This window comes from Wolffia australiana, chromosome 20, assembly GCF_029677425.1.
Source record: "Wolffia australiana isolate 7733 chromosome 20, ASM2967742v1".
In the NCBI taxonomy this organism is placed as follows: domain Eukaryota; kingdom Viridiplantae; phylum Streptophyta; class Magnoliopsida; order Alismatales; family Araceae; genus Wolffia; species Wolffia australiana.
The window spans coordinates 4489942-4619582 of NC_135854.1; the positions used below are offsets into that span (position 1 = coordinate 4489942).

The 129641-nt window shown below is 38.9% G+C and overlaps 6 protein-coding genes, 1 long non-coding RNA gene and 4 pseudogenes across 16 annotated transcripts; 4 read left to right on the top strand and 7 right to left on the bottom strand.

Moving 5' to 3' along the window:
* Positions 1–180: 180 nt before the first annotated feature.
* Positions 181–996, bottom strand: LOC144716339 (linoleate 13S-lipoxygenase 3-1, chloroplastic pseudogene; annotated as a pseudogene).
* A 4795-nt stretch (positions 997–5791) lies between these two features.
* On the bottom strand, positions 5792–11486 carry LOC144716337 (lipoxygenase 6, chloroplastic-like; annotated as a pseudogene). The gene is made up of 9 exons (XR_013584884.1): positions 10905–11486; positions 10332–10612; positions 9772–10009; positions 9133–9447; positions 8955–9040; positions 8768–8875; positions 8275–8576; positions 7019–7286; positions 5792–6650 (listed from the first exon to the last, which is right to left on the bottom strand). The product of XR_013584884.1 is annotated as a lipoxygenase 6, chloroplastic-like (transcript).
* Positions 11487–17266: 5780 nt separating this feature from the next.
* On the top strand, positions 17267–22513 carry LOC144716338 (lipoxygenase 6, chloroplastic-like). The gene is made up of 9 exons (XM_078591461.1): positions 17267–17402; positions 17695–17975; positions 18298–18535; positions 18860–19174; positions 19267–19352; positions 19432–19539; positions 19735–20036; positions 21025–21291; positions 21663–22513. Exons 2-9 carry the CDS (start codon positions 17733–17735, stop codon positions 22405–22407), a joined length of 2304 nt encoding a protein of 767 aa, XP_078447587.1. The 5' UTR covers positions 17267–17402; positions 17695–17732; the 3' UTR covers positions 22408–22513.
* Positions 22514–27408: 4895 nt separating this feature from the next.
* Positions 27409–28098, top strand: LOC144716346 (lipoxygenase 1, chloroplastic pseudogene; annotated as a pseudogene).
* A 19248-nt stretch (positions 28099–47346) lies between these two features.
* On the bottom strand, positions 47347–48658 carry LOC144716119 (uncharacterized). Of its 2 annotated transcripts, none has more exons than XR_013584820.1 (5): positions 48519–48658; positions 48300–48391; positions 48058–48161; positions 47847–47926; positions 47347–47749 (listed from the first exon to the last, which is right to left on the bottom strand). It is a non-coding gene; the product is annotated as an uncharacterized LOC144716119 (long non-coding RNA). The 2 variants fall into 2 exon arrangements; XR_013584819.1 differs by having other exon boundaries at positions 48300–48383; positions 48519–48656.
* Positions 48659–48835: 177 nt separating this feature from the next.
* On the top strand, positions 48836–52077 carry LOC144716118 (B3 domain-containing protein LFL1-like). Of its 3 annotated transcripts, none has more exons than XM_078591171.1 (6): positions 48836–49018; positions 50050–50262; positions 50688–50788; positions 51337–51383; positions 51449–51525; positions 51601–52077. In XM_078591171.1, exons 1-6 carry the CDS (start codon positions 48836–48838, stop codon positions 51874–51876), a joined length of 897 nt encoding a protein of 298 aa, XP_078447297.1. In that variant the 3' UTR covers positions 51877–52077. The 3 variants fall into 3 exon arrangements, with proteins under 3 accessions (XP_078447297.1, XP_078447298.1, XP_078447296.1); XM_078591172.1 differs by having other exon boundaries at positions 50050–50091; positions 50176–50262; positions 51449–52077; XM_078591170.1 differs by having other exon boundaries at positions 51449–52077.
* A 5270-nt stretch (positions 52078–57347) lies between these two features.
* Positions 57348–60783, bottom strand: LOC144716147 (putative CDP-diacylglycerol--inositol 3-phosphatidyltransferase 2; annotated as a pseudogene). The gene is made up of 11 exons (XR_013584827.1): positions 60438–60783; positions 60195–60316; positions 59923–60007; positions 59783–59832; positions 58689–58728; positions 58509–58553; positions 58367–58432; positions 58130–58248; positions 58000–58056; positions 57795–57893; positions 57348–57598 (listed from the first exon to the last, which is right to left on the bottom strand). The product of XR_013584827.1 is annotated as a putative CDP-diacylglycerol--inositol 3-phosphatidyltransferase 2 (transcript).
* Positions 60784–70518: 9735 nt separating this feature from the next.
* Positions 70519–73354, bottom strand: LOC144716065 (nuclear transport factor 2B-like). Its single transcript, XM_078591084.1, has 2 exons — positions 72978–73354; positions 70519–70809 (listed from the first exon to the last, which is right to left on the bottom strand). The coding sequence occupies exons 1-2, from the start codon at positions 73272–73274 to the stop codon at positions 70735–70737; spliced, it is 372 nt and encodes a 123-aa protein (XP_078447210.1). The 5' UTR covers positions 73275–73354; the 3' UTR covers positions 70519–70734.
* A 13260-nt stretch (positions 73355–86614) lies between these two features.
* Positions 86615–89007, bottom strand: LOC144716269 (mediator of RNA polymerase II transcription subunit). 4 transcript variants are annotated; one of them, XR_013584871.1, is made up of 5 exons: positions 88648–89007; positions 87749–87838; positions 87316–87462; positions 87161–87226; positions 86615–87006 (listed from the first exon to the last, which is right to left on the bottom strand). XR_013584871.1 is itself a non-coding variant. In XM_078591381.1 (4 exons), the coding sequence occupies exons 1-3, from the start codon at positions 88948–88950 to the stop codon at positions 87364–87366; spliced, it is 492 nt and encodes a 163-aa protein (XP_078447507.1). In that variant the 5' UTR covers positions 88951–89007; the 3' UTR covers positions 86615–87006; positions 87316–87363. The 4 variants fall into 4 exon arrangements, 2 of the variants coding, with proteins under 2 accessions (XP_078447507.1, XP_078447506.1); XR_013584870.1 differs by having other exon boundaries at positions 86615–87024; XM_078591381.1 differs by lacking the exon at positions 87161–87226.
* Positions 89008–98721: 9714 nt separating this feature from the next.
* LOC144716233 (thylakoid lumenal 17.9 kDa protein, chloroplast) lies at positions 98722–101204 on the top strand. The gene is made up of 4 exons (XM_078591330.1): positions 98722–99022; positions 99977–100094; positions 100683–100752; positions 100825–101204. Exons 1-4 carry the CDS (start codon positions 98772–98774, stop codon positions 101043–101045), a joined length of 660 nt encoding a protein of 219 aa, XP_078447456.1. The 5' UTR covers positions 98722–98771; the 3' UTR covers positions 101046–101204.
* An 8284-nt stretch (positions 101205–109488) lies between these two features.
* LOC144716301 (11-beta-hydroxysteroid dehydrogenase 1A-like) lies at positions 109489–119359 on the bottom strand. 2 transcript variants are annotated; one of them, XM_078591419.1, is made up of 6 exons: positions 119056–119359; positions 116726–116918; positions 115396–115481; positions 113774–113905; positions 112921–113085; positions 109489–109986 (listed from the first exon to the last, which is right to left on the bottom strand). In XM_078591419.1, exons 1-6 carry the CDS (start codon positions 119236–119238, stop codon positions 109705–109707), a joined length of 1041 nt encoding a protein of 346 aa, XP_078447545.1. In that variant the 5' UTR covers positions 119239–119359; the 3' UTR covers positions 109489–109704. The 2 variants fall into 2 exon arrangements, with proteins under 2 accessions (XP_078447545.1, XP_078447544.1); XM_078591418.1 differs by having other exon boundaries at positions 109489–109992; positions 119056–119356.
* Positions 119360–129641: the final 10282 nt, after the last annotated feature.

Consider the following 129641-nt stretch of genomic DNA (forward strand, 5'->3'; position numbering starts at 1 on the left):
TGTAATCCCAAAAGGCATGCCCTAGAAACATGACACTTGAACTGTATCTTAATCTCAATAAAAGTAACACTCTCTCATCATAAAAGAAAAGCTAAGTTAAAATAAGTACTGAGATAGTTCACAGCATTTTTATGTATCTAAAGCCCACCCATTTAATTTAAAAAAATTATACAATACAAAAATACTAATGGAAATATACATGTTATCGCTTCCATGTAAGCAAGATTGTCATCAGATGGAGATGCTATTGGGAATGCCCCTCGCAGTGGCCCCGGGGCCAGACGACCGCATGAGGAGCTCATACGGTGGCACGCCGGCTCCAGTGCTGTTCTTCAGTTTTGGGTCACTATTCCTCGCCTTAATCACCTCGTCGACCTCGTCTAGCCTTTTGGAAAACCTCTCTAATGCTTGGGCCACCAGGCCCGGCCCGCTATCCGGGTCTGTGCCGAGGTACTCCTCGTCTGGTGAGTGCGTGGACAGCGTGTCCTGAACCGACATGATCCGAGTTGCCTCCAGCATAGTTGGCAGCGATTGGAGGAATGCTTCTTGCGGATGTTTGACCATTTTGTCAAACTCTTGCGAGCCCTCCTCCGGAATAAGCTTCTTCATCATGGCAGGCCGGTTTGGCATGAAACCGCCGAGGGGGTACTGCCCGAAGTTGATTGCCGCGTGGAGGCCAGAGGCGGTCCATATGAGGGTAGTGATGATGTGGATGAGGTCAGCGAGGGAGGATAAGGTGGGCCACCATGGTTCATGGGCCTTTTCTGGGTGGCCCTTGCTCCGAAGCTTGGCCCACCAGGCTTGGAGCTCGACGTCGGCAGCAACGACGGCAGAGGAAGGGTAGAATTGGGAGAGGTAATCGATAGCGTAGGACTCGATTGCAGACCAGATGAGGAGGCCATCTGCGGGGTAGGGGTCGTCCTCGATCACTAGTTTTATGCCGTGTGGGGATGATGGGTCCTCCTCAGCCATGCCCCTGTTTCAGGATAATGGTACATGGGTTATGGTAACACTCTCTCAATAAAAGTAACACTCTCTCATCATAAAAAAAAAGCTAAGTTAAAATAAGTACTGAGATTTTCAGAATACCAGATAATGTCTCCACTTGTGCATAGACCATACCACATCCATCATTTCTCTCTCGTAGGCAGATTTCAACCTTGCGTTTTCTGATAACGCCTTGCTAAAATATGCGAAAGGATGTAATTCTTGTAGTAACACTGCCCCCATGCCAAACCCAAACGCACCTGTCTCTATCATGAATGGCTTGGAGAAGTCGGGTAACTGCAAGATTGGAGTCGTAGATAGGGCTCGCTTTAATTCTTCAAATGTCTATTTAGCCTGGTCATCCCAACGGTAAGCGTTCTTTTTCAATAACAAAATCAAAGGCCTAGCTTTCATGGCGTAGTGCTTGACAAAACGGCCTTATTTTTTCTGAATCCGCCGATACCCCTTGAGGGGAAATCAAATGCCCCAAATAATCTATCTTGTCTTGGAAAAATTGGCATTTCTTTTGATTTACCCATAACTGATGCGCACTCAAAATTTTGAACACACTATGCAGGTTCTCTTCTTGTTACTCCAGCATTCTGATGTAGACCAAAATATCATCAAAGAATACAAGTACAAACTTGCATAAATAAGATTGGGAAATGGAATTCATTAGTGCCTATAATGTAGCCGGGGCATTAGTAGTGGCCTTGATGTGTTTTGAAAGTTGTCTTAGCATCAGAGAGAGAGAGAGAACGGGAGAGAGAGAGAGCGTGCGAGAGAGAGAACAGGAGAGAGAGCGTGTGTGAGAGAGATAGAGAGAATGAAAGAGATGTTGGAACTTAGCTCTCTCACTTCAGCAACTCACACAGAGAAGGGAAAGACAGGCATTCACTCTCTTGATCTCACAGAGAAAAAGAGACTTAAATTCTCACTCTCTTGATCTCACACATAGGAAAAAAGATTTAAATTATCACTCTGTTGATCTCACACAGAGAAACAAGAGTTAAGTTCTCACTCTCTTGATCTCACACAGAGAAACAAGAGTTAAGTACTCACTCTCTTGATCTCACAAAGAGAAACAAGAAGAAAGGAAACTTCGAGAGAGGAAGGAACCTTGATGCACATAGCATACAACAACAATGGAACACATACATATTTATAGGCACTCCCCCATAACTGCCTATGGATTTAAACTCAGCATGGCCACACACCTGTCCATGTACTTGGTCTTCCAAGAAACCAAGTCTTCTGCTCTCCTTGAGCTCAACTCCTGCCTCCACATCACCCTATACCATGTTGACTTGTTCTTTGGTGACTTATTCAAAAACACCAACTCCTAAATTAACTATGTCAAGATTAACTGTCCAACAAGAGAGTGTGTGAGAGAGAGAACGGAGAGAGAAAGCGTGAGAGAGAGAGAGAATGACAGAGAGAGCGTGCTGGAGAGAGAACAAGATAGAGAGGGAGAGAGAGAGTGTGTGAGAGAGATAGAGAGAACAGAACAGAGAGAGCGGGGGGGGGGGGAGAGAGAGAGAGAGAGAGAGAGAGAGAGCAGGAGAGAGTGGGAGAATGGGAGAGAGAGAGAGTGATGGAAATGCCTTCATATCAATTCCTTTGAAATAAATAAGCACATGTAGATGCATGAATTCATTTGATTACATGCGTATACCTTCGAGGCATGTGAAGCAATTTATTTTTTAGTGTACAGATAAATATGAAGAGACCATAACAGGATACTCATGATTTACTCCTAAAAATGCATATTTCAATGTAGTGGGCATTGGTTCCGGATCAACCTTTGACTCAAGATATCAAAAATCAATTTCAACAGAAAACACATCTTTAAATTATGAGATCATTAACACATAATGTCATAATCAACCTCATCTAAGGAATCCACTAAACAAATGTCCTCACTAAGTAATTCCAGATATTTCATCAGCTTAGACATATTGATTTCTACATTTTCGTTTGCTGCTTTTAATTCATTTATCAAATTTTAGAAATATGTGCTTGCCCTAGTTGTAGTAAGAATGATTGGCCTAAAATTATGGGAGCATTCCTAATGACGTTGGTTATCTTGATGTCAGCTACCATTAACTATGCACAAAAGGACAATGTTTTATTTTCACAATCATACAGTTAATTATTTTAACCATCTACTAGCTGAAGCTCTTAGAAAATGGTATAAGTTTCCAAACTTCAACTTGTCACACAAGGATCGAGGCAAAATATGTAATGTGATCCATAATTAATAAATGATTTTGAGAAAATTTAATTCAAGCATTCAAGGGATACCACAAACCTTGCTGTCACTTCCCCTAGGGCCAAGTGGTGATCACACTTAGACTCTCCATCACAAAATCTTATAGAAAAGTAATGGGTCAAATAAATCTGATACATGAGGCTCCCAACAAGTTGGGATCATAAATTCAAGATAATATACAAAGAGAGGGGAGAAGAGATTATACAGAAGTGCCTAACTCTTCCACAATTAGATTTAATTACAATTATTGTCTTCAGTTGACCTGGTTCTTAAAGAGGTTTTAGTGGGCTTTAAGAGTGGGCTTCTTGTATATTGGGTATCTTCACATTATCTAGGAGATGTCTTCGAATTCTCCTTTCCTCCCATTGGTATCCCAAAATCACCATTTATTTATAGAAGTCCTGTATTTCAAATAAAATTCCAAGAAGATTTGAGAATTTCACTTGACACCAGTGGGATTTCTCTAAAAAAATGAATAAAATACAGTAAAACAAAGATTAGGAAAATAAGTTATGTATTTCTCATTTTATCCTTAAATGGTATAAAAGCAAATTTTTTGGTTCTAATTTTTTGTTATCTCTCATCCAGCATCATCTATTCTTATATATCCATCTACCTAGATTATCCATCTACATCGATTCATCCTAGTAGAATTCATCCATCATAATCGTCCCCCTTAACCCCTTATCATATGTATAATTATTTAATTATATAGCATTACTTATTATTATTCTGATCCCTAAAAATTTCTGAAATTTATTTCTCATATGTCTATTATATTTCTAATATTTTAACATTTATTTGATTTTTGATGTCACACAAAAATGGTCTTTTGAGCGTTGGAAGATATACTTAAAGTGTGGTTTTTATGAAATATATCTGCTTAGCATAAATAGGAAAGGCCATGCATAAAATTCACCCAGGCCATAACTTTCAAAGGTCTTCTCCTTCTTTCTTCTTCCCTTGTCGCCTCTTCATTCTTGATGTGACCGGATAGCTTAACTAAAACATTCCAGCATAAATAAGGATTGTCAAGATGAAGGATGAGATTCGACATGCTAGGGATCGTGTGGATACATCTAGAGATTGCACCTTTGAGCAACTCAACATGTCTCACTTGAATAACCAAGAAATCATGGATACGATCTGCCCCTATGCGATTTGATTAAATGTTCTGTAGAGGACGATTGGGTTCTATTGTTAATCTTCTGCTGCTGGAATCAAATTTGTTTCATCTCCATCAAGTCCATACAACCCAACACGAGGCACATTTCCATCACCAAAGACATAAGAATAAATGAACAGAAGTCACAAGATGAGGAGAAAAGAGAAAAGAAAGCAAAAACCATGTTTATTCTTTTTTCTTTTTTTCTCTTCTCTCTCATTTTTTCCTTTTTTTATTTTTGTCCACCAAACATCAAAAATTTGTCATTATGTACTTATTTTTCATAATTACTGAAATTCGCAGTCATTTAGGTAGAAAGGTGATATTCTGAAATTCAGAAATACTCTCTCAACATAAAAAATTAACAATATTTATCGTTATACCTCTTTTTTTCTTTTTATATCCCAAAATTTTAATTAGAAAGGTTATGGTCTAAAAAGTTGATTTTAGAATTCTCTTGAATTTAAAAAAGGAATATCACATAAGAGCCTAATTGGACCAAGCCAATCCATCCTTCCCCCAACCAATCTAGAAGTTCCTTGTTCCTCATAAACGGAAAATTTTATAATATGAAAAGATTATTATTTGTTAGATTCTATAGGCATGGTATGAGCATAAATACCCCATAACTACATGTAGGCACCACCAGAATAAAACAAAATGTATTACATGCTGCTAACATGTTGTTTCTTGATGTTGGAGCTGAAACATACATGATGATGAAATGATCCTCAACCCTAGGTCCAGTATCAAACGATCACGGTAGAGACACTACCGGCACCATTTCTAGAATCTTCATGTGGTAGTTGTCTTGTTGAAGCCAATGCATAATATATAGAAATATATTTCATAATTGTTTTATGCTTGTATTGCAGTATTTTAACTACAAACTGTGATATTCTACACGAGTGTCACAAAGATTGTCATAATCTCAGTAAGAGCACACACCTATCATCAACATCTCTAACGGCTAGTTCCCACATTGTGTGGATATCAGTCTTTAATTACATAGTGATATGATGTAATTGTGGCACAATGAACATGTCTGAGTATCAGAAAAAATACCCACTCATTATCAACAGTAGTGATCAAGTATACCTCTATAGTTTGTAATGATTTTTTGTTCATGCCACTACCTTTTAATGAAAAAGAGATATTCTACTAGAGTAATGCTAATAATCTGTTCAAATCTTTAGAAGAAAACAAACCCGCCTCAAAAACATTAATGATATGTTGCAATATAGTTCCTATATTTTTGTGCTTACTTACCTCTGGCTTTTAATCACGAAAGTGATCTCCTAAAAACAGAACACTTGAACTGGGTATGAATCTCAGCAATAAGTCTCACTCATTATCAACAGCTGAGATACAAGTATGAAAAATAGTTAACTATTTTATGTATCTATAGCTCACCTTTTTAATTAAAAAATATGCATTATATAAAATTAACAATGGGAATGTATATGTAAGCAGGATTGTCATCAGATGGAGATGCTATTGGGAATGCCCCTCGCAGTGGCCCCGGGGCCAGACGACCGCATGAGGAGCTCATACGGTGGCACGCCGGCACCAGTCCTGTTCTTCAGTTTTGGGTCACTATTTCTCGCCTTAATCACCTCGTCGACCTCGTCTAGCCTTTTGGAAAACCTCTCTAATGCTTGGGCCACCAGGCCCGGCCCGCTATCCGGGTCTGTGCCGAGGTACTCCTCGTCTGGTGAGTGCGTGGACAGCGTGTCCTGAACCGACATGATCCGAGTTGCCTCCAGCATAGTTGGCAGCGATTGGAGGAATGCTTCTTGCGGATGTTTGACCATTTTGTCAAACTCTTGCGAGCCCTCCTCCGGAATAAGCTTCTTCATCATGGCAGGCCGGTTTGGCATGAAACCGCCGAGGGGGTACTGCCCGAAGTTGATTGCCGCGTGGAGGCCAGAGGCGGTCCATATGAGGGTAGTGATGATGTGGATGAGGTCAGCGAGGGAGGATAAGGTGGGCCACCATGGTTCATGGGCCTTTTCTGGGTGGCCCCTGCTCCGAAGCTCGGCCCACCAGGCTTGGAGCTCGACGTCAGCAGCAATGGCGGCAGAGGAAGGGTAGAATTGGGAGAGGTAATCGGTAGCATAGGACTCGATTGCAGACCAGATGAGGAGGCCATCTGCGGCGTAGGGGTAGTCCTCGATCACTAGTTTTATGCCGTGTGGGGATGATGGGTCCTCCTCAGCCATGCCCCTGTTTCAGGATAATGGTACATGGGTTATGGTGATGATCATGATGACTAATTATGATGATGATGATGAGGCCGATGAATAGTGACACTAATGATGTCAATGGCGAGAAGGTGTTGATCTTGATGACGATGATAATGCCTAGTCAATTACAGCGGTGGTGATGGAAAGGAAATTTTATTGATGATAAATTGAACAAGGAAGAATGATATTACCACTGACAAGTAGATAAGTATAATGACAATGGAAATGAAAAGAAGAGGCCAATGAGCGTTGTGTGAACAAATATTTGATGGTGATGATGATGATGTCAATGATAAATAGATGGAAATGATGATGATGATGGGGATGATGATGAGGTTATTATGTGACCTGCGAAGGAGATCTGCTGGGAGAGCCTCCATGTCAAAGCGCCAAAGGCTCTCAAATGCGCTGCAGCGCTAAGCTCCATGGAGTATTTTCCAGTGCTGAACCCATTCTCGATGACTCCACCGCCGTTGATGAGAGTCTGGCGTGCCAAAGCATTGATTTCCAATGTGTACCGCAAGTGCGGTGCAGAAGCTTGAACACAGGGTGCATCATGCTTAGCTGCCGATGTGCTGCTATTATACATGGTTCCATGCATGCATGCGTCTTCAGCCTGCCCCCACCATCAAAAGAAAAAAAGAAAATAAAAAGTGAAACTTTAATAATATCCTCAATAAATGTATGGGTCTTAATTACGATGATTAAGTTCTATCCTCAGTTTTATTGTTTATGAAAACAAATCCCACATTTCAAGTTTCGTGATGAAAACGAAGATGAATGAGAAACACAATTAGGGTTTGATAATAATGATGTTGATGATAATGAGGCAGCCCACACACCATGGCCTAGATTTATCAACTGAAGATTATTTTTAAAAACGAGGATCAAACATAAAAATGATATTAATTGTCGTGGATTGAACATGAGGCAGTCCACCATGGAATACTTTTTTGTTTTCTAACTGATGACTTTCATAACCAGGAACACACTCACAATGATCTGAAATTAGTGATTTTTGGAAGGAAGTGGTTAGGATGATGATGATGATGATGATGATAATAATACTAACGACGAGAAATAGCCTAGTCAATTTATAATGACAAAGAATATCATACATTTATCTCTTGCCTGTGACTCTAACACTTAGCCCCCACTGATCAGATCTTTATGATCTGTTTATGATGATGAAAATAATGATAATGCCATTGTTTATTTGTAAAGACAAATATCGCACCTTAATGCAACACCTAGCACTTTGACATTTAACAAGAAAGCTCTAGTCTTTATGTGATGATTAGGATTATGATGATCATGATGAGGATGATGGTCCTAATAAGCTATCATATATTTATTATGTTCATGAAAGATAAGACCGTAATGACATAATATTTAGCCCACAATGATCTTATCCTTATGAGCTAATTTAGATGTTGACGATTATCAATATGACAATTAGCAGTTACGTATCCATAACAATAAGGAAGATCAAACCTTAATGCCATATCTGCAATGATCTGATATTTATCGGTTGTTTATGATTATGATCATGATTATGATGATGATGGTGTTGGTATTGATGAAGGTGATGTCAGGAAAATTACCAGTGGCTCACAAGCTGATGAACCCCTGAATCGTTGGAGCAGACATGGGCCTTGGCGAGGCGCCAGATCCACTGCTCTGTGGCGTGATGACCGCGAGTGTAGACTTTTTTGTTTTGTGGCTCAGAGGAAGTTGGCGGCGGGCTGAGCTCGATTGCTACTGGTTGGAGGACACCCCTGGAGTTGTAGAAGAAGACTGTTCTGGACGCATAGGATTTCCTACCCTCTTGAGAGTTCATCCTCTTGATGAAGGGAAGCAACATATCATGGTAGTCCAGCACGAACAATCTCTTCTCTTCCATTGCCTAGAGAGAGAGAGAGATAGCGAGTAAGGGAAGATGCTTATCATCTACATTTCTTTGACTGGGTTTGAATGCTTTTTATTTTTCTGTTTTTGACCCTTGTATCTCTGCTACTGGGCTATAAGGAAACTATGAAAGCATTGCAAACTAAGATTCACTTTATGAAAAATAGGAAATTTCTGATAGAGACCCACCTTCTCCAAGGTCATGCCGCTCAGCTCCCCCTCAATGATCTCTCTTGTAATTGCAGACTCAGGAGGACCGTACTCCTCTGGGTCCAACTTGCTCAAAATTGGAAACTCCTGAGCAATATAAAAATATCTGTATATATACGTTCGTTTATTTATATAAATATTATCAAATTAATTTAATTAGGCGTACCCTCAATCTCTCAATGTTCCCCGGGTTGACCCCCGCTAGAGTCTGGCGAGCAAACTCGCTATCCCTGAGCCAAGAGAAACGATCCCCTGAAGCCCCCATCACCCCAAAGTCAGGATATCTTTTCAATTAATTCAACAAGAAAATGAAAAAAAAAGGGGGAGCACTTGATTCGACTTACTTGAAATGGTCAGAGGTAAGTCGTACTTGAGCCGTTCATGAATGTTCGTGATCTTTCCAAGAAACTGCCAGAGAATATTATCATCTCCCTGAGGATTCAAGCTGATCCCGTCCTTGTATAGATCTTCAATCTCAGAAAAGGCGGTGAAGTTTCTGTCCGATTTTGAGAGGACAGTGGTCAAGACAGGGATCAGGTTGTTCAGTACCGACTTGAGCGACGAGGCCGACATGGACTTGTCCTTGATATCCTCAAAGGCCTCGTCCCTGGGTACATACAACGATGTAGAATTCTCCGAACTGCTCTCGTACCTAGGATCTGCCGATCAGAAAAAAAAAAATTAGAAAAAAATCAAAAAACATGTCCAAAACATATCGGTCACTGCATTTCGACTATGAAGTTTTCATTTTAGAATGAATTTTGACGTATCAGATATCTTTCTTGAGCTTATTTTGACGTTCGGCGATGTGATCTTGAGCTAATTATCCCCAACTGATCCGTTGTTGAAACTCAGGGTTCCAATCCGATCGATCAGATCAAACTGAGTCCCCAAAGATGATTGGTTGGAATAAATCTATAGATGAAATTTTGGGGCAAGTCGTAATTGATTTTTAAAGAATTAATTGAGGAAATTTGACTTACCAGACTTCATGGGTGGCCGTCCAGTGCGACACCGGCGAGGATAAGGCATTTGGCTGCCTCCTAACACCGGCCTGGCGAGATCTTCGCTCTTTTCAGGATCGCCGAGATCGTTGTACACATCATAGTCGTAGATTCTTTCGTGTGTCTTCCTCTCTCCTTTCCCATTTCCTTGCAGACTAGCCAAATCTTCTTGTCTAAGATCCTTGAGCCCTCCCGGCGTCTGAGAGGGCAAGTACTCCTGGAATGCAAGAATTTTCATAAAATGAAAAATCGGCATACAGCAAGAAAATAATCATAATAATAATAATAATAACCCCCCAGACAGACTTTGATCTCTATATCATCTTTCGATTTTCCCACATCAGGAAAAAGGTTGCAACCCAATCGCTCTTTTTGAATTTTGTTGATCAATGTGCGATTGTTTTTTACGCACTCACGTCCACTCTATCCTCTCGGATAATATGATCGTCTATATACGTATAGAAAACTGGTGTACTTATAATTATGATCATAAACTAGGGACTTTTTTTTTTAAAAAAAAAAAAGGACGTTATCCTGACCTGGCTGCTGAAGATTATTCTCTTGTTTGGAACAAGAGTCTGGGGTTGAATAAACGTGTGGGCGGGGAAGAAGATGGGCCCGTCGCCGAAGCCGTGGATGACGATCTCCGACAAGAACACCTCCTTGGAATGCGCATTGGCGACGAGGATGGCCCCCGGAAGACCAAAATCAGCGGGCACAGAGAAACTGGCGGTGAAGTCAACGTGGTAGGGCTTCTCAGATTCCCTCTGAAACAATCCCATGACCGCGGCCTCTTTGCTCCTCCTCCCCAAACCAGTTTCTGATCCAGAGTTACACTCCGTTAGATGAAAGACGAGCAGAATTATGTCAAAATCGGAGCTCATTGACGCTGAACTTATTTTTGACGCAAAGCTCCTACCAATAATACGTATTATTGTAGATCATCGGCTATCATTTAGTCCCTAATGAACACACTTCATCAAGTGTCGGATTTAATCAAATGTATAGACTCTCTAGTCTTCTCGAATTAAAAATAACGGGAAAAGATAGGATATAAACTCAAGTATTTATTCGTCAATTTAAACTGATAACGACTCTGGATATAAACTCACCGGGATCAACGTCCACGCTGACGAGCTGAATCCTGATTCCCCGGCCGATCCCGTGGACGATGGCGTCTGCCTGTTCAGCCAGCTTCTGAAAAATCCTGTCCTTGATCTTCTGCCTGATGGTGATCACCGCCCGAGCCTCGATCGCTTGGCCTGGATTAATCGACACGGCCTCGGGCGAGATCACCGCGCTAGACTTCTGCACTTGTGACACAGGCCTGGGACGGTCGCTCTGGATCGCAGCCACGACGCTCGAATTGCGTCGTCGCCTGGTGGATTCTCTTCCTGCTGATCGAAAGGCGGCCAGAGAAGACTGCTTCGGCGCCGAATAGAGCTTGACGATCCCCGACTGGAGAGGAATCATCCTCGCAGATTGCTCTCAGAAACTGAAGATGATCACAGGAAAAACAATAAGAAGATGCGCAGAACTATCCAACGAGCTCGAATTATCCGACGAGCACGCGATTGAACGGCGGAATTGGTCGATCGATGGAAGAAGAACAATCGAAGGGGGAATAACAATCGATCCCTCCTCCCTATTCTCAACGAGCACGGCGAAGATGAACACTTTGTACTGTTTTTTTTTAAAACGAAGCCTCTCGTGCTCCGAATTTAAACCGGCGAAGAACCGCGTGCGGTGAGCTTACCGTGTTCGTTAGTTTTGGCGGGAAACTCCGGTCAAGAATGGACGACTGCGATTGTTCCACGTCTCCGGAATGGTTTGAAAATAGCAAGATGAGATTTGCCGCCTTCGACGAGGTTTCTTTTGTTGGGTTTAACAAAACGATAGGAGAGGCGGTGAGCTTACCGCTTTCAGGAGTACTGGTCGTCGCCAGCGTTGACGAGGAAGTCAAAGGTTTTGGGCGGCCGGCTTAAGTAGGACTCTTGACTGTGCTGTGTCAATAAGGCGTAAGAAGCTTTACTACGCTTAGTCTTTCAGGATATTCTCTCTCTCTATCTCTCTCTCTCTATCTATCTATCTATCTATATATCTATCTATCTATCTATCTATCTATCTGTCTGTCTGTCTATCTCTCTATCTATCTATCTATCTGTCTGTCTCTCTATCTCTCTATCTCTCTATCTATCTATCTATCTATCTATCTCTCTATCTATCTGTCTGTCTGTCTATCTCTCTATCTATCTCTCTCTCTCTCTCTAGGACTCTATGTATCTATGTATCTATCCATCCCGTGCCGCTGTTCAACTCACCTAGCCTAGACCAGATCAACTCACCTCAAAGCCCAAGCCTGCATGTTTCTATCCCGTGCCGCTGTAATTGCTGATCACCAGATAGGGAAAAAATTCAAAAGATATTACCAAAAAATTTTAAAAAAAAAAATTCAAAAAGAAAAAGGAAAACACCAAAAGGCAAAATATTAAAAAACAAAAACACAAGGGGATAGCGGTGTTGGGTTGAGTATATGTTTCTTTAACCTAATGCCTTTGCTTCTTTGTCGTGTTGTGTGTAGCAATCTTCAATTCTCACCACCTAGTTCCTCTGTTTTAGACGTAATCATTCGATTCTTTTTGTGCGGATATGAGCAAATTTTTCGTTCTGTTTGCTTTTCTGAACATAACAAAACCAAATTCTAAAAAATAAAAACAGAAGGGGACAGCAGTGTTGGGTTTGTAAATCTGTTTCTTTAACCATATTCCTCTGATTTCTCTCACGTAGGCCTTCAGAACTTCTGTGTTTCCCTTCTTCGTTAAAAATAAATAGATAGATAGAAGATGGATAGATAGATGGATAGATATATAGATAGATAGAAAGATAGATAGACAGACAGACAGGCAGATAGATAGATAGATAGATAGATAGATAAATCATTTTGATAAATCATGTCCTAAATAGTATTCCTATTCACGTGTTGTCTGTTTACGATGTTCCAAAAAAATTGATTGACTCATTACATCGAATAATGGCATCCTTCTTATGGTCGAGTACTGGGGAACATAAGAAAAGACATTGGATGTCATGGTCAAATATATGCCACCCTAAAGAAGAAAATGGCCTTGGAATCAGAAATATTGAAGACATTGTGAAAATTCAACCCATGAAAAGAGCATGGAATTTCCACAGAACAACATCACTCTGGACCAAACTACTCAGAGCAAAATTTGAAGATTGGGATCAAATTAGATCGACTCGATTTGTACCTCAAAGAATCAAAAATTTGAAGAGTTCATGGCAGGAGATGCTTGAAGTCATACAGTGGAAAGTTGGAAAAGGGTTGATAAATGTCTGGTCCTCAAATTGGACTGGTTTGGGGCCCTTAAATAAACTACCAGGATATATCTCCCTGAACCCAGACTTTAAAGTTAAAGATTTGTTATCTCAAGATTGGGAATGCATTCTCAGAAATAGTGGAATCGCAGAAAACATTATTTCTAGGATCAGAGAGGAAAATTTAGAATTATCACAAAATCAAGATATAGCCATTTGGACTCTAACACCACACGGTGAATTTACTACAAAATCTGCATGGCAATACTTTTGTTCAAAAAAGCCAGCCAATCCCATGAACACAGCCATTTGGAAATTACCTCTCCCAACAAAATTAAAATTCTTTATATGGAAGTTGGTGAACAATATAATACCTTTGGATAAAAATGTTCAACAACTTGGCATTCATACTGTTTCAAAATGCGTATGTTGCATAAAAAATCCTCAAATAGAGGATCGAGAACAGTTATTTTTTGTTGGAGAGTGGGCAGAGCACACTTGGCACTGGCTACTGAACAAATGGGCTATTCACATAGATCCAAATCTTTCTTTGATACCATTAATGAAGCACCTTTTATTAGACCATATTACAGAGAGTAAAGGTGTTATCCTCACCAAATGTTCAATAGTGATATTATTGTGGGAGATTTGGAAGAAAAGGAATCAAAAGAAATGGGAAAATGACACAGTTGGCTACTGGACCATTATACAGAAACTACAACGATGGAGTAAAAATTTAGAACCTCTTGTAAAACCTACAAAGATTACATCTAGAAAAGAATTCCTAGGTTTGAACAACAGGAAAATACATCCTAGAAAGTTAGTGTATAATCATGCTACTATTTTTACCACATGGGTACCACCGCCTATGAGAATGTACAAGTTGAATGTAAATGGTGTGGCAAAAGGAAACCCAAGGAGAGCCATGGGAGGAGGAATGGTGCGAAATGCAGAAAAATTAATGATCTTTGCTTATTCTAATCCATACAGAGAAATGACCACTGTGGAAGCTGAATGTGAGGCTTTATTTGATGGTTTGGTAACCTGTAGACAAAAAGGAATTGATAATATATATGTGCAATCAAATTCAATGGTATTGTGTCTAATAATTAATAGCCATGCTTGTAAATTATGGAAGCTACAACCTTGGTGGGACAAGATTCAAGAATTTCTTCCATTAATAAAACAGATCCTACATGTCTCAAAAGAAGGCAACCAGGTAGCAAATGGAATCACTCATCATGCATACCGCCACCAAGAAAATGTTTTGTTTTGCAGGACCGAGGAGTTGCCAAATCAGGTACGAGGCTGCTACCACATGGATACATTGGGCTTGCCATCGATAAGAAAGGTAAAATACATGGCATAACAGGTTCAAACTTCACACATAAAAGGAATGCAACAAAGAGAGGTAATTTTTATTTATCCAACCGTATTTGATTCATATGGCTATCTGTTTTATGATTCTTTTTTATGCTAATTTCATCAGCATCCACTTAGACCATAACAAGTATCATACATGAAGGTAAGGGGATAGTATATATGTTCCTTCTCTAGCTCATTGATTATTGAAATCCTAGATGGGCAAGAAGCTAATCTTGTTGAGTATTCTCAAAGCCTATGAAGGAGTAGCAGAGGTTGGATACTCGACAAAGTAACACAACCTTTATTGCAGACTCAGCCATTATATATGTCTTAGCAAGGGAACTGCTAACCATTATCATTGGCAATGAACGGGGGAACCACGATGGAAAAGGGGAAAGAGGAGAAGAAAAGAAAAAATAAGGAAAAAAAAAGGGAGAGAAGCAACATGGGAATAGAAGGAAAAAAAAATGGAAAAATAGTTGAAAAAGTTTCAATACATAGGAACCTGATAAAGGCAATACAAATGTCACACATATCGATTGCCACCAAACCCTCCAAATCAAAGTTGTCAAAAAATATACATGAAAACGAGATTTAGAAAAATCACATGCAGTCCATCCCAAAGTAAAAGTGAAGAAACAGCTGAAATCAGTCTCTCCAAACTTTTCAAGAAAAAAGAGAGAGAGAGAGAGAGAGAGAGAGAGAGACTCCTCTTTCCCCCCAGAAATCAATGCTAACCCTCTTTAACATCAAGGTTGTGGTTATCCAGCTTTTCGGGCCGAGAAATATATTTTGTCTGAGAACTGCAATAGAGATTGTGTTGCTGCGCCGATTCTGATTTTCTATTGCTCTTTGACAGACGTTGAAAATGCTTTCAAGTCACGCTTTGAAACTCAAACGGGTTTTTAATGGTCAGGATACAGGTAAATGTAGAGAGATTTCTCTCATGTTTTCCTAGATAATAGGATACATACAGTAAAATTAGCACAGGGCACACAGATCAAAACATTCTGCAAAAATTCTCACATAATGCATGTTCTTTTATTTTATCGATCGCAAATGACATGGTTGCAGAACATGTAAGTTGTTTTCCTTTCACTTGATACAGGAAAAGCACTATAAAAGGTGGAGCTAGTGATGTCAGACATGAGAGAAATCCAACCAGAAAGAGTGAAGATGCAGTCAAGAAGGAGCAGCTATCAGCCGTATAGGTCAAAACGAACTACACAATAAGACAAGAGAAGGAGACAACCTTCTCCACTCATGTATATGCGACCAATCTCCAGAGCTGCAAAGATATGCTGGGCAATGATAATGACAGACCATAGGCATGGAAAACATCTAAAAGATCAAGATCCATTAAAAGAAAAAGCTCCACACCAGAGATCTGCAAAAATGGAGGGTTGACCAACCAATCTAGACTCAAATCAACCTTCGTGATATACATGAGTGGAGCTTTATAAACCTTGGTCAAGAGCCTAAAAGTCTCAAGACCAAAGTGAAAAAACAAGAATGCTCCACTCTCATATCTATGTTGTTTTTTCCCAAAGGTCTCATCAAACAATGTATTTTCACGTTCAAATCAATTAAATTTTCAAAAAAGAAAAAGAAAAGATAGATAGATAGATAGATGGATGGATAGATAGATAGAGAGATAGAGAGATAGAGAGATAGAGAGATAGATAGAGAGATAGATAGAGAGATAGAGAGATAGACAGACAGACAGATAGATAGAAAGATAGAGAGAGAGAGAGATAGAGAGATAGAGAGATAGAGAGACAGACAGATAGATACATAGATAGATAGAAAGATAGATAGATAGATAGAGAGATAGAGAGATAGAGAGACAGACAGATAGATAGAGAGATAGACAGACAGACAGACAGATAGATAGATAGATAGATAGATAGATAGATAGATAGATATATAGATAGATAGATAGATAGAGAGAGAGAGATAGAGAGAGAGAATATCCTGAAAGACTAAGCGTAGTAAAGCTTCTTACGCCTTATTGACACAGCACAGTCAAGAGTCCTACTTAAGCCGGCCGCCCAAAACCTTTGACTTCCTCGTCAACGCTGGCGACGACCAGTACTCCTGAAAGCGGTAAGCTCACCGCCTCTCCTATCGTTTTGTTAAACCCAACAAAAGAAACCTCGTCGAAGGCGGCAAATCTCATCTTGCTATTTTCAAACCATTCCGGAGACGTGGAACAATCGCAGTCGTCCATTCTTGACCGGAGTTTCCCGCCAAAACTAACGAACACGGTAAGCTCACCGCACGCGGTTCTTCGCCGGTTTAAATTCGGAGCACGAGAGGCTTCGTTTTAAAAAAAAACAGTACAAAGTGTTCATCTTCGCCGTGCTCGTTGAGAATAGGGAGGAGGGATCGATTGTTATTCCCCCTTCGATTGTTCTTCTTCCATCGATCGACCAATTCCGCCGTTCAATCGCGTGCTCGTCGGATAATTCGAGCTCGTTGGATAGTTCTGCGCATCTTCTTATTGTTTTTCCTGTGATCATCTTCAGTTTCTGAGAGCAATCTGCGAGGATGATTCCTCCAGTCGGGGATCGTCAAGCTCTATTCGGCGCCGAAGCAGTCTTCTCTGGCCGCCTTTCGATCAGCAGGAAGAGAATCCACCAGGCGACGACGCAATTCGAGCGTCGTGGCTGCGATCCAGAGCGACCGTCCCAGGCCTGTGTCACAAGTGCAGAAGTCTAGCGCGGTGATCTCGCCCGAGGCCGTGTCGATTAATCCAGGCCAAGCGATCGAGGCTCGGGCGGTGATCACCATCAGGCAGAAGATCAAGGACAGGATTTTTCAGAAGCTGGCTGAACAGGCAGACGCCATCGTCCACGGGATCGGCCGGGGAATCAGGATTCAGCTCGTCAGCGTGGACGTTGATCCCGGTGAGTTTATATCCAGAGTCGTTATCAGTTTAAATTGACGAATAAATACTTGAGTTTATATCCTATCTTTTCCCGTTATTTTTAATTCGAGAAGACTAGAGAGTCTATACATTTGATTAAATCCGACACTTGATGAAGTGTGTTCATTAGGGACTAAATGATAGCCGATGATCTACAATAATACGTATTATTGGTAGGAGCTTTGCGTCAAAAATAAGTTCAGCGTCAATGAGCTCCGATTTTGACATAATTCTGCTCGTCTTTCATCTAACGGAGTGTAACTCTGGATCAGAAACTGGTTTGGGGAGGAGGAGCAAAGAGGCCGCGGTCATGGGATTGTTTCAGAGGGAATCTGAGAAGCCCTACCACGTTGACTTCACCGCCAGTTTCTCTGTGCCCGCTGATTTTGGTCTTCCGGGGGCCATCCTCGTCGCCAATGCGCATTCCAAGGAGGTGTTCTTGTCGGAGATCGTCATCCACGGCTTCGGCGACGGGCCCATCTTCTTCCCCGCCCACACGTTTATTCAACCCCAGACTCTTGTTCCAAACAAGAGAATAATCTTCAGCAGCCAGGTCAGGATAACGTCCTTTTTTTCTTGCAAAAAAAATTCTCCCTAGTTTATGATCATAATTATAAGTACACCAGTTTTCTATACGTATATAGACGATCATATTATCCGAGAGGATAGAGTGGACGTGAGTGCGTAAAAAACAATCGCACATTGATCAACAAAATTCAAAAAGAGCGATTGGGTTGCAACCTTTTTCCTGATGTGGGAAAATCGAAAGATGATATAGAGATCAAAGTCTGTCTGGGGGGTTATTATTATTATTATTATGATTATTTTCTTGCTGTATGCCGATTTTTCATTTTATGAAAATTCTTGCATTCCAGGAGTACTTGCCCTCTCAGACGCCGGGAGGGCTCAAGGATCTTAGACAAGAAGATTTGGCTAGTCTGCAAGGAAATGGGAAAGGAGAGAGGAAGACACACGAAAGAATCTACGACTATGATGTGTACAACGATCTCGGCGATCCTGAAAAGAGCGAAGATCTCGCCAGGCCGGTGTTAGGAGGCAGCCAAATGCCTTATCCTCGCCGGTGTCGCACTGGACGGCCACCCATGAAGTCTGGTAAGTCAAATTTCCTCAATTAATTCTTTAAAAATCAATTACGACTTGCCCCAAAATTTCATCTATAGATTTATTCCAACCAATCATCTTTGGGGACTCAGTTTGATCTGATCGATCGGATTGGAACCCTGAGTTTCAACAACGGATCAGTTGGGGATAATTAGCTCAAGATCACATCGCCGAACGTCAAAATAAGCTCAAGAAAGATATCTGATACGTCAAAATTCATTCTAAAATGAAAACTTCATAGTCGAAATGCAGTGACCGATATGTTTTGGACATGTTTTTTGATTTTTTTCTAATTTTTTTTTTTCTGATCGGCAGATCCTAGGTACGAGAGCAGTTCGGAGAATTCTACATCGTTGTATGTACCCAGGGACGAGGCCTTTGAGGATATCAAGGACAAGTCCATGTCGGCCTCGTCGCTCAAGTCGGTACTGAACAACCTGATCCCTGTCTTGACCACTGTCCTCTCAAAATCGGACAGAAACTTCACCGCCTTTTCTGAGATTGAAGATCTATACAAGGACGGGATCAGCTTGAATCCTCAGGGAGATGATAATATTCTCTGGCAGTTTCTTGGAAAGATCACGAACATTCATGAACGGCTCAAGTACGACTTACCTCTGACCATTTCAAGTAAGTCGAATCAAGTGCTCCCCCTTTTTTTTTCATTTTCTTGTTGAATTAATTGAAAAGATATCCTGACTTTGGGGTGATGGGGGCTTCAGGGGATCGTTTCTCTTGGCTCAGGGATAGCGAGTTTGCTCGCCAGACTCTAGCGGGGGTCAACCCGGGGAACATTGAGAGATTGAGGGTACGCCTAATTAAATTAATTTGATAATATTTATATAAATAAACGAACGTATATATACAGATATTTTTATATTGCTCAGGAGTTTCCAATTTTGAGCAAGTTGGACCCAGAGGAGTACGGTCCTCCTGAGTCTGCAATTACAAGAGAGATCATTGAGGGGGAGCTGAGCGGCATGACCTTGGAGAAGGTGGGTCTCTATCAGAAATTTCCTATTTTTCATAAAGTGAATCTTAGTTTGCAATGCTTTCATAGTTTCCTTATAGCCCAGTAGCAGAGATACAAGGGTCAAAAAAACAGAAAAATAAAAAGCATTCAAACCCAGTCAAAGAAATGTAGATGATAAGCATCTTCCCTTACTCGCTATCTCTCTCTCTCTCTCTAGGCAATGGAAGAGAAGAGATTGTTCGTGCTGGACTACCATGATATGTTGCTTCCCTTCATCAAGAGGATGAACTCTCAAGAGGGTAGGAAATCCTATGCGTCCAGAACAGTCTTCTTCTACAACTCCAGGGGTGTCCTCCAACCAGTAGCAATCGAGCTCAGCCCGCCGCCAACTTCCTCTGAGCCACAAAACAAAAAAGTCTACACTCGCGGTCATCACGCCACAGAGCAGTGGATCTGGCGCCTCGCCAAGGCCCATGTCTGCTCCAACGATTCAGGGGTTCATCAGCTTGTGAGCCACTGGTAATTTTCCTGACATCACCTTCATCAATACCAACACCATCATCATCATAATCATGATCATAATCATAAACAACCGATAAATATCAGATCATTGCAGATATGGCATTAAGGTTTGATCTTCCTTATTGTTATGGATACGTAACTGCTAATTGTCATATTGATAATCGTCAACATCTAAATTAGCTCATAAGGATAAGATCATTGTGGGCTAAATATTATGTCATTACGGTCTTATCTTTCATGAACATAATAAATATATGATAGCTTATTAGGACCATCATCCTCATCATGATCATCATAATCCTAATCATCACATAAAGACTAGAGCTTTCTTGTTAAATGTCAAAGTGCTAGGTGTTGCATTAAGGTGCGATATTTGTCTTTACAAATAAACAATGGCATTATCATTATTTTCATCATCATAAACAGATCATAAAGATCTGATCAGTGGGGGCTAAGTGTTAGAGTCACAGGCAAGAGATAAATGTATGATATTCTTTGTCATTATAAATTGACTAGGCTATTTCTCGTCGTTAGTATTATTATCATCATCATCATCATCATCATCCTAACCACTTCCTTCCAAAAATCACTAATTTCAGATCATTGTGAGTGTGTTCCTGGTTATGAAAGTCATCAGTTAGAAAACAAAAAAGTATTCCATGGTGGACTGCCTCATGTTCAATCCACGACAATTAATATCATTTTTATGTTTGATCCTCGTTTTTAAAAATAATCTTCAGTTGATAAATCTAGGCCATGGTGTGTGGGCTGCCTCATTATCATCAACATCATTATTATCAAACCCTAATTGTGTTTCTCATTCATCTTCGTTTTCATCACGAAACTTGAAATGTGGGATTTGTTTTCATAAACAATAAAACTGAGGATAGAACTTAATCATCGTAATTAAGACCCATACATTTATTGAGGATATTATTAAAGTTTCACTTTTTATTTTCTTTTTTTCTTTTGATGGTGGGGGCAGGCTGAAGACGCATGCATGCATGGAACCATGTATAATAGCAGCACATCGGCAGCTAAGCATGATGCACCCTGTGTTCAAGCTTCTGCACCCGCACTTGCGGTACACATTGGAAATCAATGCTTTGGCACGCCAGACTCTCATCAACGGCGGTGGAGTCATCGAGAATGGGTTCAGCACTGGAAAATACTCCATGGAGCTTAGCGCTGCAGCGTACGAGAGCCTTTGGCGCTTTGACATGGAGGCTCTCCCAGCAGATCTCCTTCGCAGGTCACATAATAACCTCTCATCATCATCCCCATCATCATCATCATTTCCATCTATTTATCATTGACATCATCATCATCACCATCAAATATTTGTTCACACAACTCTCATTGGCCTCTTCTTTTCATTTCCATTGTCATTATACTTATCTACTTGTCAGTGGTAATATCATTCTTCCTTGTTCAATTTATCATCAATAAAATTTCCCTTTCCATCACCACCGCTGTAATTGACTAGGCATTATCATCGTCATCAAGATCAACACCTTCTCGCCATTGACATCATTAGTGTCACTATTCATCGGCCTCATCATCATCATCATAATTAGTCATCATGATCATCACCATAACCCATGTACCATTATCCTGAAACAGGGGCATGGCTGAGGAGGACCCATCATCCCCACACGGCATAAAACTAGTGATCGAGGACTACCCCTACGCCGCAGATGGCCTCCTCATCTGGTCTGCAATCGAGTCCTATGCTACCGATTACCTCTCCCAATTCTACCCTTCCTCTGCCGCCATTGCTGCTGACGTCGAGCTCCAAGCCTGGTGGGCCGAGCTTCGGAGCAGGGGCCACCCAGAAAAGGCCCATGAACCATGGTGGCCCACCTTATCCTCCCTCGCTGACCTCATCCACATCATCACTACCCTCATATGGACCGCCTCTGGCCTCCACGCGGCAATCAACTTCGGGCAGTACCCCCTCGGCGGTTTCATGCCAAACCGGCCTGCCATGATGAAGAAGCTTATTCCGGAGGAGGGCTCGCAAGAGTTTGACAAAATGGTCAAACATCCGCAAGAAGCATTCCTCCAATCGCTGCCAACTATGCTGGAGGCAACTCGGATCATGTCGGTTCAGGACACGCTGTCCACGCACTCACCAGACGAGGAGTACCTCGGCACAGACCCGGATAGCGGGCCGGGCCTGGTGGCCCAAGCATTAGAGAGGTTTTCCAAAAGGCTAGACGAGGTCGACGAGGTGATTAAGGCGAGAAATAGTGACCCAAAACTGAAGAACAGGACTGGTGCCGGCGTGCCACCGTATGAGCTCCTCATGCGGTCGTCTGGCCCCGGGGCCACTGCGAGGGGCATTCCCAATAGCATCTCCATCTGATGACAATCCTGCTTACATATACATTCCCATTGTTAATTTTATATAATGTATATTTTTTAATTAAAAAGGTGAGCTATAGATACATAAAATAGTTAACTATTTTTCATACTTGTATCTCAGCTGTTGATAATGAGTGAGACTTATTGCTGAGATTCATACCCAGTTCAAGTGTTCTGTTTTTAGGAGATCACTTTCGTGATTAAAAGCCAGAGGTAAGTAAGCACAAAAATATAGGAACTATATTGCAACATATCATTAATGTTTTTGAGGCGGGTTTGTTTTCTTCTAAAGATTTGAACAGATTATTAGCATTACTCTAGTAGAATATCTCTTTTTCATTAAAAGGTAGTGGCATGAACAAAAAATCATTACAAACTATAGAGGTATACTTGATCACTACTGTTGATAATGAGTGGGTATTTTTTCTGATACTCAGACATGTTCATTGTGCCACAATTACATCATATCACTATGTAATTAAAGACTGATATCCACACAATGTGGGAACTAGCCGTTAGAGATGTTGATGATAGGTGTGTGCTCTTACTGAGATTATGACAATCTTTGTGACACTCGTGTAGAATATCACAGTTTGTAGTTAAAATACTGCAATACAAGCATAAAACAATTATGAAATATATTTCTATATATTATGCATTGGCTTCAACAAGACAACTACCACATGAAGATTCTAGAAATGGTGCCGGTAGTGTCTCTACCGTGATCGTTTGATACTGGACCTAGGGTTGAGGATCATTTCATCATCATGTATGTTTCAGCTCCAACATCAAGAAACAACATGTTAGCAGCATGTAATACATTTTGTTTTATTCTGGTGGTGCCTACATGTAGTTATGGGGTATTTATGCTCATACCATGCCTATAGAATCTAACAAATAATAATCTTTTCATATTATAAAATTTTCCGTTTATGAGGAACAAGGAACTTCTAGATTGGTTGGGGGAAGGATGGATTGGCTTGGTCCAATTAGGCTCTTATGTGATATTCCTTTTTTAAATTCAAGAGAATTCTAAAATCAACTTTTTAGACCATAACCTTTCTAATTAAAATTTTGGGATATAAAAAGAAAAAAAGAGGTATAACGATAAATATTGTTAATTTTTTATGTTGAGAGAGTATTTCTGAATTTCAGAATATCACCTTTCTACCTAAATGACTGCGAATTTCAGTAATTATGAAAAATAAGTACATAATGACAAATTTTTGATGTTTGGTGGACAAAAATAAAAAAAGGAAAAAATGAGAGAGAAGAGAAAAAAAGAAAAAAGAATAAACATGGTTTTTGCTTTCTTTTCTCTTTTCTCCTCATCTTGTGACTTCTGTTCATTTATTCTTATGTCTTTGGTGATGGAAATGTGCCTCGTGTTGGGTTGTATGGACTTGATGGAGATGAAACAAATTTGATTCCAGCAGCAGAAGATTAACAATAGAACCCAATCGTCCTCTACAGAACATTTAATCAAATCGCATAGGGGCAGATCGTATCCATGATTTCTTGGTTATTCAAGTGAGACATGTTGAGTTGCTCAAAGGTGCAATCTCTAGATGTATCCACACGATCCCTAGCATGTCGAATCTCATCCTTCATCTTGACAATCCTTATTTATGCTGGAATGTTTTCGTTAAGCTATCCCGGTCACATCAAGAATGAAGAGGCGACAAGGGAAGAAGAAAGAAGGAGAAGACCTTTGAAAGTTATGGCCTGGGTGAATTTTATGCATGGCCTTTCCCTATTTATGCTAAGCAGATATATTTCATAAAAACCACACTTTAAGTATATCTTCCAACGTTCAAAAGACCATTTTTGTGTGACATCAAAAAATCAAATAAATGTTAAAATATTAGAAATATAATAGACATATGAGAAATAAATTTCAGAAATTTTTAGGGATCAGAATAATAATAAGTAATGCTATATAATTAAATAATTATACATATGATAAGGGGTTAAGGGGGACGATTATGATGGATGAATTCTACTAGGATGAATCGATGTAGATGGATAATCTAGGTAGATGGATATATAAGAATAGATGATGCTGGATGAGAGATAACAAAAAATTAGAACCAAAAAATTTGCTTTTATACCATTTAAGGATAAAATGAGAAATACATAACTTATTTTCCTAATCTTTGTTTTACTGTATTTTATTCATTTTTTTAGAGAAATCCCACTGGTGTCAAGTGAAATTCTCAAATCTTCTTGGAATTTTATTTGAAATACAGGACTTCTATAAATAAATGGTGATTTTGGGATACCAATGGGAGGAAAGGAGAATTCGAAGACATCTCCTAGATAATGTGAAGATACCCAATATACAAGAAGCCCACTCTTAAAGCCCACTAAAACCTCTTTAAGAACCAGGTCAACTGAAGACAATAATTGTAATTAAATCTAATTGTGGAAGAGTTAGGGCACTTCTGTATAATCTCTTCTCCCCTCTCTTTGTATATTATCTTGAATTTATGATCCCAACTTGTTGGGAGCCTCATGTATCAGATTTATTTGACCCATTACTTTTCTATAAGATTTTGTGATGGAGAGTCTAAGTGTGATCACCACTTGGCCCTAGGGGAAGTGACAGCAAGGTTTGTGGTATCCCTTGAATGCTTGAATTAAATTTTCTCAAAATCATTTATTAATTATGGATCACATTACATATTTTGCCTCGATCCTTGTGTGACAAGTTGAAGTTTGGAAACTTATACCATTTTCTAAGAGCTTCAGCTAGTAGATGGTTAAAATAATTAACTGTATGATTGTGAAAATAAAACATTGTCCTTTTGTGCATAGTTAATGGTAGCTGACATCAAGATAACCAACGTCATTAGGAATGCTCCCATAATTTTAGGCCAATCATTCTTACTACAACTAGGGCAAGCACATATTTCTAAAATTTGATAAATGAATTAAAAGCAGCAAACGAAAATGTAGAAATCAATATGTCTAAGCTGATGAAATATCTGGAATTACTTAGTGAGGACATTTGTTTAGTGGATTCCTTAGATGAGGTTGATTATGACATTATGTGTTAATGATCTCATAATTTAAAGATGTGTTTTCTGTTGAAATTGATTTTTGATATCTTGAGTCAAAGGTTGATCCGGAACCAATGCCCACTACATTGAAATATGCATTTTTAGGAGTAAATCATGAGTATCCTGTTATGGTCTCTTCATATTTATCTGTACACTAAAAAATAAATTGCTTCACATGCCTCGAAGGTATACGCATGTAATCAAATGAATTCATGCATCTACATGTGCTTATTTATTTCAAAGGAATTGATATGAAGGCATTTCCATCACTCTCTCTCTCTCCCATTCTCCCACTCTCTCCTGCTCTCTCTCTCTCTCTCTCCCTCTCCCCCCCCCCCCCCCGCTCTCTCTGTTCTGTTCTCTCTATCTCTCTCACACACTCTCTCTCTCCCTCTCTATCTTGTTCTCTCTCCAGCACGCTCTCTCTGTCATTCTCTCTCTCTCTCACGCTTTCTCTCTCCCGTTCTCTCTCTCTCACACACTCTCTTGTTGGACAGTTAATCTTGACATAGTTAATTTAGGAGTTGGTGTTTTTGAATAAGTCACCAAAGAACAAGTCAACATGGTATAGGGTGATGTGGAGGCAGGAGTTGAGCTCAAGGAGAGCAGAAGACTTGGTTTCTTGGAAGACCAAGTACATGGACAGGTGTGTGGCCATGCTGAGTTTAAATCCATAGGCAGTTATGGGGGAGTGCCTATAAATATGTATGTGTTCCATTGTTGTTGTATGCTATGTGCATCAAGGTTCCTTCCTCTCTCGAAGTTTCCTTTCTTCTTGTTTCTCTTTGTGAGATCAAGAGAGTGAGTACTTAACTCTTGTTTCTCTGTGTGAGATCAAGAGAGTGAGAACTTAACTCTTGTTTCTCTGTGTGAGATCAACAGAGTGATAATTTAAATCTTTTTTCCTATGTGTGAGATCAAGAGAGTGAGAATTTAAGTCTCTTTTTCTCTGTGAGATCAAGAGAGTGAATGCCTGTCTTTCCCTTCTCTGTGTGAGTTGCTGAAGTGAGAGAGCTAAGTTCCAACATCTCTTTCATTCTCTCTATCTCTCTCACACACGCTCTCTCTCCTGTTCTCTCTCTCGCACGCTCTCTCTCTCTCCCGTTCTCTCTCTCTCTCTGATGCTAAGACAACTTTCAAAACACATCAAGGCCACTACTAATGCCCCGGCTACATTATAGGCACTAATGAATTCCATTTCCCAATCTTATTTATGCAAGTTTGTACTTGTATTCTTTGATGATATTTTGGTCTACATCAGAATGCTGGAGTAACAAGAAGAGAACCTGCATAGTGTGTTCAAAATTTTGAGTGCGCATCAGTTATGGGTAAATCAAAAGAAATGCCAATTTTTCCAAGACAAGATAGATTATTTGGGGCATTTGATTTCCCCTCAAGGGGTATCGGCGGATTCAGAAAAAATAAGGCCGTTTTGTCAAGCACTACGCCATGAAAGCTAGGCCTTTGATTTTGTTATTGAAAAAGAACGCTTACCGTTGGGATGACCAGGCTAAATAGACATTTGAAGAATTAAAGCGAGCCCTATCTACGACTCCAATCTTGCAGTTACCCGACTTCTCCAAGCCATTCATGATAGAGACAGGTGCGTTTGGGTTTGGCATGGGGGCAGTGTTACTACAAGAATTACATCCTTTCGCATATTTTAGCAAGGCGTTATCAGAAAACGCAAGGTTGAAATCTGCCTAGAGAGAAATGATGGATGTGGTATGGTCTATGCACAAGTGGAGACATTATCTGGTATTCTGAAAATCTCAGTACTTATTTTAACTTAGCTTTTTTATGATGAGAGAGTGTTACTTTTATTGAGAGAGTGTTACCATAACCCATGTACCATTATCCTGAAACAGGGGCATGGCTGAGGAGGACCCATCATCCCCACACGGCATAAAACTAGTGATCGAGGCGACCCCTACCCGCAGATGGCCTCCTCATCTGGTCTGCAATCGAGTCCTACGCCATCGATTACCTCTCCCAATTCTACCCTTCCTCTGCCGTCGTTGCTGCCGACGTCGAGCTCCAAGCCTGGTGGGCCAAGCTTGGAGCAAGGGCCACCAGAAAAGGCCCATGAACCATGGTGGCCCACCTTATCCTCCCTCGCTGACCTCATCCACATCATCACTACCCTCATATGGACCGCCTCTGGCCTCCACGCGGCAATCAACTTCGGGCAGTACCCCCTCGGCGGTTTCATGCCAAACCGGCCTGCCATGATGAAGAAGCTTATTCCGGAGGAGGGCTCGCAAGAGTTTGACAAAATGGTCAAACATCCGCAAGAAGCATTCCTCCAATCGCTGCCAACTATGCTGGAGGCAACTCGGATCATGTCGGTTCAGGACACGCTGTCCACGCACTCACCAGACGAGGAGTACCTCGGCACAGACCCGGATAGCGGGCCGGGCCTGGTGGCCCAAGCATTAGAGAGGTTTTCCAAAAGTCTAGACGAGGTCGACGAGGTGATTAAGGCGAGAAATAGTGACCCAAAACTGAAGAACAGGACTGGAGCCGGCGTGCCACCGTATGAGCTCCTCATGCGGTCGTCTGGCCCCGGGGCCACTGCAAGGGGCATTCCCAATAGCATCTCCATCTGATGACAATCTTGCTTACATGGAAGTGATAACATGTATATTTCCATTAGTATTTTTGTATTGTATAATTTTTTAAAATTAAATGGGTGGGCTTTAGATACATAAAAATGCTGTGAACTATCTCAGTACTTATTTTAACTTAGCTTTTCTTTTATGATGAGAGAGTGTTACTTTTATTGAGATTAAGATACAGTTCAAGTGTCATGTTTCTAGGGCATGCCTTTTGGGATTACAATGTTTTGTTGAGTGAACACAAAAAATAATTAGGATTTTTATTGGTGCAATTCAAAGTATATAAAATGTAAAAATAACCCAATGGACAAATCAATGAATGAACTCTAATTTTGCACTAAAATGATATGAGAGTGATGAAATACCGAGAATGGGAGACAATTACAGTAAAAATTCAGGTTAACAATAATAAATAAATATTCTTATAAATATAATTTATTTGAAGATATATTTTATTTTTATACCTGAAATTAGTAAACAATGAAAGAAAAAACCTGAGACCCAAACTAGTTGTCGGTCCATTTTCCCCACCAATTTGAAGCTTCATAGAAGGTGAGGCATGGGTGCTCCTCTCGTTTTAAAAACTCTCTTTTGCCCCACATTGATTTTTGTGCGAATCAGACTAGTCAACAGTCATGATCCATGTTGACCTGGCCATTCCTTGTTCAGCCATGTACTTGCTAAGTATACATAATATATAACTATAATATAACTGATACATGACTTCAATATCGATATCTAAATAACTGTATGATTTTGCAATTTATATCAGTATGGATATTGATTTTGGATATTGACAGCTAAAAATATAATAGCTGATGGCAATTACCAATTTTCATTTTTTATTAAAATGAATATCGTTTCTGCATTGACTGACATTTAATCCCTATTTATATATTGATATATGAATTGAATGTAAGCATAGGGATAAGAAAACACTACAATCATGTAATGCAAACGTATTCATGGATATTAATAATATCATATGATTTATGAGTTTTATTAGAAATCAGTCTCTTTTGCATATGATGAGATTATGAGTTTTATGAGAAATTATGATATTACTTTACCAATGAAGAGATTTTTTCATCGTATTCCAAATACCTTAATAATGTTAACTTCCACATGAACAAATATCATTGGTTTGATAAATAATGGTGCTTAGCTTCCATCGAAATAAATAAAACCTATCACTGATGAAAATTTCTATGATTTCATAAGAAATATGTGAACATGATAAAATAACTATTTTAAGATATAACGGATACTGATCTTGAATAAGAATCTAGATGGAGCATGTTATGCCAAGAAGAAGAAAGTTTGAAAATGAACTTTAAGGATATCATTAGAGGGGTATAGCCACTCAGCCCACTAACCCTCAACGTTCCTCCAAGAGGGTGGAGGTGGTTAAAATAATTTAACTTTTATAGCCTTAAAACAAATAGGAACAATAAAAAAAATGGTATCCTTAAAGTTAGTAATTAGGAAAAGAGAGAAGGGAAACTTACTAATTAGGACCTATAAATAAAAATTCTTCACCCTTAAATGTCTCTCTTCGACATGTAATTTCCCCAACTCTAGGCTGGTCAGAAGATAAAATACTGTTCTGGGATCCATGTTGATACACTTGGTTAAGGCTTGATTTAATCATTCTTTTTTGTGTCAATCTCATTTCTTCCATGTTTCTTGAACCATACGGAATATTCAGACCATACCATGCATGGTTAATTTATCATGGAACTCTCATTCTTCTTCCCTCAGACCACTTAGAAAGTTATAAAATTATTTGTGGTAGTCCCTCCTTTTTTCTTTAATATCCTCCAAAACTTTTTTATTACCATCATTGCCGCCACCTTCTCCAGCAACACATTCCATTGCATCCCGTAAATTTTCACAGTTGTGTGCCATCATGATTATAAATCTGGATTTTGTTTACCTCAAACAACTGGGTCACCATCCATCTCTAATCTGGTCCATGTACTGCAGGTGGATACACTTTTTCCATGCGCGGAGTGCTACCACCAGGAGTTTCATTAATTTCCTCTTTGGTGCACTTCTGTTGAGATTTATATAGTAATGATAGATTTTTACGTTTTGAATTTTACGTGGAAACGAGAGAAAGCTACTCTAATTTTTTTGGCCAGTCAAACTCTTTTTGTATCATTTGATCTTGTGTTTTGAAGTTAGGTGCTTCTACCCTGTTGCCATTTTCTCTCCTCCATTGCTCCATATGCCAGATTGCAAGTGTGTCCCAGAGTCCTTGGGATGGTCAAAGATTTCTCTGATTTTCCAATATGATTGGAGTGAGTTATGCTTATTTTCCTTGATATGGTTTCTCCTTGACATATTTTTATAAAATAATATAAAATAAAACTCTTTTAAAACATATTTAATGCATGACATGGGGACGGGGCCACATGAACGTGTTTTTTCCTTTCTCAGCCAACCAAGAAGGGTTATCACAGTTTTTGTCTTTGCAATGGCATTTATTAATACTTTAATAAGTGATTTTTTGGAGTAAAAACTTTGCATTCATTACATGATATTTGTTGCAAATAAAACTTACACATTAGCCCCGTACCACATGTCTCTATGCATTAGAAAAAGTTAAAAGTTAGCTTGTGATTGGTGTATTATGGCATCACAATTGGCAATGCCATACTAGCACCTTTTGTAATAATTATAACTGCTAGTGCTTGGAAAAAATCAATTTCTGGTCACCATCTAAGTAACTTGGATGCCAAAACATAGCGAAAGTCCATTTAAGTTCAGATAAAATGCTAACTATTTCTAATAAAACTTTTTTTTACTTATATTTTATCTTTATGGTTGGGTTTCATGATTCTTAAAATGCCATAAATTATTTTATTTAGGATTTTGTGATAAAAATCCATGAAAATAGGTTTTGTGATAAAATTCCATCAAAATAAAAATATCACTTAAAAATATATTTAATTATTGTTAGGTTGATAATATGCTTGCATAATCATATTAATGCATATAAAAATATAAATTCATGGTGTTAAACTAATGGTTAGTGATTCATTAATCCACCACAACTTACCGGGTTAGATGATTCCTTATGACCCCCATCTATATTTCCTCATAAATTTACACTTTTTCCTAATTTTTTTAGTAGATTATTGAGGGTAAAAAAATTTTTAAAATGTCGTTGGAAAATCTGATTTTGGTCATATAATGTATATAATGTTAAAAATATCCTAAATTTTGGTCTTATTAGTTAGTGTGATATTCAATGAAATATCCTATAAATAACAATATATAATCCTACTATGATAGGATGTTCATAGAATGAGGGTTTGTGGGTGGTATATGGAACGATTTGACTAATTGACCTGTGTGAATCATGGATGACGTTCTACATGTCTTAAATCATGGGGCTCAAAATAACAATATCTCAAACATGTTTAAAAGTCCAAAAATGCTATTGTAAGGTCAAGATGAGATAATTTCCTTATTTGCGAGATTGACAGTCTGTATGAAGAGGAAAAGATGAAATATTTTCCAAGGTAAAAGAAATATCAGAAAATAAGTTTTCCAATGATTTGTCTGTACATCATTTCCAACTCAGATGATTTATTAGGCTTTGATAATTCACCGTGACTTTACTCATTCAAGTTCCTTACCAATTGGAGTTTATAGGTTTGTTAAAACTGATGAAGAAAACAGCTAATGAAATTACCAATGAAAATCATTTACCTCCTGATATACACGGTGTAGATTAACACCTTACTTTAGGGTGACTTGACATACCAATAATGTTAAAATTATATGTGATTAATGAATCTATATGTTTGGTATGTTAATAGTTGTATTGATGGTATCAGTAAAAAGATCAGCACGTGGTTCTAAAAACTCATATGAGCAGGGTTATTTGATGTTGGATGATATATTAAAAGTTAGGGGTTTTTTTGAAAAATGATATTACATTTAAAATTATATAAAATCCTAGATTTATGTGAGTGCCCCTTAATTTACTGAATATTTGGAACATATCGATTGACTTTTAAATAAATTTATCAAAAATATGCATAAATATCAAGCCTCCAAATGGATTGAATGGGTGATAGTGCAAAATACATAGAACATTGTTGTATTGGTATTTAAAAATATTACATCTTACCTTTTTTATAAATTCAATTTTAATACTCATGGATTAACACCAGCCACTCCTCTGAATCTGAAACAAAATTATACCCTTGCCCAGGAAGTGGCACTACTTGGCTCTGCAATCCAACTTTCTAAGTTACATCATCAATTTGTACTCTTTGTACTCTTGTCTTAAAAGATGTATTAAATGCTTCCAATGCTGTCTTCCTCACAAACACCTTTAACTTCCCATTTCTTCCTCAGGATGTTAACAGGTCTTTAAAGTTCTTAGGTCTCCAAATATTTGTCCAACAGTCTCCTAGATAGGTCTTCTAGACCTCATTGCTTCAACCTGGAATCTCAGTGCAATAATATATTTCTACACATCTACTAGTTTTCTATTTTCACATTTCAGAATGTTTCTTTATAAACATAGTCGTTCAATTTCAATAAAATATAACTTTCATTGTTGTAGAAATTTGTAGAGAAATAGTCTTAAGAAATATATGTTTCTTTTTTTGACGAAAATATATATATATATATATATATATATATTAATATTGGGGATAGTTCAATGACAGGATTTTCAACAATTATTTAAAGGTCTCAAAATCAGATAAAATTTTGAACTGATACTATAGACAACTTTTACTAAAGATCATCAATTTTCACGGACATATGAAGGTGTAGAAAATACTTTAGAATATTTCTTAAAAAAAACTTAAATTCAGTGTTGTATAATAGCTTCATAAAAATATATAAATTTTATTGATGAATAAAATTGTATATAAAGGTTTTTAAAACCTTTTAGTGAAGTGAAATTTGGAATAAATTTTGATTTGGTATTATACATAAATTTTCACAGTGATATAGATTAAGATTTCTAATGTAGTAAACGTTTACAAATAAACTTCTTAACTGGTACTGTAGAAAATTCCAAACATAAAGATGTAAGGTTATGTACTGTCAAACATTGCATAAAATCTAATGTTTACTACTTTAAAATAAATCTCTAGGTAAAAAGTAAGAGCGTTTAATGGTGTGCAAATATCAGATAAAGATCTAAATTTCAGAAAGACAAATAAAGTTTTCAGTGGTGAGAAGATTCAAAATAAAGATACGAATTAATATTTTAGACAATTTAACAGAACCAGAGTTAAACCTTTTAAAGCTGCCAATATTGCAGATAAAATTCTATATTGTTGCTCTATAATTTTCATCAGAGAGAGAGTTGAACCTTCCCATACTGTGGAAATTGCAGATAAAGATCTAAAGTGATGGTTTCATCAACTTCAGAGAAACAGATTTGAAATTTCTAATTGTCCAAAAACTTTGAGCTAAAGATGTTAACTAATACTTCCGGAATTTTTGTAGAAAAAGTCTTGAATCTTATATTCTTGAAAACAGTGTAGATAAATATATGAATTAATGGTTTAGGAAATTTCATAGAACAATAATTGAAGCTTTTAATATTATGAATCTTTTAAATAAATATCTAAATTAATGCTCTAAATGTTCATTAAAAAGAGCGTTGAAGCTTGCATGCAGTGAAAATTGTAGATAAAGTTCTACGTGGTTGTTCAGACAGTCTCACAGAAACAGATTTGAATTTTTTCATTTGAAAAATATTAAACAAAATATCTTAATTGGCCAATCTGGAATTTTTTTAGATAAAGTATTGAATCTTAGAATATTTAAATAGTGTAGATAAGAATCTAAATTGATGGTTTAGGAAATTTGGCAGAAGCACAATTGAATCTTTTTATATCGAGAAAATTGTAGTTAAGGATCTAAATTGTCGCACTCAAATTTTCATTAGAAAGAGATTCGAAAATTTTCATGCTGTGAAATTGCAGATAAAAGATCCTAAGCGATGGTTCAGACAAGTTCACAGAAATATATTTAATTTGTTAATCATTTTAGAAACTTTCAACAAAATATCTTAATTGATACTTCCGGAATTTATGCATAAAAGACTTGAAGCTTAGAATCATTAAACAGAGTAGATAAAGATCTGAATTGATGGTTTGGGTAATATGGCGTAGGAAGAGCTCAAGATTTTAATGTTGTGAAAATTCTACATAAAGATCTCAAGTATTGCTCTAAATGTGTATTAGGAAGACAGTTAAAGCTTTGAACGTTGTAAAAATTGCAGATAAGAATCTAAAGTGATGGTTCATACAATTTCACAGAAACGATTTGATTTTTTTGTTATCATATGAAACATGTTTACCCAAAGATCATAATTCAGACTTCCTGAATTTTTGAAGAAAAGTTCTTGAAGCATCTAATAGTGTAAATAATTTAGATAATTATCTGAATGGATGATTAAGGCCATTTTGTAAAACTGAACTTAAAGATTTTAATGTTTTGAATACTGTACATAAAGATCTAAATTGTTTCTCTAAGAATTTTATAAGAAAGACAGTTAAAGCGTTTAATGCTGTGAAAAGTGCAGATAAAGATCTGAAGTGATGGTTCAGACATTTTCCCAGAAACATATATGAATTTTTTATCTTCATAAAAACGTTCAACTAAAGAAATTAATTGATGCTTTTGGAATTGGGGCGGAAAAATTCTTTATGCTAATAATGGTGTAAGGAACGTAGAAAAATATCTGAAGTGATTTTTTGGCAATTTTTCAAAAGCTTAGTTGAAGCTTTTAATGCTATGAATATTGTACCTAATTATCCAAATTCTTGCTATAAAAGTTCATTAGCAAGAGTGTTGGAGGTTCTAATGCTGTGAAAACTGCAATAATATAACAAAAATGATGAGTCAGCCAATTCAACTGAAACAGATTTAATTTTTTTTAATTATCTAAATAATGTTAACTAAGAATCTTAATTGATACTTCCCAAATTGGTGCAAAAAAAGTCTTCAAGGTTATAATAGTGTAAATAGATCTGAATTGATGGTTTGGGAAATTTGGAAGGAGCATAATTAAAGCTTTTTATATTGTGAAGAATTCGGTAAAGATATATAATTTTTCTCTAGAAATGTCATTGTAAATTCATTTGAAGCTTTGAATGCTGTGAAAATTCCAGATCAAGATCTAAAGTGATGCTTCAGAAAATTTTGCGAATACAAATTTGAATTGTTTAATCCTGTGAAACATGTTCAAATTAATATCTTAATTGATGCTTTCTGAATTACTAGGTAAAATGTGTTTAATATTATACTTGTGTAATTATTGTGGTAAAAGATCAGAGTTTTTGGTTACGGGAATTTTTCAAAACGTGAGTTGAATATTTTAATGTTATAAATATTTTAGATAAGGATATAATTTTTTGCTCTATAAGTTCATTAGAAAGAGTGTTGAAGGTTGTAATTTCTGTGAAAATTCCAGATAAATATCTGAAGTGATGGTTCAGACAATTTAACTGAAAAAAAATTGAATTTTTAATTTTCCAAAAAAATTTAACTAAATATCTTAATTGATAGTTCTACAATTTTCTTAGAAAAAATCTTGAATCTTATAATAGTCTATTGTATAGATAAATACCTAAATTCATGGTTTGGGAAACTTGGGAAAAGTAGAATTAAAGCTTCTATAGAGTGAAAACTGTAGATCAAGATCTAAACTATTTCTCGATAAATTTCATTGGAAAGAGTATTGAAGGATTTAATGGTGTGAAAGTTGTAGATAAAGATCTAAAGTGAAGGTTCAGACAATTTCACATTAACAGATTTGTATTTATCCAAATTGTTGTTTCCGTATTTTTTGTAGAAATGCCTGGAAACTTATAATAGTGTAAACAGTGTACATACAGATCCGAATTAAGGGTTTAGGCAATTTGGAAAAAGAAGAGTGAAATTTTTAATATTTTAAAAATTTTAGGTAAAGATCTAAATTGTTTCTATAAAAATTCAATTACATAGAGTGTAGAAGCTTTTATTGGCGTGAGAATTCCAGATAGTGATCTAAAATAATTTTTAGACAATTTCACATGAACATATTTTAAGTTCTTGATTGTGTGAAAAACTTTCAATTAAAGATCTTAATTATTGCTTCTGGAATTTGTGTAGAAAAAAGTTCAAATTTATAATAGTGAAAACATTATAGACATAGGTCTGAATGGATGGTTGAGGCAATTTTCAGAAGAAGAGTTTAATCTTTTAATGATGTGAAATTTTCAAAATAAATATCTAAAGTGATGGTTGAGACAGTTTTACAAACGCAAATTTGAAGTTAGTGAAAGTTGCTGAGGAATAACCTAAGCAGGGGTGAATTAGGTTATCCGGCTATATTATCTTTTTCTTTGTCAATTAACATATTATTTGTCTAACTAGGAAATGAGGTAGTGGAAATGGGAGATACTACTATTTTTTTTAGACAGTTTAGGCTAATCCTTAATGTTGTTGAGGATATATGTCCCAAGATGATGATGTGCCCAAACTGTGTTTGTGCCAATGCCTTACAAGCTAATCACTCAGAAAGAGGGCCGAAAAAGGATACCAGAAAAGGGAAAATTCGGTGAAGCTCTATCATCCTCAACCCCCAATGTCTTCCATAGAGCGACGACACTTGACCTACTTCAACTTAGCGCGTGAAGTTTTCTCTACTTTGACCCCAACAGCCTTCACCTTATTGACCAAAAATATCAAACAGGAACACTATATTTCTGTACAATATGTATTTCTCCTTGACAACACTTAGTATATGATTAATCTCCTTAAGTAGTATACAAGACAAGGCGTAATTTCATATATTTCAGCAGGAATATTTTTTCAAGTCAATTTATTTTCAATTTTAGATAAAAATTACTAAATTTAATTATGAATTCCCTACAGAAATACCTTCTGTTTTTTGTCACTCTTTCCTATATTCATCTTCTCCACCATGTTTCTCTTTCAATGGAAATTGTTGATTTGTGTTTGACCTTTTCTGTTTAAAACTAAAATATCTTCTTAATTCCTGCACCAAATGATATGATTGTAACTCATATAGCTTTGAAATATGATTACCAAAAAATGTTATCTCCACCAAATATTCAAAATTGAATTGAATCAATCCCTCGAGGTCTATCTTTCCACGTTCTTAGTCAACCACCCGATTCATCCGCATCCAAGTTCAAACGCTTGAAACTCTTTCAAAGTTCAACCAAAATATGTGATTCCAAACTCAATGGATTTTTATGAATGTTAACAATTAGTTATAAGTTGAAAAAATATCAAAGTCAACCTAAAATTTTAATGAAATGACAAACTTATTGCAAGGGTGGAGGACATGCAAAACCTGGAGCCCAGCTTTCTTTTCTTTGAATCTTGAATCACCATAATAAAAAAAATTATTACAAGTTCTACGGACTTTGGATTGATGTTAACAAGAAATATCATATGTCATGAGTGAATATGGAATAAATAACATTGGCGTTCCCAAGTTCTCACATTCAGTGAATAACTTAGATTTACATTCTTCATATAGTTGTCATGAGTGAATATGGAATAAAATAACATATGCTGATCTGTTCTTTTATGTTATCTAACATCCCTTACGTATTGCTAGTCCCTTAGAAGCACCCATTAGATTCTATTGAGGTCTTCCATTTACCTGTTCGCTAAGAGAACATGTATATCAAGTGCCAAAGTTTTGAATCTCATTTCTATTATGATGTCTCCCCATGTAATACTTAGACACTAATCTTTCTAGAATGTGAGAAATGAACTCCTTTGGTTTGAAAAAAAGCCATTGAGAAAATTTTGATCATTACTTAATATAGCGTACTCCCAATATGGATGAATGAACAAGAGTATGACAGCCATCTAAAAGTAAATGGACATAATTTTGGGTTCCCTAGGTCTTGATTGAATGCTTGGAAACCTTTTGCTGTGCAGCAGAAGATTAAATCAGTTCAAATTTAATCTCTAAAAAATACTTTTATATATATTTGATAAAAGTATAAACATGTACTCGCTCAGTAATTTTTGCTAGTGATGAGAACGGATGGTCTCAACAAAGAACAGTGATTAAGCATTCAATATTCTTAAAATAGTGATTACTGCAGTGATATGAGATATGTATAAAAGACCGAGTTCATTGGAGAGAGAATGTGAGGTGAGATAGTGATTATTAGTAATCTAATTAAGATGATAATAGTAGTTAGTAGATGGTCAAAATTATAATGTAAGAAGATCGAGCAGGTGCAAGAATACAGTAAAGATAATGCTATGAGTGACAGGAGTGAGGTAGAGAAAGAGTTGTACACGGTAAGTGACAAGTAAGTTAACGATAAGATGATGATGGCCAGATGTGATAGTGAAATCCATATAAGCTAACAAAGATGTCGAGAAAGAACAACAAAAGTCAAGGATATTTACTATAGATCTTTATGTTCTGCCAGGATCATGGCGATTTCCGAGTGCAGACAAGCTGACCCTCTTCTTTGTTTCCTTTGCCACACACCCAAGACACCACGAACAGACTTGATGGATCATTCAATCAGCCCACATGAGTAACAAGCAAGTTCAAACGATGAGTTTGACAGGGATCCATGCCTCTATATATAGATCAGAGGGTATGTATGGAAATAAGGGTTAAAGATGAAGCATCCCTGAAAACTTCAACTCAATTCAACCTTTGTATTGTCAGATATCAAAATTTGAAGTCGGAGCAATCCTAATTAGAGCTGGAGGACAAAAACGAATGACACTTTTGAACGGACGGAATGGACTTCCATTCCGTTTTCCGTTCGACGAAATTTTTTTCATCATTTTTGTCATTCATCACCGTTTCATCATCTTCACGAGTCTGTCATTCGTCCACTCCATCAATCATCCATTGAAGTAAACGGAACGGAATGGACGTCCCGATGACGAAACGGATGTCCTGGACCCCCCTCTCTTCCAGCCATTTTCCCTCTTCTTATGTCGCCTCTCTCCCCCTCTTCGGTTGTCGCCTCTCTCCCTCTCCCTGTCTCTTGCCTCTCCCTCCCTCCTTCTCTCGCCTCTCTCCCCCTCTTCGGCTGTCGCCTCTCCCTCCCTCCTTCTCTCGCCTCTCTCCCCCTCTTCGGCTGTCGCCTCTCTCCCCCTCTTCGGCTATCACCTCTCTCCCTCTCTCCGTCTCTCGCCAATTAATGTAGGTGTCATATAATAATTAATGTACACTTATGATTATAGGTAGAGGATACAGGAGATTATAATTATTATTAGGGATAAAAAGTAAAGATGAAGGTGACGGAATTTGGTTTAAGATGAATTATACTTTTTAAACAATATTAAAGCTGAAAAAATATGCGAATGGTTTCCCAACCCTTAGTCAATTTGGTTTAAATATATTAAAAATCATGATCATGCATGAAAATGTGTATCATTAATGTATATGACTTAAAACAAGTATGACGGAGATCCAACCTCCATGATGACGCACTCTGAGAACGCCACATGTAGCTATAGGAGAAAAAGACAGAAACCCTATTTTGACTCTTATTTAATTATGACCTGGCGACACGCTGCCATGGGCCACAGCACCTTTTCTCTCTTATTCCTTATTTTCCTAATAATGATACGGCGACACGTGTCATTCATGTCAAAAAAGATGACAATTCCCCAATGATTGTCGGATGTGGCTCATGTTTTTGTGTGCCATGTCAGGATCCATAACCCATTTTAATCAATCATGGCACTACACGTATGCGCCACGTGTAAGGCCATAATTTTTTATTTTTCTTTCTGTTTTTTTTTTCTTCTCAATCTATGAATCACATATAGTGCAACTAAAATCATTCCATTTTTGTATTGGTCCAAGTCGTCTCCTATGAATAAAGTATAAAAAATCTCAGATAATGATTGGTGCATTATGGTATCATTATTCGTGATGCAATAATTTCGTCTTTCTGGAATGACTAGTGCAGCTAATCACTGTGAATACTTTTGATTGGTCCCATTCGATGAATCAAATGACGACACATGGCGCGACATGTTTTTAAGGGGAAATACATTAATACTTAATTCTTAAAAAAATACTGATTCATAAATTTTAAATATGTATATTGACTTAAAAAAAATTTATCCACATAAAGATAAGGTCAAAAAAAATAAAAAATATATCCTAAATCAGAAAATTAATTTCTTTAAAAATATTATGTTGGAAAAATATTTTTGAATACTGTTAAATCCACATAAATCAGAATATCACTCTAAAAAATAGCTTTCATCATTTAAAGCTTGGTAACATGTTGATGTATAAACATGTTTAAATTTTACAGAAACAACCCGATCATTTACATGTTATCAAACACCTAGGAGCATCGGCTATTAATTTGAGTACATTGTGTGAAACTGGAGAAGAATATTACATAGATAGATTACATGTTTTATCTACTCATTCATAAATGGTCAGGTGCCTAATTTATCCCTCTTATAGGAATTCATTAGGCTGATACACTAAAAAAAGTGATCTAGGAAGACCATCCAATGTAAAGGCATGTCCATGATTGTCTAAACGTCTGTCTTTATTTTTCAGTTCAAAATCATATGGAGACTTTTCAAGTCTTAGCTTGCGTTTTCAAGGATACAGTTCTTAATAGATATATATCTGACTATTTTTTGGTAGGGTGGCCTATGAGGTTTGGGTAATAGATGATGTAATTGGATGAATTGTTTGAGAGGGTTTTTGGGGAAAATGGTTGTAGTGCCTGGAAGGTTTATATGAAATACAAAAAAATAATAGAAAATTTATGTGTCTCTAATCTCCCCTCTACCTCCATTATATTGAAAGGAATATCTCTGAATATTTACAACTAACTGAGGACATCATATATACTTGATTTCACCAGCAGATAACATATATATATATATATATTTATATATAATTTTACAAAGAAGTTGTCGGATAGGTAGATTGAATATAATTAAAATATAACTTTTATAATTTATAAACCTAAAATTACTCCCATATATGAGATTATATTTTCCTAAGCCTAGGATATGCATTCGCTTGATTTAAGCTGATGATAAATGTATAAAACATTCATTTAATATTATATTAAAGGTATCAAATACTTCATGAAAAAATTATAGTTTGATAATGTATGAGGCATTTGCCCCCAAATTCACTTATTTAATAAGATATAAACCAACAATTTTTTTGTGGATAAAGGTGTCTGCTGACATACATTGACATGACCTACTAAGTAGAACATCATAAACTCATGGACAGTTCAGATCTCACCTAGGGGTTTCCTATATTGTATGATTGATCATTGTCCTTCTGAAAATATATGGAGAATACAGTTAAGGATCATGTTGGGGATTTTTATTGAGAATAAAGTTATTAGTTACAAAAACAATATCAGAGTAAATATGTAGTTATAAATAAGTTTCCATGGACGTCTCTAAACGGAGCCTCATCCTACACATCACCATAGCTTACTTACTATGGGAGATATGGAAGGGGCAAAATTCTTCCCTTGCTTCAGGTACACCCATGCGCGCAGTGGATATCATGCGTCGAGTCAAGATGTGGCTAAGACATATCCATCAACTCATTCCCCCTCGCGCCTGCAGCTCACCACTTGCCTGCGACCTCCTCTGCTCTTGGGGCATTTCGGCGACCCTTGCTCCCATCCACATTTAACTACGGGTTATCTATTTGCTCCCACCGCCAATCGACATCCTTAAACTGAATGTAGATGGTGTGTCCAAAGGGAACCCGGGCCCAGCAGGGGGAGGCGGTATCCTTCGCAATCATACAGGGAGTATTTTTTTCACTTTCTCCTCTTTCTATGGTGTACAAACTAACATAATAGCCGAAGCTACGGCGATACATGATGGTTTACTCCTCTACGAGGAATGAAACCTTCATAATATCGTCATAGAATCGGACTCACAAGTGTTAGTTGACATGCTCCGTGCAGGTACATGCTCCCAATGGAGAGTACACCGTGTATGGCAGGACATCGTGCGGTGCCGACCTCGCACAATCAGCATTTGTCATCAGTTGCGAGAAGGCAACCAGACAGCAGATGCCCTCGCCAACCACGTGGTACACACACGAACCCCTTATTCTCTATTTCTTTCTTGGCAGGCGCTCCCTCCAACAGCTAGGGGCTGCTATCGCGTCGACCGTCTTGGCTTGCCGACCCTCCGCATGCGTCGCATACTCGCGCCGGCAGGCCCGCGGGATTGGCGGATTGCATGGAACACTCGAGGTGGACGGGCTCATCCTTCCGCCTAATCTGAATCCATATCATCTAAAGCTAGCGGGGTGGACTGCGCCCACCTCGAATGGAGCCTCGCCACGTACTTCACCGTCGCCACGTGTCGGAGGCGAGGACAACTCCAGCGCTGCTCCATCATCGTCACTAGGGGGGCTCCAGTGAGACGTCGACGCGAGCACTTCTCCGAGCACCTGCCAGGTATCACTTATATATCTTTTCCTTTTATGCACATGGGCGTGGACAAGTGGGATCTGAGTGTAATTGGGATATTTATACTCACTCCATGCCTATGAACATTGATAAACACTTCACTTTATAAATAAAATCCCCTTGGGTGGCATCCAGGGCATGGATGGATCAGTCTACGGGCACAACCCCAGGGTTAGCCGTACCCGGCACCGTGTTTTTTGCCGAAAAAAAAAATCACTATCTTCATCTCCCTGGCAAAACAATTGACATCTTCCAGAAAGCATATATTATTACTCCATGTTTAATGATCCTCTACATTTACTTTTGAAACTATTATAATTTTTTTTAATGCATTATACATCTTTCTCTTGGTGGCATGAATTTCTTGACTCACTACGGTTTTTATTTTATAAGTTTTGGGATTATAGGTCACATTATTGATATTTTAATGTATTTATAAATTCATACATCATTATGTATATCTTCTTGTATGTCAGTTTAATTTCCTACCTCTATCTCTATTTCTACCTTTTTGTTTCTCTTTGAATTTATATATTATTTGATTTTAGTTCTTTATTTTATCTTTCTCTCCATATTTATATCCATCTATCAATTGATCTATATTTATCTCTATATGTCCAAATATATGTCTAGCTATGTAGAATTATATCTATCAGTATACTTTTTTCATATATATGTGTTTCTATGTGTGATTATACATGTATCTTTATATATATAAGTAATCCTATATTTATGATCATATACTACCATATTTAATTTAAAATTTTTTATTTTAATGATATATTTATCTATCTTATTATTTTAAAGTGAAACTATGGCCCGGAAAATATTTTTTCAGGATTTTTTCAGTGAATTGATTACATTGATTGGAAATTCTCATGTTTTATGCTTGTACACACACCAATATTATATTTATGATCCTTCCAATTTACTGCAAAATTTTAAGTAGTTTTCTATTATATTACTTGATTTGCATAAATTATGTGCAACAAATTAAGCAGGATTTTTTTAATATTCTACCCTACATGTGTTCATGCAAATTATGCATAGAAACTTTAACTGCGGAATGTGATTTTATCTAAAATGAATAATTAAATCATGAATGCAACTATAATTTTAAAAAATATTTGATTTTACAACATATATAATTCTTAAATTTTATTCATTTTATTGAAAAATAAAATGACACTTTTAGTTCTTTTTTCAAATTTTTGATATGGAAATCACTTTTTCTAGGATTTTAGGTAAATAATTTATTATCTAAGTTGGATTTTTATTTTATTTTTAAATTATTAAATAAATTAATATAATATATATAATCCTATACCAATGAATAAAGCTAATAATAGGCAGTCAAAAAAATTAAAAACATACTCCCAGAAGTAAACTACTAAGACAAATTATAGGTGCGCTCACAAGAAATAGAGCATTATAAATATTTCAAAAATAAATTATATAACTGATTCATTAGTTAGTGAGCTTAAAATTTCTAATTCTTTGTTTATCATCCCAACTTCATGTTCACTTGACATTCTGAAGTTAGTTCATCTTTAGATATTCAAAATATGCTATATTATTCTAAATTAAACTTTATTTTCAATTCAATTAGTTTTTACTATTTCATTGAAAATATCCGTGAAATTTTTACTCCAAATATGTATATACATTAAAATACTAATTTTATGTTGAAATCACACTTACCCTGAATCTCTCATTGGATTCTAATATAATCTAACATTTCTCTATTTCAATACCAACATAATATTTGGAATTATCATGCACATCCATCTTATTTATTGGTAAACAAATTCACTTTTTGATATCTTTAAACTAAAAAATATCTCTTCCAATAATTAAAAACTTAATCCTATTTAATTTTTATATATAATTCATTCACTTTGTTCCAGTATGTCTACCTATATTATTATTTCATCAAAATATAATATTAAATGCTTTGTGTGTTTGAAATGACTTTAAAAAAATTGTTGTGGTCTTTCCATGTTCTGAAACTTTCAATATTCGATTGGGGATTTAGATCTTTGAAGAAGTTATTAAATATCTTTATAATGATTAGAAAGAAAAAAGGGGCACTAAATAAGCTTCTCCTCATTCCTCCAAACTATTTTTCAGGCAGGGTTAATATGTGTTGAAAAATGAATTTCCTTTAGGAATACTCTTTATGTCCATGATCTTTTTAAGGACCGATTCCAACATACACTCAAAACATCAGATAAAAAATATATCTTTTTTCAACTATTCATCATCAGATTTCGCATGGCATTAGTTGTAGACTGTCTAATTGGTGTTCCGTATTTTTGAGGTATTTTTGGTAGTATCTTTGGAATTTTGAAATGCAAAAAATATCATAATTTCCCTATCTGGTGAGCAGCAGTCATAGTGGCAAGGGCTAGCAACATGCAGGCTTGGGCTTCTAGGTTAGTTGATCTGGTCTAGGCTAGTTCAGCCCGTTTCAATCTGGTTCACCCTGTTCAAGACCAAGCCAAAAAATTTCCATGTGTGGATGACGGCACCCTTTGGACCAGTGGGCACACCACTGAACCCCTCCCCCAAAGACTGGTAGGCGAAAAGATGTACTATTGCACAAGTAGTCTAGGAAAGTTTAGATGGCAGTGGTTGATGGAAAACTCAAGTTTGGTGGGTAATTGATGGAGTTGTTGAGATTTTTGTGAGAGATCAGCTAGATATGTTGATGGGGTTTATAGTGAGAAATTAAGATATTTATAGAGAGAAATAGGTGAAAATCAAGAAAGAGAGAGAGAGAAATTGAAAAGTAAGGGAAGTGATTATGGAGATGGAATTTGAAGCGGAAAATTGTTGGATTGTCTGATGAAATTTTATGGGAATAATCTAAAGGTAGGGAAAAAGGTTTAGAGGGACAAATAGAACATTCTAGAGAGATAGAAAAGGTAAAATAAGTCTTTATTACTCTTAGTTATGTTAGTGGATGGCAAACTGAGTGGCCCATGTCTTCAACTTTCCTTTTTTCATGAAAAACTTTTGTTGGTGGCCCACATCAATGGTCTTTAATTATATGTCATGAGTGAAATAATATTGAAGGGGCATATGTCATGTAGTTTGTAAGCTGGTACTAAACCAGCTGTCTTGATAATAGAAGTGAGGTTTTCCTTTCAAGATATTTTGGGTAAATGCGAACAGGACAGTAGTTGATGACATGTGAAGAAAAGGGAATTTTAATATTACTTGTGGACATAGATAAAATATCAAAGCGGAAAGAAATGAAATAAAAAACATAAAGATGTAGAGTAATAAAGATTAAAGCAATACTTTGTTTGAACAATCTGGAGATCAATGAGCCAGCCCACTCAAGTTAGAGAAATAGAAGTTTTAGGTAAAAAACTGGAAGAAGGGTTGGAATATGATGACAATATTCTTATCAATATACACCAACATCCTTCGCATCATATGAGTGGAAAAATTATGAAAAATATATACGATAATTTTGATGAAACGTCTAAATAATTACTACCCTCTTGTGTATCTCACTTCCCTCCAGCTATCCTCTCTCATCATTCTCATGGTCAATCTTATCTCTCTCTGTCTCTCTTATATCTCTCTGTCCTCGTCATTTTCTCCATCTCTCTCCCTAGTTGGGACTTGCCACTTGTACCAATTGCCTGTAGATGGATGGGCACCCTTCCCCAAAATTCAAGGCAATTTTATTTGCAAGTATCAAATTTTAGATGGTCTAAAGGTTATAGAATATTAAGTAACCTCATATAAAAAAACTGAACAGTGTACATTGGTTTTAGGCTAAAATGCTTAAGATAAATTAACTTAACAATTATGTAAAACATGTAGAGTTTTTTAATTGACTCACAAGTGCTCTCATGCTTTTAAGACAAAAACAATAATTTTCTATATAGGAAGAATATCATATGGTTGAATATGATCAGATAGTACACTTCAATCACTGAAGATATACTTAGCTAAAACTTCTTATCACACGTTATTAAAAGGATTATTCGTCTCAGAATAATCCCAATAAACATTATTATGTTGCACTTCTTTTTGCACATCCAGCTTTTTAAGAGAACCTCCTTACAATTTCCCAGGCCTTGATTTAAATGGTTATATGAGCAAGGAAAGCTATCATTAAATGCAATTCATGACACCTAATAACATTTTATCAAATATAATGAATAAATTATACATTTCAGAGTTCAGATAAAAAATGCTTAATTTGTTTAGAAAAGATTCTCTCTCTTAACCACTGAAAACAAAACTCAAAGAGCTACAGACAAGGGACCTATTCCAGCTTTAATGGCCTCCCGCTAGAACTAAATAGAAACTCAACAGACTTTGATTAAAACAAAACAGAGGAACATGGATAAAGAAATAAAGAACCAACCCAGAAGAAGAAAAAAAGAAAGAAAAACAAAAAATGTGAACAGGGAGATAGAGACAAAGAATCAACCAACAATTTTAAAAAGCGGGAAACAAATGGGAAGGAGGAAAAAGTAAAAAAGTGGGGAAATCAATACCCAGAATGGCTTAAAATGTAGGATCAAGGATAAAAATAAGAAAAATAGAAACCCAAAAGGACTTGATTCAATCAAAATAGAGGGAGGAGAAAGAAACAAAGAACCAACATAAAAGGAAAAGAAGGAAAAAATGATAATTAAAAGATCTCAGTTCAAATAAAACAGAAGGCCAAGGAGAAAGAAACGAAGAACCAACCCACAAGAAAAAAAGGGAGAAAATAGTACACGAAAAGGATTAAGGACAACCAAGAACAAACTCACAAGAAAAAAAGAGAAACCTAAAAGGATAACGAAACAACAACCAGTTCTTGAAGGATTAAACAGAGGCCTAGACACATGAGTAAAAAACAGACAAGAGGAACAAGGCCTCAACCAAAGATAAGACCTTTTAGGGTTCTTTTTTTTTCATTTTTTCTCCTTCTGGGTTGGTTCTTTCTTTTTTTCATCCTTGTTCCTCTGTTTTGTTTACAACGAGGGCTTCTGGGTTTTCGTTTTTCTTTTCACTTCTTTTTGTGGGTTGGATATCTGTTTCTTTAACCAAATTCATCTGCTTTCTCTCACCTGACGCCTTCAGAGTTTGTGTTTCCCTTCTATTTCTCTGGGATGTGGGTTGCAATCTTCGTTTCTCTCCCCCCTTTCTTCCTCTGTTTTCCTTCAAAACTGAAGCAAAAAAAAAGGAAAACCCAAAAAGGCAAAATATTAAAAAACAAAAACACAAGGGGACAGCAATGTTGGGCTGGGCATCTGTTTCTTTAACCTAATTGCTTTGCTTCTTTGCCGTGTTGTGGGTTGCAATCTTCGTTTCTCTCCCCCTTGTTCCTCAGTTTTCTTTCAAAACTGAAACAAGAAATTGTTTTTAAAAAAAGGAAAACCCAAAAAAGCAAATTTTAAAACAAAAAACAGAAGGGGACAGCCGTGTTGGGTTGGTAAATCTGTTTCTTTAACCAAAATCCTCTGCTTTCTCTCACCTGAGGCCTTCAGAGCTTCTGTGTTTCCCTCCTTCTTTGCTGGGTTGTGGGTTGCAGCAAACTTCGTTTTTCTCCCCCCCTTGTTCCTCTGTTTTCCTTCAAAACTGAACCAAAAAAAATTTCAAAAGAAAGTTTAATTTTTTTGTAAAAAAAGCAAATATGAAAAAACAAAAACAGAAGGGGACAGCAGTGTTGGGTTGTTAAATCTGTTCCTTTCACCAAATTCCTCTGCTTTCTCTCACCTGAGGCCTTCAGAGCTTCCGTGTTTTCCTCCTCTGCTGGGTTGCGGGTTGCAGCAAACTTCGTTTTTCTCCCCCCTTGTTCCTCTGCTTTCCTTCAAAACAGAACCAAATTTTTAAAAAAAAAAAGTTTAATTTTTGTTAAAAAAAGGAAAACCCAGAAAGGCAAATATGAAAAAACAAAAAAAAAAAAAAACAGAAGGGGACAGTATTCAGGCTCACCCACTGGCGCCGCCGCCGTGTGGCGGAGCTTCAAGCGGCGAATTCATCGAGGCAGATCAGAGCACTGGCCAGACCCCCCCAAATTTCACTCCATCTCTCATCCCCATGCCCTGTAGATCACCCACCACCTCCCTTTTCCAAGGGCGGTAATTCCCAAACCCTAATCTCCGCTCAGAACTCTTCCAACACCTGGCCCTCCCCACCCCGCAAGCAGCCATGGCAGCCCCCCAAAAGAAGAACAACAACAACAAGAAGAGAGAGAAACAAGAGAGAGAGAAAGGTGTGATTTTTAGCAGGGGAAGAGAGAGGAAGTGGAGATGGAGTTTGGGCTGGACGAGGAGGAGAGGAGAGAGGAAGGAAGAAGGGAGATGGCAGAGGAGGAGTTTTTGAGGGCTGTGAGAGGGTTTGGGCCGAGCAAGAGGAAGAAGAGGTCGGCTCGGCAGAGAAGGCTTGTTATTGGGCCGTTTTCTCCTCCGGCGCCGCCGGCTAACTCTTCCTCTGTAAGTATGGTGTTTTTCGATACAATTCCTGTAAAAAAATTCAACTTTGATGGGTTTACAAGGAGTCTGGTGGAATTTGTGCGGCCTGGATTAACTGGGTGTGGAAGCTGGAAATCTGATGATCGATCTGAAGTTTGGAACTTTGGATTGGGGGTTTCTAGGAGAGTGGATTTGTCATTTTTTTGTTTTTTTTTTCGCAGAAGGGTAAGTGGGTGGGAGCCGTTGAAATGTGGATCTGATAGAATTTGGGTGTGGAAGCTATTGAAAATGGCAATCCATATAAAGTTTGGAACTTTGGATTGTGAGTTTCTAGGGGAGTGGATTTGTCATTTTCTTGTTTTTTTTCGCAGAAGGGTAAGTGGGTGGGAGCCGTCGAAATCTGGATCTGATAGAATTTGGGTGTGGAAGCTATTGAAAATGGCAAACCATATAAAGTTTTGAAGTTCGGATTGGGGGTTTCTAGGGGAGTGGATTGTCGGGTTTTTTTTGTTTTTTTTTTGCAGAAGGGTAAGTGGGTGGGATTGAGGACAGAGGTTTGAGAAAAACGATTCAAACCTTTGGAGAGTGAGCCGTTCGGATTTGAATCTGATGGAATATGTACGGTGGAAAATCAACACGGCCCTGATGTTAGTAAAATAGCAAAGAATCTACTTTTAGAATGTAAGGAAAAGCGCAACGATGGATTTTTTTCTTTCGTTTCATTTTTTTTGGCTGAAGGGGAAGTAAACAGCAGAGTTTACCAAGAACAAGTCAACCCTGAACACAAAAGGCGTTAATTAATAGGAAAAAAAACAGACATGGTTTGATTCAATTATCGTTCACGTATTAGGATCAGGAAAGAAAACGCTCAGCCTTCGATTGTGGTACAAAATGTTAAAAAAATCGAAAATAGTAACAGAAGATTCAGTAAATTATAGTCGGATAACAAATTCATCAAGAACGTCGAGTCCCAGGCTATGAATTTTCGTATCCAAATTTTTATAAAAGAATACTTTAAATAGTAAAAAGGTGTTTTCTTATTTCTATTGCAGGCCACTGAGGTAGGCTTTGGCATATCCGATTTTTACTTCGACGTAAGCATAATCTTGTCCCAAAATATCCAATCTACCGCAGTATTCTGGTTCAGATCAGTATATATTTCCTTGTTTATCTTGCAGCAAAACAGGGGATTATTGAGATTTCTCCTCCAGAAAGAACTACGAAAAAGTGATGTAGGGTCTCTGGGAAGAATGGTACTTCCAAAGGTCAGAACTTTAATGCTCATGATCTAGATGACTGTAATACATAGATGGATGGCTGTTGATTCCACTACGACAGAGGCGTCAATGTGAACACTGAAAGACATCACAAAGTCAACATCAAAGTCAAAGTCAAATAAGATGGTTGACTTTGTTTTGATGCCACGTTGAAGGGGCTGGCAATCACTGTAACAAGAATTTAGCAAGTTGATAGTTGTTGTCAACGTCAACATCACAGTCAACGCCAATGACGGTCAATGGCTTTGACAGTTGGGGGACAGTTGACGCTTGCCAAACCCCAGTTTCCACACTTTTTTCTACAATAATTATCACCTTAATTATCTCTTCAATTTTATTATTGTAAAAAAGTCTTCAAAAAAATTTCTTTCTAAAAAAAGTAATTAATAACCACTCAGAAGTAACAATTGCAGAAAGAAGCGGAAGCCCATTTGCCAATCCTCATGGCAAGAGAGGGAATCTACATGTGCATGGAAGATATGGAAACTTTTCACACCTGGACATTCAAGTACAGGTAAAAAATGCTCAACACACAAAAATTTGTGCATAGTTAATGATGAAGATCTATCTTTCTCTCTTCCTGCTGGTGACTGCATTCTTATCTTTCCTATCAAGTGGAAAATAATTTATTATTGCTTTTACTGACTATTAGTGCATAGTTTATGATGAAGATCTATCTCTTTCTCTTTCTACTGGAGACTGCATTCTCATCTTTCCTATCGAGTAGAAAATGATTTATTATTATTTCTACTGGAGATGCAAGTTGCAAGAGAAAGGGTGCATCGTAAACTTAGCTGTATCTCTGCGTATATAAGCGAGGGATCTTAATAGATTCTTGTTTTTTTCTGCAAATTCGCTTCTTCAGATCCAATCTCACATGTTTCTATAACTCACATGTTGTATTCAGAGGTTACCTAAGCCTGCAAACTAAGAAACAGCATAATCAAAACCAGTTGGCATCGATTCATTGATTAAATTAAAGATTCAACTTTGGTAGCTGAGAATTATAGCGCTGGATTACTTTATATTCTTCTTATTTTCTTTTCCGACGCAATCGATCAGATTCTGGCCGAATAACAAGAGCCGGATGTACATCCTCGAGAACACGGGTAAGTAGAATCACATCCAATCCCAAAATCCCAAAAGAAAACCCAATCCTGATCTTCAAATTCAGGGGAATTCGTCAAGAGGCACGGATTAAAGCTCGGCGACTTCGTCATGCTCTACAGAGACGATTACAGGCAGAGATATGTACTAACCCCAACTTTGCCACTCCATACCCGCCCAGACGAATCAAGAACGCATCAATCAGTCAAATCATTGCAGGTAATTCGAGGGCAAAAAGCATCATACCGCGAGGCGCCAGCGGCTCCAATTAACGATCGATCCGGCAATATCAGCGAGAATCTGGCAGCGGAGGATGCCAATTTCTACGACGGGTACATATACGATGAAGCGTGCCAGGAGATGGACGCGGCCTTCGCCTTCTCCGCCGATTTCACAGTGGGATTGCCGGATCGGATTCTGGACAGTCCCGCCGCTTTGGAGTCCGTTCCGAGCTTGGGATCGATCGAAAATCTGTCGCTCGAGGATTTCTCGTGAGAGGCTTTTCTTCGTTGATCTTCTTCCTCTTCCTCTCCGCCCTTGCCGAGGAATAAGACGAGCTCCGGAGGAGCTCCCATGGCGCCCGAGCTCGTGTACATGCTCTCTGGCAAATCTTGCCATGAACGAGGATGAGTATATATATATAGAGAGAGAGAGGTGGGATTTTGCATAAAGCCCCCTCCTTTTTCATTTACTTTGCATGTTGGTCTCCAGGATCTCTGGTGTGTTTTTTGTCACTTGGTGTGGGGTTAGAGGGAATGGCTTCTGCTCGTCAACTCGCGCCTTCATCAAAATTGGAGCCTTCCTAGTAATGATGTTCCAGTATTTTTGCGGAAAGCCCCCTCCTTTTTCAAGTACTTTGCATGTTGCCCTCCAGGATCTCTGGTGTGTTTTTCGTCACTGTGTGCGGGGTTAGAGGGAATGGTTTCTGCTCGTCAACTCGCGCCTTCATCAAAATTGGAGCCTTCCTAGTAATGATGTTCCAGTATTTTTGCGGAAAGCCCCCTCCTTTTTCAAGTACTTTGCATGTTGGTCTCCAGGATTTCTGGTGTTTTTCGTGTGGGGTTAGAGTGAATGGCTCCTGCTCGTCAACTCACGCCTTCGTCAAAATTGGAGCCTTCCGAGTAATGATGTTCCAGTACTTTTGCGGAAAGGCCCCTCCTTTTTCAAGTACTTTGCATGTTGCCCTCCAGGATCTCTGGTGTGTTTTTCGTCACTGTGTGCGGGGTTAGAGGGAATGGTTTCTGCTCACAACTCGCGCCTTCGTCAAAATTGGAGCCTTCCGAGTAATGATGTTCCGATACTTTTGCGGAAAGGCCCCTCCTTTTTCAAGTACTTTGCATGTTGCCCTCCAGGATCTCTGGTGTGTTTTTCGTCACTGTGTGCGGGGTTAGAGGGAATGGTTTCTGCTCGTCAACTCGCGCCTTCGTCAAAATTGGAGCCTTCCGAGTAATGATGTTCCAGTATTTTTGCGGAAAGCCCCCTCCTTTTTCAAGTACTTTGCATGTTGCCCTCCAGGATCTCTGGTGTGTTTTTCGTCACTGTGTGCGGGGTTAGAGGGAATGGTTTCTGCTCGTCAACTCGCGCCTTCGTCAAAATTGGAGCCTTCCGAGTAATGATGTTCCGGTACTTTTGCGGAAAGGCCCCTCCTTTTTCAAGTACTTTGCATGTTGCCCTCCAGGATCTCTGGTGTGTTTTTCGTCACTGTGTGCGGGGTTAGAGGGAATGGTTTCTGCTCGTCAACTCGCGCCTTCGTCAAAATTGGAGCCTTCCGAGTAATGATGTTCCAGTATTTTTGCGGAAAGCCCCCTCCTTTTTCAAGTACTTTGCATGTTGCCCTCCAGGATCTCTGGTGTGTTTTTCGTCACTGTGTGCGGGGTTAGAGGGAATGGCTTCTGCTCGTCAACTCGCGCCTTCGTCAAAATTGGAGCCTTCCGAGTAATGATGTTCCGATACTTTTGCGGAAAGGCCCCTCCTTTTTCAAGTACTTTGCATGTTGCCCTCCAGGATCTCTGGTGTGTTTTTTGTCACTTGGTGTGGGGTTAGAGGGAATGGCTTCTGCTCGTCAACTCGCGCCTTCATCAAAATTGGAGCCTTCCGAGTAATGATGTTCCGGTACTTTTGCGGAAAGGCCCCTCCTTTTGCATGTTGCCCTCCAGGATCTCTGGTGTGTTTTTCGTCACTGTGTGCGGGGTTAGAGGGAATGGTTTCTGCTCGTCAACTCGCGCCTTCATCAAAATTGGAGCCTTCCGAGTAATGATGTTCCGGTATTTTTGCGGAAAGGCCCCTCCTTTTTCAAGTACTTTGCATGTTGCCCTCCAGGATCTCTGGTGTGTTTTTCGTCACTGTGTGCGGGGTTAGAGGGAATGGCTTCTGCTCGTCAACTCGCGCCTTCGTCAAAATTGGAGCCTTCCGAGTAATGATGTTCCGGTACTTTTGCGGAAAGGCCCCTCCTTTTTCAAGTACTTTGCATGTTGCCCTCCAGGATCTCTGGTGTGTTTTTCGTCACTGTGTGCGGGGTTAGAGGGAATGGCTTCTGCTCGTCAACTCGCGCCTTCGTCAAAATTGCGGCCTCCGAGTAATGATGTTCCCGGATTTTGCAGAAGCATCCGTAGGCATAAGATAAGCTTTGACATTCATTAGGCACAAGAGTAATGAAAATTATTTCTAATGGATGATAAATTTTGACATTCATTGGGCACAAGAAGAAAATATTTGTGAGCTCCCACAATGGTTCTCATCAAAAAATACCCAAAGAAGCATGTTAATTATGAGCAAAATCCCAATTCTTCAACGATATTAAAGCAATTGTCCAATTGTAGAGTATAATTTATGGCATGGTGTTACAAGGTGTCAAAAAATGTGGTGTCCTCTGATCAGTTGCCAAATAGTTTTACAATGCGCATCGAAAAAGTAAACGTGATATATTGTGTTAAACAACGGACGATTTTGACTCATACGGTCTGGCTTTAGGAAGATGTTAGACTCGCCAACAAGAAGAAAACCCTAAGTCATTTGAGAGACTTGCATAGATGAAGGATTATAAGTATAAAGTGACAATGCATGAATTACGAGGTTAATTCTATGTAATTTACATGCTTTATGCGTCAAAACTATTATACATCTTTGTTATTAAGCTTATAGTGACAAAATATATGTTTAAGATATATTCTGATTATTTTAGATTTCTTGTCATTTCTAAGGATTTTTTTAGCATCATATTCGGAAGAAAAAAAATTCTGAGTTGGCATATCTTTTAATGATTTTTTTAACATTACACTCTGGAAGATATTATTTGAATTAGAAATATATTTTCATGACTAATATTTTATTCAATAGAATTTTTTTGATGATTTTAAGTCTTCAATTCCTGCCCTGTCATGTGTCACCTATTGGTTTGATCGATTGGAAAACTGATAACATGCATCTTGCTATTATTATTTAATTTTAATGAATAAATATCATGCTTTTATGCATGTTATCAGCTAACAATTGCAGTTTATCCACTGACATGTAAAATTAAGTGTGATTCATTGGCTGAAATTCATATCATTTTATGAATAATTGTCTATTTTACGTGTGGTTTGTCTTTTCCAAGTTCAAGCCACTTCTATGATACTATATTATTAATTTAAATGTTCCATGACTGAAAACAATGAGCTGAAATGCATGATTATCAGAGGCAAAGAAAGAAAACCAAGTTAACTCTTATAGTTAAATTAATTAAGCTTTATAGGCCAAACTAATTAGTTCTCTTAACTTACCTTTTGTGTCTTAATTTTATTTCAGGAGACATATAATCATAGAGAACTAAATTCTTAATCTAATGGGCATAATTTGATTGAAAAACGTAATATAGATTTAAAAATATTGAGTCTTGAAGTTTAAACAGATATATAAGTGGATATTTTATGAATTTTCAGTAAGTAGAAGGTGCAAATAAACAACAAAAGTGTTTTGGCCCCCAATGGCAGGAGGCAGCACCCTAGCAGCCCAAGGGAGATTATGTATCTCCATCTCTCTATCTATGTCTCTTTTTCTTTGTATCCCTTTGTTTGTATCTGTCTCTCTCTCTATCTACCTTTCTATCTGTGTATGTATCTGGTTCTCTCTCTCTCTCTCTCTCTCTCTCTCTCTCTCTCTCTCTCTCTCTCTCTCTCTCTCTCTCTCTCTCTCTCTCTCTCTCTCTCTCTCTCTCTCTCTTTCTCAGTATCTCTATGTCTCTACCTATCTTTGTGTATCTCTCTGTCTCTCTCTCCATGATATATTACCTGAGAAATCCTCAATTAATCGAGTGTGTACTCATGTTTCCTTGGTCGAAATCGAATGGATTTACATTATTTACCTGATCATTCCTTCTTGGTAAAAAACTCATCAATCCATCAAACGAGGAGTGAGAATCATCCCCAACATGATGTAATCCTCCAAAACCGAAGAACGCGATAACTAATGAGCTTTGAACTTGATTTAAGAACTACCTTTTGAGGATTCTAGGTTGAAATATGTAATCCTTCTGAATTTTGATTTGGATCAAGTATAATTTGTGAGTATACTAGAAAATTTCAGCGACTTGGATTAATTTTTTCTCTGTTTTTGCATGGATTTATCCCTTGTTTTTCAACCAAAGATCATGATTGGAGGAAGTAGATTATTTGTTGAGTGCTCTTTCCACAGGTATAAAATCTGTGCATTTATGTTAAGGTTAGGCCCCCAAATCTTTTTTTTGACCACTTCATCCTTGGGTGAGTCACAATTTTTTGGGTATTGACTTTTGGAGGCCATACTGCAATAATCAAACCTCCCATGTGGATGTTTTTTGCTTCTATGGAATCATTCTTTGTAACATTTACATCCAAAGCTTAATCAGCCAAACCTGACATCATTCGCTTGGTCGATTCCTTGACTTTTACTAGACTTCATAATCTGGTCATTTTATATGCATTGATTCTGAAAATTTTAAGTAATTCCGTGTATTCTCTTAGAATTCCCATATTTATACAATAATTATTATTTCCTTGTCTAGTTTTTGGAAGTGTTATATTAGTGATATTATATTAGTATGTTCACCCTCATTTCCCCAAAAGTCAATGTGTAAGTCAAACTCAATGCTTTGAATTGTCCATTGATTTTGTTATTTAAAAATATTTAATTATAAAGAAATCTCAATTCTTATATTATCCCCTTTCTAAAAATCTAAAAAGGTATCAAGTTCTCTCTCATAAATTAGTTTTTTGTATGTTTTGACTCTCACTAATTTATTTACCTTTGACTCTGTAAAATCTATGGATTAGTGTGTATACCTTATAATAAATTATAAATATATTAATCCAATTAAACAAATAGTCCAAAATGAGATTTGATGGGTACACATTATTTTACTCAAGATTGTATACTTTGGTGCGTTCATAACTATTTATAAAATATAAATATAATGTGTGAATGTATATGTGTGTGTGTGTCTTAAAAAGAATGCAAAAATCGCTCCCCATCGCTTAAAACTTATTTTAATTATTTTTGGAACTTCCCAGAAACAAAAATCTATTGGTAAGATTTGTCTTTACCAAAGTTTCACGTAATTAAAAATGAATTAAAATAATTTAAAGTATATTCATTCCGAAGATTAAGACATGAAGATAGGTATGACTTAAAATATGTTCATCCCTTTTGACATTAATGTGAGGATACATGATAGCAATAAAGATGTGTGAATGGTGACATATATTATGCATGAGTCTCTAACCTGTGTCTCTAACCTTCTATCCCTCCAAGTGGGAATTTTGGTACTTTCCTTGATTTATCTGGCCTTTTTTAGATATTCATTTACCATTTTGGTGGCAAAGAAGGCACGGATGGAGATAAATTTGAGTATTTCAACATTTTGAAGGGGATGCCAAAGAATTCAGAATCCATGATGCAACTGTCACAGACCATTCTTCCTTTTCTTAGGTCATGAAATTAAGATGGGCAAATACCTGAAAATATCTTTAAGACTATAATCAATCAAAAATCTAGTAAAAAACATACAATTTGAGTGTAGACTTCATTCGTATCATTCTTTTTTTAAAGGATTCATTGATATCTTTCTACTTTAAACTATGACACCTTACATCGAAATAGTGATAACTTTTCCACAAAGTCGACGCAGTTCTACCGAAGTCAACGTAATTCAGACGCCTTTTTTAAGATCGTAGGACACACAAGCATCAGCAGCCATCTTCATCTGAAAGTAGAGAATATCATCTTTCAGTAAATCATCTTAAAATATGATTAATTTCTTCCAAAAGAAATCTTAAATTACGATTACATATCCATAAATTCAGTCTCATTATGTATGATGAACTATTAATGGAATCTGAGAAGGAAAAATATTTATTTTTATCCTTTAACAAGTTAAAAAATTGCATCAAAGCCATCACCTGCAAGGCATTGACCACTTGCTTCGTACACAAACCCAAGAACCCCAACGTGAATATAGCAATGAAGGCAGGTCCTTGTTTGACGACATTATCGATAATCTGAACCAAATAAAGGCAAAAAACCAAAAAAATTAAAGCCAAGCATTGGAAGTTAGTCATTAAAGATGGAAAAAAAGGAACGAAGTCGGAGAGGACGAGAACGAACTTTGAACATACTTTCCGGCTGCTTTCCAGCAAGGATGAAAAGGGATAGATAAGTTATCTGCCATATTTTGAAAAGCAAAAGCATTTAAAATCATAAAAAAAATCTATTAACTTTGATACAATGACCTGACCTCTGATCCGATGCAGCAGAAGCCCACCCATGAACAGTCGATGCCTGTAGTATGTTCTCAAAAGCCACGGTGAAATATCATCTATTTCCTTGTGACTATTCTTGCCAAGGAGTAAAGAGCTGCGTTGAATGAGAAGATAAGCAGCAATAACTTTCTTTCAATAAAAAAAGGATAAGCAGCAATAACTTAATTGATATCATTGTTTTTTTTTCAATCAACAGAAGCAAGAGAACTGACCTGTACATTTGTAGCCAGTGGCTGGCAATGTCCAAGGTGAGTAATCCCAGAAAGATAAGACCAGGTCTGTCAAAAATTATCATAAAATGAAATAATAATTTTGCTTCAGTTAAATAATAAAGTTATTTTTCCTCTTAACAACCTGTAAATTTGGGAGAGGATCACCAGCAAACAAACCGTGCTGACCCTGAATATTTAAATCACAAGTTATATCTCTGAATGTCAATCTGAATAAAAATCTCAATCGCGGGAATTATCAATCTAGGAAAAAAGGGTTTTGAATAGAACACATTTCATCCACTGTGAAACTTGTGTGAAGAACCTGTCGGTCACCATGTCCAACGCAGCGCCAAGTGTTGAAACTGTTTGAACAGAGAAGGTTAAGAGCACAATTTGAGCCCCAAGAAGTGGGAAGTGATTATTAGGTAACAGAATTTCAAAGGTCTTGATTCATGTCTGTACCAACAGAAAGCACACAAAATTGCATGTAGCACTCCTGCACGGCGGAATCACAACCCTGCAGGCTTGGAGAGAGAAGAGGGAGAGAAAGAGAGAGGGACAGAGAGAGCGGAGGAACAGAGAGAGCGAGAGAGAGATGGAGAGAGAGAGGGAGAGAGAGATGGAGAGAAGTGATAAACTCTCTTTCTCTCTCTGTTTCTTTCTAATTGAAAGAGAGAAATTTCCACTGAAAGAAGAGATTCAAGCTGCCCAGAGTTGGAGAGAGAAGAGGAGAGAGAGAGAGAGGGACAGAAGTGATAAAATCTCTGTCTCTATCTCTCTCCAAGTGAAAGAAGGAGATTTCCACTGAAAGAAAAGATTCAGAGCTGCCCAGAGTTGGAGAGAGAGGAGAAGAGAGAGAGAGAGGGATGGTCGGAGAAAGAGAGGAAGAGAAGTGATAAAGTCTCTCTCTCTCTCTCTCTCTCTCTCTCTCTCTCTCTCTCTCCTAATCTTTCTCCTACGCTGAGCAGCTATGATTCCTTTCTTTCAGTGAAATTTCTGAAAAATACATTTTTCTGTTCCAACCATTGTTGAGCCAAGCCAAAAATAGATTTTATCATGTGAAATCTAATTGAATTCCTCCTTCCGATTGTGGCAGTGACCCCCCCCTCTGTAACTGGAATTCACTTGAAAAGAAGAATTAAGGCATAAACTCTTGAAACATAGAATGACATTAATCATCCTCATCAAAGTAAACAATTTTTTCTTTCTGGTCTTGAAGAGCTCTTTTCAAGATGTCCCTTCATTTTTAGAAATCGCCTCATTGCTCATTCTATTTTATAGTCATCTCTGTTTTCCCATCATTCATCTTCCGAGGAATATTTTCACCGGTTCAAAATCAATCTTCCGCATTTTTTGGGATTTTCTGATGAAAATATCTATATATGTGATGAAATGTTTTTCATAAATAAGATTTACCTTGGTTCAGCTTGCGAGCAAACCAACCATCCACGCCGTCGAACACAAAACTATGAAAATAACAATTCTCAGTATTACATATATAGAAGGTTAAGGATGCAACTCTATCACATACTATAATTTCAGAATTCACAGCTTACCTAATAAAATAAAGAGCAGAGAATAGCTTCTTGTTCGTCAAGCAAAATGCAAATGCCACACAGTTCATCAGTATCCTCATATATCCTGCAAGCATAAGCGCCAGCGAATTACTTAAATATGTGAAAAAAACAACGTTAGAACTGAAATAATCTTATATGATCATGAAAGATATAAGAATGTGAATTCAGTACACAAAATTATACGATGGATAATTTCCAAGTATGATTCTGGAAAGAAATGATAGTATTCATAAACAACTCGATAAACTCACCCACTATATTCGGAATGTAAAGATATATGGAGAGTGGATCGCCCGACGATGAATCAGAAGCTACACCTCCTTCTTCATGTCTGAAACAGCTCACTAGCCGAGAATCGCTCAACTTGTTTCTTCTGAATCATAAATTCAACAAAAAAAGAAAAAAATCAAAGCCGAAGTGCCAAAGAAGAACAACCAAAGCAAAGCTCCTCCTTCGTTAGATTAGAAAATTCTTCAGTAGAGGATGGTGATCACCTGGTTCGTCTCAAAGAACTTAAATGAAGAACAGGCGTGCAGAGATGATTAAAACCCAGTTCCTTTCTCATGTTCAAGCCAGGGATTTGAGTCTTGAATTCCTTAAGAAAACACCTTGGATAGGATTCTCCGCATCTAAGTTGGCCAGCGAGAAGAACCCACGTCGTCATTTCCAAAAGAACATCAAGGGTCGTCAATCGATCCACCTGAAGAACCTCCGAAATTGTCGAAGATCGAAATTTGAGGGGAAGAAAGTAGAGAAATCGGAAGAACTGGCCAAGGGTGGAATTTGTCAGGAATATTTTGTGCAGTGTGAATTTGGTCGCGTATTTAAAGCGAGCGAAGACGATGGGAAGTATTATCTTGAGATCAAGATTGTATTTTTTCGATTGGCAGAAATATTTACTGAGAAATGGAATTATATGAGCAGATTCACTGAGAACAATTTTTGTAAGAGTAATCTCACCTTTTAGAACATTTTTCAAGAATTTTTAGCTTGATATTATTCCATTTAAAGATTATATTTCTCATTCTTTCTGAATTCCAACTTTAACAACAATCTCCCCATTAGGATTGGACGGATGACGGAAGACAGGACGAAGTCATTTCTGTCATTAGTCCTAATTCCGGCCATCGGTCATCCATCATGGGATGGATGACAGGACGAAGTCATTTCTGTCATTAATCAACTGTCATCTGTGAGGTGGGTGCCTGGGTCGAGAGGGAGAGAGAGCAAGAGAGCTCGAGAGAGGGAGGACGCCATTTGCATCATTTCTATCATCTGTTTCGTTCTTCGTCACACGCAAGCAACTGCACGGGACTGATGATGGATTGGTGACGACGATGAAATGCACACGGATGATAGTCAGGGGGGAAATGTGGACCAATGAACGGATGACTGAACGTACAGTCGTTCACTCCTGTCCCATCTGGTCATAATGATCATCCGTCCTTCGTCCTCTGTTCCTACTCATCGTCGTCCATCAATTCCATCCCTAAAATTAGGGTGATTCTAGAGGATCATGTGTAAATATTTTGCAAAAAATGAGATAATTAAGACCCCTATCTTGTATGTCAAGTGGGGAAATGGAATGTCAAATAAAGTTTGTTGTGCAAGCTCTTCTTGCTTTGGATATTTTAAAATGTAGAGAGAAATAAGAATAAATCCATATGATAAGACAAGGGAATAGCTCTCATGTTAGTTATTTATATTTATTATCATATTATATGTAATACTCATAAATTTAACTAATGTTTGAAGATTGATCAAGTATTTTTTTAATGAGATAAAATAATTTATAATCCTTAATGACAGAAATTATAAAATTTAATCTGATAATAAATGGCTCCCTTATTCGGGTTATGTCTAAGGCCGCAGATAGTCATATCAAGTGAAATCAGACTGAAAGATGTAGCTACTTTATGAGATAACTGAAGTCACAAAAGTCAATATCAACTCACTATACTCAACTAATCAACCAATCATTCAGATGAGATTGATAATTTCGAATTGAGGGTTTTAATTCGTCGTCGGTAATTGAGAGTATTTACCCGTAGTTACTTAGGAATATTTACCTAGTGATGAGCACGGATCGTCTCCACATGGAACAATGATTAAGGATTTACTTTACTTACTATATTGATTACCGATAGGAGAAAACATAAAGATGAGAATATAATATGGTAAATAGTGATATCGAGTAAAAGGTTGTAAAAGTTAACGACAAACTTAAGATTAGGAAAGAAAAGAGGAAATAAAAGTAGAATTACATGACATGTTTCGGGAACAAGGGTAGAGGACGTGACGGATACGATAGTGATCGAGTGTGTAAACAATGTGATGGTAGAGCTAGAGACGAGGTAATTGGTACATAAGAAAGTGGAATGATCGTGAAAATAAGATAATAAACTTTTAATTATCCTAACGATGATGTCGGGAAAAGAGCAATTCAAGGCAAAGACGCTTACTCTAGATCCTTCTGTTCCGCTAGGATCACGGCAATTTTCGATTGCATGTAAGCTCCCTTCTTCTATATTGCTTCTTCCCACATACCCAAGACGCCAAGAGTACACTTAATGGATCTTTTTAAAACTCACTATCTTTCAATCAGCCCACACAAGTAGGAAGCAATTTCAATATGCATTTCTTAGTGATCAAGGCCTCTATTTATAGAAAAAATGGTATGGACGGAAAGAATGGGGGGAGACGAAGCAGTGCCAAAAAATTCACCTCAATTGGACCTGTAGATCGTCAGATATTGTGGTTTTAATTTGGACCAATCCTAGCCCTGATTTCTTTCTCTCTACTCATCAGCATCGTTGATGATTCCTCTTTTTCCATTTTTTTAAACTGTCAAATTGTAGAAATTCCATGTCTTCTCTTCTTCCGCACTCACACTTTTCAAAGTTGTCACATACACTTGTACAACAAAAAGACAAAAATAATAACTTTATTATTTTTAGTCCAATCAGCAGTTGACATGCGAGTGTACAAGTGGCGCCATCGTTGTATGACCGTGTCGCACACCGTCCTTGTTGACTATTCCAAAGAAAAAGAATAAACAGTTATTTTTTTCATTTTTTGCCTCGACCCACATGCGCATTATTCCAAAAAAAGCTCTCATTTTTTTTTGCATTCATCCACGTCACCCCTGCCCCAAAAAATGATTTGCTAGTTATAAAATATTATACGTAAAATGATTGGCTGACGCCAATCATCATCATAAGGTATGATTCGTCGCCGTGCGACATTTAAAAGATTCTAAATAACCGATTTCTAAAGTTCATATTTGATAAAATAAAAGCCAATATATATATACTTAGAAAAATCAGATATTTACGAAATTAATATAGAAAAAATCCAAAAAAATCATATTCTGACTCAGAAATTTATACTCTTTCATAATATATTGTCCAATAAATCTCCAAAATACGTAAAAATGCCAAAAAATTGTAATATCAGTCAAAATTTGAATTTAATCGTTTCAAGCTTGATAACATGTATGTATTGTTAGATAAATGTAAATTCCATGTGAATATAGTCAGATTAAGGTACTAAAAATGCATGTTATCAGATATCTAGTGTGTCTCAACTTGAATTGAGTCTTAACTACAAAAAGAAATAGATTAAGTATTTTTATTTAGTTGAAAATGAAGTTTAGTTCACACCAGAATCAACATTCCTTCACTAATTTGACACCAGGTGTTCAAAATTCATAAATAAAATAGAAGCGACAGATACCTTTGAAGAAGAACTCATACCTGTTGGGTTATGTGCTTTGGTTCGTCCATGGAAAAACACGTTCCATGGATGTGAAAGTGTGTCGATCGATTCACAATCGATCTTTAAAATAAAATGTTGAAATTACCTGTTGGGGAACTCATTCCACCCTTGACTTTGTTGCTCTGAGATCGTTCTGAAGTTATTCACGCGTTCGACCTCTAGAAGTATCCACGCGATCACTCGGCGCTTGGATCTCCACGTCTTCTTCTTCAACTCTTCTTGAAAATCTAGAAGATCTCCTCACCATGAAGACACTCTTCCTTGGATGAGTGGAGAAGAGAGTGGAGAAGGGGGGAGGCTCTCAAATGAGGCTTGCATGGGTGCATCAAATGAGACCCCTTTCCCTCTTTATATTTCACTTAAGGTTTTTCTCAAAAACTCTCCAAAGAAAAATATATCTACCAATGCCCTTATGACCTTGTGCGTGTGACCCTCTGGGACCATGTATCATTCTAGTTAATAACTTTAATGGCCCAATAACATTTATTGACCAACCTTATTAATTAACTATATCAACATATAGATTAATTAAAATAAGGATCGATTTAATCCAATCGATAGGTTAAGTTTCCAACCCGTGGGGTGCCAAGCTACACCTCGTGCTCTAGAAGATACCGAGTAGTCTCGAACTCTCTCATGGAACCTTTACCGTCATCGGTTACCTTATATGTATAATCCATCATCCGCACGACACTCTCCATCGACTTAGAGTATGGTTTATCGCCAAACCCTAATCCGTCATTCGATTAGTACTGATGCGTAACTGGGATCATTGGAGAACGCCTTCTCCAATATCCTTACTCTCCTGGCCAGGGATTTTTCTGCATCGTCTTCCTCGAGTCAATCTCCTCTTATACCGAAGGTGAATGATCTCATCTTGACCACTCAATCTTCTCCGTAAGCTTGTTACTACATTCGATCTGTAACTTATTTGAATCCCATGATTTGAGGCTCGTAAGTCATAGTCCAAATGTAGTCGTCCAATCACGAGATGTCTTTGGTATCTCAGGTCAGTGGATCATTTATACAACCGTGACTTGAATCAACTTGATTGACGTTTAGGTATAATACCATTCAGGGATTCATACGGATCAATTCAGTAAACTCTTTCTCCAAAGAGCACCCACTATCTATCATCAATGTCGCCACACTAATATCCATAAGATCAGCTATACTTATGGAATAAGTAGGATCAGCTAGTGCTATTCTATCCGGATAATTCGATGTTCGTCTCGACTATCCATTGAATAGGAATATTTAGAATACATGTTTAAAGACTAGTGATCACTGTATTATGATCTCATCATAATTCACTAAGCCATTGCCTGTATTCATGGACTTCATTATAAACATCACACAGAATAATAATGAAAGTAAATAATTTTATTCAATGGACTTAAATAAACATGGTAATGTGATTGGCTTGACGGCCACATAATATCCATCAATACCTTGACAAGGTGCCAACAAAAAACCAAAATTTGAGCTCCCATCATCTCAAAATAAGAATTCATGCATAGCTAAGTCATTTTCAGGAACCAATTCAATGACTTCAAGAATCTAGCTACAACATCATCAAATAAAGCTCATTCAAAAAAATAAATAATCTAGAAGGTTATTATATTAGCTTTGGTGATGGATAATAGGCAAATAATGATAATACATGTGTGGTCAAACCTTTGTGTGTTTAAAGGAGGCTATTGAGAATCCAAGCGTGAAGATTCCACTGAATGGGATTATTTTAAAGAATTTGAGACAAAAGAGTACTAATTGGCGAAATGAGTAGATATGTGACAGAATTTGTATAAGACATTATGTATACTCACTAGATATTTATACTTAGAATCTATGGACCAAAGTTAATTTGTGGAAGTCCAAGTTCATACCCTTATGACGTAGGACGACTACGGGGTAGGCGAGGAAGGGCGGGACGACAGGACTAGGGGCAGGATAGGCGAGAGGGATAAACAATCCACAGAAATTCACGGTCAGATCCGGGCTTTAAAACCGATGAAAATCTGGTGGTGCAGCTCCGACCCTTAATCGAGGGTGGGAGTACTGTTTCCCCCACCGCGACGATGCCTAAGCACCGAAATCAATACGTCGAATTCGCGTCGCAAGGAAATACTCGAGAGGTAGGTTGAAGAAGCAGAGCATCGAAACTAATTCAGATTTTGACGGCGGTGGAAACTTCCCGAGAAAACACTGGACGGAGAACACGTCGACACCAAAGAGTTCAGGCGTACCTCAGCACCGCAGCGCGTGAAGAGGTTGCGGGCAATTCTGAACGTGACAAGGCTGGGCGAATCCGGGCGTTGAGCGACCCACTGGACAAGGACGAGGCTGGACGTTCCAGGCGTTGAACGGCCCTGGTTAAGTGCGGTTGTCATGGGCGCTGGCGAGCGCGGGCAGGCGCGCGGCGCACGGGCGGCGCTGGCGGCGCGCGGCGGCGCTGGCGAAGCGCGGCGCGCGCGGGCGGGCGCGGGCGGCTGGCGGCGCAGCGGCGCGCGGCGGCGCGGGCGGGCGCTGGCGGCGCTGGCGGCGCGGGCGGCGCGCTGGCGGCGGCGGGCGCGCGGGCGGCGCGGCGGCGGCGGCGGCGGCGCGCTGGCGGCGCGCGGGCGGCGCTGGCGGCGCTGGCGGCGCGCGGGCGGGCGTTGCTGGCGGCGCGCGGCGGCGGCGCGCGCGGCGCGCGCAAGCGGCGCGGGCGCGCGCTGGCGGCGCGCGGCGGCGCGCTGGCGGCGGCGCGGCGCGCGCTGGCGCTGGGCGGCGCGGGCGGCGCGCGGGCGGCGCTGGCGGCGCGGCGGCGCGCGGCGGGCGCGGCGGCGCGCGGCGGCGCGGGCGGCGCGCGCGGGCGCGGGCGGCGCTGGCTGGCGCGGCGCGCGGCGCGCTGGCGCGCGCGCGGGCGGCGCGCGGGCGGCGCGGGCGGCGCGGGCGGGCGCGCGGGCGGCGCGGGCGGCGCTGGCTGGCGGCGCGGCGGCGCGGCTGGCGGCGCTGGCGGCGCGGGCGGCGCGCTGGCGGCGCTGGCGCGCGGCGCGGGCGCGCTGGCGGCGCGGGCGGCGCGCTGGCGGCGCGCGCGGCGGCTGGCGGCGCGGCGCGCGCGGGCGGCGTTGCTGGCGCGCGGCGGCGCGCGGCGGCGCTGGCGGCGCGCGGCGTTGGCGGGCGCGCGGGCGCAGCGCGGGCGGCGCGAAGGCGGCGCGCGGGCGGCGCGCGGGCGGCGCGCGGGCGGCGCGCGGGCGGCGCGCGGGCGGCGCGCGGGCGGCGCGCGGGCGGCGCGAGGGCGGCGCGCGAGCTGCGCGCGGGCGACGCGCGGGGCGCGCGGGCGGCGCGCGGGCGGCGCGGCGCGGCGGGCGGCGGGCGGCGCGCGGGCGGCGCGGGCGGCGCGCGCGGGCGGCGCGCGGGCGGGCGCGCGCGGGCGGCGCTGGCGGCGCGCGGCGCGCGCGGGCGGCGCGCGGCGCGGGCGCGCTGGCGGCGCGGCGGCGTTGCTGGCGGCGCGCGGGCGGCGCGCGGGCGGCGCGGGCGGCTGGCGGCGCTGGCGGCGCGGGCGGCGCGCGGCGGCGCGGCGCGGGCGGGCGGCGCGGCGCGCGGGCGGCGCGGGCGGCGCTGGGCGCGCGCGGCGCGCGGGCGGCGCGGGCGGCGCTGGCGGCGCGCGGGCGGCTGGCGGCGCGCGCGGCGGCGCGGGCGGCGCGCGGGCGGCGCTGGCGCGCGGGCGGCGCGGGCGGCGGCGGCTGGCGGCGCGGGCGGCGCGCGGCGCGGGCGGCGCGGGCGGCGCGGCGGCGCTGGCGGCGCTGGCGGCGCGCGGCGGCGGGCGGCGCGGGCGGCGCTGGCGCTGGCGGCGGCGCTGGCGGCGCGGGCGGCGCGCTGGCGGCGCGGCGCGGGCGCGGGCGGCGCGGGCGGCGCGGGCGGCGCGCGGCGGGCGGCGCGGCGCGCGCGCGGCGGCGCGGCGGCGGCGCGGGCGGCGGCGCGCGGGCGGCGCTGGCGGCGCGGCGCGCGGCGGCGCGGGCGGCGCGCGGGCGGCGCGGGCGGCGCGCTGGCGGCGCTGGCGGCGCGGGCGGCGCTGGCGGCGCGGGCGGCGCGCGGGGCGGCGCGCGGCGCGGGCGCTGCTGGCGGCGCGGGCGGCGCGGGCGGCGCGGCGGCGCGCTGGCGGCTGGCGCGCGCTGGCGGCGCGCCGCGGCGCGGCGCTGGCGGCTGGCGGCGCGCGGCGGCGCGGGCGGCGCGCGCGCTGGCGGCGCTGGCGGCGCTGGCGGCGCGCGGGCGGCTGGGCGGCGCGGGCGGCGCGCGGCGCGCGGGCGGGCGCGCTGGCGGCGCTGGCGGCGCGGGCGGCGCGGGCGGCGCGGCCGGCGCGGCGGGCGGCTGGCGCGCGCTGGCGGGCGCGCCGGGCGCTGCGCGCGGGCGCGCCGGGCGCTGCTGGCGGCGCGCGCCGGCGCGCTGGCGCGGCGCGGGCGGCGCGCCGCGGGCGGCGCGCGGGCGCGCTGGCGGCGCGCGGCGGCGCTGGCGGCGCGGGCGGCGCGGCGCGGCGGCGCGGCTGGCGCGCGGGCGGCTGGCGGGCGCGCTGGGCGGCGCTGGCGGCGCGGCGGCTGGCGGCGCGCGGGCGGCGCTGGCGGCTGGCGGCGCGCGGGCGGCGCGGGCGCTGGGCGGCGCGGGCGGCGCGGCGGCGAGCGCGGGCGGCGCGGGCAGCGCGGGCGGCGGCTGGGCGGCGCGCGCGGCGGCGCGCGGCGCGGGCAGTCTGGGTGGCCCCCTTGGAGAGAAAGAGAGAGGAGGGAATGGAGAGAAAGAGAGAGGAGAGGGGAGGCCGACGTCGCAAGGTCGCGGCAGTGGCGGCAGTGGTGGCAGCGGCGGCGGCGGCCGCGACGGCGACTAGGGTTTGAAAGGTGGAAGATAGGGGAGGCTGGGCAATCCTCCAAGAAGAGTTAAACAAAAACTCGATTCTTGAATTATGATTGCCTACTGTTTCTTGAAAACAATGGCCTATATATAGGCCTTGGAGGAAAGAGGAAATGACGAGAAAATAAAGACGAGAAAATAAAGACGTGCGCCGTGTCATGCCAAAGGCAGTTGTGGATCTGCCTCTGGCGTCGTGCCATGACACGCGAAGGGACGTGCGTGGGTGAAGAGGTGCTTGTCGACGGTTGTGGCATGTTGACTTCGGTTGACTCCGGTTGACCGTGGTCCATAGCAGGCGTGTTGACTCCAGTTGACCGTGGTGACACGTTTGATGCTGAAGTGTTGGCGTCCTCGCCATCACCTTAATTACTATTTTTCCGATACATAAATTCTGGAGGTACAAAATATTATTTCAATACCTTCTCATATCTGTAGGATTCATAAGAATCCTTTGGAGTTCATTATAAGCTATACTCATGGGTTAACTTTCTTTTTTTTGTTTTAAAAGAAGTCATGGGTTAACTTTCTTTAGACATCAAGGAATTTTTTGTGATAACCATACCAGTTACAAACCAAATATCCAAAAGAGTATTGAGAAAGGACATGTTAGAGAACAAGCTCTAAGACAAGCAGGCAGACCACAACTAAGCAGCTTGTATCTCCAACATGGAAGTCACACCTCAATAATTGAGGTTGGCTTCCTGTCTCAAGAACCAATCTAGATTTCATTAGTACTTGGAGGCCCATCAGGAAGGAGATTGGCCAAATAATACATGGTAACTCAGCAACCATGACAGACCACTTTGATGGACCTAAACCCCAACAAGTCCATGAAGATGAATTATCTTGGCTACAGCATTTAACCTATGTGAGTATTCATATATCCTTACCTAAATGTAAGAAATATTGGATTGGTAACTAATTAACTGGCAATTGGAAATTTTCTAGAATGATAATCAAGGGCAAATTCTAGAAAATATCATAGAACCAGAAGAATTTTTCTATAGATCTGAATCATAGAGTATACAAATTTTCCGAATGCTTGAATGTCAAAATAATAAAAATTCAAGACAACATACTGTTTGTCAAAATACATTCAAGAGTGTCGTAGGTTGAATCACTTCATTTTTTATCTGCTATCTCAGCATAAATGATGAAGAAAATAATAGTATAAATACTTTGGGAATTTATTTCTAATTTATAAATAGATTTCAAATAAACAAGTTAGACATTGCTTGTAACAGATGTTTTGGTGACAGTTTGGATGGTCCAAGTTTTCATCTCGATTTTACAAGATAATTATAAAATAAGGGTATGAACTAATATAGATGGGCTTAAAGAGTTTGGGTGACTCTGGGAACATTAGTTTAATGCTCAAAAGACTAATTATTGGGTTTCCTTTACATTCCCAAAATCAAGAAATACTTTCAGATTCCGAAGACCCAGCACGATGATGGAACTATTTTATTAACATCATAACGAGATAAACTCTAGCAATTAGCAATATTATTAAATTTGTGGTTTCAATTAACATAATGTAACTTCATTTTTTTTTAATTAACACATAATGTAACTTCATCGAGACCACGATGATAAAAATCCTTAGACTGAGGCCAATTATAGCATAAGAACTTCAAATTAACAGATAGTTCTTGTGTAAAAAAATGCAATTTCAACATATTTAAAATATACAACTATAAAACTTTATTTTGAGCCATGAAACCGAATTTGTAGGCATAAATTTTGGTATGAAAAAAGACCAATTATCATCAATTGATCTTACAAATGATGATCATCATGGTAGATTTAGAAGCGACTCTTTGCCACTTTCATCTCATCAGGTTAACGGGAAAAAATATAACCCAGAACGTTGGGATACGAAATAAATAATAGGCAATCACTGTAACTCGATGTAAATAAATAATAAGCAACCCAAAGACCCTCCCAAATTATCAAACCCACATCACAGAGCCAAAGTACAACACATAATTATAAAGTTATCAGAGAAATGAAAGGGAAATCCTTGAAAGATGAAATGGCAGGACTCAACTGTTCGAAACTGCTCTAGGCAGAGCAAATGGAAAGCCACCGAATAATAGAAATATCAAGCTGACAGCTATGCAATGAACTGTATCATGCATAGTTCAGCCTAAATATATCGTTGAGGACGTAGAAGCTGCCCTGCGGCGTAGGAATCAAGTGGAACATCTGCAATAAAAGAATAACAAATATTGATACTTAAGTGGGGATCCATCAAGGATATTGTGACGGACTATCCTGGTAATATAAATATAAGAGCATGACAAATAGATCAGATTGGGAGAAAATCCAGTAATGTTGAGATGATTCGTATCAATCATAGATTGGCGTCGTAATCATCGATTATCCAAATGCACGATAAGGATTTGATGGTGATGAGACGATTTTATGTGGTGTTTGCAGACAATGATGAAGATTGTCATTGTTGTCATCATCGTCGTCCTGCCGCAGACGAACGACAACGGCCATGACGATTTTGTCATCGTCTCTCATCACCTAAGGGAGATTAACAAACAGACAATGACAAGTGATGGCGACAAGAGACAAAATTTTCATCATTTATCATCATCCTGGTAAAAACTAGAGGTGACACGAGACAAAAGGCTTTATTCAACAATATCCGAAATAAGTGGAAATCAGATTCATTTAATTAGAAGCAATGTGCATCTCATGTTGGGGAGTCATATAAGGCATTAATCTGTGCCTGAACAGCCAAATATTCTAAATCCAACGAGTATGAAAATAAATAATCGGGTTAGATAATTCCCTCCCATGTTCAGTAAAAAGTCAGCAATATAAATGAATATATTCAAGAAAACGCAAAAATAGAATATCATTTGAAGATTCAAAAAAAGGTATTGATCTGCGGGGAAAGAACCAAATATGCTCAGTCCCACAAGCATGAAAATAAATAATCAGCATACCCCTTCCACATTTAGCAAAATACCCACAACGCTAATGATCGTAATCAAGAAAAGCAAAAGCAAAATCGTTTTTAGGATAATAAAATTCAGCAAAATAAAGTTTGATACAAAGCCCTAAGTTGGAATACGAGCAAAGAACTGAGAGTATTATAGACATCAGATAGACATCGCAAATTCTAGACTTAGAAACATGAAAATACAATATTTTACACTTGAAGAAACGCTAAAACAGTGCATACTAAATAAATTTGATGAGACCAGATACCCTAAGTATTGAAAAATCACTCAGACCAAGATAAATCAGCGCAAAGCCTTGAGGGAAAGTTGGCATTAGGTAGAAACCACAAATTCTAGACAAAGAAACACGAAAATACTATGTTTTACTAGTAAATACATTTGACGAGATCATTCAGATACCCAACGAATCCGCGACTAGAAGAGCAAAGACTTGACGTAATACTTGGCAGTAGACAGAGATCGCAAATTCTAAACAAGAAAAAATGAAAGCATTAGATTTGACACTGAAATAACGTCTAAATCAATCAAAAAATAAATACATCTAACAAGATCTGATACCCAAAGAAAATAAAGCCATCTAGACCAAGATGAGCCCAAGACATTCAACGAAAATCCTGCAACACTAATATGATTATAACCAAGAAACGTAAAAACACCTTGAGGGAGACAAAAGGCAGTAGAACAAAATTCGTCCAGAGGCCATAAAAAATTGGAATAAGAAGGAATCGCAAATTCCAGACTAAGAAACAAGAAAGAGCGCCTAAATCACTCACAAATAAATACCTTTAAAAAGATCCGATACCCATTGAATATAAAATCATCTAGACCAAGATTAACACTCACACACTCAGCGAGAATCCAGCAATACTTAAATGAATATGACAAAGAAACGTAAGAACAATGTGAGGGAAACAAAAAGCAGTAGAACAAACTTCGTCCAAAGGCCCCAAAAAGTTGGAAAAAGAAGTAATACTTAACATCAGACAGAAATCGCAAAATCTAGCGTAAGAAACAAGAAAACACAACATTCCGCAAAGAATAACGCTTAAATCGATCAAAAAACCAACACCTTACACAAGATCCTCACACATTCTGCGAAAATCCAGCAATACTTAAATGAATATGACAAAGAAACGTAAGAACAATGCGAGGAAAGCAAAAATCAGTAAAACAAACTTCGTCCAAAGGCCCTAAAAAGTCATAAAAAGAAGTAACACTTAACTTCAGACAGAAATCGCAATATCTAGCGTAATAAACAAGAAAACACAACTTCCTGCACCGAAATAACGCCTAAATCAGTCACAAATAAATACCTTCGACAAGATCAGACACCCGAATAATGAAAAAAACCATCCAGACCCGGATCAATCAAACCCAGAAAAAAAGAAACCTCACCTGGCTGAACTTGAGAGGGTGCTGTTCTCCAGCGAGTTGAAGCAGACCGCTGACGAAGACAAGCACGCCGCCTCCCGGGCCAGAAGGCTGGCAATCGACGGTAGACACCTTGTGAAGGCACTGCTGGAAGGGCAACCCAGCAAGCTTGGCTACGATCGCCTGAGATCCCTGAGTTTTCGCCCCTTCAAAGGTAAGCATAGACCCATCTTGGTAAAGATTACCCAGATCGGCCCTGTTGCTGTCGAAGGTCCTGTAGTAGTGTTCTACGAACGCTTTGGCCACTGCATCTGGATCCATCGCTTCAGATTATTGCTTTTGGAAATCCCCAAAACCTACCCAACTCACCACCGTTCTGGAAGAAGACGAGTGCGCTGCGAAAGATCGCAACTTTTGGTATTTAAAGGGCGATTTCTTGGGAATCTGGGCCGATTTCGTAGGAATCGGGAAGTGGGTTTTACTGGGTGTTCTTACATTTTTCTCATCTTTTCTGGGTAAACGGTGATTGGTTCGACTTTCTGGGGGCGCTTGGGAAATGTTCTCAACTAAAGTTTAAACTTTTAGCATTTGTTCATGTAAGTTGGTGTTCTTGCTTGTTTCTTGTCTTTCCTGGGGAAAACAGAGATAGCTTCCACTTTTCTGGGGTAGCTTGTGAAATGTGGAGATACAGTTTAGACTTTTATCATTTCTTCATGTAAGTTGTATTATGGAAATGGGTTTTATTGGGTGTTCTTGCATTTTTCTCATCTTTTCTGGGTAAACGGTGATTGGTTCTACTTTCTGGGGTAGCCTGGGAAATGTTCAGCTACAGTTTAAACTTCTAGCATTTCTTCATGTAAGTTGGTGTTCTTGCATTTTTTCTAATATTTACTGGGGAAAGCAGAGATAGCTTCCACTTTTCTGGGGTAGCTTGTGAAATGTGGGGATACAGTTTAAAGTTTTATCATTTCTTCATGTAAGTTGTATTGATTGAAGTGGGTTTTGGTGGGTGTTGTTGCATTTTCTCTAATATTTCCTGGGGAAAACACTGATAGCTTCCACTTTCTGCGGTAGCTTGTGAGATGTGGAGTTACAGTTTAAACTTTTATCATTTCTTCATGTAAGTTGTATAATGGAAGTGGGTTTTAGTGGGTGTTCGTGCATGTTTCTTATCTTTCCTGGGGAAAGCAGAGATAGCTTCCACTTTTCTGGGGTAGCATGTGAAATGTGGAGATACATTTTAGACTTTTATCATTTCTTCATGCAAGTTGTATTATGGAAATGGGTTTTATTGGGTGTTCTTGCATTTTTTTTCTAAAATTTCCTGGCGAAAACACTGATAGGTTCCACTTTCTGGGGTAGCTTGTGAAATGTGAAGATACATTTTAAGCTTTTAGCATTTCTTCATGTAAGTTGATGTTCTTGCATTTTTTTCTAATATTTCCTCAGGAAAACACTGATAGATTCCACTTTTCTGGGGTAGCATGTGAATTGTGGAGATAGAGTTTAGACTTTTATCGTTTCTTCGTGTAAGTTGTATAAATGGAAGTGAGTTTAGTGGGTGTTCTTGCATTTTTTTGAATATTTCCAGGGGAAAACACTTATAGTTTCCACTTTTCCGGGGTAGATTGTGAAATGTGGAGTTCCAGTTTAAACTTTTATCATTTCTTCATGTAGGTATTATGATGAAAGTGGGTTTTATTGGGTGTTCTTGCATTTTCTCTAATATTTCCTGGGGAAAACACTGATAGGTTCCACTTTCTGGGGCAGCTTGTGAAATGTGGAGTTACAGTTTAGACTACCAACATTAATTAGTCCACCTTGTGTCTAAACTACCCACAGTAATGGCTAAGGGAACAACCATACTCATTATATGAGTGAGGCTAGATAGTGATATTCTATCCATGTACTTCAATGTCCTTCTTGAGTATCCTTCAAATAGGAATATTTAGAACACATGCTTAAAGACTACTGATCTCCATATTGTGATCTCATCATGATTCACTGAGTCCGATTATGTATTCATGGACTTCATTATAAGCATCACACTTGCACTATAATGAATATGTTCTATTATTGAACATAGAACAATATATGAAATGTGTGATTGGCTTGTTCGCCACATATATTTCCATCAATAGCCTCCACTTTTTTGCGGACCTTGTGAAATGATGGAGTTGTAAATTTAATAAAGGTAATTAAAAATTAAATATGCTCAAAAATATCTTCTAGAATTTGGGTCCATAGTATGATGACTTACATGAAGAAACAATCAACTTTGAACTTTGACTTAATCATTGAGGTCTAACCATATAGTTAATCATCCATTAAAACTGCAGACAGACTCAAAATATTATGATATACATTCTATTTTTAAGATCTTAAAGTGATGGCTTGATATTTTTACAGGAAATTTAATGAAAATATGTAGTAATTCCATATTTGATGATATAATCAATGATGTCCAATGTAAATTTAAAATCATGAGTATGTAAAATATTAAATGAACCATGAAAAATGGTCTATTAGATAAAACTAGGGTACACGAGAGGAAGCTACTCACACAGAGAAAGGGTACAACATCAAAAACTTGGTGTAGTATTATGTTTTATCTCATCACACCGCAATCTCATCCACAAAAATATAGTACTCCGGTTTTGACCTTATTTTAAATTTATGTATTTAACATACTCATGATTTTATTTCATCACTAAACCCATCGTATTTAGACTACGTGATATCCCTCGTATACCAAAGTCATTTTCTATTTCTCTAATTATAAATCTCTTTTAGCATATCTTTATTTTAAATGTTTCTTTCAGAATTGTGAACAACGCATTATTAATTTCCATATACGTTCAAATAATTTTAATTTATCCATAAACTAATGTAAATAGTTGATTTAACTTTTTTTGAAACAAGGTCTACTATCTAAGTCAATAAATGTGTTACTACAATGGGAAATTCATATTTTCAATGTGGTATATTTTTTATCTATTGATGTTTTTGCCCTTTATCATAAACTGTCCATTTTAAAAAGATATTTCCCAATAATTAAAAGAATCGTAGTTCATATTATGAAGGTGACAAAGGAGGCCGCCTAGTAAAATTACTTCTTTAGAGAATCTTCAAACTTCCCTAACAATTTTTTATGGGGTATAATAGATTTTTTCTATTTGTAAAGAGGCATGGATCATGTATGTTTTCATCATGCTTTTGTAATCCAAACTCCAAATTTTAATTTTTTATTCAAGGTGAAATTATCAATTTTTCATGCACAACTTGTTATGTTGGTTTTAATCCATACTGGTCCTAATATATTTTGATGATAAGTCATTATTAATGAGTGTCTACCAATTCACTCATATAATAATGATAATTTTTGAAATATATTTGTTATATTAAAATATTTTATGATTTGTGCCCTCAATCATTTGCTTCGTGCCTTGTCTTGAATCAAATCCTTTTGTATCTTCTCACTTCTACCTACACTATTAAGTTATCTCATATCCTCTTTTGTTCATGATGAGTCTAAATTTAGGGGTTTTATGCTGTTGTTTTGATTCAGACTTAGTCAACAACATTTATGAAATTTTTTTCCCTTAAATACTATATAATTAATATAGGGAATGTGAGGGGTAGATCCGCAGAGAGGCAGACATTTAATTTCAGAAGTTTTTCTCAAACCTGGGATGAAGAAAATGATTTTAAAAGTGAAAAATACAATTTATGGGATTTTTCTGGATTTTTAGGTATTTATATAATTTCATATGATTTAAATTAAAGCCTAAATACAAAGAAAAACACAAAACACAAATTTTTTATAACAAAATAAATCAAAAATAAACATTTTTAGAATTTTCTGGAATTTAATTTACATCACAAACCACTAGAAATACTAAAAATGAGAGTTAAGGATTTTTTAGAATTTTTTTAGATGTTAAAATGACTGTAACTTGATTATATGAATTTTATATATTTTTCCTAATTTATTTGGAATTTGTAAATGCAGAAAATAATGTTTTTCTATTTTGTGATTTTTACTGATTTTTTAAGAATATTTAAATACCAAAAATATAAAGCTTACCTGCTCCGGCAATCGCCGACGATGACGACAGCGGCGGCAGTGGCGTTGGCGGCGGCAGACCAGATGGGCCGGCGGGCCTGGTGTGGCCCGTATAGGGCTGGCCTTAGTGGGTCAGCCCACTAAGGTTCAGCCCAATTAGGCTAAGCTAAGACCTAGCCAAATGGGCCTAAACCCTATTGGGCTTAACCCAATGGTCAGGACTCAGCCGATTGGCTAAGTCCTGCACAGGGCTACCCTGTGCCCTGCGGTCATGTGCGTTGCCCGCACGCGGACCAGCGGGCAGAGGGCTGTCCCTGCCCCACAAGCACCGCACGGCAGCACACAGTGGGGGCTAGAAGAGGGAAATTTTGAATTTTGAAATGATAAAAGGTGATATTTAAATGTACCTTTTTTTGGGATTCAAAGTGAGTAATGCTTGAGGATATAGATAGAGATAGGAATATATTTTTTAGGGAGAAATAAATGTGTTTCGAGAGAGAAAATGAAAAAATGAGAGGATAGAGAGAGAAAATGAAGAGATGGTGTAGAGAGAGTTTGAGAGGTAATTTGAAGGTGTAAATGAAGGTGTTTTTATGAAATTTTGAGGGGATTAACAAGGAATATGGATGAAGGTCTAGAGAGAAAAATAAAAAATTCTAGAAAGAGAAAATACCGAAATGAGGAGAGAGAGGAAATGAAGAGAGACTGTTGAAGGAGTTCGAGATAGAATTTGAGGGTGCAAATGAAGAATATTTTTTATGAAATTTTTAGGGGAGTAACTAGGGATATGGATAAAGGTCTAGGGGGAGAGAAAACCTATTCTAGAGAGATAAAGTATATAAAATGAGTGTTTAGTGTGGGAAAATGATGGATTTTAAGGGCAAATGGATAGATAATGATGGAGAAAATGGAGATCTAAGATCCTAAAACCTCAATGCAAGTTCACTGATCCCTCAATGTTTCCTCTCAATTTTGGATCCTTAATTTCTCCAGGATCCGGCGTTTTGCAATGCAAACAAGAGATGGGATTAAGAGAAAACTTCAATAAACTTACATTAAGCATGTTGAACAACCTATATTCTGAAAAATGCATTGTCCTGCTGGCCAGCCACTTGCTAGAGCACATCCATAATGAGGGGAAATGAGAGAGAAAAAGTCTATTTATACATTGGGAGAATTACTAAAATACCCTCTTGGGCATTTTCTATTCGCTTTTCTTGCCATTTTGCCTCTTTCTACTCTATTGGTTGGGAGCTTCCCCTTGTAATCTTTAGCTTCTTTCTTTATAAGGCTTTTGAGATCTCAATGTACACGTCAGGTAGTGGCCCATCTTCCTAAGATTTCTCTTTTGAAGGTCTACAACTCCACTTGATCCTTTCAAGCTTCTTTGTAGAATCACTAAGCTCACACAAATTCTTCAACTCTTTAAAGAGTTACCATCTTCTCATTCCTGTAAATTTCTGCACATGTGAAACTATAGAATACTCATCAGTACTACAATTTCTTGACTTCAAAGAAGTCAAGGAGTTTAGTTTAAAAAATCATAATTTGCAAAAAGTAGAATTTATAGCTAGTGCATAAATATTTAGTTAATTAGAGTGATACATGATAAATTCTAAATTAATAATATCAAAAATATCTAAAATCTATGAAAATATACCTATGTTTATCATGTTATCAGTTCACATAGTATCTACATAATCCATCTGATCTTGAAAGAGACATAATTTGCATTTTGGGTACTCAATAACAAGTAAACATGCCAATCACGACGATGTATTTTATAAAAGCTTTGAAATCTAACAGTACTAGTATTATTGGGAAAAATTCTATCAGTTTCAATGAAAGAGCACCATTAAACTTTTGTGCTTAATTTTCTCTATAAAGTCCTATTTTTTATGGCTTATATTCAAATGAGAATTATTCTTGAAAATTTGTGATGAAATATACTTATTAATATCCTATCCATCATTTTCTTAATTAGACAACCAGGCAACCAATAGCACTTTATTAATTTAAAAGCTCATAAATCCTACTTTATTTTCTTAATCATATTTTTATTCACCTAAAATATATTTTAAATTACCATTCTTTATTATTTGAATTGAAAAACCATATAAATAACCTTTTAGTAAATAGATATTATATCACAATTTTGATTGATGAAACACAGATTCAACAAGTAAAATAAATATTTATTCTTTGGGACCCTCTCCTTAGTCAAATGCAATGAATGGACATAGAAGCAGATATATTCCCATAATTCCTTTTTAGATCTTCCAAATAAGTTAGAAAATTCATTTACTCGCTCAAAACCAACCCTTGAGTTTAATAATTTAGACTGGATAAACATGTTAATGAAGGATGTGTTGGAAATCTATGTGTCCTCCAAGTCAATTTAAAATTCCATATCTTTTTCAATATTCACTATTACAATGTCTTCATTACATTGCATGTATAATGCTCATAAGTTAAGTCCACATATACATGTAATGGCAAAGTGAATGACAATGAGATCATAATACAATGATCACTAGAATTTAAACATGTATGTGAAATATTAATATTCAAATGATACTGAAGAAGGACATCAAAATATCCATAAATAACACTCTCTAGTCGTGCTCATATGATGAGTATGACCAATCCTGTAGCCATTAATGCGGAGACATTAAATGAAATAGTGGGCATATGAATCCTTAAATGGTACTATACATCTTGTAAATCAGATTGCTTCATATCACATATTCCAATGATGCATTCGACTCTCTTTTCCCAATATTCCAAACCTTCCTGGTTCAAATGCAACTACTTTACATTAGGGTTTTAATTCATCATTGGTGCTTTTGAGTCAAATCAACAAAAAAATATATAAAGCTAGTGACAATTATGGTTTGTCTCCATTAGAGGATGATGGTAAGATGACTAAGACACAGTGATGTAAGAGGTGTAAAAGAAGGATGGTGATGATGAGATGGATCTAAGTTAACATTGATAATGACAAGAACCAATGTAATGCGATGATGCTTATTGTATATCCTTACATTCTGGTAGAATCAAGATGATTTGTTAACGCAAGTAAGCTCTCCTTATTATCTGTTGCATTTTATCAAATATCACTCACACCAAGAACATGCTTGATGGATCTAAAAAATTCACTCTCTTTTAATAAATCCACAAATGTAAGAAGTAAATTTAAGGGATCTTTACAAATATCTAAATCTCAATTAATAAATCAGAGTAAATGGATGAAATAGGAGGTAAAGAAAAAGATATCATCAAGATTGTAGTTCAGTTAGCCTTCTGGATGGTCGGATACCAAACTCTGATGTTGGAGAAATCTTAAATGTCTATTAGATAAAATTTTCCGTATCATTGTCATTATCGCTATCACTTCATCATTTTCACTTAAGGGTTTTAGAATCTCGTTAAATTCCATTATTAATCATCGGCACATTCACCTTGTCTTCCAAAAATGGTGATGCTGAGAGACCATGTGTCCTACAAGAAAAAAAGGTGTGTTTTAATTAATTAATAATCATGTGATGTGACGCATCATCATGCATTTGTATGCATATCATTCACGTTAGAAAAAACAAAACAGGTTTCAATCACCACATGGTGGGGCGATTCAGACTGTGATACCATGTCAACTTGTCCTTTCTTCTTACCAATCAGATGATGCCACATCACCACGATGCCTTTTTAGTTTTCAATAAAAATAAATATTATTTTATCTCTCCTTGTGCAGATTTATTGCAATTTTAATATTTTATTTTTATCTATTGGCCCACACCACCTTGCAAATTTAATTAAGTCAGTCAATCATTGGCTATTATGGCATCGCAATTTGTGATGCCATGTTGGGACCTTTTGCAATGATTAGTTACCTGAAAAAATTCCAACATCATGATTGGTCACCATTAATCAAAACAAATCAAATGGAAACACAAGGCAAGGCGGAAAGATAAGACTAGAAAATATTAAATAATTCATATGTCATAAAATGTAATAAAAATATAATGATTTAAAAAATTAATATAACAATGAATTTAATGTAAAAAATCATTAAAAATATCTTCCGAATCAGAAAATCAATTTCTTTAAGAATATGAAGTTGAACAAGTCACTAAAAATATCAATAAATCCACAAAATATCATTTATAATATAATGGATTCGATATGTGCAAACATTGTGATTTTGGTTTTTCTCTGTTTTTGATTTTCATATCTGTCTTTGATTAGATATTCTACTGTGCCATCGAGTTTCAATCATGTTAATCAAGGCCTGTAAGTGGTGTTAGAGCCACTATAACACTTTTTTTATTCTTAATGTAAATATGCATAAAGCAGTTTTATTACTTCCTTGGTTTATTTATTTGAATTAATTAAGAAAAAAATATTTAAGGGAAAGATAATTACAAAATATAATGAAAAATAAGAAAAATTAAGAAATAAATTTATTTACCTGGATAAATTAAATTAAAAATTATTTGACGTTAAAAAGATTTAGGAAATATCTATTTAGATTTATTAGATGGATTCATTTCAGAAATATTTTTAAAGAAAAATAGTAAAATTTACTGAGGCATTTTAAATTGTTAAAATGATTATTCGTTGATTATTTAAAAGCATAATTATCCCATTTTACGTATATATTTTATAAGATTAAAAATTTACATCAATTTACAACTAAAATTTTATCGTGTGGCATGATTGATGATGTATTAAACCTAGCAGTACTTAGATGGATCAAACATATGTTCCTTAAGTCTACATGACTGGGTCATGAGGTTGACTATGTGTGATGATCAACTCGCACTAACATCCACGAACCACATATTATTTTTAATGAGATATATTTTCATGATTATTCTGATAATCAGATATTGGGAATGACTATGTCATACATTAAAAGTATAGAAAAAACATATGTCAAACACTGAGCCATATTGGAAAGGTTATAAACTCTCACATGATATTCCTTTGTTATAGTCTTAGGATATGAATTCCTTTAAGTTGGGTTGATGAAGCAGACACCAGACTCGCTTCTCAGGAGAGACTAAGTACTAATTTATGACTCCAGGGTTGCAAACAAATCTATTCCCATTAAGTAACAAAGGTACTACTCAAATCAAACTAAGTAGTTGGCGGAAAAAACTCTAGGCCTCATGGCTAGTGATTGTCCAACCGATATCCATCTGATATCTGATATCGGACAACCGATATCCAATATCCGGGAGAAAACCGGGACGGTGTCTGATATCGGATATCGGTCGATATCCGTCCTTTAAGTCTAGACGGATATGGGGGGGCGAGGACGAAATGGGTATCGGATACCGGATATCTGACTTTGATATCCGGATATCAAAACCGGTATCCGGATATCGATATCCAGTATCGACTGAAAAAAATAAACATTTCTACCACATTCATAGGCTTATGTACATCAGCGTTGTATCATTTTAATGTTATACCAACCTCAGTTAATATATAGAATGCAACATTTTTAATTTCTTCCATATGGGATAACAGGATTCGAAGTTTAATGTAAAGTCTGAATCCCGTTATCCCACACAGAAGAAATTAAAAATGTTGCTTTGTTTATATTAAATGAGGCAGGCTATATGTTAAATAATAAAATAATATTCCACCAACCGTCGCTTTTTTTTAAGCCCCATAAATATATTGGTTAATTAATGTATTTACATATCGTTCAATAAATAGAGCTAAAAATTTCTATTTTCTTCCATATGGGATAAAGGGATTCCGACTTTAACATCTAACTCCAAATCCGGTTATCCCATATGGAAGAAATAAAAAATATTGAGCTGTATATATTAAACAAACCCTGAGACAGAGGCGGATTATGACATCAAGACGGATATCAGTATCTGATATCGTCACTGCAGCAACTGATATCTGATACTGATATCCGATATCCGGATATCAAAAAAAATGGATACCGGAAATTCCCTTTCCGGTATCCGATACAGCATCCGTCCCGATACTGTCATCCAAAACCGGTATCGGGACGGGCGAACCCTAAGCATGGCTACAAGGATTGAAGTACGATCATATATTGGAATAAGTTGCAAATCCCGTTAGATTGGTGCTCAACAATAAATTATGATTGGTAGAGAAGAATCTATGTTATATTATAGTTGTTAGGATTCTAATCCCCACTTACTCGTATCTTGTTATTAATGAATAGAACATATGCCAGAATATTTTAGGTCTAAAAGGACCTAATAAACTATAAAGTATCCTTCATCAAATAACTCTTTACGTGACATGTTTAATACTTAGTTGTTTCATAGTCCAACTAAATGATTGCGTCAAGCATTAGATGACAGCCTTCAAGTATGAGCAATTAGCCACTGTCCTTTAGAATGATGTTCATATCAAGTTTTTGGGTTTTTTGGTTTTGATTCAAAATTGGTCAAAAAATACCTAATAATAAGTATCTCATAGAACCTTACCGTCATTGGTTACCATATTTATATAATCATTTGTCCACGTGAGACTCCACAATGATTTGGGGCATGGTTAACTATCAAACCGTACCCTTTCATATATGCAGTATCCAAGCATAACAAGAATAATTGGAGATCATATTTTGTCAATATATCCATTACCACGACACATCATTTATTGCATCTTCTTCCTTAAGTCATTCTCCTCCAATACCAAGGGTGGACGATGCCATGTTGACCACTCAATCACTTTCATGCACTTAGCGCTAGATATGAGTTAAGATGTGTGAATCTTATGATTAGAGTATCGTACTTCTTAGACAAAATATAACCATCCATCCAAGAGATGTTATTAGTGTCAGGTCAATGAACCACTTAAATGACCATGGCATGAATCAAACCAGTTGACTTGTAGGCATATTAGCATATGGAGATTCTTAATTATCAATTCATTGTTCTCTCTAAAGAGAACCCACTTCTTGTCATCAATGTGTCCACACTAATGGCCAGAGGATCAATCATATTATTATATAAGATCAAACAGTGATATCCTTTCTACATAGTTTGATGTCTATCTGGAGTATCCTTCCAAAAATAATATTATAAAGAAAAACAATCACTATACTATAATATTATCATAATTCGCCAAGCCATTGCATGAATTCATGTAATTCATTCTAAACATCACAAGAGAATAGTAATGAACAAAGGTTATCTTATAGTGAACTTAAACATGACATGGAACTGTGATTGGCTTGATAGTCACAAAATATCCGGTCAAACCTGGCGTTGGAGGTCATTGAAGGAATATGAAAATAGTATCAAAAGTGAAGGTTCATTCTGATATGTTTCAATTTTACATGTCCTCCACAAGCTTTGTGCTATTAAGATAGTGTGAAGACATAGAATCTGAGGCCACGTTACGTCGTATGATAGAGTTATTTGATGAGTGGAATATAACTCGTTGATAAATGATATTAAAGGGTCTATTTGAGCATTATATGGTTGAGGGATCTCAAGTATACGATGATGTGTTGAAGATGATTGAATGGACTAGGATCTGGCTATTTTATGGCAAAGTTAAGAGAGAACAGTTATCGTCAAAGAAAATAGTTGACTATGAAAAAAATCCTCATTACTATATTCTATGATAAAGTCATCCTTCATGCAATTAAAATATACTATGATTATGGAATCTAGGAATGGATGCCAAGACTGATTTCTTCAATGAAAACTTTGAGGAAGATTTATATGATACTTCCGAGGCTTGGCAATGGCGAAGGTCCAATTCAAGTCATTCTATCGTTTTACTATAACAGTTACAATAAATTATTCCCAATTTTGTATAAGGACATACATAGGAAATTCTCTCATGAAACTAGTTTAAGATAAATGACATTTTTTCATAGAAAACTGTAATAAGATAATTGAATTTTTCCAGGATACCAACAGAGATTCTTGACAAGTAAAATAATATTGACTGGGTCAGAAAAAAATAATGAATTAGTTTCATGAGATTCACATATGGGCAAAATAAAAATGAATATGAAGATGAATGTTCTGCAATAGGATCATAGCTAATCTATTAAAGGACACATGAATCAGTGGAGCTCTAGGATCTTGAAGCAGAAAAAAGCTTCAACTTTGAACTCAAACTTTATATTTACTGTGGAATTTAACCATATATCATTAAGCGATTACGCAAGATATTTTTCAAAACTTAACATCGCCATGTATATATTTGTAAATGTTGAAATTAACCCTGATTTTAAATCACCAGAAAGAAGTGATGAACAACTGAATGTGTAAAAGAAATGGCGTATGGGCATCAATAAATAACCGCTTGAGAAATTGCCAAATCCATTCCTTCTCATCATTAAGTGTCTTTTCCAAACTAGAAAAAATCAGTGATCATCATATTTTAAAATGTTAAAATGTCATCTCCTTATATCATAAGAAAAATTTAGAATGGGATTATGTAGTCATAAAATTAGGAATGAATGCATTTACTCATATATATATATATATATAAAATCATAAATTTGTAAGCAAATCACTAAAAAGCACTGGCAACCTAATGTCATGTGAAGTGCACAATTTTCCAGCTCTTTTTGGATTCAATCCATGTAAAAATATGTTATCAAACTAAAAATATCATTTTAGAATCACATTTATGAGGTTCTTGTAATGGCATTAGATCTGATGACTGGAAATACTGTTTACGTTTGTTATTTCTGATGTTAAAGTCTCAGCTGATGCTGGCAAAACATATTATTTTAGAGATAAATTCTTACCCTCTAGGATACCACCCATTGGGGACAATGACGTGTAAGTGAAAATATAGTTCAAATTGTCACCACATGAAATATTATAAATTGAATCAGAAGATGTTTGGATCATGAAATTATGAAATTTATAAGCCAAGACGAAAAGAAAAGATAAATAATCCAAAATCTATGGCGGTAATGAATGAAACAATGAAATGGCTGAAGTAAAAATAATTTAATTTAAATAACACATTTCATTTTAGGGATGAAATGTGAATCATATTGGAGATAACTAGAAATGGCCACCTGGCATGAATTCTATGAACAACTCCTAAGTCCTGGAGGTGAGAGAATAATTAGAATGAATAAATATGCAGATTAATCCCTAATGTAGTACTGATTGAGATTTTCCCTTCCATTTGGATTCTTGTAGGCTCCCCAAAAGTATACGATAAGATGGAAAACAATATTTTTGTCATTCTAAAAGCATTGCAACATTTACCATCAGCTAAATATACTTTACTAACAGTTGAATTCAGAGTTCTTTCATCTAACCTAGTGCGAAAAAGTCTGATTTCACAGGACTACCATGCGGGAGAATTATAGGGGGATGATTCATAATAAGAAATTAATACTAAGAAAATTATCTTGAATTACAAGCATTTTTAATTCAAGAATCTAGTAAAAGATCTGAAAATCAGGGATAAAATGAGGTTATCACAATTTTTTGTTTATTCATGGAAATCTTGCCAATGCAAAGAGATTGGTAAAGTTATTGGGATGAAAGTGAAATGGTAACTAGAATAAAATATGACTCAATGAAGATTATTGTAATTATCAGACAGTTATAGATTTTGCCACAACCAATTCATATTAAAAATATCAAACACAATGAGATTGATCATCACTTCACCATTGAGAAGACTGTCAACTACTTGACATCTTCGGCAAAGGTCCAACTACACTCACAATTCAAGAAGCTGATGTCTAAATTTGGCTTGATTAACATCCAAACCCAACTTCCGCTCTCGAGTGATCTTCCCTCTTTTTTTATCTCTGGTAAATAAATTGCATCGTAGCCTCGCAGTATGGTCTTTTTTTTGTATTTATGAAAACCCAGCTATGTGCAAGACGGAACGGCTGAGCTGCTGACCTGTGATTCAGTTTTGGCTTGATTTTGGACTGAGAAAACCAGGTGGGTTCAGGAAAAAGATTATGTGAGGGACCACTGCAATTAAGAGCGCCTGAAACAACAGCAACGTCTGAAAAAAGAGATACCCATAAAATAAATCAATTCCTTTTTTTAAAGATCAATCGAGCGCTGTTCAAATTTTAGAGAACTCCTTTTGTTATTTAAAAAGGTTATGGTGCCAAAATTTATGCTTCTGATGAGTGTACCCATCAAACTGATATGATCTGGACAGGGATCTATGAGCGGAAGAAAGCTGATAGCACGAGTGGGCCCTATCAGGAATACACATATAAATATCATACAGGATTAAGGGAAAAAATAATGATAAAGAATAGAAATAGCTAGCTGCTCTTCAGCGCACCTATTTAAATAGAGAAGTGAGAGCAGTTGTCTAAACTCATTTCATCAGTTACAAAGAAATGGGGCTTTGCCAAGTTGATAAGTCAGCAACCAGCTCACGCAGCTGCCCAATGAGGACCTTCACATGCTTGTTCTTCATCCCAAGTTCCTGCAAGTCCAAGAAATCTAATAATGGAAACCCAGCACAAATTGAAAATTCTGAACCATCGTAGACTTGATTCAAATGGGATTAAAATGGCCCTAGTAACATCTTAACGCTTTTTTAGGTTATTAAAGCTCGGAGTTAAAAACATTTCAACAATTCTTGAAACACCAACAGACGAAAAATCTTCAACCAGCAAGTAAAACGCATCCACGATCTAATCGGAAGATCTTTTCCCAAAAATTCATGTATACTGAAAATTATCAGAACAGTATACTGACAGTATCCTTACCTTCCTAAGATCAGAAGCCCGCCGCTCAAGCCGTGCAACCTCGTCTTGATCCACCACGGTTTCTGCCACATTCCCCCCCATACCAATCTCCTAAACATTTTCCGAATAACAAATCTTCAGAATGTATCATAAAAAGAAGCAAAAAATCTCCAACAAGCGATCTAGTCCACTGGCGTAAATTTAACTCAAATGCACTTAGAGCAACAAGAATGTTACCGAGAGAGCATCCATAATCTCATCAGAAGATCTTTTTCCTCTATATTCATGTGGAGCATTCATAATCTAATCAGAAGACATTTTCCACCAAAATTATTGTAGCGCATCCATAATGTAACTAGAATATATTTCCATCATGCGTAAATCTGGTCCATGGGCATCGATGCTGTAGATGAATTTACCTGAGATGCACTTAGAAAGACAAGGCCGTTACAGAGAGAGGGTATATCAGTTTAGTAGGGCATCCATGTTCTCATCAGAAGATCTTTCCCCCAGAATTCATGTACAGAATTCATAATCTATAGTTTCTCAAAATAACTCATGTAGAGTATGCATTATCTAATCAGAAGATCTTCTTTCCCAAAATTCATCTACAGCATTCATAAGCTATCTTTTTCCCAAAATTCATGTAGCGCATCCATAATCTATTCAGAAGTTTTCCGAACCCAAATTTCCTGTACAGCATTGATAAGCTATCTTTTCCCCCAAAATTCATGTAGAGCATCCATATTCAACCCAGAAGATCTTTTAACCCAAATTCATGCACAGCATTCATAATCAATGTTCACCCCCAAAATTTGAATCGGAAAATCTTTACCCCCGAAATTCAGGTAGAACATCCGTAATCTAACAAGAAAAACTTGCCCATCAAGCGTAAATCTCGTCAATCGGCGAAAATTCACCTGAGAGGGACTCAGAGCGGCAATGACGTTCCGGAGAGAGGACACAGCAGTCTTGTATCGGAGCCGCGCTTCATCCAGAGCTCCGCCAGCGTGCACCCCAGAGTCGTGGTAAGCTTCTCCATTCCCGGCACCGTGACCAGCGCCGGCAGGCGAAGACAGCCAGAGAGAGGAATTGCAAAGCTCTTCGTTCATGGCGGCGAGGATCTGGAAGGCGGCCGAGATCGTCTCCTCCAAATGCCTCTGCCCTTCCAACCCTAGCTCCCTCTTCCTCTTCGTCGTCAATGGCGGATTCTTCTCCGCCATAGCCGAACTCCCCCTTGGAAACCCTAGCCTAACGGTCTTCCCCTTTCCCGCCCTTCAAATTTAGGGTTAATATCACGGTTCAGCCCAAACTTTTCCGAAAATACGAGCTATAGCCCTAACTTTTTTTTTCGCCGCGGCACAGCTCGAACTCCCTATTTGGTCCGCCGCCGTAGACCGGCTGTGACGTGGAATCGACGTGGCTGCCAGGTGGGTTTCCGGCGGAGTCCACCTAGGCGGAATCCACCTGGCAGCCACGTGGATTCCACGTCATAACGGGATTTGAAGAAAGTCAGAAATAAGTTATCGGTTAGTCCGTCCAAGTAGAATCACCCGGGAGAGAGATCAGAAAGGTGGAGAAGGAGAAGGAGACGGTGGAGAAGGAGAAAGAAAGGGCGTGAGAGAGAAGGGGCTTCCGCGCTGATCAACGCCTTCGGCCACAACGGCGACCACGCCGCCGCCCTCGCCCTCCTCGATTGGATGATGCAGTGGCCCGACTCCGTCGCGCCGACGGTCCTCACCTACAACACCGTCATCAATGCCTGCGCCCGGGCCACGGAGGTGCCCTAGGACACTCTAATTGGGCTCTTTGGGCAGATGCGGCATGATCTCGTCACCCGCAACACTCTGCTGGCGGCCTGCGGCAGCCGGGGCCTCGACGACGAGGCCGACATGGTCTTCCGCACCATGAATGCCGTTGGGGTCCTCCCCGACGTCGTCACCCACGCCTACCTCGTCGAGACCTTCGGCAAGCTTCGTCGTCTCCCCAGAGTGAGTGACCTGCTCAGAGAGATGGAGGAGGAAGGCAATGCCCCCGAGCCCGCCTACTACAACATCCTCATGGAAGCCCACGCCCGCGCCGGGCTTCCATGAGGACAATTTCTTCACGGGGAGGAAGGAGAACGTGATGCACCACTTTGGTAATCCTCGATTTGAGCTCATCCGGCACGATGTGGTCGAGCCGCTGCTGCTCGAGGTCGACAAGATCTACCATCTCACCTGCCTTGCCTCCCCCGTCCACTACAAATTCAACCCCGTCAAGACCATCATATCCGTTTTTCCGTTTCAATTCTCGGTTTTTTCTGCCTCTTTGTTCATGAATTTAGCTTATCCAGATGTCATCCGATGCTCTCTGATGCAGGTTGTGTTGAATTTTGCGGGATTTCAACTTGCAACCTTGGTTCTGATAGCATGTCTAACGCATGTTTATTCATGAAATTATGATTCAAGTGTGGTAGCTTATTGCTTGGCAGCGTGCCCAGTGTGGTAGCTTATTGCTTGTTGTTGTCAGTTTAAGCTAAAAATGATAGGTAAGTTTCTGATTATTTTTTTTTAAATCGTTTAAACTGTCTCACTTTGATCTGATGATGTCTTTGTCATGATAGGTGGGATAGTGTGAACCAGTTGTTGGAAGAAATGAAAACAAACAAGTTCTCCAATGCACACCAAGTGTGACTATGATGACGAATCAAACTGGCAGAAGGTGGAATATGCTTTCGACAGCCAAAAGTCCCCTGTCAAAGAAGAGAACAACGCCTAAAAATGCAAAGAAGGCGCCATAGCCCAGAAGGCCAATGCCAACCTCTACAACGTCATAGAGCACAGAGTTATTATCACATAGTAAATAACATAAAGAAAAGAACCCTACTATGTGAACAACCCTACATTCTTTCAATTATTCAGTTGCTAAGAGCAGACTGGGGGCTGGTGAGCAGGATCAGGCCTGCAAACCAGAAAGGGAGAGCTCACAGGAAATCTCCATAAACTCTATCAACGTTCATCTTTGTCTGATCTCTCTTTATTGGCTACATTCTCTTTTCTGATTTGTGGAGGAACCTGTTATCAATGTTGATCGATTTTTACTGAAATATTTCAAATTCTGTTAAATAGATGTTCGCTCTGGTTTTATACGAGTTTCCTCATATCAATATCAGCTTGAGGAAGTTAACATTATAGAGTTTGTGTTAACATTATATAGGTATATCTTGGTCCTCTAATTAGCAGATCAGTGGGCCTGAAGGGCTACGGAAAGTGTTTTAGTTGAAGTGGACTCTGATATGAACCTAGGTGTTCTATTCGTGAGAGAGAGAGGAAGAAGAGAAAAATGGCTCAATGGATTTGGGAAGAGGAATATGCAGTTGGATGGACATTGTCGGTGAAGATATAAGGTGGAATGTGCATAAAACGGTAAGACTAAATGCCCTATAGATCGCCGAAGTGACGCAGCAAAAAAGAACGAGCTGCATAATAAGAAGATTAGTAGGGACACAGAGCACCTTCCTTGGATGAACAAGACCAATGGGGGAGATAATAAGGCAGCCCCTGACGACGGCAATGAACCCTACCTCGTGGAACTCCCGTAGCCAAGAAGAAACTCGCAACGATTCCACTGTAGAAGGCGTTGATCAGCGCGGAAGCCCCTTCTCTCTCACGCCCTTCCTTTCTCCTTCTCCACCGTCTCCTTCTCCTTCTCCACCTTTTTGATCTCTCTCCCGGGTGATTCTACTTGGACGGACTAATCGATAACTTATTTCTGACTTTCTTCAAATCCCGTTATGACGTGGAATCCACGTGGCTGCCAGGTGGATTCCGCCTAGGTGGACTCCACCGGAAACCCACCTGGCAGCCACTTCGATTCCACGTCACAGCCGGGCTATGGCGGCGGACCAAATAGGGAGTTCGGGCTGTGCCGCGGCGAAAAAAAATTTAGGGCTATAACTCGTATTTTCGGAAAAGTTTGGGCTGAACCGTGATATTAACCCTCAAATTTATACCCCCAACTTGAAAAATCAGTTAAAATTTATACCCCCCAACTTGAAAGATCAGTTAAGTAGGGTTCTACATTTTGGACTGGGGACCGGTCGGACCGGACCGAACTGGGACTGTCGGTACGCCATTTTTTTTACGGTAGACATGGTTGTTCCGTTCGTTTTGTGCGATTTGTTCGTTCTGTTCGGAAAACCGAACAAAACATTAATAAATTCGCACGGATCATCGCACACACCCATGTGCGGTTAGAATCGTTCGCTTTGTGCGAATTTATTTTAATCCTTTTTTAAAGAATAAACATATGTTTATTTTTTAAAGATCTTCACGCTGGAGACGAGAACAGCGGACAACAGCTTCGCCGTCAGCTCGAACATGCTCTTCACCTTCGTCGTCGCACAATTGTTTCTCTCCATGATGTGTCATATGCGGGCGGGGATCTTCTTCTTCTTCGCAGTTTGGATCGCTCCGATGTGCGTGTTCGTCATGTTTCTTCTGCCAGAGACGAAGGGGATTCCTATCGACGAGATGACGGAACGAGTCTAGAAGAAACACTGGTACTGGAAGCACTTCATGGACGAGGACGTCAGCCTCAGCCAGGCCTGATTGACTTTCTCCTCCCCCCCCCACACCTTCCCATGTTCTTGTACAATATTTTTTATTTGAGAAACGTTTTGTCAAAATAAAACATTGTTATTATCTCCTTGTTCTATGTTTATTTTTTGTTTGTTCCGATGTCGTTCTTTATATATTTGTTTTTTATTATTCACTTTTTTAATTTTTTGTAGTTAATTTATCAAATTTTACCTTTTTTATTTAATTGTTGTATGAATATTATATTTAGTATGCTCTTATTTGAGCGACTGTTTGATAAATTATTTATTGCCTTAACTTAATCTTTTTATTAAGATCATTTGAATAACTAAGACTGTTACTTTAATAATATATCCGCACTTAGTGAGAAAAAATACTCTAAACATTTTTTCTGAGAATTTCTGAGAACTTGTGCCGTTCTTTTTGTGCAAATTTTTTGTTCACTTCAAATGAACAGAATAGAACAACCATGTCTATTTCACAGTATACCAACCTGTCAGGCTTAGATCTAGACGGTTAAACCAAAAAACGACCGGATATTAATTAATAAATAACTATAATTTTTTTGTTGGTCAAGCCCTCGTCTCCCTCCTTGCGCTCCCCACTCCCACCCACTGGCTCTTGCTCCGCCATATCTGAACTCCCCCTTGGAAAACCTAGCCTAGCGGGCTCCCCCTTTCCCGCCTTTCAAATTTATAACCCCCAACTTGAAAGATCTGTTAAGTAGGGTTCGACATTTTGGACTGCGGACCGGTTGGACCGGACCAAACTAGGACTATCGGTCCAACCTGTTAGGCTTACCGACCTGTCAGGTTTACTGACCAGTCAGGCTTAGATCTAGAAGATTAAACCAAACTGAAACTGGATATTAATTAATAAATAACTATAATTTTTTGTTGTTCAAACCTCATCCCCCTCCTCGCGCTCCCCACTCCCTTCCACTAGCTCTTGCTACCCCTCCTCTTCAGGTCGCGATCCCCCACCTCCAACCCAAGCTCCCTCTTCCTCCATGTCATCAATAACCCCTTCGCCCTTGGAAACCCTAGCCTAATTGTCTCTCTATTCCCCCTTTCATAATTTTGGCCCTACTTGAAAGACCTATAAATAGGGTATGACATTTTGGACTGGGAACTCCACTGGACCAAACTCAGACTAACAGTTTGCCATTTCAGGGTGGACTGGTTTGTCAAGCAAGATCTGATCTGAAGGTCAAATCGAATGTTGATTGGATATTAATTATTACATAATTATTTTTTTGGTGGTCAACCCCCACTGGCTCATGCTCCCCCCTCCTCTCCCAATAGTGATCCTCACTCCAATACTAGCTTCCTCCTCTTTATCAATTGCACCTTCTCCGCCATCACTGAACTCCCCCCTAACAATCCTAGCCTAACCATCTCTCCGTTTCCCGCCCATTAATGTATAGGCCCCAACTCTCATCTCTCTATCTCTCTCACTCTCTCTCTCTCTCTCCAAATCTGACTTGTCTATGGAATCACATCGAGCTCCACTTGAAAGAGCTATATATAGAGTTTGGCATTTTGGACCAAGGACCGGTCAGATTAGACCTACACGGAACTGTCGGTTCACTATTTTAGAGGGGGCGGGCCTGCTAGTCGGACCAGATATTCATTAATAAACAATTATTATTGTATTCTTCCTTTTCTTTTATTCCTCTTTTCATCCTCCAACATGGACTTTATGGATTGCTTTGAAATACATAATCTCCTTTTATGATATTTCCATGACAATTTTTATTTTGACTCTCATTCTTTGACTTTATTTAGTCAAAATGACATGATATGGACCTGGCTAAGATCGTATTGGGACTGGACAAGACCGAACTAGAACCGGACTAAACTTTAGGTAAAGTTTCGATCTTTGCTACAAAGCTGGACTGTTAAACCTGCACTAGGTTTGGACAAGACTGGACTGGAATTGGACCAAACTTTTAAGTCTTAGGTCTCATTAAAAACCCGGACCATCAAACCCTAATCTGGGTCAGATAAGACTGAACTTTAAGTAAGATTTAGGTCCTTTGATGGGGGACCATCCAACTTTGAAGCCCTTGTTCATCCACTTCGTCACGTGAAGGCTCACGCATAAGACCCAGCGTTCGGAGTACCCGGCCTCGTCAATGGCCCAACAAGGTTTGATGTTATCTTTACTTGCATTTTCTTGTTTAGTAGGCCATGTATGTCGGCCAATTATTTGTTTGTTTTTGTTTATTCGCACGTGTCTGAACAGTTGTACAAACCTACACGTTGCGTGTGTGTTAGCACGTGTAGGTATAGTCGTGTGCCGCTCTCTCTCTCTCTCCGATTAGGGGGCCCTAATTTTTAATTGGGCCTTTTTCTCCTTTATTTTTAAGGGGACAAGGCCCATATTTGCCACTATAAAAGGTGGGGCCCGCCCCTAGGAAGGGAGAAGAGAAGAAGATTCAAGAAAATGTGATTTTTAGCTATTTTTCTGATTTTTAGTATTTTTTTTAGTATTCGACATATTTACAAAAATGCCACTGCAAAGTTAGGAGAGAGAAAGGAAAACCTAAAGTTAGCCGGAAACCGCTGCCGCTATCACCGGAAACCGCCGTCTCCGCCACCGTCGCCGGAGTTTCGGCGACTGCTCCTGAGGCTGCCCAGCGCTGCCAGCGGCCCCTTAGGGCCACCACGGCCGCCGAGGGCCGCCAGCAGCCGCCGAGGCCCGACCGCGGCCGCCCAAGCCACCGCGGCCGCCCAAGCCTCCGCGGCCGCCCAAGCCTCCGCGGCAGCCATCGGCGACCGCGGCCGCCATCGGTGACTGTAGCCGCCCAAGCCTCCGCGGTCGCCCAAGCCGACCGAGGCCGCCGCACCCTGCAACCGACTTGAGGCGCCGCGCCCAAGGCCGATCGAAGGCAGCCACGACCCACGACCGACCGAAGGCCGCGGCGACCCCAACTGACCAAAGGCCGCCGCGACCCGCGGCAAACCGGAGGCCACCATGCCCTACCGTGAATCAGAGGCCGCCGTCCTGCCATCGCTCGGAGGCCGTTGCTCTGCCGTCTGCCGCCAACCGGAGGCCGCCACCCCACGATTGACCTGAGGTCTTCCTCCCAAGGGCCGCCCCTCGGCCATCCTGTCGCCATTCTCTCGGACGCGCCTGGCCAATCCTGCGGCCGCCCCATAGTCTCCAATCTCGGCATCCAATCTCGGCTGACCGTGGTGCCGGTTGCACCCCCCCCCCTGCCCTGACGCTGTCGCACCTTGTTGCTCGCCTTCCACGGTTGCCGAAGAAGACACCTCCCGAGCCTACCATTCTGGTACGCTCATTGACTCCCCCAACGGCGTTATATTATTTCTTTCAGTGCCTCCGAACGTTTTCTCCACCGCCGGGGTTAGATTAGTGATAGATAGGATTCACATTCTGACGGTTAGGATTTCTTCAGGGACATCCTTGGTTGGGACCTTCGAGGGTGTGTGCAAAAAGCGGTAGTAGCCGAGCTCGCACCGTCGGCCTTCAACCCGATATCCGGATCATCGGGAACCTAGTGGCATTCCCAGGTCCTGCTTGCCGTAGCCTAGTGGATGTTGGTGCATGTCGACACCGAATTCATACTTCTCATCGATTTTATTGTCGTATTATCATTAACATGACATCATCATTACTCGTCTCCGCTATATGATATGACCGCACTAGCCCTTCCTTTGGCGTAACAAGAGTCGTTCGATCCCAGAACCCGATCGTGTTACATCATCCTTGCTAAAAACACAGACCATCAAACCCGAACGAGGACGTACAAGACCCAAATCAAACCGAACTTTATGTAAGGTTTATAGTGGAGATGCCACCAATGAGTCAATGATGTCGTAGCCACACCCGCAGCCGCTACCTCCATTGGCAGCACCCGTGACAACCAACAGATGACCATACATAACTTCCACACCGTACACAACTCCATATTTTTATACATGTAGGCATGCCCGCCCATCAGAGTTGCAACAATTGTCACCATCATTCAGCCTCTCTCTTCCCACCTTCTTCCTCAGTATGGGTCTATGAAATCCCAAACTCAATATTGTTTTAGGTGGTGAAATTTGTTTTGAAAAGCTTGATTTGTACAAGCATTTTGCCCTCTGATATCTCAGCTGCCGCAACGACCACCAATGTGGGATATAAACCTCGTTGTTGTCAACGCCTCCACCTAAAGAGACATCCTTCGACTCATTTTTCCCTCCTTCATCGCCTATCTCTTGCCATCACCCACCTTTCCCACCTTTTTTAGTTTTCTCTTCTTCCTTCCTCGCCATTTTCCAATTTACATCTGTTCGTTTGATCCCCATCCCTCTCTGTCTGTCGGTCTGTCTCTCTCTCTCTATATATATATATCTCTCTCCACTGACCCCATTCCATTCGCTTGATTACACACAACACCGCTCACCTAACCACATCCAAGATCCATTAATCAACCTTTGATTGTTCAATGGTCAACTTCAACCCTTGGTCACTAACCAACCCAATCTACAATGGGTCAACCCACACTAGCCAAGAGGACAACCCCGATGGCAAAGTTCAACCCCTACTGATTAATGGTCAACCCAACAACCTGGCCAATGGTCAACCCAATTACTGGTCAACAATCAACCCAGTGATCGGTCAATAATCAACCTGACTACCAGTCAATGGTAAACCCAGGCCCGCCAACAGTCAACCCAACCGTTCAATTGTCATTTCAGTCAATGGACAACTAAATATGGTCAACACACTATTCTACCTGATCAACGGTCAACTCGACCTAGTCAACAGTCTACCTTAAGTACCAACGATAGTGTCTGGCAATCAGGTGCACCCCTTCCACTCTTGTATAAGTCACTTTATCTCTTTCAGTACTTCCTCGTGTGTTTCACTTTTGTCGACGAACGAGATAGCAAATCTGAGTTACCAGTTTAACACGACACAAACCCACCGATGATTGAATCTAAAGTATACATCATGGTGTTAACAGACAGTCCTCTTGTCCTTGACCAAGGAAAGGGACTCTTCCATTATTAATATCCCTGGATTTAGATAATCAATGGCGTCTTTGTGAATGGTAGCTTGTTTTATTCCACCTTTGGTCGTTAAGCTGGAAGCGGCATATGCTGGTACCGGATATTGAATCTGATGTAGGATATTGGATATCAAAATGCCTACTAAAAATTGGTATCCGTTATCCAAATACTGGTTTAATAACAAGCACACATTATCCCACACACACAAAAGTTTCTAGTAGTAATAAATACTTTGGATACCTCAAATGGTAATTAAAGGCCTTGAGATCTACCTTTAGTGTTTAGAGAGATTAATTGTAACCATATTAAGTCCCATGTTGAGAGCAGTGAGACCCTTTTTGTTATGGGCCAAAACTATGTTCCAATTCATAAGGGTAAAATTAACCTCAAGCCTTTAGAACATAGAAAAATGGTAAAACTAACATTATATATGATTCCCAAAAGTTTAGTTGCGCATCATAATATCTTGTAAAATTGATTTCTATTCTTGCGTTGGATATCAAAGAAACCGATATCTGACGTTGATATTCGATAGCATCATCCAACATTTGAGACAAGGACGGATACCAATATCAGGACGGATAACAGTGATGGATATCAATACTGTAGCAACCATTATCCAATATTGTCATATCCAGAATCCAGATATCAATATAGACAAATATTAGATAGCCCATTTCCGAGACCCAGTTTAGTATTCGTCCCGATATGCACTTCGAACAGGCGATCTCCGTAGGGGGGCACTTTTTTATCCATGGACGAAATAACAGTACCCCCTAGGGCCTTAGACGGCGGAATGGAAGGTTTATGAGTCTTGTGGGAATCAAGCAGGAACTGAGAGGTAAAACCTGAGAGGGAGCATTAGAGAGAAAGTCGAGAGTGAGCCGAGTGCGAGCCGAGAGTGCACCAAACAAGAGTCAAGAGGGAAAACTGAGCATCAGAAGAGGTGAAGAACGTCTTGCATGGGACGGTTATTGTACGAGATGGAACGCAGACGAAAATATTTGGGACGGGACGAACTCTGGATGGAACGAGAAGGATGCACCTAAAAATTGGGATGTCTTCCTCCAGGAAGAATATGGTGCACCATAGACTTGACTGTCAAACCCAGATTAGGACCGTCAAACATTACTTCTAAGTTAGAGAACTACAGAGAGAAGTAGAGAGAGAGATTGAGATAGCGAGAGAGATTGAGATAGAGAGAGAGAGAATAGAGAGAGATAGAGAGAGATAGTGAGAGATAGAGAAATATATATAGAGAGAGATAGTGAGAGATATAAAGATATATATAGAGAGAGATAAAGAGAGATAGTGAGAGATATATAGAGAGAGAGATAGTGCGATATATATATATAGAGAGAGAGAGATAGTGCGATATATATATATATATATATCGAGAGAGAGAGAGAGAGAGAGAGAGAGAGAGAGAGAGAGAAAATGCAGTGTGTGGTTGATGGTGTCGTCGTCGCCATGGGAGGAGCTCCGCCGAGGGCGAGCTCGGGCGAGTTGCAGAGAGGAAGGAGGTCGCCATGGCCGAGCTTGCTCGCACCGCTGGGACTCTCTCTCGCTCTAAGCTTCTCCTCGCCGTCCATGGCCATCCCCTTTCCCAGCAGCGCAGGATCCCCCGCGATTACCCCAACCACCCCTTTCTCGCAGTCCCGAGACCTCAAACTCGGCTTAGAAGACGGGTTACGATCTCTAATTCTTGTATTTACTTCTTGATTTTTTCTATATACTTACTTTTACTTCAGTGATCAGCATTGCTTTCCTTTCTCGATGATTATTCTCGTCTTTCTACTGTTCGTTGATTCAGAGATTGAAATATGTGTTTGAAAATTACTTCTCTGAGAACCGTTCCTTGTCTGGTCCTTGGCTTTGAAGTTCGAGTTTTTTTGCGATAATCGTGATAATTGGATGATTTTTATTTTTGTTTGAAAATTACTTATTTCTGAACCGTTCGTTGGCCGAACCCTAGAGATAGAGTGCGATTTTTTAAATCGCTTTCATTGTGATAATTGGGTTGTTTTCATCCATGTTTGTAAATTGCTTCGCTCAGAACTGTTCCTTGGCTGTTCCCTTGCTATGAATTTCGAGTATTTTTGCCATCCTCGTAATAATTTTGATGATTTGAAATTTTATTTCTTTCAGAACCGTTCGTTGGGTGATCCATTGCTATGAAGCTCGAGTTTTTTGCTATCATCGTGATAATTGAAGGATTTTAATTTATGTTCGAAAATTTCTTCTTTCAGAACCATTTGTTGGCTGATCCCTTGCAAAGAAGTTCGAGTTTTTTTGCTATCCTCGCAATAATTGGATGATTTAAATCCATGTTTGAAATATATTTCTTCCAGAACCATTTGTTGGCTGATCCCTTGCAAAGAAGTTCGAGTTTGTTTGCTATCCTCGCAATAATTGGATGATTTAAATCCATGTTTGAAATATATTTCTTCCAGAACCATTTGTTGGCTGATCCCTTGCAAAGAAGTTCGAGTTTGTTTGCTATCCTCGCAATAATTGGATGATTTAAATCCATGTTTGAAATATATTTCTTCCAGAACCATTTGTTGGCTGATCCCTTTGCTAAGAAGTTGTTATGCTATCATCATAATAAATTTGATGATTTATGGATATTTTCGATGCAGGAAGATAAGGCCTTGTCCATCTGTGAACCCTTCGTGTGTGTCGACAAACCCTAAATCATCCTCATTTGCATTTCCTCTTATAATCCCCAGTGACAGCTCCTCAGATGATGCTCTCAAGGTATGTTGTTTCTCTCTCTTCTCTCGTTCTTCCCTCTATAATTTCATTGATTTGTCAGCTTCAATGTCATCAACACACATTCACGTTGATGAGGACAAATTTTTTTGGACGGTTGACGTCGTCCGTCGATGCCAACCATCTACAGAATTCATCATCGTTTTAACTTGTGCTGACATTGAAGATCTTGATGTCAAATTTTGGTTGATGGGGGATTAATGTAGACAATGATGGTTACAACATATGGTTGATGTCGTTAAACAATGTCAACAGTCAATTTTAGTCAAAAATACCAATCATGGCATTGTCATCTGGACATACTAACCCTAATATTTCCTTGGGTTCGTCTATTGCGCATCATCATCATTGGCCCTCAATGGCATTGATGATGATGTATTTGTCCGGTTGTTGTACGGTTGACAGTTACAATGATGGGTATCATGGACAGTTGATCTCGTCAACGTCGACCGTTAGTTCTGCCAAATTTTTGTTTGTAAAAATGTCAAATACGACATCGCAACATAATCACTCGTCATCGTCGTGCGGACATGCCAAACCGTAATATTATCACTGCTGTTTCATTTATGGCAGGCTCTGAAGATTGCTATTGTGGGGACACAGAAGAATGTGAAGTTTCAGGATGTTGAGGAGACTCCGAGTGGTAATTCGATGAACTGAGAAGAAATTTTTATGGATGATATTTCAATTATGACTTGATTTTGTTCTGTTGCAGGTCAGTATCTGCAAGCAGAGGTTGATGGAGGGTTTGGAAGGGATGTAATGGAGTTCTTGGTCAAGGGAGATGTGGTTGCCTACAGATGCATGGCCACTAAGGTCACTTATGTCTACCCCTTCACCACGGCCTTTGGTGATTCCAAAGGGCAGGAGGAGAGAGTGGATAAGATTGTGGAGCAGCTGGGATGGTATTCCCCCAAATTTGAAACCATGGACTGATCAGGTCACTTTCTCAACCATCATTTTGATAAATGTACATGTTCATGATGTTCATCCATGGTGTACTGATTCTTCTAACATTGAATGATGTTGAGCTAAACACACAATCATGTAATAAACTTCTTCTTGTGGTATTCATTAATAATCATTCTTGGTGTACTGATCCTTCCAACATTCGATGACGTTGTGTCAAACTTGAAGGGAATTATCAAGCCTCTTCTGTCATTTCTTCTTCACATTTGACTATCATTGCAATTTCACCGACTAATTGAGCCTTTGCAATCTCCCAAAGGTTTAGGCCACAAAATAGTTTTTTTACCAATGCTTTTTTTCTGTCCACACCTTTGAAGAGCTGTTAGGATGACTTAAATTAGCTGAATAAGGATATTTCATGTGGTCAAATAAATCCAATTAGACTATTAAATGAAATGAATCAATGTTATCTACCCTAAATGTTAGTTGTATCCAATCCATCCTTCCCTCTATTATTGATATTGATGCATCCATAATGGGTCGAAATGCGATTTCAATGCAAAAGGAGACGCGTAGCTATTTCCTTCAATTTGCAAAAAAAAAATCAGCCTAGGGCCGCAATTTTATTTCTCTTATCATTGAAACCAAAAAAAATACAACCTATTGTTCCATAAATTCATTATCAGCGCAACTAAGAGAAGTATGAATTCCTAGTTTAGGAGGATCCTAAATTAATTGAACATATAACTTTCAGATAAAACACAAAGAAGGAATGGTAAATAATGCGTAAATTGCCTATCTCATTTAATAATGTTTGAGAACACATTATAAGAAATTAATGGTGTTATTTCTCAAGATATTCAACGAAGAAACAATGGAGTTGAGAGCATTAAGGTTTTGACCACATTGAAATGGAGTGATCTAGGGAAGTTACTAAATGTGCACTACACTTCTAGGAAGTTGTAACAATATGGAAGAACAATTTGGTAATTTCTCCATTGTTAGCACTAAACTCTGAAATATTGTCATGGAGTCACTTGGTTTTGAGTCAGAAAGAGGTCACCTAATGGAGCTACCCACTCATCAATTCCTATGTTCAGCTGAATTTCACTAATTGACCCGAAATCATTCACACATTCTTTATCTCGTTCATTTGTAAAAAATGCACCTTTGGATTATGTTCCTAATTACCATTGGCTGAACAATTTTCTCATTATACATCTCTGTCGGGTCTATTCTCGAGTGAAGGATTGAAAGAACAATGTTCTGATTTATGACTTGTGAAGGGAAAGGACCACTCAGCCCACTGGGCATATGATGACAAGGTTAATATAATCTTATAATTTCTAGCTTACGTCTTCATCCTTTTTCCTAGGTTATCCTTGTTGACTATAACCTAGGTTTCACTATGCGGCATCCCACAACCAACTCTTGCACTCACAAACATGTATCTGTCACCATCTCCATCCCACAGACAATAATAAATACATATCATTTGGGCCCGTTCTGTCTCTTGTCGGTGCGCATCCACACAATGTCAGTTCCAATCAGCAGCGATATTTCATTCATCCACTCCACTCCACTCTCATCGCCACCAACACAAAACATCAACTAAGATATTCAATTACAATTAATATTATTACTCTGTAGAAAATTTATGAAAATTCCTAGAATTATTGTACGCAATATAGATAAATTACTTTAAATATGATTGATATTTTCTCATTGTCTTATAACTGTATTTAATTAATTTTCACTATTTTAATTTTATTAAATTGGATTTAGTTCTTGAATATATATAAATCCCAAAAACTTTGGTTTTTGTTCATATAATCTCACTAAAGAAGGAACGATATTCATTGTTACTGTGCTGGCTATTAAAATTAGGTTGTTTGTTACCGGTCCATAACGATCAAAGTAGAACCGCGATCCAACAACTCCATATGTTAAAATATGACATAACTTCAGCCACAAAATATAAATTAAAGTTAGAAGTTTCACTTAATAGTTTCTATCTATCGATTCGACTCTTACTCGCTTTGTGCTCCTAAGGAAAATTAAATATATCAAAAACCCGAATCCATAAATGACATAATTAAGCCTAATTGTTGGTTTTCCACTGCTCCCACTATAGGGATTGAGATATGAGAGGGAGAGGAACTATGGACAACTCTATTCTCCTTGGATTTGATCTTGTCCATCGATTGTCTCTTCTCCTCCACAAACTCTTCATATTTGCCTCAATATGTGTCTCTAGTGGTTAAGATTAACATGCCCCAATGTCATGAAAGTCTTCTGCTCCTATAGTCTGTCTCCTGCATATAATCGTGAAACTTTTAAATCCACAGAAACCAAGAGACCAATATTTGTACTGATATCCAATGATTGACACATTTTTAAAACATATGTTGTGAATTAAGGCATCCATTTCAATGTGAGTCTGCAACATGAAGTTTTGTTAAAACATCAAACTAAGGGAAGTGATTAAATTCATCTAAAAATGAATTAACCATAAATGATATAATAACATACATATTAGACTCGATAATCTGAAAAATTAAACTTAGGTCACAATATAATGTGCATACATTTTCATGTTATCAGATTCACTATCATAATTTATCATACGTTAAATAAAGCTCATGGCCAGAAAATAGGAATGAAGAACGGGCAAGAAATAAGGACATGACTTTTGATCTCGATAAAATCTTCAACATAAAAAGTGTATCCAATGTGAATCATAGGTGAAATAGTAGGAATGATTTTCACCAAGTCACTACTTGATGTAAAACAAATTGTTAATATTTTCCCAAAGCTTTATGAGTTTGGGGATTCAGAACATATCTTTGTACAATTTTAATTGATGGCTCTGTTAGGAAACCATGTTGATCGTTGGAATACTTTTTAAAATATAACATCTCATTTTCAAGTTTTTTTTTTGCAGCTTACATGAAGTTGACCAAAAATCTTAGAAATTCTCTCATTATTTTTGGTCAAACTAAAAGTTTAAAGTCATATTTTATAAATTAATAAACCTAAAAAATATTCTGAAGATATTTTTTCATGGTATTTTTTACTTATGTTATCATGATTTTCATGAAAATTAGGCTGAAATTAGTTTCCAGTACAAATATTTGAATTTTATTGGAAATGATGCTCATTCTCTTGAAGCAAACATTGTTTTAAACCCATTACCATCTACTTTGAAATATGAATTTGTATCATTAATTCAAGATTATCCAGCTATTATTTCAACATTTTTATCTTTGAAATAGGAAAAAAGCTGCTTAATATGCTTACAAATTATAAATCTACCCTTGGTTTGTAGATAAAATTGAAATTTGTACATTCATGTGTGTTCATGGAATTTTTCCTAAGGAAACTGCTAAAATATTTAGACAATGCCGGAGAAAAGTAAATCCTATTTCCAAGAAGTACTTAGAAAAAGTATTGAAATGGTTAGAAGATTGATTTATGTAACTTCTAATAGTCATTGGACGAGTCTTGCGCATGTAGTTCCTAAGGAAAAAAGGATAAAAAGTGGCGAGTGATGAGAGATTAGTAGGTCAATCAGGAGAGAATTCATTGATAACATGGAATTAATGTTTTTAATACAAAATATCATTATTAGTTGCCTTTTCTTGATCTGAATTGTTTATTTTTTAGAGGTATATTTATGGTATAATAAAATAGAAATCAAACGCCAAGATCAAGAGACTACCTTACTTGTCCCTTTTGATGTGAGGCTACAATAGGAGAATGCCTTCTGGATTATATAATGTGCATCTACATTTCAAATATATATGGCTCTTATGGTTTCAGAGTAAGTAGAAGAATGTCTACTAATATTTATGGATAAACTGTGCTGTTTTAGCCAACCTTTTGGTGCATGTTTACCTAACATGGAAAACATTTAACATATATGTGTGGAGAAAAAATCAGTGCTCTGATAACATGAATTTAGGCATGTTAATTAAGATAATTTATGATGTTTAAGGCATAATTCATCTATTTCTATTTCATCATATCGTGTTTTATGCAAGCTTCACATTTATCTTTACTTTTCACACATGCATTCGCTTTTCACTACAATTGATGAAATATTTGAAGTAAGACTCATGCACGGAAAGATAACTTAAAGATATTAAAATGAGGAAATTTTATTTAAAAATGAGTTATATTTTAATGTACACTCAAGTTTGAATCTCAGTTATTTATGTACATATGTGATGCCCCTGATTTGCAGGCAAGATGGAAAAATGACCCATTTATTTGCTGGCTGATGGGGCGGTTGATGAACAAAGGGGTGCACATGTCGTGGCCCAAGTGTGCACACATTTCATGTGAGGCTCCTCATTTGGACATATTACAGTCAGCGTGAATGAGAAATTATGAAATCAATAGCCAGAAATGCATGGGATTGAAAGGAGCATAACTTTTACCCCAATATTGGGTTTGGATGAAATTTTAGCAACAGACCCACCTTTTGACCTTTTATCATCAGCTGTGTTGATCTTTAAATATGTTCCAAAAGTATGTATTTTTCATGCATCATTGTGCACTCGTAGCATTGACTAACCATGTAAAAAAAGGTGCACCTGGAATTGTCAAAATTGATTTGTTCCTTCTTAAGAATATGAGTTTCTTTCCTCTTCTAGTCAATCATTGAGTCTTATGCAACATACCGAAGCACATGCAGAATTTGATGAGAACATCACTGCTAATGAGGTTTGATGTTGGTGGTTTTGAATCAGGTTTTCCCTCATTTATCTCTATTTATACCTATTTTCCATCATTACTAAACTCAAATTCATGTTTTACACCTTTGATATGAGTTTTTTAGATCCTTAATAGGAGATTTAGGGATTCATGTTCATCGATCACTCGTTAACATATTCATCACTTTTGTTCATCCCACGTCATCGTTCTCCTTCATTCCATATTCTCATCTCTCCATTTACACCAAGATAAAACCAAAAAAGTATACTTACCATTCCCCTATGTGGTTCAACCATGCATACCAATTTCTCTAGTCTTTAAAGTCATAGATGGCCATGTCATGTTCATACATAATCCACTAATTCATGGTCAGAGCTAAAAAAATGATTACAAAGCAAAATATATGTCTGAAAATAATGGGTGAATCATTAGGCATCATATTACACACGTGTAGTCAAATAAAAACATAAATTTCTAATTGATGAATATGCAAGTCAGGTTTAGTCAAATGATTGATAAAAATCATGTTACACATTGTCAAATAAAAATATTTTTTTTACTTACATACATCTATCATCCCACCTCTTTTAGAATTTCCACTTCTTCCATTAGAGTTAGGATCAACATAATAAACATCATTTTTAGCAAAACTTTCAAAAAAAAATCCAGAATATCATCTTCCACTAGGGTTATGAATCTTTTTCCTATTTTAATATCTCAAAGCTGCATAAAATGTTTGGAAAGTTTTTCCAATTTTCTATCCCCATAATTTGAAAATTTTCTAATAAGTTCCTCTATTTTTCCCATGCGTAGGCTAGAGATTTATTGGGACCTAAATAAAATTTTCCTGCGGTTCATTTATATGCCTTAAAATTTCCAAAATAATGAAATTTATTTAAAATAAAATTTATTTTTTCAGAATAAGAAATTATGAATAAACAACAAGCTTTATTCATAACCAAATTTTAGTTTATCATTAACATTATTGTACTGAATGTTTGATAAATAATAGCATATCATTCCAATTTTTTTGCAGTCTTGAGATAAACCATAAAAATTAAGAAGACATTGGATTATATCATCATCTATTTAAGATTTTATCCTTCTTCAAAAGGTGCATAAATTTTAGTGAGGTGTTCATATCCGAAGGGATCATAAGGTTCATTCACTCTTCACCATATTTTTTTTTCTAAAATTTTCAGAATAATCATTTGAACTTTCTATAATATCAGTTCCATTACCATTTTCCTGATATTAAGGTAATAACCGACCATTCTTGATGAAAATATTGTCTATAAGACTTCAAGAAAGTTTATCATTGAAAAGAGAGGTACATAAAATTTACATATTTCTCTAAATCTTGTCACGACCTTCCTGGCTAAATGCCTGGTAATGTTTACTGGCTGACATGACTACTTAACTATGTCTAGAATATTGATTACTTAATCATATATCAATTTAAGACAATTGATAGGTTGAGGTTTCAATTCGTGGGGTTCCAAGCTCCTCCTCGTCTCCTAGAAGGTAAAAATGATTTATCTACTCTTACATAGAACCTTTAAGTCATGAATTACTAGGCATCTATAATTTTTCATTTGGATGACACTCTTTAGATGACTGAAGCTATGTTCTACAATCAAACCCCGATCAGCCATCCATGTTATTTTAGATGCATTGAAAAATCATTGGACAAATCCTTTGTTGAAATTTCCACTATACAATTTTGGAAAGTTCTACTATCCTTTTTTTGAAATGCATCTTCTTCTTTAAGTTTTCTCCTCATATACCAAGTGTGGATGATCCCAGCTTAACCATACAACCATCGTCATGGACTTGTTGCTGCATCCAATCTAAGATATTTTGGAAACACAACCGTCCGTCCAAAAAATGTACTTATAGTCCCTCAACTGATTGACACCTTAGGATATGATCTATGCTCAAACTCTAATTGGTCATCTTAATAGCTACTAATGGATTGGGAAACTACCAGATAACTCTTCTTCAATAATATATTGCAATTGCCAAGGACTTCTTTGCATCATCTTCATTGAACTTTTTTCTCTTATATTAAGGGTGGATAATGTCATCTTGATCTGTCTTCCTTGATATTTCAAGAAACATAGTAAAATTCATGAAACATATATGATAATTATGTTTGGAAATCCATAATTAGGAATTGGTTGGTCATAGTTAAAACACAATTGTCCATCTACATGATGTCTTCGCTGTCTCAAGTTCAAGGATAACTTACACAATCAACCAGATTGAAATTTAGATATATTATCATTAAGAGGTTAACAAGTATCAATTTATTAAACTCTTTCCTCAAAGAGCACGGACTGCCTACCTTTTAAATTTCAACACTAATGGCTATTGGATCGTGCATACTCATCATATGGGTGGGACTACGTAGTGCTATTCTAGTTGAATATTTTTATGTCTTCCTTTAATATCTTTGGAATAAATATGTTTAGAATACATCTTTAAAGATTAATTATCACAGTATTATGATCTCATCAGAATTCACTAATCATTTCATATATGCTTGGACTTGATTAAAAGCATTGTGTGTGCATTATATGAATCAGTTTACATATACAAGTAACTAGATTGAAAAATTTGTACAATTCCATCAATATATATGATCAACTAAGCATTGCTTACTCTAAATTTTAATGAAAAACCATTTATAAGTGGAAAAGATAGATACAAGGAATTCATTATTAACATTTTTATTTATTATAAAAATATACACATTAAAGTACAACCAATCACAATAAAATTTTGATTTTAAATTTATTTTAAAATATTTCCTTGAGAGTGTTGTATTTGATCGACACTTGTTTTTATATAAACAGTTTTTTTGAACCATCAACAATATTTTATTTCTATACTCACAATAAGATTGTATCCTTGTCGCCCATGCTCTATTAATCCACAATTCAAATTATGTACTTGAACAAAAATATAAAAAATATATCTTTTAATTATATCTTTTACTGAGTGCTAAGTATAAGTTACATGCAAGAGAGCGCCCTAGATAGAGATAAATGTGATATTAACTCTTAGCTCTTATTATGATACATGGCAAGTAATATACTTTAATCCTCATCACTGATGGCTCTTTTCAAAACCACAAGGGACTCTGAAGGTGAGTTGACAATCCAAATAAATTTCAAGGGCATTGTCAATGGACTACCAAAGAATTAGGCTGAGGCCTGATAGTTGGATAATTACTAGATTAATATCATGAATTTCATACATTTTTTAAATTAAAATGATCAAATATGCACAATATCAAGCTTAAAATGATAAATATATTTTAAGAATCGTATCTTAAGTTTATGGAATTTTTCAACATCTTATTCGTAAAGACAATAGAGTTTTAAGTTGGAATATATATTTTAAATTCTTTTGATAATATAACCTTTCTAAATAAAGTATTTTTTGGAATTTTTTGAATTAAAAAAATATTATAATTAATGAAATATTTTAAAATATATCTTTTTTCTGCCATGCATATCCGTTTGATTTATTCAAGTAGAAACCAATCATTGAAACCTGATAATAATTATCTCGGCTCACCATTCCAAAAAGGTGTCACTATGGCAACACAAATCATGATAACATATTGGCCCAACCATGTGCTGACATTCCCTTTTATAATACAACATCTAAATTTCATAGAGATAGCTTGATGTTTTTTATGCGCATCTTCTTCTTAAGTATTCCAATATAAACCTACTTTCCATGGCCCAAAAGAAACAATGTATACCATCATAGCAGTTTATAGCCACAATTGTCAACAAAAGACCCAGTTCTTGACTTCCTACTAGTTGACGCAACAACCTAATACACCAAAAATGAAAAAAAAAACACCATATATTATACAAAACTACATCTGTACTCATACAAACACCACACTGGAGACAAGCAAAGATCAGAGAAAAACAGATATTTCCAAGGGTCAGTCTTTCTTAATCTCTGAAGACTGCAGAGAGGAGGGATAGAGCACCTCCTTGGCAGCAGTGGCTTCAATGGCCTTCTTACTTGGAGTTTTCTTAGCATTGCCAAGCCTGGTCAGGTAGAAGAAGCGGAGCCACCACTCCACTGCTTCTGGTGCCAACAGTTGGCAAAGGTGCAGCGCCTGAAACCAAGCTGGCACTGTGACATGCCTCTTTCCCATGCATGCTGCTTCTACCATTTCTTTTGCACATGCCTCAGCTTGCACTCTGGGGAATACCCCAACCTGTGTCTGCAATCTTATTACTATGAGAGAGATGGATGGATGGATGATGGAGGTAAGTGTGTAAATGTAAATCTGTAGGTAGTTGAGAGAGAGATGGATTTGAGATACTGACAGAGAGAGGGGAGAGCAGAGAGAGATAGATGCAGATGGAGAGAAGAGATAGAGAGAGGGATGGAGAAGGAGAGAGAGCATAGAGAGAGAAAGTGAGAGAGGGGAAGAGGTGAGAGACAGAGTAAGAAAGAATGTATTAGAGACACAGAGAGAGAGATGGATTGATGATTGGATGGATGGTGGAGGTAAGCATGTAAATGCAAGAGAGACAAATATGGGAGACAGAGTAAAAGAGGGATGTACGAGAGACACAGAGAGAGAGTGAGACAGGAAGAGAGAGAAAGTGAAATACAGATGCTAGAAAGTGAGTGAGAGAGAGATGGATTGGATGGGTGGTGGATGTAAGCATGTAAGTGTAAATGGGTAGGAAGATAAACGGATAGAAGTTAGGCAGGTCAGGAGGTTGATTGGTGAATAGATAGATGGATGGTGGAAGTATGTAAATGTAGATGAGTAGGTAAACAAATTGATAGACGGTAGGTAGGTCCGCAGGTTGATGGATGGATATATAAATGGATACATAGAGAGGAAGAAGATAGAAAGATGGATGGATGGTTAAATTGATAAATGTATAAAAGAGAGAGGTGCAACTGTAAATGTAAGTAAGTAGGTAGATGAATAAATATTACATTATCACTTTCATAAAAAAAGAGAAACATTCAAATATTAAAATATGGATTGCAAAGAGAGACACAGATTAGATATACATAAAATGAGATTGTATAGATAGATAAATTGGGCAGATTAGACTAATTGGATAAGGATAGATCGATAGATAAATTAGACTAATGATATATAGATAGATAGAGAGATGGCATCTAGAAATAGATAGATGTACTATGAAAGTAGGCTGATAAGCACAGATGGATAGGGAGAGAAAGAGAGCTCACGTGGATAAAATATATATTAAAGAAAATGATTAGGCCGGCAGGTGGATGGATATACAACTAGATAAGTTTATGGGCGCATTGATGGGCTTTAAGGAAGTTGACAGGCAGACGGCATGATATATTAATGGACTGGTAGATTGTTGGATTGGCGGATGGATGATTGGATGATTGATGGGTTTATAGAAAGATGGATTAAGATTGCGATTGGATGTTCAGATAGATGGAATTGGACAGGCAGACGGGAGGACATATTAATTGACAGGTGCGTGGTTGACGGATCTGGAGAAATTGATAGCGATATATTATATTATATATAGAGAGAGAGACAGAGAGATGAGAGACACAAGAGAGAGAGAGAGAGGAGAAATAGAGAGAGACGAGAGAGGAAAGCAGAGAGAGAAAGTGAGAGAAAGGAAGAGATGAGAGACAGAGAAAAGCAGCGAAAGAGAGAAAGAGAGAGAGAGATTTTGTGAGAGAGAGAGGAAGAGATGAGACACAACGAGAGGAAAGCAGTGTGAGAGAGACTAGAGTGAGAGAGAGAGGGGAAGATATGAGAGACAACGAGAGGAAGGCAGAGAGAGAGAGACTAGAGGGAGAGAGAGAGGGGAAGATATGAGAGACAGAGAGGAAGACATGATAGACAACGAGAGGAAAGCAGAGAGAGAGAGACTAGAGTGAGAGAGAGAGGGGAAGATATGAGAGACAGAGGAAGATATGAGAGACAACGAGAGGAAAGCAGAGAGAGAGAGAGGGGAAGATATGAGAGACAGAGAGGAAAGCAGAGAGAGAGAAAGAGAGAGAGAGGGGGGAAGATATGAGAGACAGAGAGGAAATCAGAGAGAGAGAAAGAGAGAGAGAGGGGGGAAGATATGAGAGACAGATAGGAAAGCACAGAGAGAGAGAGAGATACGAGAGAGAAAGAGAGGAAAAGAGAGAGAGAGAAAGAGAGAGAGAGGGGGGAAGATATGAGAGACAGAGAGGAAAGCAGAGAGAGAGAGAGAGATACGAGAGACAACGAGAGGAAAGCAGAGAGAGTGAGAGAGAGAGAGAGAGGGGGGAAGATATGAGAGACAGAGAGGAAAGCAGAGAGAGAGAGAGAGAGATACGAGAGACAACGAGAGGAAAGCAGAGAGAGTGAGAGAGAGAGAGAGAGGGGGAAGATATGAGAGACAGATAGGAAAGCACAGAGAGAGAGAGAGATACGAGAGACAACGAGAGGAAAGCAGAGAGAGTGAGAGAGAGAGAGATAGGGAGAGAGAGAGGGGGGAAGATATGAGAGACAGAGAAAAGCAGAGAGAGAAAGAGAGAGAGAGAGAGATACGAGAGACAACGAGAAGAAAGCAGATAGAGTGAGAGAGAGATAGAGAGAGAGAGATACGAGAGGAAAGCAGAGAGAGTGAGAGAGAGAGAGATAGAGAGAGAGATACGAGAGACAACGAGAGGAAAGCAGAGAGAGTGAGAGAGAGAGAGAGAGAGAGAGGAAAATACGAGAGACAGATGGGAAAGCAGAGAGAGAGAGTGAGAGAGAGAGAGGAAGATACGAGAGACAGATAGGAAACCCGAGAGAGAGAAAGTGAGAGAGAGAGAGAGAGAGAGATAGAGGAAAATACGAGAGACAGATGGGAAAGCAGAGAGAGAGAGAGGAAGATATGAGAGACAGATAGGAAACCCGAGAGAGAGAAAGTGAGAGAGAGAGAGAGGAAAATACGAGAGACAGATGGGAAAGCATAGAGAGAGAGAGAGAGAGAGAGGAAGAGTTGGGAGAGAGCGAGAGGAAGAGTTGAGAGACAGAGAGAGGAGATGAGAGAGAAAGTTAGAGAGATGAGAGACACAGAGAGAAATCTAGAGAGACACATGCGAGAAACTATAAGTGAGAGAGAGGAGAAATGAGAGAGAGAAAGAGAGGGAGAGATGAGAGAGAAAGGGCATATACGTCTCGCATTTCCGGGTCAACTTGGATCTGCCCTTCTTTGGCAAGCATCTTCCCCTGCGTCATCTCAGACTCGGTCCAGCTCGGAGATGCAATCGTCACGCCCACGTCACGCCCCATTTCCACTCTCAGCGTCTCGTAGAACGCTGTCAGAGCAGCCTTGCTCGCCTGGTATGAACGGATAGTGATAGAGAGAGAGAGATGTAAAGAGATAAAGATAGAGATATAGTGAGATGAAGAGAGAGATGTAAAGAGATAGAGATAGATATAGTTGGAGAGAGAGATAGAGAGATGTAAAGAGATAGAGATAGATATAGAGATATAGTTGGAGCGAGAGATAGAGAGATATATAGAGATATAGAGAGATGTAAAGAGATAGAGATATAGTTGGAGAAAGAGATATAGTTCGATATATATATATATACATATAGATATAGATAGATGGAGAGAGATATAGTTATATATATACATATAGATATAGAGATATGGAGAGAGAGATAGAGAGATGGAGAGATGGAGAGAGATGTAGTTAGAGAGAGAGATATAGTTATATATATATACATATAGATATAGAGAGATGGAGAAAGAGATATAGTTAGAGAGAGATATATAGAGAGATGGAGAGAGAAATGTAAAGAGATAAGATAGAGATATAGTTAGAGAGAGAGATAGAGAGATATATATAGAGATATAGAGAGATGGAGAGAGAGAGAGGTAAATAGATAGAGATGGAGATATCGTTAGAGAGAGAGATAAAGAGATATATAGAGAGAGATATACAGAGAGATGGAGAGAGAGATGTAAAGAGATAGAGGTAGAGATATAGTTAGAGAGAGAGAAAGAGATAAGATCTTACATTATAGAAACTCATTCGTGGCATGGGTAGCCAACTCGCAACCGACGAGGTGACGAGAATCTTCCCTCTGCTCTTCTTCAGATGCTCAAGGGCGAAGTGGGTCGGGTAGACCAACCCCCAGAAGTTGATATCCTGTAGTCATGATTAAGATGACCCTTTATCATCATCATCATCATCATTATCATATCTCTCTTAATCTTTAATCATCATCATAATCATCACCATATCTCTCTCAACCTTTTACCATCATCCCTTTCTTAACCGCTTTCATCGTCATCTTCATCCTTCTCTCTCAACCTTTTATCATTATCATCCCCCTCTCTCAACCTTTTTCCATCGTCATCACCATATATCTTTCAACGTCTCATCATCATCATCATCATATCTCTCTCTACCTTTTCCATCGTCATCTTCATCCTTCTCTCTCTACTTTTATCATCATCATCCCTCTCTCTCAACCTTTTTCCATCGTCATCTTCATCCTTCTCTCTCAACTTTTATCATCATCATCCCTCTCTCTCAACCTTTTTCCATCGTCTTCATCCTTCTCTCTCAACTTCTATCATCATCATCTCTCTCTCAACCGTTTTCCATCGTCATCTTCATCCCCCTCTCTCAACATTTTATCATCATCATACGTCTCCCTCATCCTTCTTCAATCGTCATCTTCATCCTTCTCTCTCAACATTTTATCATCATCATACCTCTCCCTCAACCTTCTTCCATCGTCATAATCATCCTTCTCTCTCAACTTTGATCATCATCATACCTCTTTCCCAGCGTTTTTCCATCATCATCTTTATTCTTCTCTCTGAACCTTTATCCTTATCATCCCCCTTTCTCTACCTTTTTTCATCGTCATCATCATCCCTCTCTCTTAACCTTTTACATCATCATCACCATATCTCTCTCAAGCTTTTTTCCATCATCATCATCATCCTTCTCTCTCTCAACCTTTTATCATCAACATCTCTCTCAATCTTTCACCATCGTCATCTCTCTGTCAACCTTTTACCATCATCATCCCTCTCTCTTAACTTTTTGCATCGTCACCACCATATTTCTCTCAACCTTTTACCATCATCATCCCTCTCTCTTAACTTTTTGCATCGTCACCACCATATTTCTCTCAACCTTTTACCATCATCATCCCTCTCTCTTAACTTTTGACATCATCATCACCATATCTCTCTCAACCTTTTACCATCATCATACCTCTCTCTCAACCTTTTTCCATCCCCATCACCATCCTTTTCTCTCAACCTTCCATCATCATCATACCTCTCTCTCAACCTTTTTCCATCGCCATCACCATCCTTCTACCCTCAACCTTCTATCACCATCCTCCCTCTTTCTCAACCTTTTGTCAATATCATCGTCATCTCTCTCTCAACCTTGTATCATCCTCATAGTCATCTCTCTCTCTCTTTCAACCTTTTATCAACATCATATTCATCTCTCTCTCTCTCTCTCAACCTTTTATCAACATCACCGTCATCTCTCTCTCAACCTTGTATCATCCTCATATTCATCTCTCTCTCTCAACCCTTTATCATCTCAATGCTCATTTTTTCTATGATTTATCTGCCATGGATATCTACCATCGATTTGTTATGACTCACCATCACTTGCTTAAAATCGGCGATGTTTTCCACCTCCTCGAAGAGACACCCGGAAGCGATGCCAGCGTTGTTCACCAGATGATCAACTGCAAGAAAATACCACAATAAGAATTTCATAAGCCCTATCTATATCTCTACCTTTTATCTATATGCATGTTTATACCTCTATCTCTTCAAAATCTATCCATCTGTATCACTCTACATCCTTCCACTTCTATCTCCTCAAAATCTATCCATAACCATATCCATCTCCATCTTTCTATTTATTTCTATGTCTCTCTATTTCTATCTCTATCTTCATCTCTATCTCTCTCTAATTCTATCTCTATCTCTATCTAATTCTATGTCTATCTCCATCTCCATCTCCATATCCATTCCTACATCTCTCTCCATCTCCATTGTTATCCCTCCATCTCTCTCTATTTTTATTTCTATCTCCATCTATTTCGCTCTCCATCTCTGTACTTCTATCGTTATCTCCATCTTCACTTGTAGATAGAGAGAGATAGATAGAAGAGAGAGAGAGAGATAGATAAATAGAGGTATAGATAGATAGTTAGATAAATAGAGATAAATAGGGAAATAGAGAGATATATAATCAGATAGATAGACAGAGATAAATAGAGAGAGACAGTTAGAAAGGTAGAGAGTGATAAAAATGAGAGAGGGAGAGAGAGATAAACAAAGATATAGATAGCGAGATAAACCCAGAGAGAGATAACTAAATAGATAGATAAAGCAAGACAGATGTTCGGACAGAAAGGGGGAGAGAGAAAAAGAGAGAGAGAGAGAGAGAGAGAGAGAGAGAGAGAGATAAAAAGAGAGAAAGAGAGAGAGTGTGTGTGAGATATATAGCGTTTGGCATTTGGGACTGAGGACCAGTTTGACTGAACTGAGACAGTAGGTCCTCCATTGGAGGGTAGACTGGTTTGCCAAACAAGTTTAGGTCCGAGGGTCAAACAGGACCAGAACCAGAAGTCTATTATTTAATATTTTTTATAAAATTCTATATATGTCAAATCCAACTGGACAGAGAAGTTTCTACTGAGCTCACCCTAGATGCTATATATTTGCGCCATATATTTGACCTGCACCCACTTGATGTAGAGGATATTTAACATTACTACGAACATAAATTTATACTTTGACTTTGACATTGACAAGTCAACCTGACCAAACCAGGACCAGTCCAGACCAGATCTGTACAGAACAAGAATGAACTGGAACTGGACCAAAGTTAGGTAAGCTTTAGGTCTTTGCGAAAAGACCCAGACTGGACCGGGACCGTCAAACCCTAGATATATATAGCAAGAGGGGACGAAGAGCTTACGCTTGCCGAAGCGGGTGAGAGCGGCCTCGAAGAAGTGGCGGCAGTCGTCGGGGGAGGCGACGTCGGCGCAGACGACGAGCACATCAGGCGAGCCGAGGTGCCTGCTCCGCTCCGCCGTCTCCTGCAGACGGTCCTCTCGCCGCGCTACCAGAACCAGCCGCGCCCCCTTCCTTGCATACTCGTATGCCACTTGCTGCCAACCAATCCCCCCCACCACACTTTCAGGCTCTAGAGAGAGAGATAATGAGATAGATAGAGAGATAGAGAGATGGATAGACACTTCTTCCTATAAACTAGAGAGAGAGAGAGAGAGAGACTGTGTAGAGACTAGAGGGAGAGAGTCTGAGGGTAGTGTATGTGAGAGAGAGGGAGAAACACTTTTGTGGAGACTGGGGAGAGAGTTTAAGGTAGAGAGAGAAAGATGGAGAGACACCATAGAGACAAGGGAGAGAGAGTTTGAGGGTAGGAGGGAGAGATAGGGATAAACACATCGTAGAGACTGGGAAGAGAGAGTTTGAAGTAGAGAGAGATTGAGTGAAACACTACTTAGAGACTGGGAAGAGAGCCTTTGAGGATAGAGAGAGAAAGATCGAGAGAAACACTACGTAGAGACTGGGAAGAGAGAGTTTGAAGGTAGAGAGAGAAAGATCGAGAGAAACACTACGTAGAGACTGCGGAGGAGAGTTTGAGGGTAGAGAGAGAAGGATAGATAGAAAGACTCTGTAGAAACTGGGGAGAGACTTTGAGGGTAGAGAGAGATTGATAGAAACGCTATGTAGAGGCTTGGGAAAAAACCTTCCAGGCAAGAGAGAGATAGAGAAACACTACGTAGAGAGTGAGGAGAGAACGTTCAAGGGTAGAGAGAGATAGAGAGAAACACAACGTAGAGACCGGGGAGAGAGAGTTTGAGGGTAGAGAGAGAGATTGAGTGAAGCACTACTAAGAGACTGATGAGAGAGAGAGAGATAGAAACACTCCGTAGAGACTGGGGAAGAGAACCTTCCAGGCTAAAGAGAGAGAGAAAAGAAACGCTCCGAAAAGACAGGGGTGAGAGCCCTCGAGGGTACAGAGACAGATGGAGAGAAACACTCTGTATAGACTGGAGAGAGAGAGAGTTTGAGGGTAGAGAGAGAAACCTTCCTTATAGATTAGAGAGAGAGAGAGGAAAAAAGACACTTGGTAGAGGTTAGAGAGAAAGGCTTCTAGAGTAGAGAGAGAGAAGTACGTAGAGATATGAAAGAGAGAGGGAAACACTCGGCAGAGAGAGGGAGTGAGAAAGGGAGAGACCTTTCAGAGTAAAGAGAGAAACAGTCCGTAGAGAGAGGGAGTAAGAAAGCGAAAGACCGAGAGGACAAACAAACTAAGAAAGCGAGAGACCGTGTGAAGAGAGAGAAACACAAAGGATAGAGAAAGTGACTTGGTCGGGTACCGAGGGTAGAGAGAGAAGCACACAGCAGAGAAGGATTGAGAACGTGGGTGAAGAGAATAGAGAGAGAAACACACAGTGGAATAGGAATGAAAGCACAAAACATCGGAGGGTAGAGAGAGAAATACACAGCAGAGAAGGATTGAGAACGGGGTGCAAAGGATAGAGAGAGAAACACAGAGTAGAGAGAAACACGAACTGGAATAGGAATGAAAACGCAAAACACCGGAGGGTAGAGAGAGAAAACCCAGAGTAGAGAGAGACAGTGTTATAAGACTGAAAACACAGAGCACCAAAGGGTGGAGAGAGAAACACTAATCAGAGAAGGATTGAGAACGCGGGCTGCAGAGAATAAAGAGAGAGAAAAACCCAGATTAGAGAGAGAGAGAGAGACACTGTGAAATAAGAATGAAAACACAGAGCACCAAAGGGTAGAGAGAGAAACACTAAGCAGAGAAGGAGTGAGAACGCGGGATGCAGAGAATAGAGAGAGAAAAACCCAGAGTAGAGAGAGACACACTGTGTAATAAGACTGAAAACACAAAACACCAAAGGGTAGAGAGAGAAACACTAATCAGAGAAGGAATGAAAACGCAAAACACCGGAGGGTAGAGGGAGAAAAACCCAGAGTAGAGAGAGAGACACTGCGTTATAAGACTGAAAACACAGCCCCAAAGGGTAGAGACAGAAACACAAAGCAGAGAAGGATTGAGAACGCGGGATGCAGAGAATAGAGAGAGAAAAACCCAGAGTAGAGAGAGATACACTGTGTAATAAGACTGAAAACACAAAACACCAGAGGGTAGAGAGAGAAACACTAATCAGAGATGAATTGAGAACGCGGGCTGCAGAGAATAGAGAGCGAAAAACACTGTAGAGAGAGAGAATGATAGTGCAAGATTACCTCGCCGATGCCGGAAGAGGCGCCGGTGATGAGAACGACTTTGTTACGCAGATTCTCTGAGAAGAAAACCGAGAAGAGATTCCCAACCTGCCTGAATATGTAAAGAAACGGCACAACGATGGAGAGGAACAAGACGACGGCGGGCGGCGTCGCCAGATTCAAGAACTTGTTCTTCAGATCCATAGAGATAGAGAGAGAGTAGAGAGAGATTAAGATAGAGAGAAGAGATAGATGGAGAAATAGATGTAGACGGACAGTAGAGAGAGATTTACATAGAGAGTATAGATAGAGACTAGAGAGATAGTGGGAAGAAGTAGCTGAAGATAATGCAAGAGGGAGCTGCCTGACTAGCCTACGTGGCTTAATCCCATGTAAAGAGATGAAGCATTTGACAAGTGTCCGAGGTTACGTGGCTATCTCTGCTGCTGACAAGCTTACAGAAAGGATGACGCTAATGATTGGATGACGGATGACGGCTCGTCTCCATTTAGTCATGTATTATCAATAAGTCATTTCCGTCATTAGTCATCAATTATACGGCCCAGATGACAGATGACTGATGAGAGAAAACAGCCGTCCAGTTGGTCGTCATCGTCACCATGCCGTCATTCTTTTCCTCTCAATCACCCCCCTCTCATCTCATTTTTTGCCATCAGTCATCCATCATGTGGGATGTATGATTGATGACTAATGACGCACTGTTGTGGAGTTATGGAGTGATAAAGTTTTATGGAGTTATGTCTGTCATTTCCATCAACTGTTGATCGTCGCAGACGAATGACTGAATGGGACTGATGACGGAATGGTGACGATGTTCAGCCCCCTCCAATCTGTCCATAACCATCATTCATTATCCATCCTCCACCTCTAATGGTGCTTCCTTTTTCAAATATTTGTCATCATCTATCATGTTAACTATGACACTGACAATGACGATTGATACCGTCTTTCAACATCAACCTACATTTGAGCTATTTTTTTGAAAGGACAGAGGTCAATCTAATGATTTGAGTTTGTGTTGGTTCTGCAATCTGTGCATTAAAGTGACATTGTGGTTATGTTCATATCTTTTCATTGTGTGGAGTGGTTTAGTTTCATCCAAATCGGGACCATATAATCCATCACTTATTGTATTTGGTCAAACTAGGTTTTGATGCAAACATGTGTGTTGACACTGATTATAATGATTTAACATACATTTTTATATATTAGTGAAGAGATTTTATAACAAATAAACACATTCTGGCACTCATAAACTGTATGCTCACACAATATGCTACATTTCATAACATAAATTCAATCCGAATGGTTAAACCACAAAGACGTACTCAAGAGGTAAAATGTAAGTGTTTTACTCGATGACATAATACTACATAGTTTGAATAGAAACATGCTACTTGACAGATCTTCAAAACTACATGGACATTTGTTTAATAATCCTTGATCTTAAATAACTATTTACTAAAGATCATTATTATTTTTAACACTAATTAAACTAGATATAATTCAAAAGAAAAATATCACACCAAATGTCGTGTGCAACAATAATCACAGTAAAAATAATAGTACAAATTGTATGCACTTCATATCGAATTACAATTATTCAATATATCGTTGTCATATCAATCAATAGAAAGATTTTTTTCGTATCGCCATTAAAAATATGTAATATTTTATTATTTCACTACCTCTATGGGATGCACGATTGAATGAAGACACTCAAATTCTTATAGTGATATGCAGTATATTTTATGTTTCATTATAACTAAGATATAAATACGACTTTGATCAATTGAAGATAAGTTTGATTTATTTATCAGTTTGTATCTTTTAGTCATAACTTGCAATTTAATGAGCTCATTTAAGAGTAATTTCCTGAATTTAATAGCTAAGGGAGGGCAAATGCACTAGTAAAGTTCTATGAAAGCCTGAAATTCTTGAACTTATGATTGTATATAATTTTCCCAATTCAGTAGTCTATCTGACGTGGCATCATACATGTACTCAAAACACAAAAGGATATCAAAGTCAACAACTTTGTAATGCTCAGATGTATTAGACTCTGCCCTGATAAGCCATAACAAAACCATCAAGGTATACTCAGAAAACTCAAAACTATAGGTCGAACGGATTCATGATCTATAGATAAGTGCTGTACATATAATTGTATCAAAATATTAAATTTATTGGTGATAGGGAAACTCTTAGATATTTTGATGAGAGTATTCTTCGCTCATAAAACAGAGAACTCAAATGTGTCATTTTATGTAAGTACTTAGTATCCTAACCACTAATGATTAAAATGGGTTTGTTGAGAAAGAGATGGATATGAAGGGAATTAATATACGTTTTATCTTAGATTTATGTAATAAGTTCTGAAGTGAATAACTTCAAAAACTTTCACACAACCACACGCGCAAAATCTGTAAATTAATTTTATGGACATAACTTGCATACTTATGGTCCCCACATGACACGTGTGGAAGTTATTTTATGGACGATTGGGTTCCCACTTGCTGTGGTCCCCAACTGTCCCTTTGCTTGAATTTCATTTTTTTAATTTTATGGTTCCTTAAAAATCATTTTTAAAATTTTAAAATATTGATATAATAACCCCGTTAAAATTATTTTTAACTTTTTAAATAATAGTGAACATTATTTGAAAGTTCTTCAACCTTTCCACTTCTTAATTTTTTCGACGTCTTATTGCTTTCAGATGGATGCCAATAGTTTAAATAGTTTAATAACTTAAACCATTTAAATTATTGGATATTTTTTATACGGATTCTTTATCTGAAGATAACCTTTGTTCGATAAATGTGCAGTGGAAAGGGCTGCGTGTCGGCTCAGCTAAGTTTTAGGCCCCACAGTTCAAGAGTGATTCCTCACCTATCCGGGGAACACTCGAGTATAGATCCCTATGCTCATGTTAACGGCCGGAGCCGGCCGGCCCGTAGATCTAAAAGTCAAAGTTATTTCAGAACCTGACCGGTCCACGAACAAAACAAAGTCAAAGTAGTAAGAGTAGTCATTCTTCGAAAGGCACCACCTTAAGTTATGACATTCTTCTTCTTCGCTCCATCTCGTCTTCATCTTAATCTTCACGCTCGTCGCGCCTTTTGCTCTTCGCTTCGCTCGCTCACTTGCACCGTCGGAACCTTCATCGTTGATTCATCGTTTTATTTATGTGAAAAAAAACATAACCTTTCATTCTTCTTCATCTTCGACTTCCGCTCACTCGCGCCTAAGCCCCCGCTCTCGCGCCTAAGAACCTTAATAATTTAGCTCTTGAAAGTTATAACTTCCACTTCCGAACTTAACTTCGTGATTGCAGAACCTGATCTGGAACAATAAGGGACCAAAGGTCTCCAGTGGAGGTAGCTTATCCAATCCCATTCCATTTCTATTGTTGCTATTCAAGAGCCGATGATTGACTCCTCTGAAATGTGGGGATGCAAAATGACATCACTAATGATCCTGAAGTTGCATTTGACGCGACGTCGCGACGGAGCGGGAGGCGAAGCGACGAGCAAAAGGGGCGAAGCGTTTCTTAATGTTCACTAGGTAGCCGAAGGTTTTCCAGATGTATACCTTATATTTTTATATGTCAAGTGCAATTACTTGCTTCGACGCTCTCTGTGGTTTATATTCTTTTTCTTCATCATTCATTCTTAACCTGCGGTGGAGACTTCAACTCAGTGCTCTTCTCTGAGAAAGACTTGATACCTCACATTTCTTTTTTTAATAAACAATTAATTGATTTGATGCGGGATATCAAGGTTGCGAAGCAAATATACCAGGCGCGAGAAGCGTGAAGATTAAGATGAAGACGCAACGGAGTGAAGGACGATCATGTAAATGGGCAAGACTGGATCGCATCCTCTACTCCACTAATGGGCTCCATGTCTTCCCTATTACCAAAGTTGAGCATTTGAGTCGCTGCGCGCATTCTGAATCTGAAGATGACTTCGTAACATGAATCTGAATTGACTTCGTAACATTAAGATGAATCTTCACTTCGTAACCCGCTCACTCGCCCCTCAGCTGCTCTTTATCCGCTGGATAACCTCAGAACCTCGACCTTTCTGGTTTCAGGAGATGTGGACTCGACATCCTGATTGATAATAGCTGATCTATTCCGGTCCATGCTCGGCCAGTGCTTAGCCTCTCTTTTATGTTTAATTATTTTCTTTCATTCATTTTAATCTTCTTTCTTCTTCTGATTCAATTTCTTCTTCTGTTCTTTATTTCATAACCGAAGGCACGGAAGCGGTTCATATATTAAGATTCAGACGAGCGTGAAGATGAAGACGCGACGGAGCGGGAGCGAAAGAAATAAAAAAAAAGGAAAAAAAAGGAAAAAAAAGAAATAAAGGTGCAACGAGCGTGAAGATGAAGATGAAGACGAGCGAGCAGGCGTGAGGAATTAAAAGACTATATCATTTTTTAAGATCTGTTGACTTTATATACCATTCCGTTGTAAATAAATGATTAACGCTACGCTTGCTATTTTAAAATCTAATAATGAAAACAACGACATCGCCATCTCCATATCTGGTTTACTTGTAAGTGGGGTAGCCTAAATAAGGCGGCTACCCTCCCAACAACAACCAACCCCTTTTCTCTTTCCGGTCCCTGACGGCTATTCGACAAGCAATAGGTTCTGAGGCACGAGTTTACAAGCGTTTAGTAGCCGGAGCAAAAGGGGCGAAGCGAACTGCAAGAACTTGAACATTCGGTTCTGAAATAATTTAACAAGTTCAAACTAAACTAAATAAGAAAAAGGGCTATAAGTAGGTCATTTGCTATTGCTATAAAGGCTGCTCACCTTTTGACAGCTTGGCTTCGCTATCGCTATCGCTCTCATGTAGTGGTCGACCTTCAAAGGAGTCTTCTTACCAGAATGCCTACAGACAGCTTCGCCATAAGCAAGACGAGACAGGTTCTGCAAGAAGTTCAGCATGAACTTGACTTACTTGTAGTAAGGTTCAGAGGTTTGACGGCGCGACGAGCAAAAGGCGTGATGAGCGTGAAGATTCAGATTCAGACGCGACTGATGGAGCGGTCTACTAAACGAGTGTTAAAGCAAATTGAGCGAGCGAACTTCCAATTCCTCACCCTACAATTTCATTTCCATTTCAGCTTCCCCGGTTTAGTTGGTTTGGAGGATTAATTGATTGGATACCTGAAAACCATAATCTTTCAAAGGAATAGCTTCGACGATAGATAGGGGTCAGGTTTGGCATCTATGCCCCCTGCCCTCCAAACAGTATGGGAGCCTTTCAGCTCGTACTGCTCACACTCCTAGATCTTCACCTTTGAGCTGGGAGCAGCTTCGAACGGCCTACTTAAAAATTTGCTTTAATAAAGTCAACGTCAACAACACCACAAGTACACCCTGGTTGCCCACTGATCTGATCATAGGTGAAATCCAATCCCTTCGCTTCACGCCAGGTTACGAAGTAAAGCCCTTACTTTCTAAAGCTCCCTTCGCCTCACCATGCCACTAGATCTATAATGACCGGCGAGTCGGAACATGTACATAACCACATGCCGGGCCGTGAATCGCAAGAATTGAGAAGTCCTCTGGGTAGGAAAGAAAGGTTCGAAAATGGCCTAGCAGGAAGGAGGTTTTTTTTACCTGAAACAAAGGCGCGGAAGCAGTGAATATATGAGGTGCGAGGAGCGTGAAGATTAAGATGAAGACGAGCGGGAGCGGGTTCTTCTTTATTTTAATAAGAAGTAAGGTTATTCTGATGAATCTTCATTGACTTCGTAACATGAATCTTCATTGACTTCTTATCAGATTAAGATTAATTTCTTGCTCCTGCTCATAACTCCATCAGTCACGTCTGAATCTGAAGATTCCCGCTTCCGTGCCTTGAAGAACGTTCTTCGCTCCGCGTCTTCTGATTCATCTTCATCTTCTTTACCCGATAACATGAATCTTAATCTTCATTGACTCCCGCTCACTCGCGCCGTCGCGCCTGCTCATAACTCACTCACGGTTTGCATGAATCGTTGATTCATTGACTTATTATGTGAAAAATAACATAACCTTGCCACTCCGTCGCTTCTTCGCTCCTAAGCGCCTCAGATTGATGATTCTAGGCTTCCCGGACTCGTTACAGACTAAAAGGAACAAGAAGAGGTGATGCTAATCACTGTCATAGTTTCACTATCTGTAGATGAGATGGCCCTCTTTTTTGTTCGTTCACCGTAGCACAAATGAAGAAGCTGGAATAACTCAGAAAGAGAGTGGCGCCTAGCCTAAGCGTCTGTTGTCTTTGTAGAATAACCGTACGATCTTGGGCTGGCCCCCTTCGCATGACCTAGAAATAAAAAGGAGGTCCGTGCTACTATAAGGCCTCTAAACTCCTCCCTCTGGACACCATGCAGCGTTGCCGGGGCGGGGGTTGCCCGACTTTCATAGGTCCTTTCTTGCAGAACCTCCTAATGAGAATTGAGGTCCTTGCGCGGGCGTCTCATCCCTAAGACTTGCTTGCTCTGTATGGAGTGCCCCGTGGTTCCTCAAGTGCCAGCCGCAGAGAGGAATGCCATCAACTACGGCGCTATTTGCCACTAAACATTGCTCGCCTGCCGCTCGGGCTCCGCATTTCAAGTTCGTTATCCTAACCGTCTCCTCTGCTCTACCCTAACGTGCCTTCTTCTTAACACTTCGCGTTACCGCCGCTCACTCGCGCCTATTGCGTCAGCCTCTCGCTGTAATAGCTTGCTTCTCGGGTGGCTCGCACCCTGGGTGGTGCGGCTCAGCCCGAGTGGGCTCAGCAGTCGGCCTATGTATCCGAGCGCACGCGTAGAGGCATGATTAGTTCCACGAATCTCACTGCACTGACCGTTGTAAACTCCTTCTCGTTATACCGAAATGGAGGTCTGATTTGAACGACTAGGTACAGCATCACATTTGACACATGAGGAAGGTACAACCCAACTATGAAGTACATCAGCAGGTGTTACAATCATACGAAGATGAGTTTTGGCTGGTACAACCACTCTATTGTCCACTTCTAATAAATGTGATTGACCCAATTCTGGATCATCTTCTGGAATCGTATAACTGTCAAAAGTGAGTGACTGTTCATCGTAACTGTAATAGTCTGAATACTCATAAGGTTGGGTCGATGCCCGCCTCCCCCCAAACTTTACTTGCAAGTTTCCCCGCAAAAAGCTCTCCACGCCTACTCTTATAAAGAGCATTATTCTTCTTTAGTTAGGCGGTTATCTCCTCTCTCTCAGAGACCGTAAGACCCCGGCGAAGGTTACGAACGAATATTTTGCTTTTCTTCTTGACTTTTTTAATACACTATTTTTTAAAAGATTAATCTGTCCCCTTCGTAATCCACGAATAGCCCATAATGAGAAATAAGTACAATTAATAATTTGGATATTCTTATTTTTTCTTGACTCTTGTCACCTTTAGAGTCTAAAATAAGTCCAGAAAGAAAAATAAATCGAATTAGATGATTTTGTTTTTGTTATTTTTCTTGACTTTTAATATTCTGTTTTTAAAAAAAAACTCATAAATCCCCTTCAGATTCCAAAAATAGGTCACAAAGTAAATTATTTGGGTATTTTGATTTTCTTATTGACTTTTAATACTCTGTTTTTAAAAAAAATCCCTTTGGAATGCCAAATTAGTCCAGAACAAGAAATGAATCAAATTATGCCACAGACTATTTTGCTTTTTTTCTTCACTTTCAGTTTCTGTTTTTGGAAAATAAGTTCATGTGCCCCCATCCAAGCCAAAAATTAAGTATTTAGATATTTTAAATTTTCTTTTAATACTCTGTTTTTCGAAACAGTTCACATGCCCCCTCCAGATTCCAAAATTATCCTATAAATAAAAATAAATCAAGCACATATTTTAGATATTTTGATTATTTTACCTGACTTCTAATACTCTGTTTTTGGAAGGAAAAACCGCATGCCCCTTCAGATTCCAAAACTAGTCAAGATATAGAAATATCAAACTATCAATTTGGATATTTTTATTTTTTTTACTTTTAATCCTCTGTTTTTGAAAAAAAATCATATGACTCCCCTTCAGGCGCCAAGATTAACCCTAAAAAATAAAAGCAAATCAATTGTCTTTTATATCATTTTTTATTCTATGTTAGTTGAGAAAAGGGGAATGACGAGATGGGAAAATTGTTTACCGTAGCTAATTTACTGCAAAGTTGTTTTATGCGAACGAACATTTTCTAATTTCATAGTTTCTGTGTAGAAGCATATTTGATTTTGTAAAAATAATTTATAATTTGGTTGCCAAATAACATTTCCATAGTGGCAAAGATTGGGACGTATCAGTAAAAAAACTGATAATAGAGATAATGGAAATCTTTTGTATTTAATGCATTACCAACTTATTCTCGATGCATTAAATTTTGCCACTTAATATAATATTCACAAAAATTAAAACTTACACCGAGAGCCAAAAAGAAGCTTATTTTGTTTTACGTGTTAATGAAAGGGACGTTCTCTTTTTAGTTCTATTTTAGAAATTTTATTTTTTACCCGTATTATTTTTTTTGCGACATGTTATTTTCATAGTTTCCATTCGCTCTTAAGAGCACAACATTGTAAAACGACTATTCCAAATTACAGAAAAATTAATCACTTAAACTATTTAAATTATTGGATATTTTTTATTCGGCTTAAGGGCGTATAAGGGGCCCCAAAAAATATTCCCCAAACCAGAGGTATTAAAATAAAAAATCTCTTCGTCCAGTCGCCATCTATGTCCTGAAACTTTTCCATATCTCCATTATCCTCCTCTTTCTCTCTCTCTCTTCTCTTTCTCCTTCTCTCTCTTCTCTCTTCTTTCTCTCTCTTCTCTCTTCTTTCTCTCTCTATGGTTGTAATGGGGGAATCTCTACCGCCATTTCTTCCTCCATCTTTCTCTCTCTACTTTCTCTCTTTACTTTCTCTCTTATTTCTCTCTCTTCTTTCTCTCCGTGGTTGTAATGGGGGAATCTCTATCGCCATTATCGTCCATCTTTCTCTCTTCTCATTTTCTCTCTAGTTTCTCTCTCTTATTTCTCTCTCTATTATCTCTCTTCTTTCTCTCTATGGTTGTAAACTTGAATTGGGGTAATCTATATCGCCATTTTCCTCCTCTATCTTTCTCTCTTGTTTCTCTCCCTACTTTCTCTCTCTTATTTCTCTCTTTACTTTCTCTCCCTACTTTCTCTCTCTTCTTCCTCTGCATGGTTGTAAACTTGTTATGGGGGAATCTCTATCGCCATTATCCTCCTTCATCTTTCTCTCTTCTCATTCTCTCTCTAGATTCTCTCTCTATTATCTCTCTTCTTCCTCTCTATGGTTGTAAACTTGAATTGGGGTAATCTATTCGCCATTTTCCTCCTCCATCTTTCTCTCTCTTGTTTCTCTCTACTTTCTCTCCCTACTTTCTCTCTCTTGTTTCTCTCTCTACTATCTCTTCCTACTTTCTCTCTCTTGTTTCTCTCTCTACTATCTCTCCCTACTTTCTCTCTCTTCTTCCTCTCCATGGTTGTAAACTTGTGATGGGCGAATCTCTATCGCCATTATCCTCCATCTTTCTCTCTTCTCTTTATCTCTCTATACTTTCTCTCTCCATTCTCTCTCTTCCTTCTCTCTTTGGTTGTAAACTTGTTAATTTGTTATGGGGGAATCTCTATCGCCATTATCCTCCTTCATCTTTCTCTCTCTATTTTTTCTCTCTATCTTCTCTCTCTACTTTCCATCTCTAGTTTCTCTCTGCTTTCTCTCTCTCTCTCTATTTTCTCTCTCTACTTTCTTCCTCTCTTCTCTCTATGGTTGTAAACTTGCAATGGGGGAATCTCTATCGCTATTTTCCTCCTCCATCTTTCTCTCTCTTATTTCTCTCTCTATGGTTGTAATGGGGGAATCCGTTCTCCTGGCAGAGATGGACAAGGATGACAGGACGTCGCTGTCTCGAGGCTGGCCTGCTCGGCTGAGGATCTACGCACTCTCATGTGGAATTGTGGACCTCCCCTTCTTTATTTAATGGCGTTTACCCCCCTCGTTTTCTCTCGATCCAGCCTAATTTTGGTTTAATCTTCGTTTAATTTCATCGGGGTTTTCAATTTTTCCACCGGGGAGTCCTCGATCGAGCTTCCCCCTTGGGTTAATGTCGGTCTTCTGTGATTAGGGTTCTATTTTAATTTTGGGTTAGTTTTTATAGGGAATATCCTAGATCGAGTTTACTGGTTCGATTAATGTTGGTTTAGTGTGATTAGGGTTCTTAAATTTTTTTTACGGGTGTCCTCGATCGAGTTTACCGACTGGATTAATGTCGGTTTAGTGTGATTAGGGTTCTTAATTTTTTTTACTGGGAATTCTCGGTCGAGTTTACCGACTGGGTTAATGTTGGTTTAGGGTAATTAGGGTTCTTAATTTTTTTACTGGGAGTTCTCGATCGAGTTTATAGACTGGATTATTGTCGGTTTAGGATGATTAGGGTTCTTAATTGTTTTCTAGGGAATCCGCCACGGAGTTTACCGATTGGATTAGAGCGATTAGAGAGGCTCGATCTAGGACTTTGGGTTCTATTTAATATTGGG

Coding starts and splice junctions, on each gene's coding strand:
- LOC144716338 (XM_078591461.1), top strand. CDS start 17,733: ATGGGATTGTTTCAGAGGGAATCTGAGAAGCCCTACCACGTTGACTTC. Junction 20,037..21,024: donor CATCAGCTTGTGAGCCACTG/GTAATTTTCCTG, acceptor TGGTGGGGGCAG/GCTGAAGACGCATGCATGCA. Junction 21,292..21,662: donor CCAGCAGATCTCCTTCGCAG/GTCACATAATAA, acceptor ATCCTGAAACAG/GGGCATGGCTGAGGAGGACC.
- LOC144716118 (XM_078591170.1), top strand. CDS start 48,836: ATGGAGTTTGGGCTGGACGAGGAGGAGAGGAGAGAGGAAGGAAGAAGG. Junction 50,263..50,687: donor GAAGAATGGTACTTCCAAAG/GTCAGAACTTTA, acceptor TAACAATTGCAG/AAAGAAGCGGAAGCCCATTT. Junction 50,789..51,336: donor ACCTGGACATTCAAGTACAG/GTAAAAAATGCT, acceptor GCAATCGATCAG/ATTCTGGCCGAATAACAAGA.
- LOC144716065 (XM_078591084.1), bottom strand. CDS start 73,274: ATGGATCCAGATGCAGTGGCCAAAGCGTTCGTAGAACACTACTACAGG. Junction 70,810..72,977: donor ACCCTCTCAAGTTCAGCCAG/GTGAGGTTTCTT, acceptor CTTTTATTGCAG/ATGTTCCACTTGATTCCTAC.
- LOC144716269 (XM_078591381.1), bottom strand. CDS start 88,950: ATGGCGGAGAAGAATCCGCCATTGACGACGAAGAGGAAGAGGGAGCTA. Junction 87,839..88,647: donor CCGCTCTGAGTCCCTCTCAG/GTGAATTTTCGC, acceptor GAAAATGTTTAG/GAGATTGGTATGGGGGGGAA. Junction 87,463..87,748: donor GGGCTTCTGATCTTAGGAAG/GTAAGGATACTG, acceptor TTGGACTTGCAG/GAACTTGGGATGAAGAACAA.
- LOC144716233 (XM_078591330.1), top strand. CDS start 98,772: ATGCAGTGTGTGGTTGATGGTGTCGTCGTCGCCATGGGAGGAGCTCCG. Junction 100,095..100,682: donor CCTCAGATGATGCTCTCAAG/GTATGTTGTTTC, acceptor CATTTATGGCAG/GCTCTGAAGATTGCTATTGT. Junction 100,753..100,824: donor TGTTGAGGAGACTCCGAGTG/GTAATTCGATGA, acceptor GTTCTGTTGCAG/GTCAGTATCTGCAAGCAGAG.
- LOC144716301 (XM_078591418.1), bottom strand. CDS start 119,238: ATGGATCTGAAGAACAAGTTCTTGAATCTGGCGACGCCGCCCGCCGTC. Junction 116,919..119,055: donor CCTCTTCCGGCATCGGCGAG/GTAATCTTGCAC, acceptor ATTGGTTGGCAG/CAAGTGGCATACGAGTATGC. Junction 113,086..113,773: donor CACGAATGAGTTTCTATAAT/GTAAGATCTTAT, acceptor CGTTCATACCAG/GCGAGCAAGGCTGCTCTGAC.